The sequence below is a fragment of the Gracilinanus agilis genome, chromosome 1, assembly GCF_016433145.1.
Source record: "Gracilinanus agilis isolate LMUSP501 chromosome 1, AgileGrace, whole genome shotgun sequence".
Classification (NCBI taxonomy): Eukaryota; Metazoa; Chordata; class Mammalia; order Didelphimorphia; family Didelphidae; genus Gracilinanus; species Gracilinanus agilis.
The window spans coordinates 781,136,979-781,281,157 of NC_058130.1; the positions used below are offsets into that span (position 1 = coordinate 781,136,979).

At 47.0% G+C, this 144,179-nt stretch overlaps 1 protein-coding gene across 1 annotated transcript; it reads right to left on the reverse strand.

Annotated features, from left to right (window-relative positions):
• Window positions 1-24,885: 24,885 nt before the first annotated feature.
• On the reverse strand, window positions 24,886-79,532 carry GNB1L (G protein subunit beta 1 like). Its single transcript, XM_044658907.1, has 6 exons — window positions 79,414-79,532; window positions 78,571-78,696; window positions 72,394-72,559; window positions 54,758-54,856; window positions 42,571-42,786; window positions 24,886-25,152 (listed from the first exon to the last, which is right to left on the reverse strand). The coding sequence occupies exons 1-6, from the start codon at window positions 79,527-79,529 to the stop codon at window positions 24,886-24,888; spliced, it is 990 nt and encodes a 329-aa protein (XP_044514842.1). The 5' UTR covers window positions 79,530-79,532.
• Between the last annotated feature and the right edge of the window lie 64,647 nt (window positions 79,533-144,179).

Genomic DNA, 144,179 nt, shown 5'->3' on the forward strand with positions numbered 1-144,179 from the left:
ACGCTACCCACATTCAGAGGAAGGACTGCAGGAGAGGAAACACATAAGAAAAACAACTGCTTGAACGCATGGGTCGGGGTGGACGTGATTGAGGGTGTAGACTCGAAACTACCACACCAATGCAACTACCAACAATTTGGAAATTGGTCTTGTTCAAGGACACATGACAAAACTAGTGAAAACGCACATCGGCCAAGGGTGGGGGGGCGCGGGGGGGGGTTGAAGGGGAAAGGTGGAGCATGAATCATGTAACCATGTTAAAAATGAATATTAATAAATGTTAAAAAAAATGGCCCCTCCTGGAGGGAACAGGAGAGCCTGGCCTGGAGGCTGGATTTCCTGGGTTCAAATCTGGCTTCAGTCACTTTATAGTTGTGTGACCCTGAGCAAGTCACTGAACTAGCCCTTGCCCTCAGAGCTGCTACTAAGACAGAAAATAGGGCTTTAAAAAGGGGGCGGCTTCCAGGAAAAGATGGGATTCAAACTGGGGTTCACAGGAGGCAAGAGAGGTCAGAGGAGAGAGAGCTTCCCAACATGGGGGACAGCCAGAGCCAGGAAGAGCCGAGTTTGGATCCTGGGTCAGACACTAATTAGCTGTGAACCCTTTCAGCCTCAGTTTCCCCATCAGATAATAGCACAGGCTCACAAGAGAATCATGGGGAATAGCAGCTATGAAGTGCTTTGCAAACAAACAGAAGGGCGGTTATTATGGAGCCTTTGCTGGTATCCAGTTAGGCAGATCCTACAAGGAGAAGGGGGCCACCCGAGAAGCTGCCAGGCACCTGCCAGAGTCTGCTGCTGGCACGGGGAAGGGTCTTCTGAGAACTGAGCAGGAGCCTTTGTTTTTAGACATAATACTATAAACTGTGCCCTGGACAAACTTCAGCCTCCACACATCGATTGCTCTGAAAAAAGGTGCCCAACCTGGGAAGCGGGCAACCAGGGAAGCTGGGGCGGAGGCTTCGGATTGCCCACCCAGTGCCAGGCTCATTCCTCGCCACGGTGTTGTGTGTAAACATCGGCTTTGCTGAAATAGCTGAGCAGGGATTTCCTGGAGTACAGATTGAAAAGTCTCAAGTCTACAGGCAGGATTCTTCCTGATGGAAGAACTCCTCTGCTGGGGGAGCCTCCAAGAGGGGAGCTTTTTACCTTCCCTCTTAGCACGGATACTGGGAATGGTTCTAAAGCAGAACATCAGTAAGGGCTAGGCCATGGGGGTGAAGTGACTTGTCCAGGGTCACCCCACTAGGAAGTGCCCAAACGAGGCCAGATTTGAACCCAGGACCTCCCATCTCTGAGCCTGGATCTCAATCCACTGAGCCAACTAGCTGCCCCCCAAGATAGGGCTTCGAACAATGAGTGGTATCCCAAAGGGGGAAAGGACCTACTTATACAAAAATGTTTATAGCAGCCCTTTTTGTGGTGGCAAAAAATTGGAAACTGGGGCGGGGCCGTGGGGGGCTGCTGTCCCTCGAATGGGGAATGGCTGAACAAATTGTGGTAGTATATGATGGTGACGGAATCCTATTGTGCTGTAAGGAGTGATGAACAATAGGATCATTTCAGAAAGAGCTGGGAAGACCTCCATGAATGGATGCAGAGTGAAATGAGCAGAACCAGGAAAACACTGTTCACAGTAGCTGCAATAGCGTATGATGATTATCTGGGAAAACTCGGCTCCTCTCAGCCATGGGAACAGTCCTGAGAGGCTTCTGATGGGGAACACCAGCCTCCTCCATAGAAATAACTGGGAGTCGTCCTTCGCTTCACTGTATTTATGGTTTTATTTGGGGGTTTGGGTTACGACTGAGTGTGCTCTTACACAATAACGAAGTGGGTTCTGCAGGACAATAAAAATAAATGAAAAAAGCCAGTGAGTGGAAGAGAAAAAGCTCTAAATGCCAACCCGGTAGGATGGCTGGGCAAGTCATTTAATCCTTCTGTATCCCCAGGCTGTAAATCAGGCAGGGATACCTCCTGATCCTATATGCCACCTGAGGCTCGGGGGAGAGCAGGTGAAGCCCTGTTAGTTTAGTTTAGTTTTTAGCCCTTGCTTTCTGTCTTAGTATCAGTTCTAAAACAGAAGAGTGGCAAGGGCTAGGTTGTTGGGATTAAGCGACTTGCCCGGCTAGGAAGTTTCTGAAGTCAGATTTGAACCCAGGTCCTCCCGATTCCAGGCCTGGCTCTCTGTCCACTGAGCCTCCTAGTTGCCTCCCCATTGGTTCTTTGAAAGACAGAATCCAAGATCATGTTGTCCCTGTTCCTGTTCCTTCCCAAAAGGGCATCTGGGGCTTTGGGAATAACACGATAGACTTGCACGGGCTCTCCCCAGTGCCTAGAATGTGCTCCCTCCTCACCTTGGCTTAGGAATATCCCAGGATTCATTCCCAACTCACTTTGTATAGGAAGGCTAAGCGGATCCCCGCTTCCACCCGTGATTTCTACCCTGCCCCAGACCTTAGTTCGTGTCTACTGTGTGGAGCTTTCAGCCTCCTCTTTGGGGACAGAGACGGCTTGGTTTTGTCCTTGTCTAGAGCCGCACACAGGCTGGGTCAGCTGAAAGCTGATAAGAAGGTGCTAATTGGCATTGGGAGAGGGAGTTCCTCACTTGGAATTACACCGATAGAAACCCAAGTCCGATGTCTAATCTTAGTCTTATATTCTTTCCTTAAGTGCTGAGTACACAGCAGGCATCTAATAATTGCTTGCAGAATGAACAAAAACTTGGTGGCTCTCTAATCATGTAAGTTTGGTCATTTTTCAGTCATGCCCAATTCTTTGTAGCCCCTTTTCTTGGCAGAAATACTGGAGTGGCTCACTGTTTCTTTCTCCGGCTCATTTGACAGATGAGGAAATTGAGGCAACCAGAGTAAAGGGACTTGTCCAGGGTCACACAGCTAGTAAGTGTCTGAGGCCAGATTGGAATCCAGATCTTCTGACAGTAGGCCTGGCGCTCTGCCCTATGGCACCCTCCAGCTGCCCATCCGTACAGAAGTATATATACCCATCCATATACTTGTATATTTAAACACCCATGAATGTCTGTATATGTACATGCATGTAAAGTGTACAATATGCATGTAGGAGTTGTATATGCACAAAGCAGAGCAGAAACAAGGTAATCAGGGAGCGGAAGGCACTGGGCAGTGGGGCTTGGGGACTGGGGAAGGGCTTTCTGCAAAAGGTGGTTTTTCAGCAGTCTTGAAGGAAGCCAGTCATTCTAAGAGGCAGAGGGAGGAAGGGAGAGTATGGGGGACAGTTGGTGCAAAGGCATGGAGGTGGGAGATAGAGCATCATGCATAAGGAGCTGCAAGGAGACAGCCTAGCTAGACTAAGAGTGCATGGAGAGGGGCAGCTAGGAGATTCAGTGTGCAGAGGCAGAGGCCTGGAGACGGGAGGCACTGAGTTTAAATCTGGTCTCAGACATTTCCTAGCTGTGAGACCCTGGGCAAGTCACTTAACCCCATTGCCTAGTCCTTATTGTTCTTCTGTCTTGGAAACAATAACTAGTATCAATTCTATGAGGGAAAGTAAGGGCTTTAAACACATCTAGATAAAAAGTATAAGTCTGAGTTTGCAATTTCATAACATTGTTATTAAAGCAAACAAAGGGGCAGCTGGGTGGCTCGGTGGATAAAGAGCCAAGCTTGGAGCAGGGAGGTCCTGGGTTCAAATCTGGCTTCAGATACTCCCTAGCCATGTGTTCTTGGGCAAGTCACCTAACCCCCATTGCCTAGCCCTTACTGCTCTTCTGCCTTGGAACCAATACACAGTTTTGACTCTAAGATGGAAGGTGAGAGTTATTAAGAAGGGGGACGGGGAGGGGAATCATGAGTAGATTGACCAGAAGGCCAAATGGATGAGGCCCAACGGCGAAGAGCTTAGAACGCCACACAGACGTTTCTATTTGCTCCTAGAGGGAATGGGGCATCATTGAAGCTCACGGAGGTGACATGGATGGCCCTGGGTTTTCGGAATGCCATCTTGTCAGCTATGCAGAGGACAGAATGGAATGGGCAGAAACTTGAGGAAAGGAGCTAAGCTATTGCAGTGGTCGCAAGGAGGCTGAGACTTGAAGCTCTTAAAACAAAGGATGACGGAGTCCCAATGGTAAGAGGAACCTTCCACGTTGGGGGAGAGATCTTGAGTTCTGTTCCAGACATACCGAGAAGCTCCTGGGACATCCAGGCTGAACTATTCAATAGACAGTCCAGGGTATGAGAGTGGAGCTCAGGACACATACATTTGAGACTCCCTGGCACAGGGAGGATGATGGAACCTGTGGAAGCCCGTGAGATGGCTCGCCAAGGAAGAGAGAATGTAGAGAGAAAAGAGGGCTCAGGCTAGAGCCATGGGGACACCCAAGGTAGGACATGGATGAAGATGGATGAGGTATATGGTACCATGTGCCTAGTGCCTTGGCTTCCTTTCGCCATCATGATGGAGATGATGGGAAGTCTGCTTCACAGAATGTGGCGATGAGATCTAAGAGAAGTGACTTGGAGAGACTGGAGAACGCAAAGACGTTCTGAAACGGAAAACTCCTGTCGATTGGCTGAGGACTTCTTTATGCCCAGAGTCTGTGAGAGCCCCTCCTGCATGGGGAAAGTCCTGGGGGTCTCCTCCCTCTGAGACCAGAGGGCCCTGAGAATTGTCCTTGGTTCTTGGTTTTGTCCTTTTCCGTTCCAGGTGAAGGGAGTGGAGTCGCTGGGGTCGCCATTGTGAAGGCCAGAAGGCTGAGCCACAGGAATCCAAGAGTCCCCGTCCAGGCTTGACTTTGCAGCCAGCCAACCATCGATGCTGGTGTAAGAACAAGAACGAACCTCTGGGAGTGGGGAATGCCCCAGACCCAGCTGAGACAAGGACTCATTCACCATTCGTGTCTAGACTTGCTCTTGGGGCCAATGCTGTGGGGAGAAACGGGTCCCAACAAGATGGTGGACTCCTCTCGTAAGCCAGTATAATGGAGTAAGAAGAAAAGAAAATTTGAGTTAAGTTCCATGTTCCTAGCATGGAATGTGACAAGGAGCACGTGATACGCTAGTCCTTCTAGAGGCTACTGAGTGAAGTTGCTTTACTTTGATTGGTTAAAACCCATGTGAATGATTGGGGTTGAAAATTGCATTCTGATCAGTTGGCTCTTGTGATTGGTTATAACTCTTGAGGAACCAGCCAATGGTGGACGAGGGGAGAGACTGATTCACATTAATAAAAGCAAGTCTCTGCTCCCATTTCTTGTACTTATTTGCTTTTGAGTAGGTGGTTGTTCTAAGATGAATTTTGGGGGAGGGGGCAATAGGGCACATTTTCCCTTCCCTTCCCTTCCCTTCCCTTCCCTTCCCTTCCCTTCCCTTCCCTTCTTTTCTTTTCTCTTCATTAATAGGATGTGTTTACAGGTATCTCAGCCCCTTCCTACATCACAGAAGGGATTGCCAGCAAACAGATCCGTACATATCGATCATGCCTTTCACGTTTCCATTTTTCACTTCGTTCTCTGGAGGAAACATTTGCAAGTTATTCTTCAAGTTTTAAATCTGTAGCTGTGTATGATGTTCTCTTCATTCTACTCACTTCGTTGTTCATTACTCCAGGTCATTCTCTCCAAGTTTTTCTTTTAATTAGTCTGCCATCATTTCTTACAACACAGTAATGTTCCACCACGATCACATACCACAATTTGTTGAGCCATTCCTCAGCTGATGGGCATCTCATCAACTTCCACGTTTTTGCCACCAAGAAGAGAGCTGCTATAAATATTCTGGAACAAACAGTTCTTTTCTTTTTTGCCTAATCTCATTGGGAAACAGACCTAGCAATATCATTGGCTCAGTTTTATAACTTTCCGGGTGTCATTCCAAATTGCTCTTCAAATGGTAGGATCAGTTCACAACTCCACCAACAATGTATTAGTGTCCCCATTTTTTGATATTCCTTCCAACATTTCTCTTTGTCCTTTTGTCATTTTGGCCAATCTGTTGGGTATGAGATGATATCTCAGAATTGTTTTCCTTTGCATTTCTCTAATCAGTAGTGATTTAGAGCATTTTTATATACTTTTATATAGCTTTGATTTCTTCATCTGAAAATCGTTGTTCATATATTTTATTCATTTATCAATTGGGGGATGGCTCTTATCCTTATACATTTGACAAAAGTTCTCTCTATATTTTAGATATGAGACCTCTATATGAGACACTGTCTATAAAATCCCCTTCCCCAAATTTCTGCTTTCCTTCTAATCTTGATATTTGTTTTATTTGTAAAAAAACTTTTAATTTAATGTACCAAGAATTATCCTTTTTATATCTTACAATGCTCTCCATCTCTTGTTGACTCATAAATTCCTCTCCTATCCATAAGTCTGATAGGCAATATAGTCCCTGTTCTTCTAATTTGCTTCTGATATATCAGTGATGGCAAACCTATGGCACATGCACCAAAAAGGGCACACAAAGCCTTCTCTGTGGGCATACTTGCAGTCATCTGCTAGAGTTCATTACTAGAAAGCCAGAGGGACTTGGGGTGGAGCTACTCCCCTCTCCCTCTTCATGTGTCTAAGGACATTCCTCTCTTTACCACCCCTCTGCTCAGTAGCCCAATGGGAGTGCTTCCTCTCTCCCCTGTCTGGGGTAAGTGGGGGGTGATAGGGAGGTGGGGGTGGGGGGCATAGCGTGTCACTCAGTCTAGGGGGTGGGGTGGGGTCAGGGTCCAGAATTCAATCTCTAAAAGGTTTGCCATCACTGTGATATATCCTTTTATGAGTAGATCATGTATTCATTTTGATCTTATCCTTAGTGAATTGTATAAGATACTGGTCTATACCTAGTTTGTGCCAAACAATTTTCTAGTTGTCCCCAATTTTTTTTTATCAAATAGTGATTTCTTATCCCCCAAATCTGGATCTCTAAGCTAAGTTTTGAACCCCCTCCAGACTGAGGAGTGGTATAGGGGAGAATATGCCCCTAAGTTATTTGGAGGAAATGTTTGTATATTTGTTCTCATAAAAACTTTGATGCAAATATATTTTGTAAAAGCTCATTAATGTGAAATGGTGAAGGGGCAGCTAAGTGGCACAGTGTATGGAGTACCAGGTTTGGAGTCAGGAGGATGTATGTTCAAATCTGGCCTCAGACACTTCCCAGTCCTTGAGGGCACAACTAAGTGGTTCAATGGATAGAGCCAGACCTAGAGAGGGGAGGTCCTGGGCTCAAATCTGGCCTCAGACACTTCCCAGCTGTGTGACCCTGGGCAAGTCACTTAACCCCCATTGCCTACCCTTACCACTCTTCTGTCTTGGAACCAATACATAATACTGATTCTAAAGCAGAAAGTAAGGGGTTAAACAAGGAATAGAGAGGATCCCGCAATTCCATTTGGCACACACAAAACCAATGCAGTTCAAATGGGAAGGAAGCCAGAAACTCTGTGTGTGTTGGGGGGTGTCTTTCCAAAAAGTTCTCTGATAAAGACCTTCTTTCCAGCATCTATAAGGAATTGACCCAAACCCGTAGGACCCAGAACTGTTCCCTACTGATAAACGAGGCACTTTTCCGGGGCAGGATCCAGGCTCCTCACAGCCACGGGAAAAAATCCATGAAGTCTCTAATCTCTGACAAAGTGTCAAGTAAAGGCAGCTCGGGCCTGGCTTGGCAAATTTAAATTTGATGCAAAGGGAGCCTGACCGTTGGATTGTCGTTGGGGCTGTGGGAGAAGAGACTGCTTGATGCATCTCACTGGACTTGGGTGTTGATCCAGCCTTTCTGGGAAGCAGTTCAGAGCCGTGCCCCAAAGGTTACTGCGCTGGGCACCCCCTTTGGCCCAGCTAGAACGTCACTGCTGGGCTTAGGCACAAGACCCAGGCGTACCAAACTCTCTCCAGAGTAAAGTCAGCAGAACCAGGAAAACAATCGTGGAGTGTAAGAAAGCCGACTTTGAACGACTCGAGATCTCTGGTCATGTAATGGCCACCCATCATTCCAGAAGCCCAGAGAAAGCGTGCCGCCCCCCCTCAGCGCAAGGTAACGCTCTCAAGATGAAGAGAAAACAGAAGCTATTGGACCTGACCAACAGGAGACTTTGTTTTCCTTGACTCTCGCCTATGTCAGAGGGTTTTGTTCTTTACGGGAGAGCGGGATAATGGGAGGGAGGGATGGCCATTAAAAACAATGAGAAGGGGGGACAGCTGGGTAGCTCAGTGGATTGAGAGCCAGGCCTAGAGACGGGAGGTCCTAGGTTCAAATCCAGCCTCAGACACTTCCCAGCTGTGTGACCCTGGGTAAGTCACTTGACCCCCATTGCCTACCCTTACCACTCTTCCACCTATCAGTCAATACACAGAAGTTAAGGGTTTAAAATACAAAAAAAAAAAAAAAAAAAAAAAAAAAAAAAAAATATTATTCAAAATTTCAAAAGAATGTGAAATTCTTTTAAAGGCAAAAATTAAATGCAAGACATTAAATGTTGGTAACTCAGTTTTACAACACCTTACTCATAAAATACCATTCTTCCTTTAAGACACAACTCAAGAAGAAGGCATTTTCTGCCTTTCCTGGTATGAATGTCTTGTATTTATCTAATACACATATGTACACACATTTATTTGTGTGTATACATACATTTAAGTGAAGATCTATTTGTGAGTTCATGTTACAATTACACCACATACATTTCTATGTATACTTATTGTCACCTTCATTCACATAGAAGCTCACTAAGGGAGAACTGTGTCTCTGAACACCTTGCTAACACAGTACTGAGAACAAAGCAGCAGGTACTGAATGAATTCAGCTGAGTGGTACAACGGATAGAATGCTGGACCTAGATTCAGCAAGGCTTAAATTTTAAATCTAGCCTTAGACAATTACTAGCTAGCTATGTGACCCTGGGCAAGTCACTTTGCCTCTGTTTGCTTTAGTTTCCTCACATGTAAATGTGAATAATTGCAGCTAATTCTCAGTTACTATGAGAATCAATTGAGAAAACATAAGTAAAATGTTTAGCAAAATTGTTGGCACATTATAGACATTAAATAAATGATTCCTTTCTTCTTCCTTTCATTCCTTCTCTCCTTTCTTCTTTCCTTCCTCCCTCCCTCCCTCCCTCCCTCCCCCTCTCTCTCTCTCTCTCTCTCTCTCTCTCTCTCTTTCTTTCTTTCTTTCTTTCTTTCTTTCTTTCTTTCTTTCTTTCTTTCTTACTTTCTTTCTTTCTTTCTTCCTTCCTTCCTTCCTTCCTTCCTTCCTTCCTTCCTTCCTTCCTTCCTTCCTTCCTTCCTTCCTTCCTTCCTCCCTCCCTTCTCCTTTCTTTCCTTCTTCCTACCCTCCGTTCCATTCTCCCACCTATCCTGCAAATTGAAAAATCCTCAAAGGAAAGCGGAGACTTTGTGACTGACATGCACAGTCCAACAGCATGAATCTCCCCATCCGCCCCATATTGTGTCTTAGATAAACTTCTTTCTTGGGGATTTCAGCTGAAAGGGGGAGAGCCGGAGGCTGATAAGGAGCAAGGCTGGTGACCCCTGGGGAAGGCAGGCTGGAGCAGGGAAGGAAAGCCTGAAGAGAGAAAGTGGAGATGCTCTGAGTGCAATGAGGGGAGAAGGAGGGAAGGGCTAGATCAAGGGCACACGCAGAGATTGAATCAAGGAGGGTGTGTGTGTGTGTGTGTGTGTGTGTGTGTGTGTGTGTGTGTGTGTGAAGGCTGTGATGGGAGAAGGGCAAAAGAAGGGTCTGATTTTGGGGGGTGAAGTGTGAGGCTTGAGGAGCAGATATTAGAGGTGGAACAGCCACAGTGGGGAGCAAAGTAGAAGTGAAATGAGAGGGCTGGAGGGGCCCGAGAGCCCCCCATTTGACATTAGGAGACACTGAGTGATGGGACTTGCCCAAAGGCATCCCCAGAAGACAGTCCGGCCCATGTCAGCCCACACCCCAAGCCTCTCGAGTCTGTGGCTTCACCAACCACTCTGCCACACTGCTTCTTCTTCCTAGGGACTTAGTAAATCATTTTTTGTGTGTTCTGAATTTGAGTTACACCAAAGTCCCACCTCCCAGGCTGTTGAAACGGCTGGTTTACAGCTATTTGCCCCATCGAGCTGCTTCCTGTTTGGGAACCCAAACCGTTGGGTATAGAAGTTGGTGTCATTCTCCAGCCAGTGTTGTGGTTTATTGGCCCTGGAGTGGGCTGCCACATCCAGCTCCTTCCTTCCAACTGGCCTTCCTCTTTGCTTCCAGTAGTAGCCCCTGGGCTGCTGGCACCCGGTGGGTTGCCTTGAGAAACCCTTGTTCTCTTCCTGGCTACCCTCGTGGGTGGGTGGAGATGGAAGCCAGGGCAGAAAAAAGCCACCCAGCAGCACAAGGGGAGGCCGGCATTACCAGGCGAGCCAGCTTGGATTTCTTGGGCATTCCCAGGGAGGCAGGTGCTGTGGTTTGTTTTTTTAGCGCCCCTAAGGGTGAGGCTGCACCCAGCGAGTCAGGATTCTCACGGACAGTGCAGTGAGTGGCTCCTGAGGTGCTCGTCGACCCTCCCCCAGTCCCTTCTGGGACATACATCAAACTCCCTCTGAACAGCCCCTTTTCTCTTAGGAGTTGGGCTGTCCACCATGATGGCTTGTGAACAGCACTCACCACAGCCTGTGTTTGGTTTGCTCCAAGCACTTATCAAAGCAAAGCATTCTTTGCGCCCTGGGCAAGTCCAGTCAGCTCCCCGAGATGGAGAGTCGTGTTTTTCATGTTCTGTCTCTGATCTCCGGCACATCGTGGGACACTGGAGCTCATTCTTCATGGCTGTGGCCATGCCTTTGAGGAGCCAGGGCGCCCTGCAGGCCAGAGGAGGGTCTGTCAAAGACCCCAGCCAGTACGACGAAGGGGGAGCCAAACTGAACCTAGAGAAGCTCATCAGAACTGGGTTTGCCATCAGGTAGATTGATCCCTAAAACGTGGAGGGAGCGAGAGCTGTGTCAGTGGAGAAGAGAGGATCCATATGACAAAATGGCGGATGATCGACATAAGAAAGTATGGCCCTGGGGCAGCTGGGTAGCTCAGTGGATTGAGAGCCAGGCCTAGAGACGGGAGGTCCTGGGTTCAAATCTGGCCTCAGACACTTCCCAGCTGTGTGGCCCTGGGCAAGTCACTTGACCCCCATTGCCCAGCCCTGACCACTCTTCTGCCTTAGAACCAATACACAGTGTTGACTCTAAGATGGCAGGTCAAGGTTTCAACAATAAGTAAAAATTGAATTGATTGGCTTCTGGACCCAAGTGGTATTGGGACAGATTATAAAGGGCACAGGACCCAGAGCTCCAAGACCCGGGTTCGAATCCCAGCTGGACCCCCTTTGGCAGGTTCTTGGTTTCTTCTGTAAAACAGAGGGTTGGACCCTGGCTCTCTCTAGCCCTAACTCTCGCTTTCTTCATAGGGGACTCTGCAGACATCTAAGCTCCTGCCCCAGCCTTGCACCCAGCTAGGATGCTGGGACTGGTAATTAGGCTGCTTCGTCCTGGCACCCTGGAGGGACATAAAGAGCAGGGAGGGCAACGATTCATCTGGGGGAGAATCAGGAGCAGCCACCAGAGGAGAGGAGGGGAGGGGAGGGGAGGCGGGGGCTGGAGCCACAGGTGGGCGGTTTCTCTCCAGGCGATTCATGTTTGTGGAACCTCCAGCATTTGGGCCAGCCCACCAGAATGGGACGCGCCCACCTGCCCGCGCAGATGACCAGAGCGTTTACAGGAAACAGACCGTCTACTGAACACGAGGGTGGGTGGTCCACGGGAGAACGGCTCTACATTTCTCTAGAAAACCCCGATGGTCCCAAGTCAGCAAAATTCAGGCCACGTCCAGTACATGGTGTCCTGGGGGATAGAGGCCATTCCCTTCCCAGGTAACCCGAGAGCTAACCTGTTCTGATCTCCTTAATTGACACAGGAGGAAACTGAGGCCCAGAGGCCCAAGAGACTGATTGCCTGTCACACACCAGCTAATAAGAAGTCAGGGACTCACATCTAAGCACCATAGCCAGTGCCCTTTCCACCTTGGTGAGGCCTCTGAGACTAGCTGACGTCTAGAGAGCACCTACTATGTGCCAGGTGCTGTGCTAAGCACTTTACAAACACCTCGTTTTGTTGTTGTTCAGTTGGTTCAGTCGTATCTGACTCCATGACCCCATTTGGGGTTTTCTTGGCAGAGATACTGGAGTGGTGCACCATTTCCTTCTCCAGCTCACTTTACAGATGAGGAAACTGAGGCTGACAGGGTGAAGTGACTTGCCCAGGGGCACCCAGGTAGTAAGTGGCTGAGGCTGGATTCGAACTCAGCAGAGGAGGCTTTCTGACTTTGCTAGAAATAGACAGAGACACCTATCCAACATGGATCTCTTCTCTATTTGCAGGTATGTCATGAAGAGTTGGACATGCCTGAAATGATTCTGAAATAAGAAGCAGAGACAGACTTCGAACCCAAGTCTTCTGAATTCAAGCTTTGTAAACCTTGAAAGCTTTCTCAATATTAGTTTTTGTTATGACTTATATTGGGCTTGGAAGCATGAAGATCTGGGTTCAAATGCAACCTCTGACACTTACTACCTGAGTGCCTCTGGGCAAGTCACTTCACCCTGATTCTGGGTAAGTCACTCAATTTCTGCCTGCCTCAGTTTCCTCATCTGTAAAATGAGGATACGAATAACACCTGCCTCTCAGGGCTGTTGTGAGGATCAAATGAGATAACAGATATAAGACCTGAAATGCTATCAAAGTGTTTGTTGGTATTATTATTTTGCTAGAAAGGCAGTTGGGGCTTTCGTTAATAGATGGATAGCCCAAATGCTGCTTCCTCATCTATGAAACAACCGGATTACCAAATATCAGGGATTGGAGGATATATGCTGTGATAATTAGATTAAGTCTACACTGCCCATCTTTAGATTTAATCACCAAGGGTGAGAGCACCTCCAATTCTGGGAGGTCCATAACCCACGTGTGCTAGAGTAAGTGACGAATTAGAGTCAACTGACTGCTCCCTAGACAATCCTAAGAGAAGTGTCTGTCGTGATAGGACACGTAAACTAGGGGAAGGCACAGGAAGTTACGCATAAGTGACTCCTTTAAAAAGGGGGAGCTGAGTGAGTGAGAGGTCTTTGGGGGAAGGGGGCTTCTGGTGAAGGAGTGCTGGCTGGAACGCTGAGACCTTGGTGAGCCTACTTTCAATATCTTCTCTTGAATTCCACGTGGTGAGTCTAAAGACTGAATCTTCATGAACTTCTCTTAAGGAACTTCCTTTTAATAGACTCTGTGAATGAAGCAAAGCTTCATTCACCTCCCGGCCTCTGGCCCTCTGACTCTTGGTTGAGGATTAATTAGATCTACCTGGATTAATTAGAGGATCGTAGTAATTTACCTACTGTGTTAGATTCTTATTCCCTTATTCCTCTCTCTCTTCTCAATTGTAAATAAACTTCCATAAAAGTCAATTTTGAGTTGAGATTATTCTTAATTGAGGATTGATAATTGTTCAATCCTCTGGTGACCAATCTTAAATATATTTACCCAAAACCTCCTTTTTTCCCCTTACAACACATAGATAGAGGTGACACTCAGAGAGGCGGAGAAGCTATTCCTCTCACACAGCATTCCATCTCTCATTTCCCCCTCTCAGCTTTTGTCCTGGGTTCCTTTCTAGTGCCCCCTCATACCTGAAGCCTTTCCAGATCTCATGGAACCTTCCCTTCAAAGTCATCTAGTTTGTTGATATTTTACATAATACGTGTCATCTGTCACAGAGCAGGCACTTAACAAGTCGATTGAGTGATTAGTGGATCTCCATATCAGTGAGATTATGAACCCAAAGAGGCACTGACAGAAATTCTTAGCTCAGAAATAAACAAATACAACCTTTTCCTTGAATTGCCTCCTGATGATGCGTCACTAGGGGTGGGATGAGTAGGTCAAGGGGTGGGGATGGGGTGCCCCTTTTCATTCTTCTCCACAATTGGCTGTTGTAGGGTAAGCAGCCAGACTAGGGTGCTTTCCCAGGGACCCATGCAAATGTGTCAGACTAGGTTCATTTTCTTCTCTATCTTCACCTAAAGCAGCAGCAAAGAATTCTGAATCACTGCAAAGAAAATGCAGGCTGGATGTAAAAAGGAAAACAGGAAAGACATTGACACAGACAAACTAGCTTTTTAGGCTCATCCCAAGAAGCCCAGGAACAGCTCTTACCAGTTTACACTGGATCTCTTTGCCAAGAGGAGAGAAAAGATAGTCAAAGGCAATGCCAGTTTAGAATATAAAATTATGTGTAAAATCTTATAGGGGAAGATAATGGAAAACAAATAGATGATCTATGAGGATTATTTTTTTTTTAAAACTTTATTTAATTAATTAATTTAGAATATTTTTACATGGTTACAAGATTCATGTCCTTTCCCTCCCTTTCCCCCATCCCCTCCCATAGTCGACACACAAGTCCACTGGGTTCTGCATGTGTCATTGATCAAGACTCATTTCTATAATATTGAATTTTGCATTTGGGTGATCATTTAGAGTCTATATCCCCAATCATATCTCCATCAAACCATCTGCTCAAGCAGTCGTTTATCTTCTGTGTTTCCGCTCCCACAGTTCTTTCTCTGGATGTGGAGAGCATCTTTCTCATAAGACCTTCAGAATTGTCCTGGATCATTGCATTGCTGCTAGTAGAGAAGTCTATTATATTCTATTGTACACAGTGTATCCGTCTCTGTGTACAATGTTCTTCTGGTTTTGCTCCTTTTACTCTGCATCACTTCCTGGAGGTCATTCCAGTCCACATGGAATTCCTCCAGTTATGAGGATTTTTATAACAAATGCTTTTCACTATCAATGCCAGTGGACCCGCCACATTTGGACTCAATTTACCAATCCAGAATGTATTGTTTGAAGATCTAGAAAGTTTGCTAAGAAAGCAAATATGCGGGGAGAGGCTGGACTAAGCCAAGAAAATGTAGACGAGCCCCATGCATATTTTTCTTTTTCCATTATTTATCCATTATCCACATTTCTGCTTTATGTGGTTGAGTAGAAACTTCTCTTTGATAAAACAATCTATCATCTATTTGAAGAGAGAGCTTGGGACAGCTGGGTAGCTCAGTGGATTGAGATCCAGGCCTAGACACGGGAAGGTCCTAGGTTCAAATCTGGCCTCAGACATTTCCCAGCTGTGTGACCCTGGGCAAGTCACTTAACCCCCATTGCCTAGTCCTTACCACTCTTCTGCCTTGGAGCCAATACATAGTATTGACTCCAAGATGGAAGGTGAGGGTTTAAAAAAATAAAATTAAAATCAATTAAAATCAATCAATAAATTAATTAATTAAAAAAAGAGAGGGAGAGCTCATTCTGCACGTCACTCAGCATTCTATTTACTAGGCTAAACAAACCTAGTTCCGTCAACTGATTTTCTACCATTGGTATAAATTCTGCCCTCTCCCTACTCCACACAGAGCCCTTTGGATACACGAGACAGCCATCACACCTCGTGCCCCCACATTGTTTCTTTTTCAAATACCCCCAAATCCCTTCAAATGATCTTCACAAAACAGAGTTTCGAGGGTTCTCCACATTCTGGCCATTTTCCTCTACAAATCCTCCAGCTTGTTCATTTCCCTCCCACAATATGGCACTCCGAACTCAGCAGGGAAGTGAGGATGGACCAATGGGGCATCTACGCATAAGCCATCTTTCTCTAAGAGTGAGTGACCTTTAATACTTGGCCTCTGGAAATTATGACCATGGATGAGAGAAAGAATTGGCTTAGTTTATGGTCTCCTGGCAAGAAGAGCTGAAAGGGACCTCAGCCATCACTAATTCATCTGCCTCATTTTACAGTGGGAGAAACTGAGGCTCACGGGAGGCGAAATGGATTTTGAGAGGTCTCCCAGTCAGCAAGTGGCAAAGCCAGGAGCAGCAACAGGTCTTCTGACTACCAACTTGGATCCTCTTCCTGTACTACTGTTATGATCCGTGCCAACACAATACGGAGGAAGGACCAGTGTCTCACGGGGCAGCCACTAGGTTTTTTTTTAAACCCTCACCTTCCATCTTGGAGTCAATACTGTGTATTGGCTCCAAGGCAGAAGAGCAGTAAGGGCTAGGCAATGGGGGTCAAGTGACTTGCCCAGGGTCACACAGCTGGGAAGTGTCTGAGGTCAAATTTGAACCCAGGACCTCCCGTCTCTAGGCCTGGCTCTCAATCCACTGAGCTACCCAGCTGCCCCCAGCCACTAGGTTTTTAACAGGGAACGATTTACCTTGAATAGAAGTTTAATATGAACAAAATGGGCTTAATTGAGGTCCCTAAAAATCACAGAAGTGGTCCAGGCTGTGCCAGCTGGTAAAGTAAGTCGACTTCTCCCAGGACATGAGGTTCTTCAGTCCAATTCTCAAACTTTGTTTCCTAATGCCAGCTTCACACTTGAAAAATTATTTTTGTTAGGCACGACCATCGTCTGAAGCTGGGCCTGAAATCTCAGTGAAAATCCAGAATGCCTTTTTTTTTTTAAAAGAAATAATGAACGATTTCATTAAAGTGAACAACAATAATGGGACGACGTGCCCAAATCTGTGTGATATAGCCAAAGCCTGTCTCAGGGGACAATTTTTATTTCTAAGTTTGTACGTCAACAAGAGCCTGAGCAGATGGCTGAATTGGGTCTGCGGGTATAATAACTAGAAAAAGAACAAATTGAAAATCCCCGACTAAACGCCGACAGGAAAATCCCGAAAATCAAAGTAGAGATGAATGAAATTCGAGATGCTTTTGAAGCCACCGAGGAGCATCTGGCTGCTTCTTTATAGGTGGTAGAACGTCGGCTTTGGGAGACGATGAAACAATCGCTCCCGGTTCTCTGAGGTCTTTGAATACGTCTTCTAAACAGCCCTTGAGATTTGTTGTCGTTCAGTTGTTTCCATCTCTTCGTGACCCCATTGGGGGTTTTCTTGGCAAAGATACTGAAGAAGTTTGCCATTTCCTACTCCAGCCCATTTTATAGACGGGGCACGGAGGTAAGCAGTATTCCGTGACTTGTCCAGGGTCACACAGGGCAGTAAATATCTGAGGTGAGATTCAAACTCAGATCTTTCCAACTCCACAGCCTGCCCTCTATCCACTATAGCACTGAGCTGCCCCTTGAGGCAGGCAGTATGATGAAGTATTCTCACTCTAGTTTACAAGAAGGAGCCAGAACTATGACTCGAACCCAAGGCAAGCAGCGCTTTCTCATTGGTCTTTCTCATTTGTTTTGAGTCCTTGAGTTCTGCCCAGGTCTGCGCCAAAGCCAGCAGGGGCTTTCCAGGCTGCTCTACCTGCTGGACTTCATCTGGCTTAACTGCCTGCTCTCCCTCCTCCGCCAGGCTCTGGTTCTGCCCTATGGGACCAGGCTGGACCAATCTGGTCCTTTTTCCCATTGAAATCCTTGAGCTATTAGAAAAGAACAAGCAGCCTCCCCTCCCCTGAGCCTTCTCTTCTCCAGCGGAGAGGAATGATGGAACTGAATGCCCTTCTAGGCTGCCGTACACACTGAATGATGCTCTCAATTTACGAAGCAGGCCAGGGGGCTATTTCCTATTTTTCCTGAGAACTGAAGGCATCCGTGACATCCTGTGGCTCTTGCCTGAGAGTGTTCTGGGTGTCGCTGCTCCCTGATAGAAAAAGGTTCCCTGCCCTAACCTAAACCACTCAGGCCAGATGGGGGAGTCCTGACTGCTTGAGGCTTTGGGAGGAAGAGAACCTCGGCTCTCTGCCCTCGGGAATGGTCTCGGGATCACCCCAAAGTCCATTCAGCTGTCTGACCGGATCTTGCTCGCTGCTGCTCTGGGCTGCCCCGTGCAAAGGAATAACAGTGATGAACCGATTCCTGAGGCTGGTTCCTTCCCTTTCCTCTTAGAAGCAATTCTAAGTATTGGTTCCAAATCGGAAGAGCAATAAGGGCTGGGCAATGGGGGGTTAAGTGACTCGCCCAGGGTCACACAGCTAGAAAGCATCTGAGGCCCGATTTAAACCCAGGACGTTTAAACCCTTGGGTCTTCTTGACTCCCAAGTCCAGAGCTCAATCTACCGTTTCCCTTAGTACCTAGATAGAGCCTTGTACACAGCAGGTGCTTCATCACTGCTGGCTTGGTTTGTCTTTGTTAAAGTGTTTGAAGTTGGTCTTGCCATGGAACTCTCCTTGCTGTCTTATCCCAAAAATACCCTTCGAGAAACTTCTTTCCAACTTTTTTTCGTTAACTATTTCCCAATGATAAGCGAAAGCATTAATATTCATTTAAAATGTTTGAGTTCCATATTCTCTCCCTTCCTCCCCCCATCCTTCGAGAAGGCAAACAATGTGATATCGATTATGCACGTGAAGTCATGCGAAAGGCATTTCCTCATTAGCCATTTGCAAAAAAAATCACGGACGAAACCAAGAAAAATAAAGGAAGTTAAAAAGCAGGCTTCCAGCTGCGCTCAGAGTTCATCCGGTCTCCCTCTGGAGGTCTCCCTCTGGAGGTCTCCCTCTGGAGGTCTCCCTCTGGAGGCTGATGGCATCCTTCATCCCGGGTCCTTCGGAACATCCCAGGCCATACGGCTCAGAGCAGCCAAGTTGATCACACTTGATCGTGGCACGGCGTACGATGGTTCTGCTCACTTCACTCTGCATCAGTTCATGTAAATCTTCTCCTGTCGATGCTCTTGTCCAGCCTCCATCAACTCGGCACTACATCAACTACAGGCGTCGGTTTACTGTCTCAATTCTTTGGCTGTTCTGCCCGACACACGTTTATTCCTATCAGTGTGGCTCGTTTCTGGTTTTAGAGGGCAGGAGCTGCGATTCTCATCAAGCACAGAGACATCTGTGGGCCAAGGTTTAGCCTGAAGTCTTCAGGTGGATTTGTCCAGAGGTCCCAATCTGAGCTCAAGGATGTGCAAGTTAGGCAACACCTGGTCACACTGTACTTCCTCCCCCTCCCCCCGAAAATAATGGGCATTTTTTATTTGAACAATTTTATTTAATTAATTTAGAATATTTTCCCATGATTCCACGGTTCATGTTCTTTCCCTCCCCTAATAACAGGTATGTTATTGGGCTGCGTTTGTGTGATATGGCAGCTGCGAATCCAGGTGCAGACTCTGGCAGGGTAGCCAGCACTCAGCAGGGATGTTGTCCTGGAAGGTCCATGTGGTGGGTACTGGGTTGAGTTGTGGGAGCCATCCTTTAGGAAGGGCATCGCCAAGCTAGAGGGTGTCCAAGGAGTGTGGCAGGGCCGGTGAAGGGCTGGCTATCCTGCCACCTGAGGATTATTGGGGGGAACTGCAAGATGGGCCAAAATTTCCTGGAGAGGGTGGTAAGAGCTCTCTTAGACTTGTTCTTCTGGGTCCCCAGGGCACAACTAGGAGCGGTGGGGATGGGTGCAAAGAGGCAGATGAAGGGAGGCCATGTAGAGGGGGTTGACAAAGACACACGTGGACTTTCCTCCTCTCCAAAATGCAAGAGAAGCCATTGTCTTTGTACAGTCGTTAGTATTTTGTCTCCCCGCTAGAAGAAGAGCTTCCTGAGGGCAGGGATTTTTGAAGAAACCTTTCTTTTAGCCTTTGTCGTTCTTCCTTTCTGAGCACAGTGCCTGGCACGCAGTAGGTGTTGAATAAATCCTAGTTAACTCATTGACATTAGATATTGTCTAGTAAGAAGAGGAGCCATTTCCCCCAGGGCTGCCAACATCTCCCTCCCCCCCCCCCCCGAAAACGTTAGCTCCTCCTTGTAGGAAAGAATCAGATCCCTTTGTTGGTTTGGCCATCTTTGGAAGGATGTTGTCCTTCCTGCAGTCATCACTGTGGACTTTTGTCAGAGAGTGTCTCATGCATCATCTGGCTAATTCAACGTGGCTTCATAGCTTCTACCAGCTTGGACTTGCTCCTGAACTCAGTTCTTTCTTCGTACCATCAGGAGGATTGATCAGACTAGCACTCCTGGTGGGGGCTCCTTCCAGCGCTGCTCATCTATCTTTGGTGTCCACTAACTCTCACCTGGGGCTTCAAGAAACTATCGTATGTGGAGCGGCTAAGCCCAGCAGGCGGGCAAAACCAGACTGAGGGGGTCTGAAGGCCCCAACCCCATCTGTGATGTAGGGGGTGTCTACACCAGCCATGTGGAGAAGGACCAGATGAGAACAGCTTGTTCCAATAGCTTCGAAAGTGGCTGAAGCAGGTGCCGTGGAGGGCTTGGAGCCTGGTCAGATATGGAAGGCGCTGAGGTCGCCCACCTCGTCCCAGACCATCCCCAGGAGCCTTGGCTTTTGTCTCACCCCCGGACTCGGATGTCTCTGGGAGAAAGAGCGAGGCTGATGCCTTTGCCCAATCTCGCCTCGTTTAAATCCAGTTCATGCGCGAGACTCCACCAGGGCCCTTGCTGGTCCTCTTTGGAAAGGGAGGGAGGGAGAAGAACAATAGCGGAATTGCTCGTTTCTTGGTTTCTTCTCTGATGGTCGTTGGCATTGTTGGGATTGGCCCACTTCTGCTTCTCCTTCTCTCGGAATCCTGGAGCCTCCGACGTCTCCCCGCAGACATCGGTGCCGCCCTGGCCATCACAGAACGAACTCCTTGGGGCAGGGAGAAATAGCTGAATAGTTTCCTCTTAGGAAACGCCATGGCAAGGAGAGAGAGCCTGGCCCCGGGGTGGGTAGCGAACATGTCCGTGCCCTCCTGGAAAGGGCACAGACTCGAGGAAGACAGCCCTGGGTGCCAGGGAGCCTGGCTCACCCGCGGCAGCTCGGAGCCTCGATGGGAAGGCCCTGCCTGTGCCAACTGAGTGTTCTCAATCTGAGGAATTTGTCGGAGGTTCTACCTAGTTGACTATCAAGTATTTCTCAAGAATCCCCTGAAGGAGTTTTTTCTCTGCTGTGTGCAAACACAGCTTTTGTGGCTGCTTGGCAAAGCGACAGGTGGGAAACACTTGAGTTCTCATCATCCGCTTAGAGTCACGGAGGCGGCTCCTGGGAAGGGGAGCCCGTGCTGCGGGGACCTCTGAAGGGCTTGCTTCTCGGGTGCTTCGGCCTCTGACCGTGTGGCCTCCTTCCTGGCTTTCTGCTGCTTGCCCCAAAGCCAGGTTAGAGCCCAGACGCTGGAGCTGGAGTCTCCATTCTGCTATGCCTGGCTGTGCAACCTCGGGCAAACCACCCCCTTCTCTGGGCCTTTTTCCTTCTCTGCTAAGTGAAGGCCTCCGACTCTGAGCTTTTGAAGGTCTCTTCCATTCAACCAATCAACATTTATTAAGTGCCTACCATGTGTCAGGGATGCCAAGAGGCCAAAGGTGGCCCTGCCTTCCAGGAGCCTCATTCTAGAGTTCTGTACTCCTAAGGGAAAGAAAGATCCTCATTCTGATGAAAGGAGTAAGGAGGGAAAAAAGGAGGCGCTTCTCGAGGCCAGGCCCATTTACCATGGCGTTCAGCAATTATTAAGCGCCGACTATGTGTCAGGACCTCCTGCTTTAGCTAGGTTAGGAGAGCAGCTCCCTTTGGGGTTAAATCCAGTCTCAGGGTGGAGCAGGCCCATTAGAAAGGTTCCCCAAGTCAATTCATTGCCTCCCTGTGGAAAGCCAATGGGATTGCCTATTTTTCCCAGAATCTTAGACAAGAGGATTGCCTTAAAAAAAAAAAAACAACACCAATTTCCTTATGCCAAGATAAATTAAAAATGGGTAAATGACTTAAATATAAAGAGCGAAATCATAAATAAATCAGGTGAACATAGAATAGTATACCTGTCAGATCTGTGGGAAAGGAAGGAAAGGAATTTAAGACTAAGCAAGAGATAGAGAACATTACAAAATGTAAAATGAATGATTTTGATTATATCAAATTAAAAACAAAACCAGCATAACCAGAATTAGAAGGGAAGCAACGAACTGGGAAAAATCTTTATAACAAAACTCTGACAAAGGTTTAATTTCCCAAATATACAAGGAACTAAGCCAAATTTACAAAAAATCAAGCCATTCCCCAATCGATAAATGGGCAAGGGACATGAATAGGCAATTTTCAGATAAAGAAATCAAAACTATCAATAAGCACATGAAAAAGTGTTCTAAATCTCTAATAATTAGAGAAATGCACATTGAAACAGCTCTGAGGTGTCCCCTCACACCTAGCAGATTCGCCAATATGGCAGCAAAGGAAAGTGGTAAATGTTGGAGGGGATGTGACAAAATCAGGACACTAATGCATTGCTGCTGGAGTTGTAAATTGGTCCAACCATTCTAGAAGGCAATTTGGAACTATGTCCTAAGAGCACTAAAAGACTGCCTGCCCTTAGGAAAAATAGGCATACAAAGATATTTATAGCCGTGCTTTCTATGGTGGCAAAAAACTGGAAAATGAATGGCTGAACAAATTGTGGTATCTACTAGTGATGGGATATGATTGTGCTGAAAGAAATAAAGAACTGGAGGAATTCCATGTGAACTGGAATGACCTCCAGGAATTGATGCAGAGTGAAAGGAGCAGAACTGGGAGAACCTTATACACAAAGACTGATACATTGTAGCATGATCAAATGTAACTGACTGTTACTAGCAGCAACGCAAAGACTGAGGACAATCCTGAAGGACTTGGGAGAAAGAACACTATCCACATCCAGAGAAAGAACTGTGGGAGTAGAAATGCAGAAGGAAAACATAGGATCGATCACATGGTTCGATGGGGATATGATTGAGGTTTTGATATTAAAGGATTGCTTTATTACAAATATGAATAACGTGAAAATAGGTTTTGAACTATGATCCATGGATAACTCAGTGGAATTCAGCTCTGGGAGTGGGGAGGGAAGGAACATGAATCATGTATCCATGGAAAAATAGTCTAAATAAATAAATAAGTAAATAGAAAAAAAACATCTTTCTCAATTAGTATTGATGAATTTTCCTTATTTATGGGGGAGGTTCTATCTCAGGTCCGGTTTGTCTGAATCCTGAATCCAGGAAAGTACCATGTTCTCTCTGCGGCACTGGGGTTCAACTCAGATGCTCTCTGTAGCTTGAGATTGTTTTTCTTCTTTTAAAAAAATGAATCTTAAGGCAGCTTGGTGGCTCTGTGGATAGTGAGCCAGGCCTGGAGACAGGAGGTCCTGGGTTCAAATGTAGCCTCAGACACTTCTTGGCTGGGTGACCCTGGGCAAGTCACTTAACCCCCATGGTCTATCCCTTACTGTTCTGGCCTGGAACCCACACACAGTATCGATTCTAAGACAGAAGGTAAGGGATTTTAAAAAATGTGTTTATATGTAATTGGGAGGTATCTAATAAAATGAATTTTAAAAATATTTTTAAAAGAGCATTTTTCAGGATAAAACAGCAAGAAGAATTCCATGGCTAGACCAGCTCTGTCTCAACAAATTCAAGCCAAACCAGTTGTGATTAAACACAACTCTGTGTAAGGCTCTACCTAGACACTAGGGCAGGGGTTGGCAACATATGGCTCTTGAGCCATATCTGGCTCTTTTGAGGGCCAGATCTGGCTCTTTCTGCAGGAGCCATAAAGTCCATTTTTTTTCAGGCGCTGTTATAGGAGCTGCACTGTGAGCACTGCACGGCTCTCATGAAATGACATTTTAAAAAATGTGGCGTTTATGGCTCTCACGGCCAAAAAGGTTGCTGACCCCTGCACTAGAGGATACAGCAGATAGAGATCTAGATAGGAAGATCTGAGTTCAAATCTGTCCTCAGATATTTACTAGTTGCAGGACCTCAGGCAAATCACTTCACCTCATTTGTCTCAGTTTCCTCTACTGTAAAATGGGGATAATAATATCACCTACCTCCCAGAGGAGGAAAAACCAAAGCCTGGCACAAGACATTTACTTTTCTGTAAAATTTATTTTTCACTTAACAAAAATTGATTTTCTTTCTCTCCTACCCCTCTTACCCCAGGGAGGAAAAAAAAAAAAAAAGAGACAGAGAGAAAGAGAGAGAGGAAAAAAAAGCCAAACCCTTAGTCAAGCAGAACAATTCCTGCCCTGATTATGCAGAAAGACTACAATGGGCGGCATTGCTCATCAGAGCCCCTGAGTCTTTTGGTTGTCCTTATCATATTGCTGTTTTTGTAAATTATTCCTCTGGTTCTGCCCCTTCCCTCTGCATCAGTTCCTACAAGTCTTCCCAGGCTTCTCTGAAACCATCCCCTTCATCATTTCTTACAGCTCAACAGGATTCCATCCTCTTCATAGATCCTAACTTGTTTAGTCTTTCCCCACCTTCTCAATGGCACCAGAAGGAAAAATAAAAAACCGGCTACCAATGTTTTGACTTCGGATCCACTTCCTGATCCCTTTAGAGTACGGGCCCAGGAGCAGTTCTCAGTGGGTCAGAGGGTATTCGCAGTTTGGGGGGCAGTTCCAGAAAGCTTTCCAGAAAGGGAGACCCATTCCTAGTGCCAGCAATGATGCCCGAATGCCGCTGCCTTCCCACAGCACTTATTATTTTCCATTTTCATCAACTTTGCCCATCTGATGGGTGAGAGGCCTTCGGGACCTTTAGGGTGGTTCTAATTTGCAATGATTTAATTAGTGGTTACCTGGAGCGTTTCTTTCCTAGAGCTACTGAGGGTGAAGTTTCTGGCTTAGGAAAAAGCCGATTCCCATCCTCTGACCTTTTATCTAATGGGGAATGACTCTAATTCTTGGATTCTTAGATTCCATTCAATTTCTTATGTACCCTGAAAATGAGGCTCAGTTGGAAAGAGAACTTTCTTCTTCAGGCTGTGGGGCCTCACCTGGCCTTAAGTATTTTATGAAGAGAAAAGGTGTGTCCAGCCCTACAGCCCCCTGTTCATCGCTGCCCCTGGAGGTCCTTGTTGAGCCGCTGCTGAAGGACGAGCCGGGGAGGAGCTCGCTCCTCTCAGCTCTGGTTATACACTGACCAGACACTGATGCGCTGGTCCTTGGAGCCACCGGCCAGCAGCTGCTCCCTCGGCTGCCCAGGATCAGAGAAGGCCACGCAGTGAACAGCTGCGCTGTGGTAGTCCAGGACTGCTAGGGGCTTCAGCTGCTTCCAGCCAAAGAGTCTAATTCGATGATCCCAGCCGGCCGTCGCCAGGATCTTCCCATCTGGCCGGATGGCCACGTCTGCTATGCCGGGGTTGGTGAGCTCCTGAGTTCTGCAAACCTACAAAATTAATAGATGAAAGGACACATTTTGAGTCGCTTAAAATAGACTAGTGAGGAAGAAAAAACCCATTTAACAGGTCAGCAAGGGAGAGGGGAGAAGGAAGAAGAGGAGGAGGAAGGAGTCTGACGCACTCACTACCTTTTATCTTCTCCATAAAGCTCGCCCTCCTCCGGGACACCCTCTTTCAGCAGGAGGAACCACCATTAATCCGAGTTCTGCCTCAGCCTGCACGTCCTAGACCTCTCCATCCTTTGTGTGACACCCCTTGAATCCTTCCTCCTTTTCTCTGTTCCCATTAGCACCACCCTAGGAGAGGCCTCCATTTACACCCACTAGGGCTGTTCCAAAAGTCTCCCAACAAGTCTTCCCACCTCTGTCTACTCTTCCCCTACAATCCAAACTTTACATGTTGGCAGAAGAATATTTTTTACACTAATTTATTTATTTACTTATTTTAGAGGCAGCTGGGCAGAGCAGTGGATAGAGCCTGGAGTCGGGAAGATCTGAGTTCTAATCCAGACCCAGAAACTTACCGGGGAAATCACTTAACCTGTCTGCCCGATCCACTGGAGACAGAAATGGCTCACTCTAGTGTCTTCACCAAGAAAACCTCATGGTCCACGGGGTCACAAAGAGCCGGACATGAGTGAACGACCGAACCACAACAAACTATCCTTTTCATTCATCTGCTCAAAAAATAACCTGTGCTTTCTGAGGAATCAATTAGTCACTATTAAGGGCCCACTAAGGCGGCACATGGGTGCTGGGGATGCAAAAAGTGACAAAAGACAGTCCAGCCCTCAAGGAGCTAAAGCAGGAGACAACCTAGACATAAGTCCATACAAAGTAGGCTAGGATTCAATTCAAATCAATCCATCAACATTCATTAAGTGCCTACTATGTGCCTGGCCCTGGGCACAGTAAATAGGAAGGAAAGAAAGGAGGGAAGGGAAGGCAGGAGACTGAAGAGGGGCTGGTGAAGGCTTCCTGTAAGAGGTAGACTTCAGCTGGGGAGGTTGGGGTCCAGGCATGGGGAGCAGAGACGGCGTTTAGGGACCGAGGAGAGCTCTAACTCCCTCACTGACCCTTTGGCTCAGCCCAGGTCACAGACTCGGACACAGACACAGACACAGACTCTCTCACTCTGTCTCTGTCTCCCTCCTACTTTTGCATCATTCCTCTCCATACCGTGCCAGACAGCTCGGTCTACCCATTGTCCCTTGGAGGCATCCCTGGGCCTCCTGCCTTTGCTTGGGCTCCACTCTGTAGATAACCACAGTATCCCACTTTCCCCCATTGTGCTCTCCCAAGACAGGAAGGCTGGAAGGGCTAAGCAACTGAAGTAAGTGGCTTACCCAGGGCCACCTGGCGAGGAAATGTCTGAGGCCACATTTGAACCCCAAACCTCCATCTCCATGCCTCGCACCCTATCCACGGAGTCCACCAGCTGCCCCCTACCTAAACTTTAAAGGCTAAGAGTGGCCTGAGGAAGGCTAACATGCCAGCCTGAAGGCATGGCCTCCCTCTATTATGGACTGCCCCGATGGCACCTCTCTCTCAGGGTCGTGTGAGGCCCACGTGGGGCATCCGTAAGGGCTTGTCCAGGGCCTGGCACGGAGAAGGCACCATATAAATGCTGGTTTCCCCTGTTCCTCCAAATCCTGTTGGGCCCAACCCAAGGGCTTCAGTCCCAGATACCTTTCTGCCCTGTTCGGAGGAGGCAGCCTTAATGAAGCCTCCTTGTCTGCCCAGCAGGAGCGGTGTGGCCTCCCTGCCTGAGCGTGAGGCCGTGAAGGAGGGACTGAGGGAGCTAATCCCAGCTTTGTCACTGACAAGCTGCAAGTCTGGCATGAAGTGTCTCCACTCAGTTTTTAATCTACAAAAGGAGGGCTAACAATGCCCACCTACTTCACAGGGATCTGGGGCGAATTAACAAATTAGCACCTGCAAAGTGCTTGGGGAATATGGAGCCCTGGGTGGAGAGGGAGGCCAAGAGGAAGCGGCCCTATTATTAGACAAAGCGCTGAAACTCATGGTGGCTCGTGGCTTCAGACCGGGGAAGTGGTTGGAGCAGACACTTAATTTATGTTCGCTGAAACTTAGACCTCCTCCGACTTTACAGAAAGTCCTATCATCTCTTGTGTGAGCCACAGCCGAGCCCACCCGCGCTCAGGGCTCTGGTCGGTCCTGTTGGCTGTTCTGGTTGTCTCTACTGACTCAGCAGGGGGAGGAATCTTTTGTCACCTTTGTCGTCACCGTCATGGCTTTTACCTGTTGTTCGGTTATGTTCGGCTCTTAGTGATTCTATTTGGTTTTTTTGAGGGGAGCAAAGACACTGGAGTGGTTGGCCATTTCCTTTTCCAGCTCATTTTACAGATGAGGAAACCTATAAAATCTGTAAACTAAGGCAAACCAGGTTGGGATTTGTCCAGGGTCGTTAGATAATATCTGAGGCTGGATTGGAACACAGGAAGCTGCTCTATCCACTAGGCCACCTAGCTGCCCTTACTACAAGCATAGTAATAGCAGGGCACCGAGTAAATAACTTTGTATGTCTTGCCTCTACAAGTTATCTGGGAGAGGCGGAATGATGGGTCCTCCAGCCTTAAAAACTCCCCAAACTTCAGTCCTGGTTTTATTCAGCCTGGAGCTCCCTCCACTGGGGGAGATTCCAATCCCTCCATGCCTTAGTTGATGATGACTTCTTTTCATTTTAATTTTTTTCCTAGATTACATGTCGATACAATTTTTAATATTCATTTTCTGACATTTGCCATCAATGTTCCCTCCCTTTCTCCCACCTCTCTCCCTTCCTCAGGAAGGCAGGTAATATAATATAGGTTGTACACATATTATCATATAATACATATTTCCCTATCTGTCATGTTGTGAAATAAGTCACATATTGCTTAAAGGGAAATTCATGGAAGCAATAAAGTGGAGAACGATATGTTTCAACCTGCATTCAGACTCCGTCTGTTCCTTCTATGGCAGGGGATAGCCTTTTCCCTCATGAGTCCCTTGGAGTTATCCTGGATCTTTGCCTTGTTGATAGGAGTTAAGTCATTCACAGATGCTCATCACATATTATTGCTATTACCAGGTACAACATTCTCCTGGTTCTGCTCACTTCACTTTGCATCAGCTCATAGAAGTCTTTCCAGGTTTTTTTGGTGATCATCTTATTTGCCATTTTGATGATGGCTTCTTGAGTTGCTGTGGCTGACCTTCGAGCGATGAGCCTCTCCTCCATTATCTGGGTCCCTCACACTACAACCCCACAGTCTTTTGTAGAGCCCATGTTCAAAGGCTTCTCAGCTTGGTAGGACTCACCACAAGCTGGTACTACACTTCCAGAACCAATGAAAACCTAGGGCTGTCATCATGCCCTGGTGGAGGTAATGAAACAGAAGTCAGTGTGAGTGCCCTTCTAAATAACTTTAAAGCACACTATGGACTGGGTGAAATGTACCCAAGGGGCTCTGGGATCTCTTCAAAGTGCTTTTTCTTGGTCCTCTTAGATTTTTCTGGAATGTTGGGAATCATTCTGCCTCTGCGCCTGCTTCTTCCTCTTAAAATGAGGAACTCTTAATATAATATCTGAGGTCCCTTAAAACAAGATCCCTCCCCTCTCTTTCCAACCTCCCAGTTACTGCCAAGAGCACCACCACCCTCCCAGTCATCCAGGTTCCCAGGCTTGAGATCAGGCAATGAGCTTATGCCATGTGCTTCCTCTGTACCTGTCGCTGGTGAAAGGAGAAAAGGCAACCCACCCCCCTTCAAGTTCACTCCAAGATGACTCTCAAGGGCAGCCCAACTGGAGGATAAGATGCCATGCACAAATCTAGGTACCTCCAAAACACACAGGGGAGGATGAAGGGAACCCAAAAGGGGCAGGCACGAGGCATCCATCACTGCTCCTTGCTCTTCCCACATTCATAGCGCACTGTCCCAGGCATGAACTGGAGAGTTTTGCTTTTTACGGGTATCCTCAGTGCTGCTTACTATAGTGTGTTTTGTTGTTCAGTCATGTCCAGCTCTTTGTGCCCTCTTTTGGAGTTTTCTTGGCAAAGATACTGCAGTGGTTTATCATTTCCTTCTCCAGTTCATTTTATAGATGAGGAACCTGAAGCTAATGAGTTAAATGACTTGCCCAAGGTCACAGAGGTTGGATTTGAACTCAGGACTTCATGGCTCCATGCCTGGTTCTTTGTGCATTGTAGCTGTTCACCTTGTGGGTTGTAAGTGCTTAATAAGTGCTTGTTGATTAATTAATTCCTTGGAAAGTGTCTAAAGCATTTTTTTTTGGTCTTTGAGGGGAGAAAGAAATATGATTTTAAAAAACAAACTATTTTTAACATTCATCTAAAAAATTGAGTTCTAATTCCTTTTCTCCCTTCCTTCTTACCCACCCTTCCTGAGAAGGCAAGTAATCTGATATAAATTATACATGAGCAGTCATGCAAAACATTTCTATATTAGCTATGTTGCAAAAGAAAACAGACAAAAAAAAAAGAAAAGAAAAAGAAAGTAAAAAATTATGCTTTTGATCAGCATTTAGATTCCATCAGTTCTTTCTCTGGCAGAGCACAGTATTTTTCATTATAAGTTCTTTGGGAATATCTTGGATATTTGCATTGTTGAGAATAGCTAAGTCATTCAGAGTAGATCATCATATAATATTGCTGTACTGTATACAATATCCTGGTTCCACTCGATTCACTCTGCATCAGTTCATACAAATCTTCCCAAGGTTTTCTGAAACCACCAGTTCATAATTTTCTATAGCACAATAGTATTCTATCATCCCCACATACCACAACTTGTTTAGCCATTCCCTAACTGATGGCTAGCGTCTCAATTTCCAATTCTTTGTTACCCCAGAAAGAGCTGCCATAAATATTTTTGTACAAATAGTTCCTTTTCCTTTTTAAAAAAATTTCTTTGGGGTATAGACCTAGTAGTGGTACTGCTGGGTCAAATAATATATGTATTTAAAAAAAATTTTTTTAGACCCTTACCTTCCGTCTTGGAGTCAATACTGTGCATTGGCTTCAAGGCAGAAGAGTGGTAAGGGTAGGCCATGGGGGTCAAGTGACTTGCTCAGGGTCACACAGCTGGGAAGTGTCTGAGGCCAAATTTGAACCTAGGACCTCCCATCTGTAGGCCTGGCTCTCAATCCACTGAGCTACCCAGATGCCCCCAGAGTATATGTATTTTTATAGCCCTTTGGGCCCAGTGCCAAAGTGCACTCCAGAATGGAGAGATCAGAATGGATTAGTTCATAATTCCACCAGCAATGTATTAATTTCCTATTTTTCCATATCCCCTCTGATATTTGTCATTTTCCTTATGCGATAATAGCTAAACTAAGAGGTGTGAGATGGTCTTCAGACTTGTTTTAATTTATAAATCAAAAGTGATTTAGAGCATTTTTCATATATATTTCCTATAGCTAGCTTTGATTTCTTCTGAAAACTACTGGTTCCTATCTTTTGATATGTATTTGAGAAATAATTGCCTTTATCAGAGACACTTACTGTAAAATCCCCATCTCCTTCAGTTTTCTGCTTTCTTTCTTTTCCTTCCTTCCTTCCTTCCTTCCTTCCTTCCTTCCTTCTTCTTTTTGCCTTTACCTTGGTTCCAAAGCATCAGAGTGGTATGGTCTAGGCAATGGGAGATAAGTGGCTTGCCCAGCACCACACAACTAGGAAGTGGCTAAAGCTAGCTTTGAACCCAAGACTTTCATCTCAAGGCCTTGTTCTCAATCCAATGAGCCACCAAGCTTCCCCCTCTGGTTTTCTTCTAATCTCGGCTGCATTGGTTTTGTTTGTGCCCAAACCTTTTAATATAATCTAATCAAAACGATCTATTTTATACTTTATAATGCTCTCTATCTCTTGTTTGGTCATAGGTTCTTCGCATATTCATTGATCTGACAAGCAAACTATTGCGTGCTCCCTAATTTGCTTTTGCTATCGCTCTTTGTGCCTCCATCCTGTGCCCCCTTTGGCCTTATCCTGGTACAGGGTGTGAGACACTGGTCTGTCTCTAGCTCCTGCCACACCACAGAAACATCTTAATGTTTAAGGACCTTTGAGGACGCAGCCTGGGAATCTGCCCGGGGCAGATAAGAGCACCGGGAGGGAGCACACGCTGTGTGGCTCGGCCGGGATCCAAAAGCAGCCTGAAGGGGCAGGAGGCCGAGGCACGTCGATGAAGCCGGCATTGGCAGGGATAAATGTAAACATTACACTCGGGCTAAAACAAGTCAACGTCCCAAGGCCCGAGAAGGGAAGCACGCAGGGCAGCCGGCTGGCTCGGAGAGCCTGGGCTCTGGGGCACGGTCCACCCTGGGATGGTGTAGCCAAGAGAGCCATCAGGTCTCGGGGTGTATTATGGGAGGCCCAGCGGCCAAGCCAAGGGAGCTGGCGATCCTGCACTCCTCTGCACTGGCTGGACCACGCCAGGGGGGCTGGCTTCAGTTCTGGCCAGGACCTCTGAGCTAGGCTCGGAGAAGGCGACCAGAGCAGTAGCCCTGGCCAGAGGAGGGAGGGCTAAGAGGCCTGGGATGTTTACTCCCAAGAAGAGGCGGAAGCGGAGATGGGAGAGCCGTCCTCAAGGGTTGGAAGAAGCTGGCTGGTGGGGGACTTGCTCTAGGACCCCCGTCTGCCAGGATGGGGAGGGGAATTCTCTCTTGGGAATGGTTTAGACTCAAAGGTCCCTCTCAATTTTGTGATTCTATCAGAGATTTCTTCATGTGTCATGGCCTCCCCATCCCATATAAAGCGGTGGCTGAAAGCTTCTGGGTTGGTACTCGGGCTCCTGAGGTGCCGGGCACCCACCTTTGTACAATGAGTCCTCTTTCTATCGTGGTGAAGCCCGAATGACTTATGTATTCACTTTTAAACTAGCCACCTTGGCTGCTGTTATAAGGAACAACGTGTTCCCAGGGTCCACGGCACCTGCCTTGGGTCACTCAGAGCCAATGGCCGGGTTTGGACAAGCCCAATTCCCGCTAGAGGGCTAATGGGGCCTGGGAAGGGGGGGGGCGTCTCACGAATGTCTGAGAACCTCAGAGTCCAGATGAATGTAGATCTGAACATTCTCTGAGGCTCGTGAAGGGAAGGGAACGGGTCTGGCTGCCACCTGTACTCAACCTAAACGGTTCCTCCATCTCAGCTTTCTTTTCCTTCGAAAGCAAACCGATGCTGAAAAGCAGCTGACGAAGGGCTCTCCGTCCAAGCACGGCAGCGGCTCAGGACGTGGTGACGCTTCACTTCGCCCACATCCGAGCAAAGAGAAGGCAGCTTTCAGCATGGCGGGGCCTTCACTTGGGAACCCGACGGGGCCTCCGAGGTGAGAGCAGAGGGGGGCTATTATCACCTCAGAGGCCCTGTCCGGGGAGGCCGACCTAGAACGGAGGGGAAGGGGTCACCGAGTGGCTTTCAAGCCCCAGCATTACCTCAGGTACTCGGAATGTACAGTAATGAGAACGACCCATCTGGTTTGGATTTATGAGTGCACTTGGAGAAAAAGAAAAAAATCATCTGTGTCTTTTGCTGTTTCTCCTCCTTGTAGGGGATGGACCCACTTCTTCTTGTGCCATCTTAGGAAGACGTCCAGGGATGGGCGGTCAACAGCAGAGGCTCTGCGAGGGGCTCAGAGCGGCTCCCCGTGTGTATTCTGGGGGTCCCCAAAGAGCCCTGCAGTGCCGGGGGGAGGGTGGAGTAAGATGATGACGTTCACGATCTCTTCGTCTTCCCATCAGAGTGGCCTGGAGCCCCTCACACCTCCTCAGTCGGTGGTTACTCTTGGCCAAATCTTTCTTACAGCAGAGCCATGAAACATGCTTTGATTCTTTTAATACTTCATGGATACTGGTGCCACGGGTGGGCTGTCCATCTGTTATTCATCTTTTTTTAAAAAAAGTTTTGATTCCTTTTCTTTTTACATCCCCGTTGCTTCTCGGCCTTTTGGCTCAGATCAAATGTCTTTTTACATCCTAGTTATTTATAAAGACAGACTCTCTTCTCCCTCTTAAAAATGAACACTCCCTAGGGAGCAGCCAGGTAGCCCAGTGGATAGAGCGCCAGGCCTACAGATGGGAGGTCCTGGGTTCAAATGTGGCCTCAGACACTTCCTAGCAGTGTGACCCCGGGCAAGTCACTTAACCCTGGTTTGCCTAGCCTTCACTGCTCTTCTGCCTTGGAGCAGTACTTAGTAACTTAGTATGGAAGGTAAGGTTTAAAAAAAAAAAAAAAAAAAGAACACTCCCTTACAACAGGAGTTAAGCAAAAAACACCCACTGCAGTGACTGCCAACATTCTCCTGAGGAGGGAACGTTTCATTTCGTCGGCGGCGGCCCAGAATGCCATTTTCTTCGAGCAACTCCTCGTTTACTCTCTCGTGGTCACTCTGTCTACGGTCCTTTTGGTTCCACTGGTTTGGTTCTTCCTCGGTTCATACAAATTTTCTGATGTTTATCTGTTATTCCTCTCTCTCGGCTCCAAGACCAGTGGCTTACCTCATTCTCCGGTTGGGTGTGTCTTCGATGATGAATAATGAACAGAAATCTATTTTCTGTCTCTCCCTCTCCATAAGGGAAAAAAGAAAAACAGATTCCCTGTCATAAATATGCATAGTGTGGCAGAAAAAACTCTCTCACTGGCCGTGTTAGGCCACGTCTGATTCTGGAGGCTGAATCCATTCCTGTTGGGTCAGGACGTGGGCAGGTGGTTTCATCGTTGGCCCTCTGGAAGCTCGGACGGCCACTGCGGCTTTTAGAGCTGCTATTCCTGTATAAACCGGTGCTATAGTACCAATTGTTTTTCTGGGTCAGCCCGCTTCATTCTGGATCAACTAAGGCAAGTTTTCCATGTCTCTCTGAATAGTCTATTCCTCATTTTTTCTCTCACAGAGAATAAATATGAATAAAAATCTTTTAATAAATAATAAATAAATAAAAATTTGAAAACCTGAACAAACAAACAAACAAACAATAAATAATAAATACACAGGCTCCAATCTGTTCAGCCTTTCCTCAAATGATGGGTGTCCTCTTTGTTTAAACTACTGTAAATATGTATTTTTTTGGTTTTTTCTTTGACCTCTTTTAGAGAGGGAGGTCTAGTGACAGTATCGCTGGGCCAAAAGGCCTGCTCTATTAGTGACTTTTTGTGTATAATTCCAATTTGCTTTCTAGAAAGTCTGTACCATGGAGTACTTCCAACAACAGTTCATCAGTGCGCCTGCTCTCCCACAGCCCCATTTGTTCTTATAAATTGGAATCAGTTCCTCATATGTCTTAGAAATGAGACCTTTGTGAGAGAAACTTATGGTAAAGATTTCTTCCAATTAATTGTTTCTCTGTCTCTCTCTCTTACCTTCCATCTTGGAGTCAATACCGTGTATTGGTTCCAAGGCAGAAGAGTGGTAAGGGCTAGGCAATGAGGGTTAAGTGACTTTCCCAGGGTCACACAGCTAGGACGTGTCTGAGGCCAGATTTGAACCCAGGATCCATAGGTGTGGCTCTCACTGTACTGAACCACTTAGCTGCTCCCTAACTGTTTCTCTTTTAATGTTAGTTTTATTGGATTTACATGTGCAAAACTCTTTAAAGGATTCATTACTATTAAATGAAAACAATCCAATTTGGTTTTTTGTGATCCTCTCTTGTCTCCCATCCCTAGGTATAACAGGTATTTTTCTCTCAGCTCTCTCTGATCTGTTGCTTATGTGCTGTTTTAATATCCAGCTCATGTATCTATTTGGAGCAGTCTTGGTATAACGTCACTGGTCGTTGGTTTAAATGGCACTGCTTCTATATTGCCATCCAGGTGGCATTCTTTATGACAGGGATAACGTGGCATCCTTTCTGGGCGGCTAGATGGCCCAGCGGAGAGCGTGCCAGGTTTAGAATCAGAAAGACTCATTCGAATCTAGCCTCAGACACTTACTAGCTGGGTGATGCCAGTCAAGTCATTTTAGCCTGTTTACCTCAGTTTCCTCCCGTGTAAGCAAAGCTGGGCACGGGGTCACGAAGAGACGGCCGTGACCAAACAACAAACAGAATCCTTTCCGATAAAATCAGGGGTGAAACGAAGCAGCCTGCTGTCGCCGCTTCTGTTTGACAAAGGACTAGAAAGGCTTGCTGCAGCAATCAGACGCGAAAGAGAAACCGAGGGCCCAGCACAAGCCGAGGAAAGATGACCCCTTTGTGCTGATAAGTTGATGTAGTTAAAGAACCTCAGAGAACACTGAGGAACTTTAGCAAACTTTCAGGCTGTAAAAGAAATGTGCTCAAATCATCAGCATTTCCATATGATAGCCATAAAGCCCAGGCGGAAGAGAATGAGAAATCATACTTAAAATAAACACCGAATAAATGAAACCCTTGAATAAAAGAATTAAATGGTTGAGCATCTGTCCTACCAAGATACACGGGGAATAAGGATGCAAATGCAACAAGCCGCTGTTTTCAGAAATCAGGAAATCTAAACAATTGGAAAAATACGAATCCCTGTTGGCTCAGAGGAGTCGATACAACAACAGTGACGATACTTTTAAAATTAATGTACTTATTTGGTGCCCCCAAGCCCCCGAGGGCGTATGCTATAGATCTGTGCTTCCCTGTTTCTCCGCCGCGATGAATCGGCTGGAGAAGAACAGTGTTTGGAAAGATGGCCCTTCACTGCTGTAAACACTTCCATCTCACCAAGGCGTGCGCTTTCTCCCAGGGGATGTGGCTGGGCCTCGTCTCCTTTGGAATCTGAGGTCCACCTGCCCGGCTTACCCAAAATACAGATGGGCCTAGCTTGGTGGGCGGCCTCCTTCCAGAAACCCACCAGGGAAAAGCACACCCACGAGCGCCTCTCCCCAAAGCCTGGCCCTCAAGTGCTGAGAAGCTCAGAGGTGGGCTTCGAACCTGACAGTGAGTTAAGAGGTCCGGATCGACTTTCCTTATTGTTCTTGTTTGGGCCCCGCCTGGCAAACCCCGCCTGGCAGGGCCGGCCCCAAGCCCAGGGGATGGGGTCTTGAAAGCCATCTTTCCCCTTTAATGTTACCCGATGATGGAAGGCCCCTTGCCAGGCCCGTCCACACACATTTCTCTGACAACCTCCCTACGGCAGACTGCTTTTGCCCTTCTGTTTTAACTTTTAAATTCATCAATACATTAAAACTTTAGCTCTGCACGAGAGTGCGCGCTATAAATTTAAAGTTTAACTTCAAGCAGCTGCAGGCCCCCACGTCAAGCTGGTGCGCAAGAAAACCGGAGCAAGTTCTGTCCTGATGTTGTGGTTGGGGGGGTGAAGAAGACCAGCAGGGGTGGGGGGGCAGCTTGGGGAGGGAGATGCTCCCTTCTAAGAACAGCCTTCGCCCTCAGGATGCTGCAGCTCTGGAGTCACAGAGCCGAGGTCTGGAAGCTTCTCAGAAGTCAGGGAGTCTGAACTCTGAGATGAGAAGGCCAACAGGGAGAGAGGGACAGGCAGCACAGTGACTGCACCGAGCAGGAAAGGGCCAGGCTGGGATCCAAACTCAGCTTCTTGGGCTTCCAACTAAGGGCTCTTTCTATGATATCACCATCGCCATCACTAGCACCATCACTATCATCACTGCCATCACTATTGCCATCATCATCACCAACATCACCATCATCATCATCATCATCACCACCATCGCCATCATCACCATCATCATCACCTTATCACCATCATTATCATCATCATCACCATCATCATCACCACCATCGCCATCATCACCATCACCACCATCACCATCACCATCATCATAATCATCACCATCACCATCATCATCATCATCATCACCTTATCACCATCATTATCATCATCATCACCATCATCATCACCACCATCATCACCATCACCACCATCACCATCGCCATCATCATAATCATCACCATCACCATCATCATCATCATCATCACCTTATCACCATCATTATCATCATCATCACCATCATCACCACCATCATCATCACCATCATCACCACCATCATCATCATCATCATCATCATCATCATCATCATCATCGCCATCATCATCATCATCATCATCATCATCATCACCGCCATCATCATCATCACCACCAATGCCATCACAACAGCTAACATTTGTATAGTACCTACTATGTGCCAGCACCATGCCAAGTGCTTTAATACTAATGACAGCCATTCTTTCTGTGGTGCTCAGTATGTTCTCAGCACAAGTGCTACAATAATAAATCCCCTTTTTTACAAGTGCCTATGATGTGCCGCACTCTTCAATCTGAGCTCGTTTTATCTGCACGATAGCCCTGGGAGGAAGGGGAGGCGATTTTTAGAGAGGAGGAAGCCAAGTCAGAGAGCAGGGCCTTAGGTGGCCCATCTAGGAGTGTCTCAGGCAATAGTGGAGCTTGGAGAGCTCTAGGGTGGCGCTGGCCTGGGCTGCAGCAGGCAGGACTCTGCTGTTGTCTTCTCTGTTCAGGACAAAGGCACCTGGTAAACAAGGACTGGACTTCTACTGCATGCAGGGCACAAAGAGTCCGGTTCTCCCTGGGAGCCTCTGCCAGGTACAAAGGAAGGAGGGACTGCCAGGGGAGGGAGATCAGGAGTCTTGGAGGAGGCAGCCCTTGGAGCCTGGGGGGGATGGTTAGAGCTGGGCGCAGCCGTGGGGGGGCACTGCAGGGAGCTTTCTCAGGGGTGTGTCTGTCCCAGGGGGGGCCATAGACTCCTTTGGCAGGGAGGCTTCAAGGATTCCCTCAGGTCTTCCCGTTCATTAACTCTGTATTGGATACTCTGGCCCTGCATCAGGCTCGGGGAGGAGAAGTGTGGAGAGAAGCAGGAGCTTCCAGGCAGACTCGCAGGAGAATGGAACAATCCAAAGCAGGTTCTGGAAGTTCCTCCATGCGGGAAGCTCTTGGCGGGGGAGGTGGCACTGATCTGAGGGGACCACTGGGGACTTGGAGGTTGAGCTGGTCCAGGGCCACCCAGCAAGGTTGTGTCAAAGGTGAGCAAGGTTGTGTCAAAGGTGAGCCTTGAACCCGGGCCTCTAAAGCCAGTCTGCCTCCCCTCTAGACTTGGACATAGATTCAGTCATCGAAGGAGGTTTGAAAAAGCATGAACTGTTAAGGGGATCAGCAAAGGCTTCCTGGAGGAGGTGTATGGGAGCTGGGCCTTGAAGCCTGGACGAAGACTCCTCTGCTATGTGAACTGAACCAGAGGCCATTGGGGTCCAACTTGGATTGGTGGTTTTGTATGCCTGGGATGAGGGGCCCTGGCAGAGGCCTGGAGGCAGAATTAGGGGGTGTGGATGGGAAGGCTGGAATGGGTCAGTCTAGGGAGGGAGGCTGCCAAAGGAGCAGGGAAGGAATGAGGCCAGATTGGGGCTGATAAGTGGGCAGTGGCCAAGAAGGGCCCTTGGAGGCTCTCGGGGAAGGGTCAGGGGGTGCCGGGGCAGCCAGGAATGGCCATCTAGCTGAAGAGATCGAACATAACAAAAACCAACACTAAAGCGCTGGAGTCTCACCACATCCCTGTGAGACAGGGGCTCTTTTTATCTCCATTTTACAGATGAGGAGACTGAGGCAGACAGAGGTGAGGTGACTTGGCCAGGGCTACAGAGCCAGCCCATGTGGGATGAAGGACTTGAACTCTAGTCACCCTGAAATCTCATCTGGAGTTCTACACCCTAAGAGAAATAGAGGTCATGAAAACCAAGGGAGGGGAGAGTGTCCAAGAGGGAGGGGCAGCCGGCCTAGCTGGCTCTAGAAAGGGTCAAGAAAGAAGAGAACAGGGGAGAGGCCACCACCCTGGCGGGTTAGGAGACTGATGGAAGCCAGAGCCCAGGAAGGACGATGACAGAACCAGTGAGAATGTGGAAGAAGTCTTCCCAAGGAGAGACTTGTACTAGGCTTCCAAGGCCAGCAAAGATCTTCCAGGTAGGAGTCCCAGCATGAGCAAAGGCCAGGAGGGGGGAACTTCCCAGGGCATCTGCAGGGGACAGTGAAATGAATCTGGCTTGGAGGAAGGATGGGGAAAGTACTGTGATGGAGCAGAAAGAGCCCCAGGTTCAAACTTCAGTACTGACTGCTAAAGGCCATGTGAGGCTGAACAAGTCCCAATTCTTTTCTGGTCTTGATATCCTCATCCTTAAAATGGGTGCAGCTTGATTCAACACTTGCACTGGGTATTTTTAAAGAAAGCTCTGCTGTCCTCGGTGCTCCAGAAACATTACTGTCGGCATCGTCATCATGATCATCTCCATCCCTGCCAGTCTGCAGGGCAACGGCACAGTCCTGCCAGGGAATTTCCACATTGGCTGGGAGCATGGGAAGTGGACGAGCCTTGGGAAGAGGAGAACTCTTAACCTCTGTAGAGAACAAACTAGCCAGAGGGTTGGCCAAGGGGCTCAGCTCCTCTCCCCATCAGCCCAGCATGTTCCCTCCCCTGTAAGATGAAGCTCTGGATTTTGGGGTCTCTTAGGCCCCTTCTGGCTCCACAACCCCCTCAGATCCCCAGTTCTAGCCTGGCAGGCCACAGCCGGATCACGTGAGGGCTCGACATGGGAAGGTGCTTAATAAATGCCTCTTCCTTTCCCTCTGCCGAGCTTGTCCTTCTCTCTTCCGGGCTTCTGCTCAATCTTTCCTTTCTTCTTTACCAGTCTGAGTCTGGCCTCCCCTCACCACTCACCACTCACCAAGGGCTGTGGCAAACCTCTGCCCCAGAGGTCCACAGGCTTGGAAGACAGTCTTGTCCACTTACCAGCTGGTTAACCCTTCCTGGATGTGGAACATGGGGAAGGAGAGCCTCACCTTAAGGGCCATGGAGGCCCAAGTTATAACAAAAGCACTCAGAGACCTTGAAATCAGAACAGAATGTAAGCTCAGTGGCTGGGCCTGGATCAGCCACCTGGTGAGCTCTCCTGACCTAGCTTGGCTACTGGGCCTGGGATCTGCTAACTTCTGAGCTCTCTTGACCTAGCTTGGCGGCTGAGCCCGAGAAATGCCTCCTTGTGAGCTCTCCTGACCTAGTTTGGCAGCTGGGCCTAGGATCTTGGCCACCTTGTGAGCTCTCTTGATCTAGTGGCTGGGCCCAGAATCGGCCACCTCCTGAGCTCTCCTGACCTAGCTTGGCAGCTGGGCCCCTGGATCTCAGCCACCTTGTGAGTTCTCCAGACCCAAGCTCTGGTAGCTCTTCTCTCCTTTCTCATGGCCTGAGGATCTCTTTCAGCCCATGGCCCTGCCTCTCCCAACCCAGGGAGGGGAAAGAGCTGCTGTGGACATGATGGATGGAGGGGAAAAGGAGGAATCATGGGGGCTCTTGATAAGATTCACCCAGGGCTCCTCCACCTCAGATCCTAGGAGGAAAACCCAGTGCAGCCTTGGCTTCAGAAGACAGTCTGTATCTTTCTTGAAAATGTCAGAGCATCGTGCTTCTATTCTTCAGGCACCCAAAGGTCCACCTGTGGTCCTTTGTAGTTCCATTCCTGAGGGAAGAGACATCTGGGGGGGGGCTGGAGGCCCCCTGAGGTATGGAAGGGAAGGGGACCCAGGAGCACCAGCCCAGGAACAAGGGTCAGAAGAAGAGGGGCACTAAGGCAAAGATATACCCCTAAATATAAGGGGAATGAAGCAAAATAAGGGTTTGGCTTTATTTTTCTTCTACCAGTGTCCACGAGGCATGATGTCATAAGTGAATTGGGGACACAGCCGTGCTGGTAATGGGGTCCTAGAAGAGGGGAGAGAAGGCTCTTCTACCAGAACAATTCCCTGTTGAGTGGAATTCCTTGTGGAATCCCTGGCTACTCCAGGGGTCTAGTGGTTTCCCTCTCAGCAGAGGTGTCTAGAACAAAAGCAGGATGACCATTCTCCAGGAGAGCTTCTTTTCAATTATGGGACATCTCTGAGTGCCAGGCTAACTTTGAAATTTCTTGACCCGAGTGAGTACTTCTCCCCCCACCCCGGATTTTCAGACACACTTCCCAAAGGCAACAATCTCACACTGGGAATCATTCTGCCCCAGGGGTGGTGCACCCTTTAGGTGTCCACAGACCCAGACTTAGAATGCCAAGGGGCCTTGGAGGGCATTAAATCTAACCCCTTCCATGCAGAGGGGGCATCAGCATCTAAGAGAAGTGGCCTGATCTGCCCAAGCTCAAGGCAAAGAGCCAGGATTCCTATCCAGGTTCTCTGGTGCTAAATCAAGTGTGGGATCTGGAGGTCACTTATTCTTCCAACATGGGTTTACCATGGTGGGGAAACATGAGCCACAAATTGGAAAAAAGGTCCATCGTCCCTGTAGGTAAGCCTCCACTAGCCAGCTGGAACTCCAACCAATTTGGACTGTGTTCTTGACCTTTCGTTTTTAGAAGAAAGAGACATAATGCAAAAAAGGCCTCTAATTCCAGGATTCAAGAAGTAAGACCCAAGAGCTCAATAAGGACAGCTCAGGGGTGGGTGCCTGTCTTCCTGAGTTCCGATCTGGCCTCAGACCTTTCCTAGCTGGGGGAACCTTGAGCAAGTTACGTTTTTTTGCCAGTTTGTTTGCCTCAGCTCCTCAGCTGTAAAGTCAGCTGGAGAAGGAAATGGCAAACCCTCCAGTATCTGCGCCAAGAAAACCCCACATGGGGTCATGAAGAGTCGGCGGACATGACTGAAATGACTGAACAGTAACAACCGCAGACCCAAGAAGACATCCTGGGGTCTGCACACATCAAGCTCATTCTCTGGCTCCATCTCCACTGGATGGACCCTCAGAATAATCACGGACGGTCCCAGAAAACCCTCACAGGAAGCTTCTGGTCCTTTCCCTAGGAAAGCCTATTAACGCTGTCACTTTAGAAAGACTTTCCACAACAAAGGCAGAAACCCCGAAGGTTCTTTCCAGCAAGAACATGGAACTCGCCAGCACCCCTGTTACCCAAGTATTTCCATTAGCCAACCGTTTCCCGTATGACCAATGGCCAAGCCCTCTCCCTCACTCGGCTCCGACCTGCGTATTCCTGCAGGATTTATTCCAGATGACTTAGGCCACTGCTCAGGGCCTGTGAATTGATTCCATTCTGCTTGTTTTCCTACATCAACAAACCAGTTTGTTATTGCGCAAATTCCCTCATTGTGTCTCTTGAGGGTTTTGAAAAGCACCAAACTGTTGCCCATTTACTGCCCTCTTCTTAGACAGATGGGATGTGGCCTGAGAAAAAACCCCAACCCATGTGAATGGTTTAGGGGGAAAAAATAGCAGCCCTCCCTTCCTTCTGCGCCAGACACTGCAGACAAGCCCTGCTGTATCCCAAGCACCCTGTGATTAATTAGCCGGGGGTCTGCAACAACTCCTCTCCATGGCTAAATATTTTTTCTGCCTATCAGACTGTTAGTGCAGAGTGGGATAAATGACACGGGGCCCCGGGCTCCTGACCTTCAGATTCTGCTGCTCATCCAGGCCCCAGACGCAAAGCACCTTCTCGGAGGAGCCCGACACCCCTTTGGCCTTTCTTGAGTCAAAGTCAAGGCTCATGACTGGCTCCTTGTGGCATGAGAGCCGGCTCAGCATTCTCCTTTCAGAGACGTTCCACAGGATCACGGAGCCATCCTCGTACCCAGCCAGAAGGAGTGGATGGGAGCTGGTGGCAGGCTGTGGGGAAATGAGAGCGAAGGAAGGAAGGAAGGAGAGGGAGAAGGAGAGAAGGGGGGGTGGAGAGAGAGAGGGAGAGAGAGAGATGAGTGAGTGGCTTTTCCCTTTGCTCCTTAACAACCACATGGCAAAATGCAGCTTCTGCTATGTGACCCACTGGGCCAGGACTAGGTGCTCTCACATTGGGGCCTTTTCTAGGCAAGAGCCCACCTGACCCTGAGTTCAGAGGCCTGAATCTGGGCCCACAGGCCCCAGCTCCCAGCCTGGGGGACTTTGCTTCTCTTTCTTTGAACCTCAGTTTTCTCCTCTAAAAGTGAGGGGGGTTGGGATCTCTGAGGGCTCGTCTCGCTTTGGAATCCTGGGATTCTGTGCCTAGGAAGCACTTCCTGGGTTCAAGAATCCCTGAAACTCTGAGCTTCTCTTCATGAGTGATGGGCCTCATGGGCAGGGAAAAGGCTGACCCCAAGGGCGATGGTCTCAACCTTCTGGGCCACTCAGATGCCCAAGAAGAGTTCAATAATCTCTGTTCCAGTCCTAACATAAAACCCTGAGAGGCTGTCACATAAGAATGACCTCCTTTTACAAATGAGGAAACAGAGGACTGACTGTCCAATCTGCAACATGCACTTTTTTTTTTTAACCTTTAACTTTCATATTGGACTTAATCCTGTGTATTGGTTCCAAGGCAGAAAATGGAAAAGGCTAGGCAATGGGGGTCAAGTGACTTGCCCAGGGTCACACTACTAGGAAATGTCTGAGGGCAGATTTGAACCCAGGACCTCCCTCTCTAAGCCTGGATCTCCACTACGGAACCATCTCCAATAGGCACTTATTGAGCACCTACTGTATGCCAGGCTCAGAATACTCCAAGGCAAAGATGAAACCATCCGTGCCTGGAGGATGCTGAGGTCACTGCAGCTGGTAATGAAAAATAAATCAGGGCCAGGGCACAACCAGGTGCCCCCCGGAGTTCAGAAATCTCCCATGTGCCGGGCACTTTGGCCGACGCTCCAGGTTTTTCGCTGCTACGACCCCCTCCAGCCTGCGCTGTCCACATCTGGTGGAGGCTCTGCACCGCCCTCCTCGCATCCGCGGGGTATTTTTCTGCCCTCTCCTGTTCCCTAGACGGCAGGATCCATTTATCTCGCTGCTGTGCTCGCTTACCTGTTTAATCTCGCCGGCTGAGAAAAGTCACCAGCTTCAGCCTGGTGAAAAATGAAATTTCTGCGCTTTGTCAATGTCCCTGCCCAAACGCGGCTCCCCCCGGCTTGGAATCCCGGGCAGCCCATCCAGGGCTACTTTGATGAATGAGGTCACAGGTCAGAGGGCCCGGCACCCCGGGCAGACACCTAATTTATTTAAGCCTCTGAAATAACTCCACAAGAACGTTACCGGCTTACATGTCACACCGGAGGAAAAGATTCATCATTCCTCTGGCAAAAAGAGTGATGAGCCTGCTGCCCCCGCGAACGGATCACGGGAGGGGGCTGCCACGAGGGAAAGGCGGCCTGGGCCGGCGCTTGCCTCTGCTAAAGGGCACAAGGAAGAGCTTCGGGAGCCCAGCCCAGAGGAGACCTTCTCACGGGCCTCGGCCCAGGCCAGGAGCGGCTCTCCTGGAGGAATGGGGCCCGGCACCCCGGGCTGCTTCCCAGTGACCTGTGGTAAGGAACGCCTCAGGCCTCATCAGAGCTCCCGGGGCGCTAGTCCCGGCCTGCTCCGAACTTCGGGGGAGTCTGACTCAGCCCTGGCTTAGAGGTGAGGCATGCCAGGGAGAAGCACGGCGGCACCCTCCAAGGCCTGATGCCTGGGGAAAGGCTGACCAGGGAAAACAAGGCCCACTGGGGTGGGATGCTTGGGCCCAGCAGAGAGGGGAGGAAATGATGAAACAAAAGGAGAAACCTGTCCTGCACCCTGTTCCAACAGGCACACCAAACCCATCATGCCCCTGCCCTGGGCTGATCCCGTCATTATCTGGGACACCCAAAGTGCCCCCCTGAGCCTGCTTCCTCCCCAGTCAAATGGGAGGGCAATACGGGCACCTGGCACTGACCAGGGCACTGAGGCTACTCTCTGCAGTACCTTGAAAGGAGGGCACAGCCCTAGACTAGTGAGGGCACCCCCTCCTCAAACACGGCTCGCAGCCTCAGACTGGCGAGGGCACCCCCTCCACAAGCAGCTCCCAGTGCCAACAGGCAGGAGGGGAAAGCCTCAGTGAGTTTCATGACTCAGTGGCCACCTCTCTGGCCAGGAGCAACAATCTGCCACTAGGCCCATCCTGGGGGCCCGAGATGGGCTTGTTGTCTGATCAAACAGGAAAGTGAGGGAGTCCCTGCCCCGAGGAGCCCCTACCCCAGGGAAGCTTCGGCCGCTGGGCAGAGGGAACGACCCCATGGTTTGGGGGAAGCTGCAATAAAGCAGACGTCTTCTTGGGCATCTTCTTGAATGCTGTTTCCACTAATAAAGCATCGTTTTTGATGTTAAACGGGGACTCTGGAGACAAGAACTTTCCTTTCTGGGTCTCCAGCAGAGGTGGCTGTGACCCCTGGAGGAGCAGGTCCAGACGGCTTGTTTCCCAGGATTACGGCAAAGGCTGGGTTATTCCAAAGGGTTCTGGGTTCAGTCCTGGGCTGCCCCCATCAGGGTCTGCGGGGAGATGGTGGTGGAGGTGATGGTAGTGGTTTGACTTTTCTATTAAATGAACTCCCATGAGATAGTTCCCACCCCATTCTATTAAACGGGGTGCCCATGGGTGACGCTTGTGGAGGATGGCCCCAACCAGTTCAAAGGGATGCTGGCAGAAGGTGAGCTCCACAGAAACGGAGAGGCAAAGGTCGCCGTCCTGTACAAAAGCAGCAGATCCTACTTTTAGGTCAGCATCTCTTGTGCTCTTCATGGAACGTTGATTGTGCTTTCCTGCATGGAACAAACATTGCACTTCTACACAGTGGTGTTTCCTCGAGCAGTCAGACCTCAAGGGAAGGCCACAGAATACTGTGAATTCATGTGTGAGAGTTATCCATGATCCACTCAGTTATCTAATACTGATGCAGCAAAGATGCCCAAATCTTTCCTTCAGAGACTTGGACGTGGTGGGCCTTTGCATGTGCGTGCAAACACAGACACGTGACAGCCAGTTTCTTTGAAGGAAGACAACCAATCAAGGACTCCTTTGACAGTATAATCCAGCTTCTTGCTGGCCTCCCCACGCCAGCATCCGTGCCAAATGATCTGTCACTTGGCAGCGGGAGTTCTCAGGTGTGATGGTTTTCCTAGCATCGAGCAAACCAGCTTCATGAAGGAGAAACTTCCAGAAGGTAAAGTTGCCCGCTCGATGGAACGGCTGTGCTTTCCAAACCCAGGACAGGCTGGAGACAGGCATGAAAGCCCCAAACACACGCGTCCTTGGCGACGTGAAACCTAGGGTGACGCTTTTCCTTGGTGGCTGGCTGCCTCCTTTACTTCATCCACAGTAACAGCCATAAATAACCTGCACTTCATCCATTTTTTTACCAAGCCCCTCTTGCCTTAAGAACCGTCTTCTCCATGACCTGCTTTCTATCAAATGCTTTTCAGGATCCTGGTTTTCTCTACAACCCACCTCCCTCCCTTTCCTGGCTCCTTCCTCCAGGCCTTCTCTTAAGTTAACCAAAAAAATTAACTCTTCCCGATGCACCTGTGTCTCCTGTATCATGCTCCGAGCGATTCCCATCAGCCTTTGCAACAGGAAGCCTGGTGTTGGTTTGGTGAGTTGAGCTGGTTACCTGACTGATGTAGAGTAATATCAGTGACTTCTGGATTTGCCACCCCCACCTCAATCTTTGATCCTATAAAGCAGTGATTCCCAAAGTGGGCGCCACCACCCCCTCGTGGGTGCTGCAGCGATCTGGGATGGCAGTGATGGCCACAGGGGCATTTATCTCTCCTGTTAATTGCTATTAAAATAAAAAAAATAATTTCCAGGGGGCTGAGGAATATTTTTTCTGGAAAGGGGCAGGAGGCCAAAAAAGTTTGGGAACCCCTGCTCTAAAGGATGATTCCATACCCCACTGATTTAAGGAGCAGCTGGTCCCCTGCTAAGTGCCGGGAATGGAGAGATGATGGAAGGAAAAGCATCATCTTTGCCCTTCCAGAGCCTCACCCAAACTCTGGAGCCAGAGGGGCAGCGTACTTTGGGAATTCCGCCATCTGGATCAATTGCCACCAGCATCTCTCCCTGCACACCTTCATGCTCTTCGTAATCTCTGAGCCATGCTGAGCCTTTTCTGTACAGAAGGCCCCAGCCTTCCTCTGGGCCCCTCAGTCTTCTTTGGGCTCAGACAGCTTACCAAGAGACATAGTGAGGCCTCCTCAGGACCCCATGCCAGTGTCTAACTGTCTTAGCAAGTGCCAAAGAAAGGCCTTATCACCTCAGAGGTGAAACACAGAGGATGCCAAGTAAAAAGCACTGTTTCCAGAGCCAGAGGGCCTGGGTCCAAAGCCAGCTGCACCACTCGCGACCTGGGTGACTTTGGGCAGGTTCCTATACTTCCATGGGCCTCAGTTTCCTTCTCTGTGAAAAGAAGGGGTCAGCCTCTAAGGCTCCTTCTCCTTCTGGTTCTCAGAGCCTGTGATGTGTCTTTTCTGCTTGTCTCTGAATTTCAAATTCTTCCCAATCCTGAAGCCCAGCCAGTTTCTTCTCAGTCTTTCTTCTTTCCCTCTTGGTCTTTAGTTTTTCTAACTTGTCTTTGCAGCTTGTCCTTTCTGACCAGATATGTTTTTTTTCTCCATCTTCCTTTTGAAATCTGGAGGTTTTGGCTGACTGAAATGGTACAGTCAATACCGTTTTAAGAATGATTCAGTGGGGGGGGGGGGAAGGGGGAGAGCAGCTGGGTGGCTCAGTGGTTTGAGAGGCAGGCCTAGAGATGGGAGGTCCTAGGTTCAAATCTGGCCTCAGACACTTCCCAGCTGTGTGACCCTAGGCAAGTCACTTGACCCCCATGGCCCACCCTTACCACTCTTCCACCTAGGAGCCAAAACACAGAAGTTAAGGGTTTAAAAAAAAAAAAGAATGATTCAGTGGGGTTTTTCTCACTCTCCCCAATTTAGGTAACTTTTTTGTAGAAAGGAGTAATTCTAAGATCTCTGGTGGACCATGATGAAGACACCTGGGATCTTTAGAGGAAAAGGACTTCATGAAGTCCACAGGAATTCTGTCTAGGGATCGTAGGAAAAGGTAACCTTTCAAGATGTGAGGGCACTTCTTTTTTAAAAAATTTTTATTTAAAATTTTTTCCATGGTTCCATGATTCATGTTGTCTCCTTTCCCCCTCCCAGAGTTGACAAGCAATTCCACTGGGTCATACACATATCACCACTCAAAACCTATTTCCATATTATTCATTTTTGTAACAGAGCAATCTTTTAAAACCAAAACCTCAAATCATAAGCCCATATAAACAAGTGATAAATCATATGCTTTCTTCTGCATTTCTACTCCCACAGTTCCTTCTGTAGATGTGGATAGCATTCTTTCCCATAAGGCCCTCGGGACTGGCCTGGATCATTGCATTGCTATTAATAGCAAAGTCAATCACATCTGATCATCCCACAATGTTATAGTATCTACGTACAATGTTCTCCTGGTTCTGCTCTTTTTGCTCCACATCAGTTCATGGAGGTCTTTTCAGTTCATATAGAAATCCATTGATTCATCATTCCTTACAGCACAATAGTATTCCAACACCATCATATACCACAATTTGTTCAGCCATTCCCCAATCTAGGGACAACCCCTCATTTTCCAATTTTTTGCCACCACAAAAAAGTACAGTTATACATATTTTTGTGCAAATGGAACCATTCCCATTTTTATTTATCACTTTGGGGTACAAACTTTGTAGAGTTTTGCTGGATCAAAGGGCAGGCAGTCTTTTAGAGCCCTTTGGGCATAGTTCCAAATTGCCTTCCTGAATGGTTCACAACTCCACCAGCAATGCATTAGTGTCCCAATTTTGCCACATCTCCAACATTTATCACTTTCCTTTACTGTCACATTGGCCAATCTGCTAGGTGCGAGGTGGTACCTCAGAGTTGTTTGATTTGCATTTGAGAGGGCACTTCTGGGCAAACCTCTCTCTTGACTAAGTATCAACTCAAGGGAGAGGGATTTGTCCTTCTGTTGGCTATATCGGTTCCCTTTAACAATGGATATCCATTTTCTACACAGCTCTGGTTGAATTTTTACTTGGTTATGCGATTTATGACCTTTCCCAGGGGACAAAGTCTGAGTGAGAAAACCTCAAGTCATAGAAATCCTGCCCCGAGAAGGTGAGACTCTTGCATGCCCACATTTGTGGGAAAGAGGATCATTTTCTCACCATCACTCAGGGCCTGGCTTTTGGACACTGAGATCAATGACACATTCCTTCCACTCCCTGGGCTGCCGAAGCAGTAAAAGGTGCTGATGCCAGGCTTTTAATTATCAATGGGAAGCGGGTGTCCTGAAAGCCACAAACCAAGAAGCCCAATTCCTCCAGCTCAGCTCCTTTATGATGTCAGTGACACGGTGTATTGTTTTATTTTTGTTGGAGTCATTCAGAGGAGCAAGATAGCCAAGTCCTGCCAGGCACCATTTCTGCCCGTCCATAATGACAGGGCTTAGTTCACGGCTAAGGAATTGCAGGGATGTGGAGGGGGAAGAAGAGCAGTGAAGGAAGGGGAGCAGAAAGGCAGAGATCATTCTGGACAGATGCAGAGAGTTCCAGGGTGAGGTCAGCGTGTCTCTGTTTTGCCAAGAGAAGGACACGCTCCATCCACGTCCAAATCCCCATTCCCTCTCCTTGCTGCCTGAGAGGAGTTGATCTGTCTGGTTCCCAATGAAAACCCTCTTGATATGCAGATCCCCATCCATCTAGATGCTGGCATGCACCAGCAACATGGGTTAGGAGAACAACGAGGCCCGCCATCACGATGGAGACGGTGCGAGGATCCTGCAGACTGACCAGACCACGGCTCCCCAGCCTGAGGCTCAATGGTTGTCCCGTGCCATTATTAAGAGTTTTCTACAATGGAATAGTAGAAGGAGCCAGGAAAAAGATTATCCTTAAAATTTTAATACTGCCATCCAGAATCATTGGGTTGGCTGCACCAGAACTGGTAGAAATGGACAGTGATAACAATATTCTTTTTTAAAAAAAAAACCCTTCTTTTTTGTCTTAGAATCAATACTGTATATTGGTTCCAAGGCAGAAGAGCAGTAAGGGCTAGGCAAGACTTGCCCAGGGTCACCCAACCAGGAAGGATAAGAGGCCAGATTGGAACCCAGGACCTCCCGTCTCTAGGCCTGACTCTCCATCCACAGAGCCACCCAGCTGCCCCCTGATAACAATATTCTTGGGACAATTCTCCTAGAGGTGAAGTGATGGGAAAATGAACAGCCCAGGGTGGCCAGCCCACAGCCAGAGTCCTCCTGGCAGAGGCTGTAGGGCGAGAAAAGGGGCTGGCTGCCAGCACACGGCATACAAAAAAGGCAACGGGTCCTGCTTTGGAATGGTCCTGGCGTCTCCTCCTAGCCCCCAGACCCTGCGAGTGAGCCTCACCCCAGCTGAGGTGGCTGCACCCCGCTCTGGACCTGAAAGGCAGCCTGGGCTCCCTGGCCGGTGAGCGGGCCAAAAGGCAGCTCCTTTAGGAGGGTTTCCACTTGGGGGCCGTGGCCAAGTGTCCCCAGGTGTACCCAGAGAGCAGAGTGCAGGCCTGGGCCTGGGAGCCTCATCCCAGCTGCACTCTGCAATGCCTGCTCTTCATTCATCTGATTGCTGTTTTGTGGGGGCTGCTTCCATTCACCCTGCTGCAGTCATCAGATCCACTTTCTTCTTGTCTTCGCTTGCCTAATTGTGAATCAGTCCATGCATGTCTTCCCATGCTTCTCTATATCCCTCTTATTCATCTCTTCTCTTTATTTATTTATAAATCCTGACCTGTCTTAGAATTGATACTAAATACTGGTTCCAAGGCAGAAGAATGGTAAGGACTAGGCAATGGGGGTTAAATGACTTGTCCAGGGTCACCCAGCTAGGAAGGGTCTGAGGCCAGATTGGAACCCAGGACCTCCCATCTCTAGGCCTGGCTCTCCATCCACTGAGTCACCCAGTTTCTCCATCTTTCTTTTTCTCTCTTTTTAAACTTTTATCATTTCATTTTAAAAACATTTTTAGGTCCAAAGTCTTCCCCCTCCCCCAATCCTACCCCTTCCCCATCCACTGAGAAGGCAAGCAACCAGACATACATTATGGAAGTCAACATTCGCCTCTTCTTCCAGCATTGTACTTAATACTCCATGACATTCATGCACCAAAATTTGTCTGAGCATTCTCTATGAAATGGGCATCTACTCAGTTTCCAATTTTCTGTGGATCTAAATCTGGCCTCAGACACTTCCTAGCTGAGTGACCCTGGGCAAGTCACCTAACCCCAATCACCCAGCCCTCACCATTCTCCCTTGGCACCAATATTTTGGTATCAATTCTAAGATACAAGGGAAGGGTTTACTGCTGGAGAATTTCTGGCTTAAATGGAGCCTTTCTCTTGGTCAGCGACCTCCTTGGGCTATGGCCTAGTGGGAGAATCTCTGGAGCAGACAGTGTAGACGGTCTAGCCACTTTATTTGCATAATTTCAAGTTGCTTTCCAGAATGGTATGACCACTTCACAGCTCCACCAGCAATGCACTGGTGCCTGGACGGGCTGCACTTCAAAGCAAGAGAAGGATTCCAAGGAAGAGTTAAGGAGATGAGGATGGTCAGTGCAAGGGCTCTCTCTCCCATTGGCCCCCATCTCTACTCTGTTACTGTTGAAGACTTGGCCAAAGGCAAAGATGACGTGTCAGAGAGCACGCTAGAAGAGCTAATTCTCTGGATCGATGACAGATCCGAGAACATCCTGACAGGCTAGAACGATGGAGGAACTCTGACAAGACAGACTCAATGAGGATCAACCTAAAGTCCTGGGCTCAGGTTTAACAAACTTAAGTGCACAAATACAGAAGTGGGGAGACCTGGCTTAAACAGCTTAGGACAGGCTTTGTATGACTAGAGTGGGATGTGACTGCCAAAAACCCAACAGTATGAGCTATGGCTGCATGGAGAGGAGAGGGCTCAGAACAAAACAAAGGAGTAGACGAGCCTGCTGACCACACTCCACTGGCAGGACAGCATCCTGCTCTGGGCACCACGAGTGAACAGAGATGCTGATGAGGGGCCTGGAGAAAAAATGCAGACCCAGACCATGTCAGCATTTGTTAAAGGAATTTTAGACATTTAACTTATGAAGGAAGAGACAGGATGGAGACTTGTCTGGAAATGCTGGAGGCTGCTGGGCAGAGGAGAGCTTGGGCTTGTCCTGTTCATCTCTCTGGAAGGGATTATGAGAGGAGAAGAATTTAGGTTGAAATAAAAGAAACTTTGGAAAAGAATGGGATGGGACAGCTAGGTGGTTCAGTGGATTGAGAGCCAGGCCTAGTGATGGGAGGTCCTGGGTTCAAATTTGGTCTCAGACACTTCCTAGCTGTGTGACCCTGGGCAAGTCACTCAACTCCCATTGCCTAGCCCTTACCATTCTTTTTCCTTGGAACCAATACACAGTATTGAGTTCAGGATGGAAGGTAAAGGTTTTTAAAAGAAAAAAAAAAAAGAATGGGAACAATAAAGGCTTTATTTCCCAAATATATAGAAAACGGAGTCAAATTTATAAGAATGCAAAGTATTCCTCAATTGACAAATGGTCAAAGACTGTGGTCAGGTGTGATATTGGAAATTTGGGAGTCCTTGAACTAATTTTGAAGTCCCTGATCTAAACTTCCTGTGGACGTTTAGGGGACTTGAAACTACATTTCCCATGATTCCTGGCTTACGTAAATGACCGTAGGCAATTACCTAATAATGTAAACAGAAGGTTAAATAGGGAGTGCCGGGACTGGCTGGTTCACTCATTTTGTGGTCATGGAGGAGAAGCAGGTAAATGGCGAGTCCCTTTAAATTAACTCAACAGGCACGTGGCTTCATTTTTCTAAATGGCTTTCAATAAACCCTTTGAATCCATGATACTTTTAATTTTATCGCTCTATACTAATTTTATTTCTTATACAGGCAATTCTAAAACTATCTATAGTCATCTAAAAAAGGCTCCAAATCACTATTAATTAGAGAAAAGAAAATTAAAACAACTCTGAGTTACCACGTCACATCTATCAGACTGGCTAGCATGACTGAAAAGGAAAATGATAAATACTGGAGGGGATGTGGAAAAATTGGGCCTTTAATACACTGTTGGTGGGACTGTGAACTGATATAACCATTCTGGAGAACAATCTGGAACCATGCCCAAAGGGCCTTAAAACTGTGTCTACCCTTTGACCCCACAATAGCACTGCAAGGTCTGTATCCCACGAGATCAGAGATGGGGAAAAGGACCGACTTATACAAAAATATTGCTAGCAGTTCTTTTTGTGGTGGCAAAGGACCGGAAGCTAAAGGAATGCCCATCCACTGGGGAAAGGCTGAACAAATTCTGGTATATGATTGAATTGGAATACTATTGTGCTATCAGAAATGGCAGCAAGATGAGGACAAAAGGTCCTAGAAAGATTTCTATGAACGGATGCAAAGTGAAGTGAGCAGAACCAGGAGAACATTGCACAGTCACAGCAATAAGGTCCAATGAGCGGCCGGGAAAGACTTCATCATCACCAGTAATGCGGGGATCCAGGCCAGCTCCAAGGGACCACGACAGAAAAGGCTCTCCCCGGCCACAGAAGGAACGGACAGAGTCTGAATGAGACGGAAGCACAGCCGTCTGCACTTTAATATTCCTCCACGAACTTTTCTCTAGTAAAAGTGGTATGTGTCTTCTTTACAACTTGACCTACACGGACATGTGATGACCCGTGATATCCCGTGTCATATTACCTGCCCTCCTGGGGAGAGGAGAGGGATGGGAGGGAGGGAGAGGACATGGACCACAAAATGTCAAAAATGACGATGAAAAATTCTATCAATGTGCAATCTGGAAATAATTCTTTTAAAGGAAGAAAAATAGCAGGAGCCCTCCCCCACGGGCACAGACAGCCTGGCATGGTAGTGAGCAGCTTGTGGTGGAGAAGGTGGGCAGCCCTTCCTCAGGGATGGAGGGATGGGGGTTTGCGGCCTCTCCGGTCTCACCTTTCACAATGCGGGTGTGAGGAGGAGGGCGCTCTGTGGAGGAGACCTATTAGAAGAATCAGACCGGCATGAAGCCTGGCAGAGCTTGTCCTGCACCCAGAGGACACCCAGGAGATGGGGAGGATGTCAGCTAAGCGAAGGCCAAGCGTATCCAGAGGGAAGACGATGCGTCAGCCCTCTACTCCCGGACCAAGAAAAGTAACAAAAACTAATCCTCCAGAAACAATGAGAGGAAGGCTTGTCCTCGGCAATTACTCAGCACTTTTCAGCCCACGAGCGCCTCCGGCCCAGGTGCCCAGGACCTTGCTCCCAGCCCGGGGAAGCGGGCCACAAGTCCACCCGGCCTCCTGGCCCAGGGCAGCTGCCGGAGACGGGAGCCCCGAGTGGCTGCTTTGCTGGCTTTCCCTTTCCCTTTGCAGTCAACACCCCCAAAAGGTGCCCTCTGGAGCCACGATGCACTGACTGACGTCTTGGCTTGGGATTCTTCGTTGACGGCCAAAGCGGAGCCGAGTCCCCGCCCAGCCCGGGGCTACAGAACCTGCCCCGGGTATTTACAAGACACCATGTACCTTGGGGCCCGTTGGGAGGAGTGACCGAGGTGACCCCGGGCAGGGCAGCGGGAGGGGGCCCCCAGAGCTGCCCCAGGGGCCGGGGACCCCTTCGGGGAAGGAGACGGCGACTCGCTGGGCCTGGACGAAGCGCGCCTCACTCACATGCCGCCTCTGCCCAGGGCTGACTCAGACGAGTGTTTCACAACGCTCGAGTGTGGTTGTTTCTTACCTGCCACAGCTCCAGGCACATGGGCATGCCCGCTTTGGCACCGGCCTCTGGCTTCAAGGTACAGACTGACGTCTTGGACGGCATGTCCAAAACCCGAACCTGACAGTGAGAAAACAAGCTGATTTGGGCTGGCTCCAAGTCACAGTCTTTGCTGTACAAACAAGAGACTTTTTAAGGTGATTAGCGAATGTTGGTGCAGGCTCCTCTTCATTCCTCTAAAGGAACCCTGGAAGGGAGGCTTTTAATGAGGCCTGAGCAGGCTTGGAGCCTGGGAAGGGTAGAGCCCCTTGCATAACCCAGGCATGGCTTGCTGAGTGACCAGTAAGTCCCCTCCTGGGGCAGGACAAGCCCTGCCTGCAGCCTCCTTAGTGTGCTCCTGCCGCCCCGGCCTCCCCGGCTCAGAGCCTGCTTCTTTGGTCCCATTTAGCCTCCTGTCTCTGGCCCTCTCTTCCCCGCTTCCAGCTGATTGCCTTTGGGGAGCTCCAATAGCTACAGAGGGCCCCTCTTCACCCAGGGACCGGTAGGAGAGAGGGCAGAGCCCCGGCCCCACGCTTCTTCCTCATCAGAGGTCCTAGGCAGAAGGGGAGGCTGGCTCAGGCCCGTCTGCAAGGCCAGCACCCTTCCTGCTCTGCCTACGGTTACTTAGGCTGGGCTGGTACAAATGCCCGAACTAGGACCTTCTGCTCAACGAATGAGGCTTCTCATAGGCAAGACTGATGGGGTAGATTTTCCCCCTCCGTTATGCATTTCCTTTATGAAAATGTTTTTCTCTTTTAAAAAAGTGAAGTATGTATGTGAGTTTGTACGGACACATAGTAGGGCGTTATCATCCATGGAATCCCAGAAACTTGGAGCCAAAAGGGACCCTGGAAGCCACCCAACACACCCTAGAACTGGACCAGCATCTGCCCCCTCTACAACCCCCCCAAAGTGGTCATGAAGATTGGCCCGGAAGTTCTGAGGACCCCGAGGAACCCAGAGGCAGCCCGCTTCTTACCCAGGACGGCTCTCCTTATGGTGGGGGCTTTTCTTCACACCCAACCCCTTTCCAGCTTCCACTCACTGCTTTTTAACCCTTCCCTTTCATCTTAGAATCGATACTGCACGTTGGTTCCAAGGCAGAAGAACTGTAAGGGCTGCTGCAATGGCCTTTACTTGCTCAGGGTCACACGGGTAGGAAGTGTTCGAGGCCACATTTGAACCCAGGACCTCCCGACGCCGGGCCTGACACTACCCATTGTGCTACCTAGGGGCTCTTTGGCTCCCTTTTCTCTATAACAACCTGCCAAATGCTAGGCGTTAGCTCTCACATCTTGAAGTTTTCTCTTTTTTAGGTTTCATCAGCATAAACCTGAGGTCTTTCACCCTGCTGGTGGCCAGCTCTGGCCTCGGATACTGGTTGGTGACCCTTTGCCTCTGACTCAGTTTCCTCATCTTTAAACCGAAGATGATACTGATAGCACATGCCCTCCATGGTTGGAGTTCATATTTGTGAAGAGCTTTGCAAACCAAAAGGCGTTCCATAAACGCTCACCCTTTGGGGCTGCCCCTCGAGACACCATGTCTGCACCAGAAAGAGTCATGGAGGCAGAATCAGAGAAGGTGGGTTCAACCCTTGTCCCATCCCCCCTTCACCTCTCGGGGCCTCCATCTCCTCTGTGAAATAAAGGGCCTGCAATATGTGGTCTCTAAGGTCCATCACCCGAAGACCTTCTCCAGCTGTCGGTGTCTGAAAATGCGGCCCCACAATGGAAGTTTGCATCAGTTCATGCAAGTCTCTGGAGGGTTCTCTGAAGCCATTCCTTCAGCCAGCTCTGGTGGGGGAGGGTCTTCCATCCCATTCACCTCCCATTCTTTGTTGGACCTTTCACGGGTTGAGGGGAACCCTCTGTCACCCCAAAAAGAGCTGCTTCCAATCTTTTGGTCCTTTCCCTCTTTCTCTCTCCTTGGGGGGGCAGGCCTGGCAGTGATCTCCCGGACAACGGCTCCACTGACAGGGCATGGGGGGGGGACCCCGTTTTCCTACAGCCCCTCCCTCCAGCCTTGGTCATTTTCCCTTTTTGTCAGTTTCACCAATCTAATGGCTATGAAGTGGAAACGTAAATTTGCATTAATGAGTAATTATTAGTGATTTGAGGCATTTTTTTCCTGCCAAGCGGCAAAGTGGTCAGAACACCTGACCTAGTGTCAGGGAGACCTGATTCTGACCTCACACACTTCCTGGTTATGTGAACGGTCACCGAACCTCTGTTTTTCTCAGGCTTTTCTTCTGTATAATGGGGATAATAATAGTATCTGTCCCCCCTCCCCCCCCAGTTGTTGTGAGATAACTATAAAGTGCTTACCACAGTGGACTGGCATGTAGCAGGCACTATACAAATGCTGGCTGCTATTGCTGCTTTCACCTGGCTATTGAGAACTTGGATTTCTTCCCTAGAAAACTGCCTGAATGTAAAATCTGTACCAGGCTGCTTGCCATCTCAAGGAAGGGAATGAGGAAGGGAGACTAGGACAGAATTTGGAATTCAAAATAAAAAAAAGTTAAAACACTGACTTTACATGTAATTGGGGAAAAGTAAAATAGTATTTAAAAAGAAAAAAAAAGAAAACTGCTTGGTCTGGGACAGCTGGGTAGGTACAGTGCCAGGTCTGGAATCAGGAAGTCCTGGGTTCAAATTTGATCTCAGACACTTTCTAGTTGTGGGACTCTGGGCAAGTCACTCAACCCCGATTGCCTAGCCCTTGCCATTCATCTATTTTAGAACTGATATTAAGACAGAAGGTAAGGGTTTGCAAAGAAAAGGAAAGAAAACTGCTAGGCCATATTTTTGACCATTTATCTATTGGGAAATGGCTTCTATTCTGATAAACCTGAATTCGTGTTTTCTTAATATGTCTTAGAAATTAGATCCCTATTAGAGAAACTTCCTGTAAAGATCTTTTCCCCAGGTACCTGTTCACCTTCTAATTTTAGCTGCACTGGTTTTATTTGTGTAAAACCTTTTTAATTTTAGACCATCAGGGGGCAGCTGGGTGGCTCAGTGGATGGAGAGCCAGGCTTAGAGATGGGAGGTCCTGGGTTCAAATCCAGCCTCAGATACTTCCCAGCTGTGTGACCCTGGACAAGTCACTTGACCCCCATTGCCCACCCTTACCACTCTTCTGCCTTGGAGCCAATACACAGTATTGATTCTAAGATGAAAGGTGAGGGTTTTTGTTTTTTTTTAAATTTTAAACCCTTAACTTCTATGTATTGACTTATAGGTGGAAGACTGGTAAGGATAGGCAATGGGGGTCAAGTGACTTGCCCAGGGTCACACAGCTGGGAAGTGTCTGAGGCCAGATTTGAACCTAGGACCTCCTGTCTCTAGGCCTGGCTCTCAATCCACTGAGCTACCCAGCTGCCCCAGAAGGTGAGGGTTTTAATAAAAAAAATTTTTAGACCATCAAAGTTGTCCACTTTATTTTGGGGGATCTTCTCTATCCCTTTTCGGTCATGGTCTGTTTCTCTATCCACAGATCCAGAAGAGAACTTCTTCCTGGCTCCTCTAATCTGCTAATGACGTCACCCTTTCTATCTAAGTCATGTATCCATTATTTTGGTGTGACCCATGGTTCTTAAAGTGTGTGCCAGAAAATACAGGCTCTGGCAGGTCCTAAGAAACTGGAAAGGCTTTAACTATTGGCGTGGAAGTGGTTTGTGGGCTTGTCACGAGGATCAGCCTAGTATGGAGACATTTATCACTAGGCTGGCTACAGCGATTCATGAAAATGGAGGACCTGCCCACACTGGAGAAGTCACAGATATTCTGAAGAACTAAAGCTCCCAGCACCGACATTCCCACTCCGGGCGAAGTGTCTGGCTAGCCTCCACTTCCTCCTCAGGCCGGCTCATCTCAGACCTGAGGCTGGTCTGTAGAGCCGGGTGGTTTTTCAGGGGATCTTGTGGTAGAGGTGAGTGTGCACACAGACACACAGAGAGGCTGCCCTGTCACATCCCTCTGGCTCTGGAGGGAGAGCTGGAGTGCCGACAGACCCCAGAAGGTAGACTGTCTCCCCAATCTGCCCCATGCACGGAGGTCCCCCCTACAATGCGCCTGACAGTGGGTGTTCAGCCTTTACTCCAAGACATCCAAAGCCGGGGAGCCCCACACCATCTGGGGCAGCCCCTTCCTCTTCTCACTGTTGAAGGAAGCCTCCACAGGCCTCTTGGCGGCTCCTTCTCGCTGCTCCTCGGTCTGCCCTCTGGGGCTAAGCAGAACAGGTTTAGGCTCTCCTCTCCAGGCCAGCCAAGCATGCCAAACTCTGCCGCCAGCAGCCAGCAGCCAGCAGCCAGCAGCTCGCCCCTCTCCTCCTGTGACGTGCGTGCTGCCCAGATGTTACCTCATGCTAGGGATGGGGCAGCCCAGGAGCCTCTCCGGGAAGGCCTGAGGTGCAGACGATTAAATGCAAGGGGTCACAAAAACCAAGTGTGCTGAGCTGCAGTCACCAAATGTGAAAAACAAAAACAAGAGCTATCCCGGGCGCCAGCTTAAGGAGCCGCATCCTCTCCGGCTGCCCCCGCTCTCGTCTCCACTCTCTCCCTCATCTCCAGCCTCCCTCTACAGCTGGTGCCTTCCCTGGTGCCTACGCACACGCTCAAGTCTCCCCCAACATTACCTTCCATCTTAGAATCAACACTGTGTATTAGTTAAGAGGCAGAAGAATGGGCCAGGGTTGGCAGTGGGGGTTAAGTGACTTGCCTAGGGTCACGCAGTCAGATTTGAACCCAGGACTTCCTGTCTGTAGGTCTGACTCTCTATCCACTGAGCCACCTAGATGCTCCCTTCTCCCAATATCTTAAAAGCCCTCCCTGGACCCCTGGAGCTACCCAGTAGCTCTTCTCCTTTTCACAGCCAACCTGAAATGTCTCTTCATCTTCCCCCTTTTCGCTCGCTTCTCAGTGAGTTTTTATAGTCGGCTTCCAACCTGCTCTCTCCAGACTGAGCAACAATCCTCTCTCTGAAGCAGCAGAGCCGAAGGCCATCACTGCAGCACTCGGCACGGCTGCCCACCCTCTCTTTCTGGGGTACCAAGACATGATGTCCTCGTTCTACCTGTCTTCTCCTCGGCCCACTCTTCACTCATGGCTGCATTGTGACGCTCCGGCCTCTGCCCTCTCTGTGCAGATGACTCCCACATCAACGTATTCTGCCCCAAGCTTCCCCAGGGCTAGCCACAAATCAACAATGGACACCTTGAACCGGCCCCATCAGACTCAACACGTCCAAACGACTCAAGATATTTGCCTGCTTCTGTCCGAAGGACCACCATCTTTTCAGTAATTCAGGCCTATGACTTGTCATCCTCAGCTCCTCACTGGCACCCGCCACATTTGTCTTCATTTCTGCCACACATTTCTTGTGCTTCCCCTTCTCTGGATTCACAAACCTCTACCCAGGTTCAGGCCCTCCCCTCCGGCCCAGTCTCTGCCCATCCCAACTCATCCTTCCACAGCTGCCCAGACAATCATCCACCTGAGGTGTCTCTGATTCAAGGAAGTCTGGTGGCTCCCTGGTATCTCTCAGCCTTTGCTCTAAGACCTCCAAAGGTGGGGAACTCCAGTGTAGACCGTGTTCTTTGCCCCTGAAAGTTCTTTACAGCCCTGCAGTGCCCCTCTAGACACATGACCTCCCTTCACATATCCCACGGTCCACTCAAACAAGCCTTTGCTGTTCCTCGCACAGGACACGCCATCTTCCTTCTCTTTGCCTTGGATCTGGCTGGCATCCATGCCCGGAAGGCTATCTCTCGCCACTGCCTGGAACCCCAAAATTCCTTCAAATTTCAGTCTAAGCATGACCTCCCGAATGGCGCCTTTCCTCTGCCAAAGCTTTCTCCCTTTAAAGTCCTTTGTATCTGCGTTGGATGGACTATACATGTACGTGCTGTCTTGTAGGTAGAATGTAAGCTCCTGGAGGGCCGGGACTGTTTGTTTTTTGTCCTTATCTCCCCAGTGTCAGGCAGACACGCACACACACATGCATGCACACTCTTTCACAGAGATTTCATGTTAGGGGCGTGATTTCTACCTGAGGTGGCCTCTGCAGAATAGGAGGGTACATTTAAACAGGACGCAGATTTAGGATAAGATTTGCCACTTACTAACAAGACACATAACTCAAGCGAGGGAAGGCGCGAGGACTGAGGTGGGTCAGCAAAGGTGTCCTGCTTCAGGTGAGACTCTAAGTGGCATGTGCAGGAGGCCAGGGAGGTCAGGAGCTGGACACGAGAAGGGAGACAGTCCCAGGCACGGGAGGTGGCCAGTGAAAATGCGTGGAGTCGGGAGATGAAGGCACATTTGGGTAAGGACCAGCCCTGAGGCCAGTGCCACTGGGCTGAAGAGGACATGGGGAGGGCAGCATGAAAGGTAAGAAGGAAAGCTGGGGAGCACTTTGAAAGCCAAGGGATGACTTGATATTTGCTCCTGGAAGGACTGAGGATGAACCACTGGCGCTTATTTTGTTGTTTAGTTTTTAAAGTACTTTATTTTCCTGATATCCATAATAACCATTTTTTTAACATATGTTTTCTGGAATGATGAGATCCAAACAGTCTCCTTCCCTCCCTTTCCTCCCCACTCCTTGAGATGGGAAGGAATTTAATCTGGGTTATACATGTATGATCATGCAAAAGCCACTGGAGATGCTTGAGGTGGGGGCAGGGAAGGCTCGATATGATTGGAGCTTTGTTTTGGGGTACACTGGAGAGGGGAGAGCTTGAGGCACAGACTGAACAGAGGCTACTGTAATAGTCCAGATGGGGGGGGGACACCGTCTGACCAGAGTCTGCCCCAGGGTGGGGGCAATGTCGGAGGAGAAGCGAGGCTGTACTGGAGAGACAGGCCTAGACAACAGACGGGATATGGTGGGGGGAGAGTGAGGAACTGAGGATCACAGCCAGGTTGCAAGCCTGAGGGCCTGGGAGGCTGGTGTTAGCCTCAACAATAACGAGAAAGGTCCAAAGAGCGGAGTGTTTGGGGGGGGAAACAATGAGTTCAGTTTTGGACTTGTTGAACTACAGGACATGCAGTTGAGAGGAGGCCAGCCTGAAGGTCAAGAGAGAGGTTAGGGCTGGATAAGGAGATCTGAGAATGTATCGGCAAAGCAATGGTAACGGGATTTATGGCCTGAGACCACCAAGGGATGATAGTATAGAGGGAGAAGGGGGCCCAGAAAGGAGCCCTGAGGGACACCTCCACTTAGAATGTGTGATCTGGAGGAGGATCCAATAAGGAAACAGAGAAGCAGGACGACAAGCAGGAGGGGAGGGGTATCCTGAAAACCTAGAGAGAGTATCAAGGAGGGACGAGTGACCAACAGTGTGAAAGGCAGCAGAGAGGACGACTAAGAAAAGTTCATGGGACTCGGCAGTTAAAAGGTCATCAGTCACCTTGGGGCGAGCTGGGGCGGTTGAATGATGAGCATGAAGAGAGTTAAGATGAGACTAGGAGGAGAGAAAGTGGTGGCATCGAGTGTAAAAGGTTCAGTCAGGGAAGGAGGAGGAATACGGGATGGAGGAGTCATGGGAAGGTCTTCTGAGGATGAGGGAGACACAGGCAAGTTTGTGGGCAGCAGGAAAGCAGCCAATAGGCTGAGAATGAAGGGAAGGGAGAGAGCGGGGATGACAGAGAGGGCAAACTTCTGGAAAAGGTGGGTTGGGGTGCGATCACTTGTGCATGGACAGGGGTCTTGGCAAGGATGAGGACCACTTCTTCATGCAAGATGAGGATGAAGGAAGACGTATGAGTGATGTAAGATGAGGAGGAGGGGAGGAAAAAAGAGACTCAGAGAGAGATCGCCATTTTTCCAGTGAAATAGGAGGTTCTCCAGGTCTGAGCTGAGAAAGTGGGGGGTGGAGAAGCTAAGGGAAGGGTCAGAAAGGGTCAGAAGAGCCGCCATGGAGAGTGGGAGGGGGCACTGACTAGGGAGATACAAAATGGCAGCCTTGCAGTGAAGGCCCAATTGAGATGAGGAAACAAATGCATGGTGGTTCTGTGATTTTTTCCAGCTTTGTTCAGCAGCATGGAATGGATGGCAGGAGTAATCCAAGGCTGAGGCTTGGCAAGACACAACTGGCAACAGGATAAATTGGGACAAGAGTACAATGTCAACTTAAATTGGTTCACCAAGGGGTCAGATGGGGAAAGGGATGGAGGCTAGGGTGAGGATGAAGAACAGGGTCTGTGACTACAAGGCTGAGAGAAAGATAGAACGACAAAAGAGAAGGGAATTATCGAGTGCATGAACGGGGAACTGGTGCATTTGTGGGGGATGCTAAGGCCAAAGGTATGCCCATTTCCATGTGTCGCTGAGGAAGGCTGGAGGCGTAAGACATGGGAAATGAATATGTGGAGGAACTGGCAAGTTTGACTGTTTAGGGTAGTATCACCAGGCATGCTGAAGTCTTGAGTTTGAGAGCAGAAGTTGGGGAGGAAAGAAAAACTGTGAACCAGGCACTGACCTCATCAAGGAACGGAGGGGTACATCCTGGAGTTCTATGGACAACTGCTACCAGGCCTTTCATTGGCTGGTAAAGATGGACTGAGTGAACCTTGAAGGAAGAGTGATATTGGTAGGAAATGAGTCTCAAAGTGGCCAAAGTTCGTCCAACTCTCCTCCCTGGACTGGGAGTCTGGAAGAAGACGTGCAAGTGCAGCTGGAACCCCAATCCTGACTCCAGCCTTGTATCTCCATGTCCTGTACACTCTAGACTCAACATGTCCCAACCCAACAGCTCATCTTTTCCCCAAACTCTCCCTCTTCCTCATTCCCTCCATTAGCATAGAAGGTACCATCACCTTCTCAGGCTGTAGGGTCTGTAGTTACATGATGGAGGTCACTCCCGACCCCTCATAATCTCTCTCATTGTCTGTCTATCCAATCAGGGCAAATCCTGTCCGTTTGTCTTCATGCTCCCTGCTTACCACACCACACTGCTCCTGTCTGTCCTGGTTCAGGCTCTCACCACTCATGCCAGACATAGCCTTTTGGTTGGTGTCACGTCTTTCCCTACCTGAGTCCACCCTCCATTTGGCTATCAAAAGTAATCTTTCTGGAACTCTAGGGTGACTGTTGTTTCTCTCCCTCTCTCTCTCTCTCTCTTTCTCTCTCTCTCTCTCTCTCTCTCTCTCTCTCTCACACACACACACACACACACACACACACACACCCCTCTCCTCCAATGACTCTAAAATCTCCAGGATTAAATCTAAAAGCCTGTTTGACCCTCAGAGCCCTTCCCCACATTCCCCTTCCTGCTTTCCTGCTCTCTTCACCCCTTCCACCCCACTCCAACATACTCTGTAATCTGGTAACCACAGGCTCCTTGCTTGTCCTCACACAAGGCTCTCCTACCCTGAGTCTAGGCCTTCTCCAACCTCCTCCTCTGCTTCCTAAATTCCCAGCTTCCTTCAAATCCCACTCAATTCTCACCTTCTGCAGGTCACCTTTCCTGATCCCTCTCTCCCTCTCTCCCAACCCTTACCTTCCATCTTAGAATCAATACTGTGTATTGGCTCCAAAGAGAAGATCAAGCAATAAGGGCTAGGTAGGCAATGGGGTAAGTGACTTGCCCAGGGTCATATAGTTAGGAAGTGGCTGAGGCTAGATTTGAACCCAGCAGCTCCCATATCTAGGCCTGGCTCTCTATTCATTGAGCCACCCAGCTGCCCCCTTTCCTGATCTCTTAATGCCGGCCCCTCCCTCCCCCAGCTTTTGCTTATTTCCAATTTCTCCTGTATTGATTTTGTCTGTACAGAGTCGTCTGCATGTTGTCTCCCTCCATTAATCTGTGATCTTGAGAGATCCCCAGCACTCAGCATTGTATGCCTGGCATACAGTAGGGGCTTACTAAATGGCTGGTGATAAAAGGGTGCCCAGGAAAGCACCAAAAGATTAGTGGAAAAGGAAGTACTTTCTGAGTCCCACTAAAAGTGGGCTGTAATCCGAGCTGTCTCAGCCTGGCATTCAATCTTGTTTTACCGTGTCTTTCCAGCCTTGTCTCCCACTCTCACCTCTCTGTCAAACTGTTCCCCAAGTCTGCCCACCTCCAGGCCTTTGTCCATCCCTCTTAGGAGGCCTTTAGGCTCTGGTTCCATGTGGCTAATTGTACTAAGGCTGGCTGGAACATTGCCTCCCCCAGGAAGTCTTCCCTGGGCTCTCCTCCTGCAGGCTCCCACTGAGGGTCTCCGTTCTTTGGCAAACCACATCCAGGCCAGCCATAAGGCCAGCAGCTTACTACACAGAGCAGTGAATGCCGAGGAGGGAGAGCTCTGGGGCTGGGGGAGCTTGTGGGTAGAGCTCGGCCTCAGAAAATGGAGAGGACCACCGCGAAAGATGGGGAAGAGGGAAGGGCTTCTAGCTTGGCTGGGTACAAGGGGGCGGGGCTGGGGCTGGGCAAGTAGCCCAGCGTAGATGGAGAAGGGATTGGGGAGGGAGGGGGGAGCGAGGCGCACAGGAGGTACTCACTAAAGGGTCCGGGGAGAGGATCTGAGTGAAGGTGGCAGCCATGGCAATAAAGGAGGCAGATGTGGGAGACGTCATCCGGCGCCAGGCAGAAAGAAGGACGTCAGCAAGACGGGGGGCGGGGGGGCTGGAGGTCAGGAGCGGGGCTGCTCATGTCCTCAAACACGAGGGGCAGTGGTGGGGGAGGGGAGAGTCTATGGATATGAGGAGCAGTGTGGACAGATCACAGACCTGGTCAGGGAGACCTGAGTTCAGATGCGCATGCACTGTGTGACCCTGGGCAAGTCATTTCACTTCTAGAGGCCCTAGGCTCTTCGTCTCTAAAACAAGCTGGGTTGGGCTCGATGCCCCTGCAAGTCCCTTTCAGCTCTCAAATTGGGGTTGACACTGGGCCCAGGCCCTTCTCGGGAGGAGCTCATGTTTATCGGGGGGCAGGACACGTCCCCAGCCCCATCTCCTCCAAATGAGGGAGGCTACAGGCAAACAGAGGCCCAGGCTAAGGGCTCTTCGAAGAAGACGAGGATGCGGAGAGGAGTGAGTCAGTCCTGAGCCTGAGAGAAGGTCTGTGCATGTTGGGGAATGGCAGGAATGCATGCTCTGGAGGCCGCGTGGGAAAAGCGTTCGCCGTCCATTTGGGCTCAGACGGAGAGCTGGGAAGGGAAGCCGCAGGAAATGAGGCCAGGAAGGAAGCTGGAGCCAGACTGTGGAGGGCCATAAATGTCAGTCTGAGGTGGTGGACCCTTAGAGAAATAGGGAGAGGGGCAGAGAGGTAGCTCAGGGGATAGAGAGAAGGTCCTGGGCACTTCCTAGCTGGGTGACCCTGGGCAAATCACTTCATCTCTATTGCCTGGCCCTGAGTGCTCTTCTACCTTGGAACCAATACTTGGGATCTCTACTAAGAAAGAAGGTCAGGGTTTAAAAAATAGAGTAATAGGGAGCCCCCAGAACTCACCAAGCAGGGGAGTGAGGGACACAGCCAATGCAATTCTGCCTTTAAGGAAGACAGGTCAGCAGCTGTGTGGAGGACAGGCCGGAGGGAGAGCTGAGGCCAAAGGATGATGACAGCATCAGAGGATGAAGAAGGAGAAGATACACAGAATTAAGAGGAGCTGCCAAGACTGGAGACGGATGGCCACGGGGTGAAGAAGGATTACGCAGGAAGCGTTCAGACCACGACTGCAGGCGTGCGGATGGAGAGATGGCCACCACTAAAGCGCTCTGACAGAATCTGGAATTGCGTCTCTAATGAAACGGCTCCCACTTGGCTCCGAAGAAGAGAAAACGCCATGTCCTGGCAGAGGTGGTGGTAGTGGGGTGATGGGTGCTTTCAGAGGCAGCTGGTGGGCTCTCACACACAGGGCTCTGGAATCCTGAGAGCCCCAGTGCATGCCAGGCAGGTTATTCGCTTTCCAGAACTCCTTTCCTCCTAACATCTCCGTGCCCACCTCCTACTTGGAGGCCTTCATTCGACATGCGTACGACATACTCAGCATACAATTCACCCAGACACCAGGGCGAAGGAAGAACAAAAGATGCTTCTAAACATCTGATTTTTGTGAAAAGGGAAGAAAAGTCAAAGCGGGGTTTGCAGACGATGCCCTAAAGCTCTGGACCCTCTCGCTGTGTGAGGCAGCCCTGCGAGGAGGCCCAGCTGATAAGACTGGACAAGGCCTGCTTTGTGCCGCAGTACCCTCAGGAATCGGGAATGTGGTGCAGTGGGCAGAGCACCAGGCCTGGCATCAGGAAGACTCCTCTTCTGGAGTTCAAATCTAGCCTCAGACTCCTAGCTGGGTGACTAAGTGAGTCACTTTACTCTGTTGGGCTCAGTTTCCTCGTCTGTCCAATGAGTGGGAGAAGGAAATGGCCAACTCCTCCAATATCTCTGCCAAGAGAACCCCAAACGGGGTCACGAAGAGCCAGACAGAATTGAAACGGTGCCTGAGTAAAACGGGCCTGGGGATTTGTGTACTAGCGACCCCCCAGAGCGGAGAGGTGGGCTAACCATAGTAAGAACAGAGGAGCAACAAGCCCACCTCCCCAAGCCCTCCCTGGCCGGAGTGGCCCTTCCCAAGTCAAACTGATGCTTCCATTAGGAGGGAGCAGGAGGTTGGGGGAGGAAGGAGGGAGCTGTGGCCACCAAACCTCAGAAAGAAATACTGTTTCCCAAAGTTTGACAACTGTAACTTAAACCTCCACCTTATGTGTTTATATTGGTTTTGCTTAATAAGAAAAAGATTTTGCCTTTGCCTGAGGTTCCTTATGTTCATGGGTGGCTGGAGCAGGCCCGGAAGAAGCACACCCTTTTTTTCTTTTTCCCATTAATAAGGCTTTTAACATGTTTTTGGCAAATTGGCAAGAAGAGTGTGTGCAGCTCATAATTGGTGATTTAAATGCAATCACGAACAAATAAATGCCTGTTCCTATCTCATTATTTATGAACTGAACCTGCTTCGAGACAAAATGACTCTTCTTGGGCAGTAGCCAAATGTAAACACATCTGAAGTCTTCATTTTCATCCTAAGCAGCCAATGGATTAGGCCTCGAAGAACCCTGCCCCTGGAGGTTCTGTATAATAAAAAATCTTAGGGGAATTTATGGGGTCTGATGGGCTCCCTTCCCGCAGAGCTGCTGCTCACCTCAGGAGCTGGAAAACCCACATCAACATTCAATTCCACATATGGCGGCACAAGGGATGGATATGCCAGGAAGAAGAGCCTTTTGAAGCAAAGAAGGGAGTCTGCTCATTAAGAAGCTTCTCTGCATCCTTGTCCATCACCCTTCTTTCTCGGGCTCCTGCCACCCACCAGTTCTTGGTCCCTCCCTGGCCTCTTGGCTGAGTTTCTGCACAGAGCCACCTCCATTCTGCTCTTGCTCTCCCACCCCACACTCACTCTTTCTCTCCCAGAAATCTGGCTTTTGAAACCCATTCCAGTGAAACTGTCCTCTCTAAGGCCACTGGGAACCTCTAAATCTCCAGATCTGATGGTCTGCGTGGATCCTTTCCCCTTGGGCGTTGATGGTGGTAGAGTGGGAGAAGAGAGGGCTCAGGACAGCCCTAGGAACATGAGTTTAGCTACTGGAACTCTCAATAAACCAATGAGGGAAAACATTACTAGAGGGCCTGAACTCTCAGTACAGACAAGCTTTTCATAAATCAAAGGAAGCTCTGTCAGGATGGAGGCTGGCTCAGAGGGTCTCACTGGAGAGGTAAAGAATGGAGTTGGCGGAGCTGGTTTGATTGTGGATACAAAGAGAAATAAGAGGCGCCATTTCCTGGGCCATTTGGTTGTCTTATATTGCAACAGTGTTCTTGGTAAATATCTGTAAAAGGTCCACCATGAGAATTAGTGTAGCTGATGTAGCATATTCATGGCTGAGGAGAGGAAGTTCTATACACAACTCTTAAGATAAATACACACTCACTCACACACACACACACACACACACACATGTTCTTATGCTCACTGACTTTAACGTAAATGTGGACATAAGCAAGGATGGCCAAAAAAAGGGGTGGAAAATGCTGGTTAGTGTGGTGCCATGCCCCTCCTCTCTCCACCCCCACCCCCACCCCCAGGGGATGACAGGTGATGAATGAGGTAGAGGCTGTCAGACAAGGCTGATAGGTTGGTTTGCTTTGCATAACTATACTTTGCAAGAAGGGAGGGATTACTGGAAAGTGTCAGCAATGGAAAAAAGGAATCAATAAAACATTTAAAAAAATATGGTCAGGGGTAAGGAATGAGAGAGGCGGGCCTTTATGGGATATCTGGAAAACAATCAGAAGATAGTGGACATGGCAAGCACCAAATGACACCCCCAAAATGAAACGGATTAGACTTCAACAAAGAGGATGTCACTTAACCAACGTCAATTAGTTGCCACAATGAGGAGACCAAGAGTGCCTAAAAAGCTCTTTGGTTACGAAACACTCCGTCTCCTTGCCAATCAGAGATGGCAGCCAAGAGCAATAGCAGGGTGTAATAGAAACTTGTTTGTAAAACCCTCAGCAGAGGATGGTGGAGGAGCATGAGCAGTCTGGCCTCAAGAACCAGAGGGAAGCAGGGAAGCAAAGCTTAGAGGGCTCTTGACCAAGGAAAATTGTCTCAAAGGCTTTGAAGGAAGGATGAAACTCAAAGGAAGTCAACAAACCGAAGGCAAAGAGAAAAGAGCTGCCAAAAGATTAGGAACACCCTTTTCACCATCTAGGATTGAGGAGCCCCCACCCGGGTTCTACATCAGACCAGATTGTCTTCTCAAGGAGGTAGAAATGATGGAAACAAGAAAACCACAACAGGAAAAGCAGCTGGACTAGGCCAGGAACATCCAGAAGATGTCTACTTGGAAATGACACAATGGTGAGAATAATGAGGGAGTGACTCTCAAGGGGAAAAGATAGCAAAGGCGTGAGGAAAATCTCAAACTTTATTCCAACCCCAAAAGAGGGTATCTGAGAGACCACCCATCCATACATCTGTCTCCTTTCTCATCTGCGTGCTGTCTTTATAAGAATAATTGATGCACACCCACTGAGGGCTGGCTTGATGAGGGGAACAGAAGGGACCAGGCAGGATGGCACAAGTGGTATTCCATAGCAAGCCACATCTTCGCCATCACACAGTCAGCTTGCAAGATGAAGATCTTGCTGGACAGCCTATGTGTTTCTCACAAAGATGCTTTGTCTACCTAAGGACAAACTGCAGCTTTACAGGCTCTCCTCTCTGTGGTCCATTCTCCATTCAGCCACTAAAAGGACAGTCTAACCCTGTTGCTCCCTCTCTGTCCCATCTGCCCCTGTCCTCTCTTCTTATACTTCACTTCTCTCCTCTGCAGAGTCGACGATTCAGGGGTCCTGGCCGATTCAGGGGTCCTGGCCTTTTGGCTGTTGCTCTCATGAGATGCTCCCCCTCCTGCCTCTGGGCACTGCCCCTGGCTGTCTCTTCCACATGCCTGGAATGCTCTCCCTCCTCATCTCCATTCGTTTCCTTTAAGTGCCAGCCTGAATCCCAGCTTCTCCCCGAAGCCTCTTGTGTTCCCCTTATTAAAGCTGGTGCCTGTCCTCTGATGACTGACTCCAATGCGTCCCATCAACAGCTTGTCTGTGCGGTGTCTCCTCCTTTAGGCTGGGAGCTCCTTCACAGCAAGGACTGTCTTTTAGCCTCTTTGTTTCTTTAGCTCCTAGCCCAGAGCTGGGCACATAGTAAGTGCTCTGTGCTTGCTGACTGACTACTATTGATATTCCACCAGGATGCTACCCACATCCATGCGGTCACAGAACAGTAAAATGCCCGAGACCACGGAGAAGGGCGAGGCGGACACCCAAAGGTGACACCACGGTCCCAGCAGTGGCAAAAAGGACGTCATCAGCAACATGGACAGATGCGAACCAGGAAAATCCCAGAAGGGACAGATACTGATGGATGGCCCTGAGTACCCTCTCCCACGGGACACCTTCCCTGATGACTGCACTTTCAGGGCCTTCCCCACCTTGAGAGGAGGGCGCATAACTTTGTACTTACTGATTTGTGCCAGTGTGCCAGCTCTTTGTATCCTCAGCCCTAGGGGAGAGGCTGGCCCACAGGAAACACTTAGTTAACATTTATTGATTTAACATTTTTTTGTTAGCATTTATTGATTCAACAGAATGGAACAGTAGAGCACTGCAAACCCTAGCAGATGGAGAGCTGGAGAGCTGGGCCCCTGCTGGCATTCTCTGAAAGCTCCCAGAGAAAAAAAAATGCCAATCTCCTGATTTTCAGAAAAAGACCCGCAGACTAGAGGGCAGTGAACTTGCCAGGGCTCCCTGGCCCACTTCTATGGAGTCCCTTGGGAAGTGTGGGACTAAGGCAGCCGTGCTCCCCAGGAGCCTGCCTGGCTTCACCAAGCCCAAGTCCTGTCAGGCCGACTGTCCACAAAGTGCCTGCTACGTGCCAGGCCCCGTGCTCCTCCGTGCCAAGGCCTGTAGCTTAGGACAAAGACCAGATCTAGATATTTCGGGGCTGGGACCCTTACAGCCATGGGCTGGAGCTCCGGCTCTGGCACTCGGCTCGTCGAGTAACCCTGTACGAGTCACTCTGGGGATGCTGGCGATACACAGAGGTCACAGACAGTAACTCATTTCCTTTCTGGACGGGGTTACCAGACTGGGACGTCAGCAAAGTGCTGCAGACACTACAAGAACAAAACCCCAAACGCCCCTTTAATTACGAAAAGCCTCTCATCCACCGTGGCAGCCCCCCTTCCCCAGTCAGGGAGAGAGTGATAGCAGGGGATGGACTCGTCTTGAGACGACTTCTATGTGCTCTCCACTGAGCACTCCTGAGAACAAAGGACGATGCTCAGAGCTGACGTTTCTAGGGGGCTTCAAGGGTGAGGAGCCCCCTGTAGGGGTCACTTCTCCTGAAGTCTCACAAGGACCCTTTGAGGAAGGCACTGCAGGTAGTGCCCCCATTTTTGAGAGGAGTCGTTTGTCTGGGGTTCCAGAGCTCGTGTCAGAAGCAGGGGTCCAGCCTGGCCTTCCTGGCTCCAGTCCAGATGGCCCAAATACACTGTGTGATCTCTGTTAGGTTTATCTCCATTTTAGCATAGAGCTAGCAACACATAAAGGGGTCTGCAGTGGAGTGCTGTAGGGATCTGCCCGAGAGAGCTGCATAGACACACACATGGCATCTGCAGGGGACCCAAACCTAGGAAGACTGCGTAACCCTTGAGATGACAAAGTCAGAATCCCAAATCGCCCTGGTGAGCTAGACTGCTGGGCCAGACCTACTAAGAAGCAGCTTTATAGGGATAAATGCAAACTTTTATACTCAGGTTCAAAAAGAATCAATGCCATGAAATTCAGAAGGGAGAGGCGAGCCTGGACAGCAGTTCCTGTTAAAGAACTATCAGGGGGTTTGATTCCCATTCCCAGGGGTAAATGGGGGCCCATGAGCACTGAGGGGGGAGAGAGAGAACAAGGCATTCTGGGTCCTGCCCTGGCATCTCCAGCTTGCACAGGGAACCTCTCAAAGACCCTCCTGGGTTCTGTCTGCAGCAGTGTTCTGATGGGGCCCCACCTTCTGACCAGGTGTGAAGAACTCAAATATTCCATCTTCCCTCATGTCAGGATCACAGGTCTGGGGTTCTTACCTCATCCATACCTCTCCCTGGCACTGCCAGGAGCCAGCATTCCTGGGCCCCTTCAGTGAGGACAGATCCCTTACAGAAGCCAACACTGTCCAGGGCCAGGGAATCCACCGGGGCATTCCGGCCCTCGGCCAGGTCCCAGAAGCACAACTTCAAGTCTCGTCCTTGGCTACAAGATTAAAAAAATAAAAATAAGTAAATAAATATGTACACGCGCCCGTGTGTATGCATGTGTGTGTGTGTACATAGATGGATAGACAGATGGATAGATAGATATAGCTATCTAGATATCTATATGTACACACATGCATATATAAAATATACATGCATGTTTGTGTGTGATGTGTATGTATGTATGCTTGTGTGCGTGCATGCTCCAGCACAGAATCTGGCCTTTGAGGTTTGGTAATTTCTAAAATCCCCAAAGGCCAAAACCCATCACAATCTGATGCTGGCCTCTGAGGTTGACAAGAGGTTGAAGATGACGGTTCTCACAAGGACTTGGTGACATATGAAATACCTGTATTAGTACCTATTTATAGATGGGAAAATGAGGCTCAGAAAAGAGAAGGAAGGGAGGAAGGAAGGAAGGAAGGAAGGAAAGAAGGAAGGAAGGAAGGAAGGAAGGAAAGAAGGAAGGAAGGAAGGAAGGAAGGAAGGAAGGAAGGAAGGAAGGAAGGAAGGGAGAAAGAAAAAGAAAGAATATATAGCTTGCTTAAAAAAAAGAAATTGGGGGAATGCCCATTGATTGGGGAACAGCTGAACAAGTTGTGGTCTACGATTGTGATGGAATCCTAGGGTGCTGAGAAGGGAGGCAAGTTTCAGAAAGCCTGGGAAGACTTATATGTCCTGATGCAAAGGGAGGTGAGCAGAACCAGAAGATCATTGTGAACAAGGGTAATATTGCACACTGACCAACTGTTTGAGCAATGTGATGACCAAGCACAGTTCCTTAGGACTCATAATGAAACATGAAGGCCCCAAAGAGCAAACTGAAACATATTTTCTTCCTCATTCTTTTTCTGCTTCTTCTTAGGATGGGAGGATGAAGTGGGGGGTTGTGCCATGAGTCTTGGGGTTGAAGAGAAGGATCTTCCTTTTCCAAGATACTTATAGCAAATGGACACCATCTCACTGTATCTTCCCAGCAATCCTCAGAAGGAGTCAGGGAAGCTCTGGCCTCAGGTCTTCATCTTTAAAATCAAGGGTTTGTTTTATCTGATAGAAAAGTGATGGATTTGAGATACAGAGTGAGATGAATTTTTTGGACGAGACCAATGGGAGGGTTTGTTTTGCTTGGCTATGCATATCTGTTATAAGTTTTTTTCTTTTCAATTTTTAGTGGGGGAAGGAGGTGTTAGGGAAAGAAAATAAATCCTTGTTCATTGAGAAAAGAACATAATGGGAAAAAATTAATCTGGAGGGTTGGACTAGTTGATCTCTGTGATCCCTCTCTGTCCTGACAATCTGACTTCAGGGTGAGGAGAATGAGGCAGACAGGCGGAATATTTTACCAAGGTCAAACCTGGATGAAAGGAAGGAAAGCTGGGAAGCAAGCCCACATGTTCTTTTTACAAGGCTGGTATTTGGACAAATATTAGTAACCTCATTTTATGGTTGAAGAAACTGAGGCCCAAGGCATTAAGTGACTTGCACAAGGCCACTCAGCAAGCTAAGCATCACAGCCAGACCTTCAGGGCATGGGTTTAAGAGCAGTCTCTTTGCAGACAGAACACCCCCAGGAGATCTAGCTCTGGTCTTTCTCTTGAGCCACAGGCCCAGGTTTCTAACTGAATGTCTCCAGGCATTTCGAATCCTACATATCCAAAATAGAAAGCCTGCTTTCACCCCTGCTACATCTTTTCAGCCTTCCCTTTTTCTGATGGGGGTATAGAATAATACCACTGAGACCCTCTTAGCCCTGACCTGAGTTCAGAATCTGATTGCCTCTTGCCTGGGTTCCTTCAGTAACTCCTAACTGGTCTCCTAACACTCCAAACATCCCATCTTCATAGCAACCCTTGGAGGGAGGCCGTGGAGACAGGGAAGCCTGGGGCCTCTGTTTCTTCATCTTTAAAAGCAAGGAGTTGCTCCTTGTGGCAGAGTAGGAGGGGGGCAAAACCAGGACAATTTACCCAATGACAACAGTCCTATAAGTCCTGTTACCTTCTCGGCATCTCCTCTGTATGTCTCCTTCCCTCCTCTGAACCAGCACCTACCCTGGGCACTACCCGCAAAGGGGCTTTCTCAACCCTGGCTCAGGATGTTCTTTTTCCAAAAGGTCCAACCTTCAGGCACTTTCACTGCTAAGAAATGATCCCCTCAGGGGGCATCTGGGTAGCTCAGTGGATGGAGAGCCAGGCCTAGAGATGGGAGGTCCTAGGTTCAAATCTGCCCTCAGACACTTCCCAGCTGGGTGACCCTGGGCAAGTCACTTGACCCCCATTGCCTACCCTTACCACTCTTCTGCCTTGGAGCCAATATACAATATTGACTCCAAGATGTAAGGTAAGGGTTTTAAAAAAAAAAAAAAAGAAAAGAAAAGAAAAGATCCCCTCAGAAGCAGCACCGCACACAGAGACGTTTCTGCTCATAATGTCGCCACACCTGAAAATTCCAGGCCTCCTCAGTTACACTTGACAAATGCCAAGAGGATTCAGTCACCCTCTGAGTCCGCCCCCCCCCCCCCACCTCAGCCCTTGTGGTCAGACAATGGGAACTTGGGCCCAACTGCCCAATGCATATGCTGCATGCACATTCCACACCGTCCAGCTAGCAGAACCGCCGCCGCACCCAGAAAGGGGGACCTCTTTCCAAATATTTGCTCCCCCTGGTTTAATCTTGCAGAGAACTGAAGCCTCCATGCTTGGCATTTCCTCCACACCAGAGGCATGAGGGTCCACCTGCAGGTGCACATCTGGTGGGGGGGGTAGGCAAAATGCCTCAAGAGTTGTTCAGCTGCACCTTAGCTGCTGGAGTTTGCCATTCTTTGAGAGAGGCGCAGGGACGTCCCAGACACGTGATATGATCCAGGTGCAGAGGTCACTGGGGGTTCCTGGGCATTTTGCATCATTCAGAGAATCTCAAAGTTGGCAGGGACTTCAGAAGGTGACCCAAGGCTGGAAACGATTCCTGTCCAGGCCATCTGGGCCAAGTGGCCTCCCAGCCTCCCCCAAAGGCCTCCCTATCTCCTGTGGCAACCCATCCTACTTTAGGGCAGTTCTGATAGCCAGGAAGTACCATCTCATACCAAGCGAAGCTCTGCCTCTAACCTGCACCCCCACAGTCCAACCCTGGGGCATCTAGGCCTGCCCTGAAGTCAGGTGGAACAAGAGGAATCCCTCCTGCCCATCACAGCCCTTCAAACACCTGGAGATGGCTCTCATCAACCCCCAATCCACTCTCTTCCAGATTTCATTTCCCTCATTTCTTCAATGGCTCCTCACGTGGCCTGGTCTCCTCTCTCCATCATGTGGGCTGCCCTCCTCTGGATATTCTTCAGTTTTTACTTCCCTTTTTTTTCTAAATTAAATTTTATTTTATTTTTAGCTCCAATTTCCTTCTCCTTCTCAAATCCCTTTCCCTTAGCCCCAGTAAAGAGAGAAAAACAAAACCTGGTACAAACATGTATGGTCAAGCAAAACATATTTCTACCTTATCCCTGTCTAAATATGTTCATCATTTTTCAGTTTGTGGCTCCATTTGGGGTTTTCTTGGCAAAGATCTTGGAATGGTTTGCCATTTCCTTATCCAGCTCATTTTACAGATGAAGAAACTGAGGCAAATGGGGTGAAGTGACTTGCCTAAGGTCATATAGCTAGTAAGTGCCCAAGGCTGGATTTGAACTCAAGAAGGTGAATTTTCTTGACTCCAGGTCTGGTTCTCTAGGCAGGAAGTGGAGATGAGGAGGGAGACTTTACCAGAAATAGGGGATGGTCAAAGAAGATGGAGTTGGGACATAGGAGGGTCTTGTGAGAGAAATAGCAGGGAAGCAGACATTGCTAGAGTTCAGAGTACATGGAAAGGAGGATGAAGGAAGAGGGCAGATTACAAAGGGTTTTACAAGCCAGAGGATTTTATATCTGGGTTGAAAGTAGCAGGAGAGACTGGAGTTTATCACGTGGAGGGAGAGGCGCCACATTTGGATCTGTGTTTTAGGAAAATCCCTTTGGTGGCTGGCTGGGGGGAGAGATGGAGGAGACAGAAACTTGAGGCAGGCAGAACCCCTAGGGACGGGGGGAGGCGGGCCTGAACCAGGGTCAGAGGAGAAAAGGGGGTGTATGGAAGCGAGGATGGGAAGGTAAAATCAACAGGACTTAATGACAAGTGATGGCCAAGGGGATGTGAGGGGGTGAGGGGTTGGAGAGAACTCAGAGGCTTGCCACCAGTAACAGGGAAGCTCCATGGAGGAGAGTTTGGGGAGGGGACATACAGATGCTGAGTTGGAGATGCCTTAGCCAGTGACCAGCCTGGAAAGGAAGGTAAACAGGGTAAGATGTGGGCTTGGGGCTCTGGAGAGAGAACTGCAGGAATTCTCTGTAGAGCACTAATAAGCGGACTCAGGAGAGCCGGTGAGACCATCAAATGAGAGAGAGAGAAAAGAAAACCAAGCCCTGGTGGACACCCACAGTGAGAGGCTTTGATGTGGATAAAGATTCAGAAATGGAGACTGAGAAGGAACTAGGGTTAGACATGGAAAAGACTTCTCACTCCTGAACACATCCAATAACTGGAAACCAAAGGACCCATTTTCTGGAAAGTAACATTAGCAGTGGCTGCTGGCACCCAGCCATGGAATGAAGCAGCACCCCATTCACAGAATGAAGCAGGGAACCCATGGAAGTTGGCAGCTGTCCAGCCCAGGAGCTTGGGCCCACTGGGATCTGGAGATGCCCTGGGGTCAGCAAGCACAGACTCCTTCAGAATGCCCATAATCACTTCCTTTCTCTAGACTCCGTCATCCCTGGGCAGAGGTTGGAGGGGGAGACAAGTAAGGATCCTGTCCAGCCTCTACTCTTTCATCTTGGGGGAGCTGGCAAACCCACAGCTGCCTGTGCACTCAGCACAGAGTCCCTGAGCAATTTGTATAGTGAAACATAGTGTAAAGAGCCTGAACTTGAATTTTGCCTCCTACAATTTCCAGCTTAGTTACCCTAAGACAGCTGCATCATCTCACAGATGTGACTTAGTTTACTCCCCTGTGAAATGAGGATAATAATAACAATGCCTGCATGATGCACATTTGTTATGAAGAAAGTACTAGGGCATCAGGAATGGGCAGCAGTCAGGGAGAGAAAGGAGAAAGAGGGTCCCCCATTTGCCAAATCAAAAACAAAGGCAGCCACAGGGTGAGAACATGTGGAGGAGGCTCTGAGTCAATGCAGACAACACTGACAGAGGGGAAAACAGTGGTAATTACCTTAACGAGGCCAAGGGAATCATAGGACTACCCTTCTGGCCTTTCCAATGAGCTGATGCAGGCCTTGGGATCACCAGGACTAATGAGCTCTAACACCTCCACTGAGAGAGATGTTTTCCCTTGATAAACGGGCCAGGACAGGCCCAGAGAAGAGGGCTCCCTGTTCTCAGTCCTCTGAGAAACAACTCTCCTCTCCAGAGATGCCCAGAAGGTTCCTTCCCTTCCTTCCTTCTGCTCAAAGTTCTGCAGCACTTTCCTAGTCTCTCACTGGACCCTGCATGTTAGCCGTGTCTCCCAAAGGGCAGATCTTCTTGGGAGAGACCCCAGGGTATGGGAAAGAGTCTACACTGGGAGTCAGAAGACCTGGCTTACATTTCAGGCTCTTCCACTCACTCACTAACTGGGCATCTGGTAGCAAGTCTTGTTTTTCTCTAAGCCTCAGTCTTCTGACTTGTGTAATGGGGAGAATAATGCTTGTACTCTCCATCTGGCAAGGCTGTTGTGAAAGAAATTTGTAAATTATAACAACTGTGAAGCACGTTCCAGGAATGTCCTCTCACTAGAGCTGGTTTTGACGGAATGGAGCTGAGGAGAGATCTGGGCATTGCTTACAGATATGATAAACTCCTCCACAAAACAATGGTATTGGACCAGATTGATTAACTGATTAAAGAGCATTTACTAAGGGCCTATCATGTGTGAGTGTGTGAGGGCTGGGAGCACCCCGATTCCATCCTGGACCCTTTGGCCCCTGGACTCGCCTGAGTAACAAGCGTTGGTCTCCCAGAGTCTTCACCCAGTACACAGACTGCCCTCCGTGGCCGTCCAGCGTGGTGTCCACTCTTCGGCTGTGCAGGTTCCAGACGTGCACCAGGCCACTGAGGGACCTGTGGAACAATAAATACACCAGATGGTTAGTTCACCCCATAAGTGGGATTGTCCCTCTTTTTTCCATTTCCCTGGGATCCAGAGATCATTACTGTGTATGAAGAGGTGACCTCCCTCTAGTGAGGCAGAGGATGGGAATGAGACCCAACACCCTTGTGAGCAGAGCCACGACTCCTAATGGAGTCTCAGGCCCCGGGGGGGAGAGGGGGCTGTCCAGCTGCAGAGGACTCACTCCTCTCCAGCCACTCCACGACTGCTCTCCCCCCTGAGAAAGACACCGCAGCAGTGAGTGACCCTACTGAGAAACGAGAGAGAGACCTAACTGCCTTCCTCTCAGTGGCCTGATCTGTTAGCCGGGACAAGTAGGAGGATTCCCCATTTTCAGAAGAGAAAGCTGAGGCTGGGCAAGGGAAAGGGTCCTTCCCGAGGTCACCTCCGTCCAGGAGACGGCAGAGTGAGGGCATTACCTGTAACTCTGAGTGACTTGTTCCTTTCCCCGGATCCCCGGGCTCCTGAATTTAAAATGAAGCCCAGATCAGGAGCAAATCTGAAGCCTCCTCTATGAGCCTCCATCCACATACAAGGGAAGGGCCCTTGGTGAGAGTTACTGTGGGTGTTCAAAGATACCCCAAAAAGTATTTTCCCACTGAAAAAGCTGACCATAGTTCAGATTGACCCCACTCTCCCCCTGGGCAGAAATAAGAGGCACCACTTACCCAGAGAACAGGAGCGGGGGGCTCTGTGCTTGGCTCCTGCAGGAGAAATGCAGGGAATTTACTGCTGCCTGGGCGCCTCGAAGCACGAACTGTGGTGGAGGAGGGGGAAGAGCCATGGCAGGGACAGAAATCCCCAATTACCTTTTCAAGAAAGAAAGAACAAAAGAGTGTTTAGACTTCAGTCCCCAACTGCTGAAAGCTTCCCCCTCTTACAGACTCCTTGAGGGAAGACAATGTCCCCTCCACCTCCCAACCCTGGCCCCTTCCCTTTTGAGAGCTGGAAAGGATCTTGGTGGCCATTTAATCTAAGCTGTATAGGAAGAAAGCCTGCCTGCCCTCCCACCCCCACCCTGTGTCCTCCAATCTGCTGAAGCCCCCCACAACATCCCTGACCCGTGTCTCCCAGCCTCACCTGCCACCTTACAGAACTCTCCTGGCCAAGTGATTTCCACAGAAATCCTGAAAGCCGCCAGCCAGAAGATGCCCCTGCACTTCCCTAGAGAGGCTAAATGAATACTTGGGACGGTGCAGGGAAAGAGAGCAGCCTGGTCTGAATGCTAGCAAGTCACCTCCCTTTCTGGACCTCAGTTTTCTCATCTATTAAAATGGGCTGGGGCCGGACAAGAGGCTCTCTTCAGGTTCCCGTCCAATCTAAGATATTTCACTGGGGCGATTTAATGAAAACTTATCAGGTCTTCCTTTGCTGCAGCCGAGCCATCCATCTGGAGGCCACCCCCCCAGAACAAGGGGACGCTCCCTTTTTTCCGTGGGCCAGGCCATGTGGACAGAGCCAGCCACTTGCCCTGAGCGCTCTGCACGTCTGTCCAGCTGGCATTCTTCCCCAGCAGGACGTCGGCTTTAAAAGGGCTTTTAAGGTCCAGGCTGCCTTTTTTACGCCCCGTGCTCCGCTGATTGTCCTGTGAAATCAGCTGTCACACCCCCACTTCTCTCCTTTCGAGGGTGTCTTCTCTCCACCTCAACACCACATTGTGGAGTCAGAAGGCTGAATGGAAGAGGCCTCTGGTCGAGGCAGACATCACTCAACAGGTCTCAATCAGCCAGCCATTTACTGATGTCTGGGCAGACAAAACTCGGCTCAAGTGCCTGAGGGAGGGCCCAGGGACTTCCTGGCCCCAGAGAAGGTGGCAAAAGCTGTTGAGCTCCATCACGACCGGGAAAAGGAGAGGATCCTCATGTTGTCATCTCCCCATCTCCTAAACCGTCCAAGCACATCATTCAGCACAGCTTTGCAAATAGGTAAAAACCCCTTTTTAAATGGGGAAAATGGGAAATGATCGTCCACAAAAAGGAGAGCCTGAAGTGAGCTCTGGGGGCTCATGTGTGACCCTCCAGGAGTTTACGAGGCTGGCTGACCGACTGGAGCAATTGTGGTAAACAAGCGAGGAGCCACGCTTCAAAGGCCAAAGACCTTGCCTGAACCCACTGGAACACGGGGCGAGGGGCCGTCTGAGGACCACTCCTCACGGGGAGCTGCAGAGGAGGGCAGGCTCACACCAGGAGGCACGCGGAACAGCAAGATACCCTTCAGGTCCCTTGGGCTGACCTGCCTGCTCTATTGATGCAGAAACAGGCCAGGAGAAGCCACGTAGCTAGGAGGCATCATCTGAGCAGTGCAATGACCGGGATGTCAGGGCCGACCCAACGCTTTGGAGCTGAAGAAGAGTCGTGCCCCCGAGAACACCAGGGCTGAACGCCAGCCTGGACCCTGGTCCTGCTCGGTCACTGGTTTTGCAGAGGAGCATCATTTGATTTGGTTTTTGATCCTTCTGTGGGTTGTCCCAGAAATGCTGCTGCCACGGCACCAAGACCGGCTAAAAAGGCAGGCGGCTCTGCCCAGACCATCCACTGAGACCCCCGTATGACAGCGTCCTCCTGGGCACCCTGCTCTCCCTCAGGTCTTCTCCCCGTCTGTCTACTCCTTGGGCTCCTTTGTTGGCTTGTCACCCGAATCCAATGGGTCAAAACTGCAAAGTTGGCACCATTCTCCAATAAGCCTGAACCAGATTACAATGTAATTGGGATGGGCAGCTGGGTGGCTCAGTGGATTGAGGATCAGGCACAGAGATGGGAGGTCCTGGAGTCAAATCTGGCCTTCCTAGCTGTGTGACCCTGGACAAGTCACTTAACCCCATTGCCTATCCTTTGCTGCTCTTCTGCCATGGAAGCAAACACAGTAATGGTTCTAAGATGGAAGGGAAGGGTTTAAGAAAATGCCATTGGGAAACACTAAATGAAATAAATACAACATAATTCATGTTATTTTATAAGATTATGCAGCAGCAGGGACCCCATTCCTGTTGGAGTTTGATCCCAGTGATTCAGATCATCCCTCCTAACTGGGAGTGCTCCGTAAGGCCCAAGTCCTCTGGCCGTTCTACTGTCTCTCAGCGACCTCATCACCCCCATGGGCTCAATGACCACCGCTGTGGATCTCCTGGAAGTCTACGTGGCTCACACCCACCATGTCCAAAACAAGACGTATTCCCACTTTCAGTCAAGGGCATCGTCGTGCTTCCGGGCGGCCTGGCTTAGTCCTGGACCAGTCATTGAAGACTCCTCACTCTCACACACCCGCAGATCCAATCCCTCCTAGTCCTGGTGTGTCTCCTCCACCTCACCATCTCTCCACTTAGAGCTCGTGTCCGCCTTCCCTTCTCAGCTGGACTTCAGCAGAGGCTGCCTGCCCGGCTTCCCTGTCGAAAAGCCCCGGTCTGCCCTGGTCACTCCTGTGACTCCCTCTAGTGACCACTAGGATGAGACACCCCGCTGAGCACTCACAGGCCTTTACAACTGCTCTGACCTGCCTTGAGGGCTTAGCACATACACATTCCCCCTTTTGAATCTCCAGGTGAACCAGCCTGCCTTGCCCATCACTCACTCATTGTCCAGCCTCATCCATCACTATCCAGCTTTGGCCATCACTGTCCAGCCTTGTCAATCACTCACTGTCCAACCTCATCCATCACTGTCCGGCCTAGTTCATCACCATCCTCCTGGGCTTCCAGGCTCACCATCTCGGTGTCCTCCACTCTCCCATATCCAATCTGGTACCCAGGCCTGCCAACCTTTGCAACATCCACTCCAGCCTGTTCCCCTCCCCTGACTGCCCCCAGCCTGCTGCAGTCGCACCCCTCACACCTGGAGAGCCTGCCGGGTCAGGGGTGCTGCTGCCTCAAGGCTCTCTCCCTTCCTGTCCATCCTTTATTCAGCCTCTAAAGTGGTTTTCCTCAAGCACAGGTTCAGCCACGTCAGCCCCTACTCAGCAAATACCAGTGGCTCCCCATCACCTCCAGGCTCAAACACAAAATGCTCTGTTTGGCCCTCAAAGCCCTTCATGGCCTGCCCCTCCTACCTCTCCTGTCTTCTCACTGCTTACTCCCTGACAGCTCTTCTTTGCTCCAGTGACCCCGGCCTCCCGGCGGTTCCATGAACAAGCCCCTCCGTGCCCTGGCTCTGGGCATCCTCCCTGGCTGTCTCCCAGGCCTGGAACTCTCTCCCTCCTGGGATCCAGGGACTGACTACCTCACTTCCTCTGAGTTCCATCTAAAATGGACCACCTCCAGGAAGCCTCTCTGAATTGCAGGGCCCGCCTTCCCTCCATTCATTATTTCCTTATCCAGCGCAGAGCTTGCCTTGTAGGCATTTGTTTGCCTGCTGTCAGTCTCCCATATCAATTAGACTGGGAGCTCCTTGAGGGCAGGGACTGTCTTTTGCTTCTTTTTGGATACTAGCACTTAACACAGTGCCTGGCACATAGCAGGCCCTTAATGAATGTTTCCTGATGGGTTGATTGATTTTTTTTCCTTTTCAGGTTATATTATTATTATTTTTTAACAATTACATGTAATAAATTTCCCTTTAAATTTTCCAAAGTTACAGGATACAAATTGTCTCCCTCCCTTCTTCCCTTCCCCCTCCTGGAGTGATAAGCAATTCAATCTGGGTTCTTCATGCATTATCACACAAAACATATTTGATGATCGATTTTTAAAAATGCTCGCCCTCTGTCTTAGCATCAATACCAAGTTTGGTTCCAAGGCAGACGCGCAGGAAGGGCCAGGCAATGGGAGTATCTGAGGCCAGACTGGAAGCCGGGACCTCCTGTCTCTAGGCCTGGCTCTCTGACCACTGGGCCACTCGGCTGCCCCCCAACTGACTGGCTGTGGCTGCCCCCCACACCATGCCTAGCTTCTTTCGTGCCTCCAGGCACGCCAACTTCTCCATGAAGCTTCTGACCCCCTTGAAGGGGAGGTGCTGCTATGGTCCCCAGCCCCCCACATGCAGGGAGGTTCCCTTCTATCCCCAGAATCCCTCCCTTCACAAGGGCCATCCCTATCCATCAGGAGCTGCTCAGTGCAGTGGGATTCAGCTGGCCCCTCCCTGCCACAGAGAATCCGATGAATAATTGTCCCCTAAAGAATGCGAATATCAGAAAGAGGAGCTGGACCAGCCTCGCTAAAGGCTCCCAACGTGAGCAGAACCCCACAGGAAGCCTTCGGGCCCCTCTGCTCTTCCCAGTGCCGTCACTCGCATGCCCAGCACCCTCGAACCGAACATGCTGTTATTACAACTCCGCCGACCTCCTCCTCTTCCCGTCGCTCTGTGCATGGGCCGGAGCAGGGGGCTTGGTGGTGTGTTTTTTTAAGAGCCATCTTGATTGGTGCGTGTGTTTACTCTCCGCGTCCCTGAGAGCAGAAAGGAGCTTTCCTGGTACATCAGAAATAAATCTCTCTGGGCATGTCTGGCTCACTTCAACGAGCAGGTGCGCAGACATAATTATTATTGCAAAGTATTCGGCACAACCAGGTGTGCTCCTGACCAAATATGTGAAATCCCTGTTATTCTTGGGAAATTCCTCGCCCACCAGGTGCCATTCTCCCCAGAGTAAAAGCAAGATGAAAGCACTGCCCAGGAAAAATGTCAGGAACTCTCCCGTTTGAGCTCCTCCGCTCGGTCCCCCGTCGCCCTCCTTTTTAATTTGAGGGCCGAGACAACAGTTGTCACTGGCGGCCCAGGAGCGAGGCAGGCCGGGCGGCCGGGGCTCCCTCGTGCGTGCCTGCAGCGCTTTATGGAAGAGCCTCCTGGTGGGACGCTTATCCTGTGACACAGCTCCGGTGCCTGCTGATAGACCGATAAAAGTAGGGGACATAAAAACGGGGGTTAGAGAAGGCTGGCTACCACCCGACAGATGGAGAGGCCGGCTTTCGGCCTGGAGGGGACAATGAAGAGAGACCAGCCTCCCTGGGACCGTCAGCCCCGGGGCCCAGCGAACAGGTAAGAGGGGAGAGTGTGGCCGGCTCCTGGAGGGCCACCGACACCCCGTCCTTTGAGATTCCCCTCGGCGGATGCCCCTCATCTCTTCCAAGGGGAACCCCAAGTGGATGATACTGTCACTTCGCCAGCAGCCCCTTGCTCTGTCCTCATAAGGCGCACAGATTCTGAATAATGGCTTTATATACAACCACACCGGTTCATTTAAGTTTTCACCCATGAAAAGCTCTGAGCAGCAGATTTCTAATGAAGAGAGTTCATTAACTCTGACCCAGTCGGTCAGTCAGTCAGTCGGCAAGTTCTTGCTAAGGAAGAAACGGGGGATCATGAGGGCAGACAGAGACGGGACGCTGAAGAGAAGCAGTAAGAAGGCCAATGGATGGGGCAGCGAGTGGGGTTCCGAGTAGGAAGGCTTCACAAACTGGGAAGGGGCCACAGCTTTCCATTTGGTCATGGAGGCCGAGTGCTGGGGCTTGCGGACGTCCCACCCCACAACCCTTGCTGAAATATCTTTAGACATGTATTTGTGTGATCCCCTGCCTTAGCGAACGCAGCCCAGGATTCTTGCTCTTCTCGCCTAGTCTCACTCCCCAGAAAGTCAGCTCACACACAGCCTCAATGGAGGGACCCAAGGATCATAAAGCTTAGGCTAAAGGGAACTTAGAGGCTACCTAGTTAGACCTCCTCATTTTAAAGAGAAGGTAAACTGAGGGTTGGGGAAGTGAAGGGACTTGCCCACAGTCACACAGGCTGGTAGCAGGGGGAAGACCTTGGAGTCAAATGAAGCCTTTGTGACTCCAAACACAGCCAGGACAATCAGTAAGGCTCCCAAGTCATTCTCTTCCAAAAAAACAAATCCCTGCCATTGGCTTATTTTATTATTTACCTTTGTCTCTTGAAAGCAGAAAGTAAAAAAAAATCCAGCCAATTGTCTTTCTGTTGGCTTCATGCAGCTCATCAAGATTTTTTTTCTTTTCTTTTTTTTCACTAGACATTTATTAATATTCGTTTTTAATCTGTTTACATACTTTATGCCCCTACTTTCCCCTTCACCCCCGCTCTCCCCCCACCCATGGCCAACGCACATTTCCACTGGTTGTAACATGTGTCCTTGTTCAGGGTCTATTTCCCATTCATGTCCGCCTCAGCCCATGCATTCAAGCAATTGTTTATCTTATATGTTTCCTCTCCTGCAGTCCTTCCTCTGAATGTGGGTAGCATCTTTACCATAAATCCCTCAGAGCTGTCCTGGGTCACTGCATTGCTGCTGGTACAGAAGTCCATTGCATTCGATTTTACCACAGTATATCAGTCTCTGTGTACAATGTTCTTCTGGCTCTGCTCCTTTCACTCTGCATCACTTCCTGGAGGTCTCTCCAATTTGCATGGAACTCCTCCAGTTTGTTATTCCTTTTAGCACAATAGTATTCCATCACCAGCATATACCACGATTTGTTCAGCCATTCCCCAATTGAAGGACATCCCCTCCTTTTCCAGTTTTTTGCCACTACAAAAAGCGCAGCTATAAATATTTTCGTACAAGTCTGTTTATCTATGATCTGTTTGGGGTACAAACCCAGCAATGGTATGGCTGGATCAAAGGGCAGGTAGTCTTTTATAGCCCTTTGGGCATAGTTCCAAATTGCCAGCCAGAAAGCTCATCAAGATTTTGTGCTGACTGGGAATTTTTTTTTCCATTTGTGAAAATTAATTAATTAATTAATTAAGAATATTTTCCCATGGTTACAAGATTCATATTCTTTCCTCCCCTCCCTCCACCGCTCTCCCATAGCCAATGCACAATTCCACTGGGTTTTACATGTGTCATTGATCCAGACCTATTTCCATATTATTGATAGTTGCACTGGGGTGATCGCTTAGAATCTACATCCCCAGTCATATCCCCATCGACCCATGTGACCAAACAATTGTTTTTCTTCTGTGTTTCTGCTCCCACAGTTCTTCCTCTGAATGTGGGTAGTGTTCTTTTTCATAAGACCCTTAGAATTGACTGGGAATTCTTACTAAGGCACCATTTAGTCTTCTCTAAGTTCACTAACAATAGTTCCTGACCTTTTTCTCACTTTCTACGTCAAGTGCCCCACCATAACTAGGGCAAGACTTACTTACTGATCAAGGGATGGCTAGGTCGCATGCTTGGCCTGAAGTCAGGAGGACTTCCCTTCCTGAGTTCAAATCTGGCCTTAGACACTTACTAGTTGGGTGACCCTGGGCGAGTCACTCCACTCTGTTGGCCTCAGTTTCCTCATCTGTAAAATGTGCTAGAGAAGGAAATGGAAAACTACCAGTATCTTTGCCAAGAAAATCCCAAATGGAGTCACGGAGAGTCAGACACAATTGGACAATGACTGAACAACGACTACTGATCAACCAGTTAATAGATATTAACTCAATCAACATTTCACTCAATAATCACAACAACCCTATGAAGTCAACAGTATTCGTGCTTCAGAACCAGGAACTGGGACGCTTGTAGACATGTAGGATCGCCAGTTAGGAAGCTATAGTAACAAATCTAGGAGAAAAGAGATGAAATCCTGATTTGGGGCAGCAGCAAAAGTTGAAAGGAGGAAACAGAAAGAAGACCACTAATGGCAAGACAAGTGGCCAGATTCTTTTTGCTTTAGCTTTCTGCCTTCATGAAACAAAGGTAAATGATAAAATAAACCAATTGCAGGGATTTCTTTTTAAAAAGGAAAACAATGAAAGAGAATGACCATGGATCCACAGACTGCAGAAGCATTTTGTACGTGTCTCCATGCTGGGCACCGTGTCTAGCTAATATTAATAGCTCGAAATTTCACCAAGACTTTTGGAACACCCTACAGATGACATGGTTCTAGGTCACAAGGAAGAGAAAATAAAATATATTCTCAAGTAATCATCAGTGAATCATAAAGTAGTATATATAATGTACTTTAATTCTTCAAAAGATGAGTGATCTCATTATTGTGGGTACTGCTTGTTATGTGGCATGGCCTTGTCCAAGTTGTTCAGCCTCCTTTTTTGGTCTTTTGAGAGTACATGCCTAGTAGTATCACTGCTGAGTCAAAGGGAATGTATTATTTAGTCCCTTTTAGGATGAGTTCCAAATTGCTCTCCAGAATGGTTGGATCACAGGCCCACCAACAATACATTAACATTCCTGTCCTGCCACATCCCTTCTAATAATTGTCACATTCTTTTTTTTTTTTTTGTCATCTTTGTCAATCTGATACTGTGAGATGGAATAGCAGAGGTTGTCTTAATTTGTCATTCTCTTCATATTAGTGATCTGTAGTATTTATTTCATATGGCTGTTGGTAGCTTACTTTTCTGCTTTTGAGAACTGCTTGTACATATTCTCAAACCATTTATCTATTGGAGAAGAGCTCTTATTTTTATATATTTTAATCAATTTAAATATTTTGGATAGATTTTTACTAGAGAAGTTTACTACAAAGATTCTTTTCCCAGTTAAATGTCTGCTTTCTAAAATTTTAACTGCACTGATTTTCTTTGTGCAAAAACATTTCAGTTTTAAGTAATCCAAATTGCTCATTTTACTCCTGAGCCTTTCTATCCTTTTTTTGGTAAAGAAAAAACAATTCTCTTCCTTTGCTCCTCTACTTTGTTTATGATCTGACCTTTTACCTCTAGGACACATCCATTTGGAGCTTACTGGGATATATGATGTGAGATTCTCACCTAAACGTTCATATTCTTTGACAATTTATTTATTGAGGAATGGTTCTTGTTTGCATATACTTCATCAGAAATTTGTTCCAAAGTTTTTTTTAGTCCAGTTCATTGTTTCCCTTCTCATTCTACCTCCATTGATTTTACTGAACATAAACTTTTCAATACTGTATTATCAAAGTTGCCCATCTTTTCTCTTATTCCCTGTTTGGTCAAGCATTCTCCTCTACTCACAGCTATGAAAGTAATCTCATCCTACATATGAAGAAACTGGAGCCCAGAGAAGCCAAGTTACTCTTCCAAAGTAAGTGGAAATGAAAGGGTTTTAATTCATCCTTTGACTATATCACAATCAAAGAACCTCTAAGATTCTTTTCACTCTAGAACACTTTAATTTGATGATATTTTTGGGTCACAGCTGTAAATAACCACTTTGGCTTTTTTCCTTTTTCTTTATGTTTTGTTTTTCTTCTTATGAGACCCTCCAACGGTCTCTCCTGAGTTTCATTTACTCTGTTGGCCTGACTCTTCCCCAACTTGTCACATTCACTAGAGTTCTATTCCAGTCTTTCAAAGTACTAGTCACTTGTCCCAAGCTTATGTTATTCATTAATTTAATGAGCATGCTTTTTCCTGGCCTCTCAAAAAAAGGTAAGTATGAGGGAGAAACTTGCACTCCACAAAACAACCCATCCCACTTAAGGGTAGCTTTCAATTTTTGTGAAATTCAGACTTTTCTCCCAACAACCTTGTGAGAAGCTGCATTACTAACCCCATTTTATAGATGAGTCAGATGGGACTTTGCAAGGGAAAATGGATTCCCTAGGAACACAAAAGTAGTGTCTACAATAGGTCTAGCATCACCTACTGTTGCCCAAGGATACTATGCTGCTATCTTTATCCTGGGCATGTGACACACTTCCATCAGTTTTGCAATGGAGACAAGCAGGGGAGATATGAACTGATTACTTACTGTCAACCTAACAAACCAAAATGGATTAAGAAGATGTGGAGAGCCAAGATGGTAGAATATTGGCAGCAAATGAGACAAATTTTTCCAACATCCTCCTTCAAAAAACTTTAAAATAATGCTTCAAATAAAATTTTGGAGTGGCAAAGCCAACAAAAGTTTGGGGTGAGACATTTTCCCAGGCTAAAACAACTTAGGAGGTTAGGATGAGAGGCCCTATGAAGAGCACTAGCATTTGGAGCCAAAAGGGAGCAGGAACCTTCCCTGAGTAAAGACCAGGAGAACAGTAACTATACCTTTTCCCAAGACATCATCTCCTTGAAAACACCAAAAATTTAAATGCCCTTGGAATTAGCTATGAAAACCACAGCATGAAAAACCCTAAAGATTGATACTCCCCGCCCCTAGGCAAGCAGAGCACAACTTTAACATACAATTCAAAGTCAAGATATAGGTTATAAAAATGAACAAACAACAAAAAAGAAACTGACCATAAAAAGCTACTATGGTGTCAGGGAAGAAACGATAAACAAAGTCAAAGAATGAAAAAAATAGAAGAAAATATGATACAAAACAGATTTTTTGAAGAAGGACATAGAAAAAAGAGAGAAGGATAAATAGAAGAAAATAGGATAGAGAGAAATACAGTTAGTAATCAAAACTATGAGTGTGAATGGGATCGACTCAGACATAAAATGGAAGTAGATAGCAGAATGGTTTAGAAACCAGAATCCAACAATATGTTTACAAAAGACATATCTGAAACAGAAAGATACACACAAAGTTAAAATAATAATAACTATTAGCTTCAACTGAGTTTAAAAAAAAAGGTCAGGAGTAGCAATCATGATCTCAAAAAAAAAAGCAACAGCAAAAACAGACATAGTTAAAAAATTAGTAGAGAAACTACATTTTGCTAAAATGTAACACAATGGAATACAATGGAATAATATGAAAAAAGTTTACAGCAACTTTCTCTTATACAGGCCTCATTTTGGGGGTGTCTCTCGATTGGGGAATGGCTGAAAAAATTATGGTATATGATGGTGATGGAATACTACTGTGCCATAAGGAATGATGAACTAGAGGATTTCTATATGAACTGGAAGAACCTCAATGAACTGATGCAGAGTGAAATTAGCAGAAGCAAGAGAACATTATGCACAAAAAGTGAAACACTGTGGAACAATACAATGCAATAGACTTTGCTAACACAAGACAATCCCAAGGGACTTATGAGAAAGCATGCTATCCACATCAAGAGAAAGAATTGTGGGAGTAGAAACACAGAAAAAAAACAAATGACTTATTTGTTTATATGGATATGTGATTTGGGGCTTTGGTTTTAAAAGATTGCTCTGTTACAAAAATGAATAATATGGAAATCAGTATAAGTGATAACATTTGTATAACCCAGTGGAAGTACTTATTGGATCCAGGAGGGGCAGGGGGATGGGAAGAAGGGAGGAAAAGAAAATGAATGAAATATATAAACATAGAAAAATATTTTTAAAATAAAATATTTTTTAAAAAAAGAAAAGAAAAAAATAAAGGCCTCATTTCTCAAATATACAGACAACTCAAATTTATAAAAATAAGAGCCATTCCCCAATTGAAAAATGACCAAAGGATATGAATAGGCGGTTTTCAAAAGAAGAAATAAAAGCTATCCATAGTTATGAAAAAATGCTCTGAATCACTACTGATTAGAGAAAAGCAAATTAAAACAACTCTGAAGGAGCACTTCATACCTATCACATTGGCTAACATGACAGCAAAGGAAAATGACAAATGCTGGAGGGGATGTGGAAAAAAAGAGACATTGATGCATGGTTGTTGGAGTTGTGAAGTGGAAAACAATTTGGAACTATGCCCAAAGGGCTATAAAACTCTACATAACTTTTGATCCAGCAATAGCACTACTAGATCTGTAGCCCAAAGAGATCAAAGAAAAAGGAAAAGGACCTATATGTATAAAAATATTTATAGCAGCTCTTTTTATGGTAGCAAAGAATTAGAAGTTGAGGGGATGCCTATCAACTAGAGAATAGCCGAACAAGTACACTATATGGTTGTGATGGATTACTATAGTGCTATAAAAAATGACAAACAGGATGGTTTCGGAAAAACTTAGGAAATTTTCTATAAGCTAATGCAGAGCGAAGTGAGCAGAACCAGGAAATCATTATACACAGTAACAGCAATACTGTAACAATGATAAACTGTGAAAGACTTATTTGGCTACTCTGATCAAGACAATAATCCAAGACATTCCAAAGGACCCATGATGAAAAATGTCATATTGAAGTATAATTTTTTTCCACATTCTTTTGGTGTGTGTTAGAGAGACAGAAATAACTAATATGGAAATATTTTGCATGATTTCACATGTGTAACGATATCATATTGCTTGCCCTTCTCAATGAGTGGAAGAAGGGCTGGAAGGAGAGAATCTGGACTTTGGAATTTAAAAAAATAAATGTTAAATGAAAATTTAAAAAGAAAAACAAAAGAGAAGTATATGGAAGAAGCTATGAAGCAGTGACCATAATGATGTCAGGCTCATGGTGTACAGAGAAAGGCGCCATACTTCTGATCCCAGGTGGATATTGAGTTAAGTTCTGAGTACCATGTTTTAGGAAGAAAAATGGCAAGTTTGAGCCTACACAGAAGAGAATGAATGGGAGTGAAAAGTGCTACGGACCAGGCCATAAGAGTTCCAGTTGAAGAAAGTGAGGCTGCAAGGTCTGGAAAGGTCCTGATTACTATTTTCATGTAGAGAGATAAAGGTCTGCCATGTGCATTTAGTCTTGTTCTTGGCCTCTGAAAAAAGGACTAGGGAGAGTGGGTCAAAATTACAAAGAATTAGATCACGGTTCACAATCAGGAAGATCTTCCTAGTAACTGGAGCTCTTCAAATTGGAATTGGTTAACTGCAATGATGATGAGATTCCTGTCATTGGAGACCTTCAGAAGGTTGGTTGGGGACTTATCTGGGGTTCTGTTGAGAGGGCTCCTGTTTAGGTGTGGGTCGGATCCTAGCTCTGTGGTTTATTCCTTGTATAGCCATGGACAAGTCACTTCAAGGTCTGGGTCTCAGCTGGATTAAACTGGATGACATCTGAAATCTCTCCTGATACTGAGACTCTGCGGTGCTAGATAGACTGTACAATGCTCACCAAAGATGAGCTCAGGTTATCCCTGGAAACCAATGAGATAAGACCACTGGGGTTGAGAGGAGAGAGCAGTGTGGCTTTTGTCACCCTCAGAGTCAAAGGCGCAAGCACTACCTTCAATTTCATTTTTTAATAAAAGAGAAATATGAAATCCAACTTATTGGTCAAATAAGACAAAAGCACAAAACAGTCCATGGTGTGTATTTCCTTAAACATTGCCTGATATCTCTGTTTATATAAAATATTTAACCATATTACATCTCAGTGACAACTCAAAGGGTCACCTGGGAAAATACAGCTGGGATCTAGAGAATGGAATGATTTGACTAACAAAGTCTAGCCAATGAAAAGTACTTACATTAGCGGCACTCTGGGAATCAAGGACTTTCTCCAACACTAGACGGTTTATTTGTGTGTGTGCTTTTTATCCAACTTCTTCCTCAGAGAATGAATGTTTAGAGAGCAGGATAAGGACTGACTTGAAATTGAGAATTTGTTTGGAAAAAAAATGAACTGATGACTGATAGAGCAGAGGTTCCTGATGGCTGGATAGGTTGTGCCCCCATCAGAAGCTCCCACCCTTTTTGAGGGAGGGACACTTTCATTTCTGTCTCTGAATCTCCAAGGCCTGGCACACAGTAGGCCCTTAACAAGTGTTTACTGATGGGTTCAGCGATCGAAGAGGCCATTATGCTTATGTGTCTGTGTCCCTCTCCCCTTGTATCTGACAGAGCAAGAAACTAATCCCCACTTGTTGAATCGAATTGACTTCAGAAACAGAAATATAAAATCAGGTGGTTTGCGAGGCTTTCTTTCAGTAGTTACAACCAACATGTTGGCAGTACCAGACAACACAATGACTAACCAATACCCTGAGCCTGTTGCCACAAATCCTACCCACCATCTTCTAACAGTCTCTTCTTAATAAGGTGGAAAATACCACATACTGTCTGATCCTGCACTCTAACTGGCTACCACCCAGTCATTAATTATCAGTAATGATTGTCTGCTCACAAGAATGCTCCAAAACAAAACCAAAGACAAACAACTGATTCTCTAGCCCCTTCTGTGGGGAAATGTTGGCTGGGAGGTATGCTTCCTTTGTTTTGCAACAGACCAGCCAATTAATAAAGCCGTAGTGATTCTGCAGGCTAGTGTAAAAAACAGAATTTGAACCCCTGCAAATGACTCTCAAGAGCCTGAGTGACAAAGCGTGGGGGTCCAGAGTCTCCCAATTCCCTCTGACTGACTGAAAAATCACTGTCTACGGACAAAACAGACACTTGCAAATTCAATCAATCGGCATGATTTTATTTGCTGCTAGCTACATGCCCAGGATTCTGCTAGGCAATGGGGGAGACAAAGAAGTATAATTCTCCAGACTTAAAACATGACCCAAGAAAAACACACAAGGATCCCAGATTTAGAGCTGGAAGGGCCATTAGAGAGTCATCGAGTCCAACCCCTTTATTTTAAGACAAGGAAAGAGAGTCCCAGAGAGACTGATTTGCTGGAGATCACATGGTGAAGCTGGGATTCAAACCCGGGGTTGTCTGAGTCCAAATCTGAGGCTCTTTCCACTGTCCCATGGGCTATTTTGTGCTTTTGGTTCATTGGCTGGTAAGTTGAACTTCAGATGTTTTTCTTTAAAAAAAAAAAAAATTAAATTGAAGTTAGTGCTTTTGCCTTTGACGCTAAGGCTTACAAAAGGCCTGCTGGAGAGAAGGTGGGAGCCACGGGGCAAGGAAGCCCAGATCTCATACACTCCCCTTCCCTCCTAGCATCAGAAAAAAGTGTGGTTATAAAAGCTCGGTCCTTACCAGCTGTGTGACTGCTAATGTGCCCCTCCTTCCCCCCAGAACAAGGGTCCTCATCTGGGAAATGAGAGGGTATTTGTGAAATACCTTTCCATGTGAAGAGCACTTTGCTAGGCCTGGGGTCCAGATAAGACCTGTACAGCGTGGCCAACACCTAACACCTGCCCCAGTGGCTAAGACACAAAACGCAGATCGCTGAAACTCCCAACACAAGTCTGGGTCACAAAAGCTCTCCGTGAAGACAGGTTGTCAGTGATCCCACAAGGAGAGAAGGAGAATCTGGTAGGAATTCAAGGAAGTTGTTGATAGCCTGAAAAAAGGCTCAGAGAGGAAAATTACAGGTAGGAACAGGGGACAGAGAGCAGTCCAATTTGGCCAAAGTATTAAGTGTGGAATCTGGAAAGGTCAGGGCCGTACTGCCAGAGAGCAGAATAGGAACTCTATCTCAGAAGCAGCTATGGGGAGCAACTGAAGATTTATAAGAAGAGGAATATAAAAGGCAGATCTGTGCCAGAGAGTTGTTTTTTGTTTTGTTTTGTTTTGTTTTGTTTTTGGCAAGAGTAGGAAGGACGGATGGTACTGGTGGAGAGCCCGAAGACAGAAAAGCCTGTTAGGGGAGACCAGCAAAGATAATGGAGAAAAAAGGAAAAGGGTACCTCAATTCTCTCCCATGAGGATTTCAAAAAAGATCAAAGAAGAGAATCAGTCCAAGTGGTTGGAAGAAACAGAAGGACAAACCAGAGCAGGTCCTTCTTCTAGCCCAGTTAAACATAAGGAGTCAGAAGCCTGCAGGCTCTGGGGAAGTCAAAGGCTAGGCTGGGCCTGTGGCTGTTGATGGAGAGGCCCAGGGGCAAGCCTGCAGCCATGAGTTTTGTCCCTCTGAGTCTGAAGGGCCTTCCACCTAGATGACAGTGCTGGGGCCAGCAGCTATCTACCAGAGTTCTGACCAGGGACAAGACTAGCTATGTCCCCCAGACCTTGAACTAAGATCAGGCACCAACAAATCTCAGGTCAGGAGTGCAGAGATCAAACCACTTCAGGGGACAGAAAGTGTGCAGTTCAATGGTCTGAGCCACCACTGAAATCCTTGACAAATCCAGGAGTTGGTGTGCAGAGAAAGGAAGGACAGGACCCCAAAGAGATACAGCCAGCCCCATTCAGGAAGTAAAATGTGAAAAATGAGTAAACAAGACAAAGACATGAATGATAAAGAAATATCATTAATCCAGAGATTTATTGTTGAGTCCTTTTCAGCTGGGTCTGACTCTGTGTGACCCTGTTTGGGGTTTTCTTGGCAAAGAGACTGGCATGGTTTGCCATTTCCTTCTCTAGCTCATTTTACGGTTCAGGAACTGAAGCAGAGTAAAGTGACTTGCCCAGGATCATGTAGCTAGGAAGTGTCTGAGGCCAAATTTGAGTGGTGAGACTTTTGATTCCAAGCTTAGTGCTCAATCCACTGCACCATCTAGCTGGAATCCAGAGACACCCAGAAACAAAACTCTGATAAAGAAAATAACTCCACAACAATGACACACAAAACTCCAAACAAAAAATCATCTTAGCCACAAGGAGAACAAGAATTCCTAGAAAATATGTAGCAGGATTTTAAAATGATATTATAAATGAAATGAGAGTTTGAGACAATGAATTGAAAAAGGAAATAGAGCTCTTGCAAAAAGACTCAAGGAGAATAACTTAGAAAAAGAAAGGCAAAACACCGCTCCAGTAACAACCTAGCTAAAAGGACCAAGACGAAGTTAATGCTTCCAAGCAATAAAAAATATTTTTTTAAAATTTAACTGAAAAAATATAGAAGAAAATGCAAAGTATTTCCTATCAAAATCAACTGACTCAGAAAATAGGTCAAGGAAGGGGGAAAAGGCAAAAATCATTAGATTACCTAAAAGTCAGAGTTGAAGACATGTGAAGATTGGAAAGACAGGAGGGAACAAGGTTATGAAGAATTTTAAAGGTCAAACAGAGGATTTTCTATTTGATCCTAGAGGTGACAAGGAACCACTGCAATTTATTTTGTAGGAAGTGGGGGCATCGATGGTGATGACATTGTCATCCCTATGCTTTAGCTCTGAATAAGGGATAAACTGGAGTAAAAAGAGTCTTGAAACGGGATGACCAGAAACAGTTCAAATAATGAGGAATTACAATTAAGATAATACAAAACTTGGCAGCTACACCTATGAAGAAACAGAAAGCATGGAAGGTGATATTATAAAAGTTAAGAGAAAAGCTCACAACTAAGAATAACTTACCTGGCAAAACTGAGTGTAATCACTGAATTAATATGACACTGACAATGTTTCAGGAATTTTGCTAAGCACTTAAAAATATCTAATTTGAGCCTCAGAATAATTTTAGGAGATAGGTGCTATTATCTTTATTTTATAGTTGAAGAAATAAACATTCAGCATTTAAGTGATTAGCCCAAGATTACAATAGGGAATGAAACTTAAAAAAGACTTTAAAACCAACAAATAAAAAGACACAATTTGAATATAAAAATAGAAATTTGGAATATAAAAGATTAACAAGATTGAAAGCAAGAAGACCACTGAATTAATATTTAAAGCTAGGAGCAAGTTTTTTGGTAAAAAAGAAAATACATAAGCTACCTTGATAAAGGGAGAGTGATATACCAAATTGTCAATATCCAAAATTTTAAAATGAATCACAGTAAAAAACAGAAATTATTAAACACTATACTGCCCAATGGATGACTTAAATGAAATGAATATTTACCAAAAAAAAAACTTAGATTATCAGGAGAATAAATTGAGTACTTAGAAAACATAAAAATTGAACAAGCCATAAAATGACCTCCCAAAGGAAAAAAATATACTGAAATCAGATGACTGTAGAAGTAAAAACTACTAAATATTCAAGGAACAACTAATTTGTTATTACATTCACTGTCTTAAAGAAAATGGGAAAAGGAATTCTATGAAATTCCACTTTTGACACAAATATAATCTTTTTTGGCAGTTTCTACTTCTTTTTTTTTAATTACACGTATAAATAATTTTTAACAATTGTTTTCTGACCTTTTACAATCCAAATTCCCTCCTTTCCTCTCTTCCTTCCCCCCTCTCCAAGTGGTAAATAATCTGACATAAGTAACTTCCAAATACAATCTTGATATTGATGATAAAAGTGAAAAAATATTGATCAACATCCCTAAATGAATAACAATGCAAAAAGTTTAAATAAAATATTAGCGAAGCAACTATAGCAACATAAAAGAAAGGTTGTTTGCTATGACAAGGTTGGTTTACACCAAGAATGTATAGTTTTTTTACATATTAGGAAAATTATAAACATAAAAGACTTCATTAATAACAAGATTAATAAGAATCATGATTATATCAATATATGATACAGAAAGACTCAGTAGCTTGGATTTCTTCCTTCTTCTGCCTCTTAATATCTTCTGTCCATTTAGAACAGTTATTTGTCTTTAAAAATGTTTAACCCATAGGAATAAATGGCTCTTCCTTAATATGGTAAGTAGTACCTAAAACCCAAAGTCAAAATTATATCATGTACATAAACTAGAAGTGTTTTCAATAAGAACAGGGGCAATGCAAAGATTTCCATTTTGTTAGTATAGATGAGTATATTATGTGTATGTGTGTATATACACACACATATGTACACACATGAGTATGTATACTTACATATGTATGTATTGCACATATATTTCACATATGTATGCATACTCCTATAGACTCATAGATAAGTATATACTTATTCTTAAATATAAATATATAAATATAATAAATATAGATATACTTATCTTTGTGCATGAATATATGTAAGAATATATACTCATATAAAGGATGTCCATTATTGCATATTGGTATGGTGCTAAAAATGTAATCAAACAAGAAAAGGAAATTGAGAAAATAAGTACAGGCAAAGAGGAAACCAAATTATTGTTTTGACCTATGATATGATAATCCAGTTAGAAAATTTGGGAGATTCAACTCAAATGAACTCAAATCGTAACTTTAGCAAATGAGCAGGATATATAATAAATAAATAAATCATAATCATAATTCCATGCACATTTCCTTAAAAAAAATCAGAAAGAAAAAATAAAGAAATTTCATTGTAAATAACTACACAGTACATAAAACTTGTGAGCTTGCCTACCAAGGTACACACAGGAACTGTATTAATACAACTACAAAACAGTCTACGGAAATAAAGACAAACCTGAATTACTGGTGAACTATTCATTGCTCGTGGTCAATATAACAAAAATATCAATTCTGTCCAAATTAATTTATTCAACGCCATATCAATCAAACTACCAAGGGATTCTATTATAGAACTACAAAAAAATTGAAAGGTATGTGTAGGAGCAAAAGATCAAGAATTTCAAAGGAAATAATGAAAGGGGGAATCTACCTCAAATTATACTATAAATCAGTAATTCTCAAAAACTATTTGGTAATGGTTAACAAAGAGTTTGATCAGTGGAACAGATTAAGTAACCACCAGTGGAAAGACAGGAGGGAACAAGGTTATGAATGCAAGGGTATTAGATAAAAGCAAGGACCCCAACTTCTGGGCAAGGACTCATTACTGAACAAGAACTACTAGGAAAAAGAGAAAGCAGTGTGGCAGAAATTAGGTTTAGACCCAAATCTCAACCATATTCCAAGCTAAGTTTTAAATGGATATGTGACCTAGAAAGAAAAAAATTACATTACAAACAAATTATAAGAAGGAAGGAAATAGTTATCACAACTGTGGATAGAGCAAGTGTTCCTAACAAAACAAAGGAGAGAGAGGATCTTAGAAGATAAAGGTGTAGCCCCCAGTACTGAGAGTAGGCCCCAGATACAGTCAAACACATAGCCCAGGCATCACACGAGGCCCCCAAACCCCTCCTTTCCACCCCTTCCCAAAGAAACAGAAAGTTCTTCCAAAAAACCACTGATGTATGCATTCCCTGAGAAACTGGGTTAGATGGTTTCACATTGACATATTGATTTATCAACCTATAGAAAACTCTGTCTAGATTCAATGAGGTAAACTAAGTCTATTGTAAAAGAATGATAAATTCTCTACATTCGTTGTGTATGCAAAAAGCTTACCTAATCCCTTAGCCTACCTCATGTTCTCTATAAAATACTAGCTGTGATTAATAAACTTTGTCTGTGATTGCTGCCAGCTTCAGTGGCCCTCCTGACATGCATATGTGTTTGTGTCATCCTTCTCACCCCTTCAGGGTCCCCAAATGTTTGTCAGTATCCCCTGACATAAAGGGAATAATTTAATTTCATAAACCTGAAACAGTTTTGTACAGACAAAACTAATATGGCTAAAAATTAGAAAGCAAATACTGAAGTGGGCAAAAACCCAACAAGTTTGCAACATGGGGGCAACCAGGTAGCACAGTGGAGAGTGTGCCAGGCCTGGAGTTGGGAGAACAGGGGCTCAAATTAGGTTTCAGACACTTCCTAGCTCTGTGACCCTGGGCAAGTCATTGAACCCTGACTGCTTAGCCTTTGCTACTCTTTTTCTTAGAATTGGTACTAAATTTTCCAGCAAGTATCTCTGATAAAGGTCTCATTTCTCAAACATAAAGAGAAGCCAAATGTCCAATTGATAAATGGTCAAAGGATATGAACAGGCGGTTCTCAGATGGAATTAAAGTCAACTATAATCACATGAAAAAAAGTCTAACTCATTCCTGATTAGAGAAATGCCAATTAAGGAAACTCTGAGTTGCCATCTCAGACCTATCAGATAAGTTAATATGACAGAAAAGGAAAATGATCAATGTTGGAGGGAATGCAGGAAAATTGGGTTAGTGATACACTATTAAGAGTCGTGTGTGATGTGATCCAACCAATATGGAGGGCAACTTGGAACTCTACCCCAAAGGCTCTAAAAATGTACATGTTCTTTGATCCAGGAATATCATGACTAGGTCTCTATCCCAAAGAGATTTTTTTTAAAAAGGAAAAAAACCTATTTGAACACAAATATTGATTATAGCTCTCATTGTGGTAGCAAAGAACTAGAAATTGAAGAGTTGTCCATCAATTTGGGAATTGCTGAATAAGCTATGTGCTATAATAAATGACGCACAGGATAATTCTGGAAAAATATGGAAAGATTACATGAATTGATACAAAGTGAAGTGGGCAGAACCAGAACATTGTACACAGTGACAGCAATGTATTTTGATGAACAACTGTGAATGGCCTAGTTATTCTCAGCAATTAAATGATTCAAGACAATCCCAGAGACTCATAATGAAAAATGCCATCTGCCGTCTGAGAAAGAACTGATGGAGTCTGAATGCAGACAGAAATATGCTATATTTCACTCCTTTTTTTCATCTTTTTTCATTTGAGATCTCTTCCACAAAATGGCTAATATGGAAAAATAATTTATGTGATCGCACATGTCAACTCTATATTAGATTGTTTACTGACATAGAGTCTCTGGAGGGGTGTGGGAGGGAGGAAGGGAGAGAAGTTAAGATGGGGACAAAAAGAGAGGATTTGGAACTCAGAATTTTGAAAAAGAGAAAGTAAAAAATAAAATATTTTTTAAAAGGAACAGATACTTAAAAGAACTGATACCAAGACAGAAGGTAGGGATTATTTAAAAAAATTTTTTTTAACTTTGCAACAAGTTTCTCTGATAAAGATCTGACAAAGTGTTCTTAAAGGAAGAAATTAATCACACCTAGCAGACTGGCTAACATGACAGCAAAGGAAAGTAATAAATGTTGGAAGGGATGTGGCAAAATATGGACATTACTGCACTGCTGGTGGAGTTGTGAATTGATCCAACCATTCTGGATGGCAATTTAGAACTATGCCCAAAGGGCTTTAAAAGATTGCCTGCCCTTTGATACCACTACTTTGATACCATACCACTGCTGGGTTTTATATCCCAAAGAGATCATAAGGAAAAATACTTGTACAAAAATATTTATAGTCGTGCTCTTTTGTGGTGGCAAAATAATTGGAAAATGAGGGGATGTCCTTCGATTGGGGAATGGCTGAACAAATTGTGATTTCTGTTGGTGATGGAATACTATTGCGCTCAAAGAAATAAAGAACTGGAGGAATTCCATGTGAACTGGAAAGACCTCCAGGAATTGATGCAGAGTGAAAGGAACAGAACCAGGAGAACCTTATACACAGAGACAGATACACTGTGGCACAATTGAATGTAATGGACTTCTGTACTAGCAGCAATGCAATGATCTGAGGGACCTATGAGGAAGAACGCTATTCACATCCAGAGAAAGAACTGTGGGAGCAGAAATGCAGAAGAAAAACATTTGCTTGATCACATGGGTCGATGGGGATATAAATGGGGATGTAGACTCTAAACAATCACTCTAGTGTAAATATCAATAATATGGAAATAGGTCTTGATCAATGACACATGTAAAACCCAGTGGAATTGTGAGTTGGCTGGGGGGAAGGGTGGAAGAACATGAGTCATGTTTTTCTTAATCAATAAAAAAATTAAATATAAAATATTAAAGGAAGAAATTCAAGCTATTAAGAATCAGGTGGAGGGGCAGCTGGGTAGCTCAGTGGATTGAGAGTCAGGCCTAGAGACGGGAGATCCTAGGTTCAAATCCAGCCTCAGACACTTCCCAGCTGTGTGACCCTGGGCAAGTCACTTGACCCCCATTGCCCACCCTTACCATTCCTCCACCTAGGAGCCAATACACAGAAGTTAAGGGTTTAAAAAAAAAAAGAAACAGATTGGGGGGGGGGCAGCTGGGTAGCTGAGTGGATTGAGAGCCAGGCCTAGAGATAGGAGGTCCTAGGTTCAAATCTGACCTCAGACACTTCCCAGCTGTGTGACCCTGGGCAAGTCATTTGACCTCCATTACCTACCCTTACCACTCTTCTGCCTTGGAGCCAATACACAGTATTGACTCCAAGACAGAAAGTAAGGTTTAAAACAAACAAACAAACAAACAAACAAATAAGTATAGAAAGAAAAACTTTCGAAAAAAAAAAAAAGAATCAGACGACACTTCCTAGCTGTGTGACCCTGAGCAAGTCACTTAACCTCCATTGCCTACTCCTTACCACTCTTCTGCCTTGGAATCAATACTTGATATCATTTCTAAGACAGAAGATAAGGGTTGAAAAAAAGTTGAAAAATTTCTCCAAATAATTAATATTTAGAAAAATGAAAATGAAAATAACTCAGACGTTCTGCCTCACATATAATAAATTGGCAAAGATGACAAAAAAGGAAAATAACCAATGTTGGAAGAATTTCAAGAAAACAGGCACACTAATACCCTATTGGTGGACCTGTGAAATGGTTCAGTCATTATGAAAAGCAATTTGGAGCTCTCCTCACTGACTAAACTATGCCAACCCATTGAGCCAACAATACAGGCCTAGGTCCACCAACCCAAAGGCTCGAAGACAAGGAAAAAGCCCCATCTGTACAAAGATAATGACAGCAGTCCCTTTTGACTAAAATGTTCTAAATGTAATTGTGTCATAAGAAAGTAAAAGGGATGGTTTGGGGCATACAGAGGCCAACTTGTATGCACTGATGATAAGTGAAGTAAGTAGGGTCTACGGGACAATTTATATCACAATAAGAATGATGGGAGAGGAAAAAGCTTCCAAAAGATTAACAGATCAATTCAGTGGCCAACCATGACTCCCGAATGACTGGTGGGCAAACATATTACCTATTTCCTGACTGAGGAGCCTTGGACTCAAGGCACTGAATGGTGGGAAAGGCAAGATGGGAAATTCTCAGAGAAAACCAATAAGGGCCTTGTTTTGACCAGCTCTATCTGGTAGAAAGGTTTCCTTTTTATTCCTTTCAATTTTATGGGGAATAGGAGGTATATAGAAATGCTCATTTTATTTGGTTTTGGTTACGTTCAGATGAATAAAAATCTAAATTTAAATAGAAAAAAAAAGAAGTCCTATTCTATTAAGAAGGCTATTCTAATCAGGCTGTTAGAAATATGGGCCCATGCGAGGAGAGGGGCACCAGGACTGGAGATAAAAGGATGGGAGTGGGTAAGAGCTATTACTTGGATAGAATCATTATTATTATTATTATTATTATTATTATTAAGCATTTATTTTTTTAATTAAGTTCATTCATTCATTTATTTATTTGTTTGATTTAGAATATTTTTCCATGGTGGCATGATTCATGCTCTTTCCCTCTCCTCCTCCCCTCCCCCTTCCATAGTCAACCTGCAATTCCACTGGGTTTTACATATGACATGGATCAAGACCTATTTCCATATTAGTAGTATTTGCACTAAGGTGATTGTTTAGAGTCTACATCCCCAATCATATCCCCATCGACCCATGTGATCAAGCAAATGTTTTTCTTTGCATTTCTGCTCCCACAAATCTTTCTCTGTTATTAGATAGCGTTTTTTCTCATCAGTCCTTCTGAATTATCCTGGATCATTATATTGCTGCTAGTAGAGAAGTCCATTACATTTGATCATGCCACAGTGTATCCGTCTCTGTGTATAATGTTCTCCTGGATCTGTTCCTTTCACTCTGCATCAGTTCCTGGAGGTCATCCCAGTTCACATGGAATTCCTCCAGTTCATCATTTCTTTGAGCACAATAGTATTCCATCACTATCAGACCACAATTTGTTCAGCCATTCCCCTATCGAAAGGCATTCCCTCATTTTCCAGTTTTTTGCCACCACAAAGAGCACGGCTATAAATATTTTTGTACAAGTCTTTTTCCTTACTATCTCTTTGGGGTACAAACCCAGCAGTGGTATGGCTGGATCAAAGGGCAGGCAGTCTTTTAAAGTCCTTTGGGCATAGTTCCAAATTGGCTTCCAGAATGGTTGGATCAATTCACAATTCCACCAACAATGCATTAGTGTCCCAATTTTGCCACATGCCTTCCAACATTTATTATTTTCCTTTGCTGTCATGTTAACCAATCTGCTAGATGTGAGGTAGTATCTCAGAGTTATTTTGATTTGCATTTCTCTAATTATGAGAGATTTAGAACACTTTTTCATTTGCTTTTTGATAGTTTTGATTTCTTTATTTGAAAATTGCCTATTCATGTCCCTTGCCCATTTATTGTTTGGAGAATGGTTTGATTTTTTTTGTACAATTGATTTAGCTCCTTACAAATTTGAATAATTAGACCTTCATCTGAGGTTTTTGTTATAAAGATTTTTTCCCCAATTTGTTGCGTCCCTTCTAATTTTGGTTGCTTTGGTTTTATTTGTACAAAAACTTCTTAATTTAATGTAATCAAAATTATTCATTTTACATTTTGTAATATTCTCCATCTCTTGCTTGGTCTTAAAATCTTTCCTCTCCCATAGATCTGACAAGTATACTATTCTATATTCATCTAATTTGCTTATAGTTTTAGGAAGCATTTCTATAGCATTTCAGATTTTAAAAGTGCTTTACAAAGTTTGTATTCCAAAGAGAATTTAAAAAGAAAGAAAAAGGACATATATGTACAAAAATATTTATAGTTACTCTTTTTGAGGTGGCAAAGAATTAGAAATTAAGGGGATGCCCATCCATTGGAGAATGGCTAAACAAATTGTGGTTGATGATGGTGATAGAACACTATTGTGCTGTAAGGAATGATGAACAGGATGATTTCAAGAAAACCTAGAAAGACTTACATGAACCGATGCAGAGTGAAGTGAGCAGAACCAGGAGAACACTATAGATAGCAACAGCAATATTGTATGATGAACAACTGGGAAAGACTTAGCTATTCTCGGAAATACAATGATCCCAGACAATCCCCCAAGGATTCATGATGAAAAAATGCTCTCCGCCTCCAGAAAAAGAACCAGTTTGCTTTATTTTGAATAGGTTTTTTTTGGTCTGTTTCCTTTCACAACATGACTAATATGGAAATATGTTTTGCATGACTGCACTTGTATAACCTATATCAAATTGCCTGCCTTCTCAGTGAAGGGGGAGGGGAGGAAAGGAGAGAATTTGAAATTCAAACGTTTAAAAGAAGAATGTTAAAAATTGTCTTTACATGTAATAGGAAAAATTATTTTAAGAAGAAAAAAGTGCTTGATGCATATATATTATTTTAAATAAGAAAAAGTGTTTTATGTATATACATATGTTATAAAGTGCTTTCTTCTTTTTAAAATATTTTATCTCATTTGACCCTCACAATTCTGTGAGGTAGGTACTCTTATTATCCCCATTTTACAGATGAGGAAATGAGGCAAACTGGGCAAAGTGATTTGCCCAGGGTCACACAGCTAGGATGTATCAAGATTCAAACTCAGATTTTCCTGACTCAAAGTCTAGCTCTGGCCACCACACCATCAAGCTGCCTCATTCCACAGGAGAGGCAAAGGAATGGGAAGAGTCAAATATAATATCAAGGTTTCAAATCGGGAGTCAGAAGAGTGGTAGAATCGGGGATAGAAATAGTCAGCTGAAGACCAGGGCAATGGGTTATAGAGTCCGGTTCAGCTTCATGGGACATACTGAGGGGGACAGGAAGAGCCAAGGTGGGACAAGAGAAACCTGTCCCTTGGTTCCCTTTGTTTTGGTCACTATCCAACGTCCTGCACCCACCCAACAAGGATCTCTAATGACCACGGTGCCACTGGTAAGCCACCAAAGTGTGCCAGCAAAAACCCAGCAGCTTTAGGGAAATGTCCAATTTTCCCAAGTGCTGAGAAATGTTCCAAAATGTGTCCTTTTCAAAGACTTCACAGAAGTGCTTTGTGAAAATCCCAAATCAAAATGGAACTCAAATGAAGAGCTGCTCAGACCTCTTCTAGGATGAGGCGAGTCAAGCATATGGATCTCATTGCCACTTCCATGTTTTTAGTTGCTGAAACAAAAGCTATTAATCAATATGGAAAACCCATAAATGAACATAAACATTAATCATCCTAATACTTCCCGAATGTCAGATGGATAATCTTTTTGGAGTTGTCTGTCTGACACACTTGCCTTTAGCTACCAGCTGGCTGACCTCTTCCAGAGCAGTTAAGACACTGGCCGGTGGGGGCTACCTCATAAACACTTGGGTAAGGACCAAAGGGGTCGCTGGGCTAAAGCCCCCAATGAGGGGCCCCAAAGGCAGGCAAGCCTCTTTCGTGCTCAGGATCGTGTGTCCCAGCACTTGCTTTCCATATATCAGGCGACGGCAACGGCCGATAGAGTTGCAGCCCCGTATAAAGGTCGATTTTATAGATTAAGTTCTGAGAGAGCCAGCTGTCTGGCCTTATGAAGCCATTAATTGCCTGGAGAAACACACCGACAGCACCTTAGCCAAGGCTGCTCCTGGTCCAAGGAAGCAGACACACCATCCTTCCAACCAAGATGGTGCCGGGGCAATGACTGAAGGTCTAGGTTCGGAGCCTGAGGAAGCCGAAGCTCTTAGGGAAACCAAAGAAGGCAGGCGTGGAAGGAAGAGAGCCTCTGTCTCTGTGCAGCCACCCCAATTCTAGTGTGCACCCCTGATAAATCACTGCAATCTAGCAGAAAATCGATCCGTCCAGGATCATCACAAGATCGCTCTGAGTCGCCCTGTCAGTCGGTGGGATCTGTCTGGTCAGCCTCCCTCGTGAGGGGCCCAGCGTCCCGAAGCATCACGCTGGAGCTCTCCTGCTCCCAGGGCCAGCCAGGCCAGCCGACCGTACTCTCTATGGCACAGCCGAGCCATCCCAGAATCCCCTGCCCTACACGCACCGGACCATCCAACAGAACACTGCTGTTCCTAGGAATAAGGGCATGTCAAAGTGATGAAATCAAATTCTCCTCCATTGTTATCCCCCAACTACAGAGAACAAACTTCTCAAGTTGCTACAACAACTGTAAGGCTTTGGCCAAAATGATGCATTAGCAATTAAGGACTCCATCATTTCAAGCAATTAAAATAAACACTTTATTTGAAAACTAATTAATTCTAGCTACATATTTTTCCCATGACAATATCCTATGCGGACTTGATTTACGATGTCTAATTACTCTTTATTAATCTAATTTAGCATAATCTTATTATGCTATCTCCTTTGGCCCTGGGCCAGTGGAGATGCCTTCGGATTGCCCAGTTGTTGTGCAATGGCTAATTCTGGAATATCAGTTACACCACCAGCTCTATTTATTTGTCTGCTCTATCACTTGTCTTGTCTTCCCACAGGGCAAAGAACAGGCAACTTAATCCCCCCAGAATCACTTCTTTAATTTTGTTCTTCAAAATGTCAAAGTGAAGCTCCTTTCTTTATGTTAAAAAAAAAACTTGGAGTGGGGCAGCAAGGTGGCTCAGTGGCTGGAAAGCCAGGCCTGGAGGCAAGAGGGCTTGGATTCAAATCTGGCCCCAGACATTTCCTATCAATAAAGACTCAGTCAATACTCAGTACTGAGTCTGAGATTGAAAGTAAAAAATGGTACGCTGCGAGGATGCAGAAATTCTTAAAAATCGTGTCCTACAATGTAAGAAATGGGGGGATGCCGGTGGAGAACCTCAGGCCCTGCCAGCCCTATCGCTCTGCAAATGCTCTACAGTTGAAACGCTAGGCCTCAGGGCTCCCAGGGCCTTCTCCATCACTGGCTCCGGACCACTGACAAGCCCGGCTCACATTCCTAGAGCACTTCACAGTTTTCCAGCTCTCTGACAACAGTATCAAACTCATGTTCGGGCGACCTATTCTTTGCATGAGATAGCTAAGAGTTTGTTACCTTCCTAAAATTTTAAAATAAAAATCTATTCTTGTGGATAAACGGCAAAGCCTATTTCATCCTGCTTATTGACACTGGTTTCTTGGAAGGTAAACTAGCCTTGGAGTCAAGTGACATGGAAGTCTGAAGTCCTGTCTCGATCCCATCTAAGCTATGGCAAGAGAGAAAGAACAGTCTCAGCAGCTCTCAATTTCTCACAGAGTTTTTATTTAGGAAAAAAACCAAAACACTTTGGGAGTAGCTAGGTGGCTCAGGGGATAAAGAGCCAGGCCTAAAGATGGGAGGTCCTGAGTTCAAATCTGGCCTCAGACACTTCCCAGCTGTGTGACCCTGGGCAAGTCACTTGACCCTCGTTACCCAGCCCTCACCGTTCTTCTGCCTTGGAGCCAATACACAATAGTGATTCTAAGACGGAAGGGAAGGGGTTTTAAAAAAAAGGTCATGTTGCAAAAAGGAAAGCACTGCAGAAGTGCGAACCCTTACTGGAAGGAAAGCATCTCACTTCTGATACCCAAATCATTATTTCTGACGTCACTTGCTCATGAGAGTAAAGGATGCCCGCAAAACTCACCAGGATTTCCAAACTCTATTTTGGCTTTCTCCCCCACGTGGGACAACCATGCTGGAGAGGTAAGTAGCCACATGCCCACAGAAGACCCCAGCTAGACGCTGGCGTCAGGATCCAAGGGCCTGTATGCCATCCACTGGTATGACCTCAACCCCAGCCGGGCCTCCAGAAACACTCTTCATAACTTGCTGCAGCTGGAAAAAAGGTGCTTTTCTCAGTGGTCAGGCTCCAGGGGAAGAGCTTTGCAAAGCCTACAGAGCCTGAGTCTGAAGAAAGAACCTGGCCTCGTAGGACCTGCCACTCAGGACTGCTTCTCCACTGGGCCGGCCTCGGAGGATCCTGAATCATTTTTGACCAGGCATTCCCCAGCAGGTCTTGAATAGAAAGAGCGACATTGTCCACCCCTATGGAACCTGGAGAAAACTGACCAGCCTCCATCGCAGCTCCCTTCTCCCTTATTCAGGACATCTTGAGAAACAACCAGGAGAGAAAGAGAGACAGAGACAGAGACAGAGACAGAGAGACAGAAATAGAGAGACAGAGAGAGAGAGAGGAGAGAGGAGAGAGAGGAGAGAGAAAGAAGAGAGACAGAGACAGAGCGAGAGACAGAAACAGAGAGACAAAGAGAGAGGAGAGAGTGAGAAGAGAGGAGAGAAAGAAAAAGAGAGAGAGGAGAGAAAGAGAGAGACACAGAGAGAGGAGAGACAGAGAAAAAGAGAGAGAAAAGAGAGACAGAGAGAGAGAGACACAGAGAGAGACAGAGAGACAGAGAAGAGAGAAGAGAGACAGAGAAAAAGAGAGATCCCCCCTCTATGAAATGACTTCTCAGCAGCATTTTCTCTAGTGACGCTGAACACAGACAATGGCTAAACAAACTATGGTTTATGAATATTACAGTTATGAAAAACACAAGGAGTTCAGACAACAATTGGGAAGACTCCTAGGAACCGATTAGGAATGAACAGACCAAGACCAGGAGAAAAAGCTGCTCTGGGACCACAATGCCTCGTGCCTCCTGGAGGAGCTGAGGCCTGGGGTGGACACAGGCCTTTGGACATGACCAAAGCGTTGTCTTTGTCTTGCCTGACTGACAGTTGTTATGAGGAAAGGGTTGGGGAGTCACAGTGATATATATATATTTGTTCAAGGGGCATCGATGAAGCACTTAAAAAGAAAAAATGTAAAAGGGAGCGGGTCTACTTTGAGCCCTTGGCCAAGGAGCTGCTGGGGGGAGGCACGAGAAGGAGAGGCAAAGGAGGGACCAGAACCCCAAGCACCCCAAACCCCAGTAGCCTGGAGCCAGAGAGTGTGGGGAGAGTCGCTGAGATTACGCTGGACCACGGGGGTCAATACTGGCTATTGTCACCAAACACATATAAGTCACCTGTGCTAGCCTCTGTGTGACAAAGTCCAAACAAACCAACACCTGCCCTCGAGGAGGAGTTTCTGTGCTCCTGGAAGGATACGACATGTGCTCCGTGGGAGTAGTTACAAAAGTCACAAAAGTATTGGAGGGAGAGAAGAAAGAAAGAGAGCTCTGCAATCTGGCAAGGCTGCATGGAGGAGACAGCCTTTGAAAGAGCCTCGAAGTGGAATCCAAAAGACCTGAATCCCAGTCTCAGATCTGCCACCTCTTTCTCATGTGATTCGGGCCAAATTAACCTCTCCAGGCTTTATTCTTTGTTTTTCTACCTTCATCTTCTACCTTAGCACAGACTGTAAGACAGAAGGGTGGCAAGGGTTAGTGCAGCAAGTGACTCGCCCAAGGCCATGATGCAAGGAAGTGCCCGAGGCCAGATTTGAACCCAAGACTCCCTGCCTGCAGGTCTGGTGCTCTATCCACTGTGCTATCTAGCGGCCCCCTCTAGGTCTCATTTGTAGAATGAAACGTTGGGATGAGAAGGTCTTGTCTCAGGGCTGGCTGCCACAATTCTAAGATGATTCTGAACTGCCAAGATATAGGTATGTTTGGCATATTGGTTAAAAGGGAGAGAAGAACTCTTCAGAGCTCTAGAGAGATATTAGACAAACCTTTAAGAAAAGGATTCAATCCATGGAACCTTCATTCCCCAATCAGGAGCCAAATGAGACTCTGTTGTCATTCAGTCATGCCTGACTCTTGGTGACCCCATCAGCAAATGGCCAAGAGCCCAGAGTGGCTGGCCATTCTTTTCTCCGGTGGAATAAAACCACATCCCTAGGGACAGCTGGGTAGCTCAGTGGATTGAGAGCCAGACCTAGAGATGGGAGGTCCCGGGTTCAAATTTGACCTCAGACACTTCCCAGCTGTGTGACCCTGGGCGAGTCACTTGACCCCCCCTTGCCTAGCCCTAACCACTCTTATGCCTTGGAGCCAATACACAGTATTGACTCCAAGACAGAAGGTGAGGGTTTAACACACACACACACACACACACACACACACACACACACACACACATCCCTGAGTGCCTTCAAGGATGTTCCAATCTAGTAAGAAATATGACACAGATAAGTTACTGGGAAACAAATTCAAATAAGCCACACATAAAGAAGGGACCCAAAAAACTCTTATTAACTCTTGCCTACTGCACTGCTTTCCTGCTTAAATGATTTGATTAAAACTATGGTGTGCAAATACTAAGTTTTCAAATTAAAGGTGCTTCAAAACATGGAGAGATGGGGAAAATGTAGAAAAATGCTTTGAGAGAAAAGCAAAGGCAGTGGAGAATTTCTGACATCTCACAGTGCCCCGGGCATGCCAGAGGACCAAATGCCCCAACAATGCCCACTCTCACAGCTAGGTTTCTCTGACAATCCCTGCCTGTCCTTCCCTGCACGCAGTCTAAAGGGCTAAAGGGCAGGAGGCGAGCTTCCCCTCAAGTTCTGAGTCTCCCATTCCCCAATGCTCTCGGGGTCAGGAGGATTTGCGTCCTAACAGGGAAAGGAGAGCAAGAGCTAGAGAGGAAATGATCCCGGTAAGGGGAGTCCACGATGGGCTGGGGTCCTGGACGGGGGCTCCGACCTCCTAGGAAGCTGCTTCCCCATAAATTCCTGGCCCAAATTCTTCAGAGATAACAAAAAGAGCTCCTGGAGATGCTTCGAGGAAGGCAGGCTCTGGAATCTCTCTGAAAACACAGGCTGGCCCAGCAGCAGGCCAACAAGGGGCACAAATGACTTTAGATGCTGAGGCTCCCCTCAAGGGGAGTTCTGGAGTGGGAAAGGACTGGCAAAGAGGGTCTTGAATCAGGCTGGGAGAATGGAAGCCCTGGCCTCCCCCCAGGCTGATCAAGCTGCTCCCAGCACCGCCCCCAGCCCAATTTACTGACTGCCATGTTCCCTGCTCTCATCTCTTTTCTGTCCCTGACAAAAACAATGGGCTCGTCCCAAAAGAAAGGGAAAAACAAGTGGGTGGCCCACGAATGACTGTTCCCCCCCCAAGAGCTTCACAGGCTTGTCCCATTTATTTCCATGGCTCTCAGACAAGGGACGGAAGCCCTCCTTTGGCCTAGACTATCTGGAAAGCTATCCTCTGGCAAAGGAGGGCCTCTCTCTGAAGAGCGAGGGGGCAGCAAGGTGGCTCGGGGCCTGACAGCCAGGCCTACATAGGACGTCCTGGGTTTAAATCTGGGCTCAAACTCTTGCTAGCTCTGTGACTCTGGGCAAGTCACAACACTCCCTGCCTACCCCTGACCACTCTCCTGCCTTGGACCCCATGCACAGTATTGATCCTAAGATGGGAGGAACCAAAGATGAGGGATTTGCACTTCTGTCGAGGACGACAGAATGCTCACCCCTTCCCGACCCAGGCCCCGGAGCTGCCCTGCAACAAGTCACTCCTGGGCGAGGTCTTCTCCAGAAGGGGAGACTCTCCCCCAGCCATCTGGCACATCACAAGTGCTTAATAAGTGTTTGCTCAAACCTCCCAAGCCTGCAGGGCACAGTTAGGAGAGAGCCTTGAAAGGGTGTTGGGAAATTAAAAAAACCCCGACTGAGTCAAGCTCAAGTCACCCACTAACTCAAAGCGGTTGACGGTTCACTGACGGATTGACTGAAGGAGCTAGGTGGCTGCGGCAAAGAGAGAGCACTGGCCCTGGCGCCTGAAAGACTCCTCTTCCTGGTTCAAATCCAGCCTCAACCATTTACTAGCTGCGTGACCCTGGGCCAGTCACTTCCCCCTGTTGGCCTCTGTTTCCTCATCTGTCCAATGAGCTGGAGAAGGAAGTGGGCCACCAGCCGGTATCTTGGCCAAGAAAACCCCAGAAGGAGTCCTGAAGCGCGGAACATGACTGAAACAGCTCAATGACAACTTGCTGACCCAGCTCAAGCCATCGGCTGACCCTAGCAACTGCCTGAAGGTGAGGCGGCCTCAGCCGGGGACCGTAAGGAGGAACCACTGCAGCATCACGGGTTTGGAGGCAGCCTCTGGGACTCCAGGACTCAGGACCCAGAGTGCCCGTGTGCCAGGGCCTTTATCCAAGTCTGGCTCTGCCTTGGACTAGCTGGGAGACCTTGGGCAAGTCCCTTAAACTCTTGGGCCCTCCGTTTCCTCATTTACTAGGAAACAGGTAGAACAATATTTGTATCATCGAGTTTACGGAGCTGGTGAGAATCAGGTGAGATGATGTGTGTAAGCAGTATGCAATGATCGATGACTATGACAGGAATCATAGGTGGCTTTTATAAGACACTCTAAGGGTTGCAATGTATTGTCTCACCTGATCCTCCACCAATCCTGGGAGGCAGATGCTCTTATTATCTCCATTTTACAAATGGGGAAACCGAGGCACAGAGTGCCTAAGCGGCTTTCCCAGGGTCCTCCAGCTTAGAAATGTCTGAGGAAGGATCTGAACTCGGGTCATCCTGACTTCCGGTCCAGGGCTCTATCCTCTGGACCACCCAGGCGCCTCTAAGGAGAACAATAAAATACTTAGGCAATCAGGTATTTCTGGCTTACAGTTGATTATTTTCTCTGTGTACTTAGTGATATTTAACTCGATGTCTAAGTATGAAAAAAGTCTTGCCATCTATTTCCCCACTCTAGTGTCATATACTAGCTCACATCAAGTGCTCTCCTTTAATTATGATTATTTTTCAATTGAGCATGGCATTTTGCACACTGAGCTTTAGCTCCCAAAGCTCTTCCTCCAAAGAGAAGGAAGCAGTTATTTGGATAAGGCCGGTTATCAGATGGCAAGTCAGTCTGAGCAGTCTAACGCCGATACAGAGCCTAATACTTGGGTGCCTGTCAAGGAGGACCCATCCAGACGAGGCTCCTGGCGGCTTCTGAGGCTCAACAAGAGCCGCTCTCCAGAGGCTAGTCCTCATTCTCCCAGCTCTCAATGCGGGCACCCAAGGGGCTCAACCACTCGTTCACAGCAGGGTGCTGTTGGCCTGAGAGCCACAAGGTGGGGAGTCGTCCTTGCTGCATCGTTTTATCCGAAAATGCTCCGTCTGCGTCCTTGGGTTGGGCGGGAGCCAGCGCCATGTTCTCGAGGGCTGGAGACAAGCCGGGGCATCCCTCGCACCCTGGTCCGCCTTCTTCCTGGGGCACGGAGGCCATCGTGGAGATCAAAGGCCAAGGGAAATCGAATCCCCCCTGGCCACTGTCATTCTGAAGCAGGAACTGTCTGTCCTCCAGTCCCTGAACTTGAACTCCCAGCCTCGGAATGTGCTGGGAACAGCCGCGCATTGTCCTGGCGCTGGCGCTGGCAGGAACTGAAGCGTCAATCTATCAGCAGCTCTTCCTCTTCTGTCATTTCGGACCAAATTCATTAGGAGACGTTTCCCGGCACCATTATCTCAAACCAGAAAATCCAGATCAAAGCACAACAATCTTACAGCACAGCAGAACTGGCATAAATATTTAACATTCATTAAACTATCCCCTCCGTATAAATCACCAAAAGCGAGCTCGTGCTCACAAAAATGGATACTAACTCAACACTATAAGAAGGAACATTTATTAGGCACCTCCTGCAGGCAAAATTCTGATAGGACGTAGCCCCAACCATCATGGCCCTCCTCAGGTAACCGGACATGGTCTTCTTTTCCGACAGAAGTAACGATGACAACACAGTCTACAACAGATTAGAGCCCTTCTTTGCCGTAAGACGGGCCAAACGTTTTTCTCACCACCACTTCCCGAGGCCAGTCCCCCGAGGATTCCTCCCGAAAGCCAGAGGCTTGCAGTCCCCCAGCCTGGCAGGTCAGAGCCCAGGCCAGAGCCCAGGCTCGCTGATGCCCCGGGCCAATGCTCCCTGGGCTCTGACCAGGGTCAGAGGAGGGCCCATGGCAAGACTATTGGTCCTGGTATTCTCTGGGCCAGGTGCAGAGCGATCTCTCCTAAAACATCCTCCCCACTGGAAGGCCATTAGCCCTCCCATGAGCTAACTGGGGAAACGGTATCAGCAGCAGGGGCAGCTGCCTCCGAATCCCAAGACGAAGGGATGGAATCGCTGAGGAGCGATCTCGACAGCCAAAAGAGCGGGAGTCCCTCCCCAGAGCACGGGCCCGCCGCTGTCACTGCTCCAGATTTTATGGGACCTTTCCAGAAGGAGCTCCAACCCGCTTGCTTATGTTTGAGAAAAAGTTAAATTCCAGATTAAGAAAACAAATTAAATAGTACAAGCCTGCTGAGATATTAAAGATTCCTATCTCATTACCTGCAGCTCATGATCATAAAAGACTGGATAAATGATAGTCGTTGCCAATAAAAATACACTGTACTTTCCTGTTCAGGCACCAGTGTTGAATTTGGTTGGTCTCACACAAATCCTCACTTGGCATGGATGCAACCAGGAAAAGTCGGAGCTCCAAGCACTGAAAACGGCCTGTGCCCATCCCTGTCCATCTCAGACGCTTCCCCCCACAAGCCTGTGGAAGAAGCAGAGCCGGCCCCATTCTCCTGACCCAACGGGGGAAGGATAAGAAACCGGCAACGCTCGTAAGAAAACAACAAGAACCTGCCAGTCACCGCTAATCAATGGATCTGAGAGTTCAAAGCTGATTCACCATCCATAATTCAAACTTTAGAAAGAAAATAATTTATAGAGGATTAATTTCACTATTTTGAATCAAAGACGTATTTCATAGCTCCTTTCCAAATCCCGTATATTGTTGGGATCCTTTTCCCCTTTGAAGACTTAGTGAATGATTGAAGCTTCTACTTTCTGAGAAACAGATAACACAAGGCTGGTAATCTGACTCTAAGCCACTGGATAAAGCCAGTTTGTTTCCTCTTAGCCCATCTGTCAACACCTCTTCAGTAATTAGTCCTAATTATTACAAAGGGCTAGCCTCCCATTCGCATTATTAAATCAGAAATCGTATCATAGCCAGCTATCTTTCAACGCCTCCCAGGCTGGCGACCTTCGATTTCATTGACTCTTCCATCAGTATCCGCCTTGGGAAGAGCCGAGGCGGTAACTTTAGCATCGGCTTCAAAGATGCAGGTCCCACAGAGGAATTCCAGGGATGCACGGAGGAACACGCCCACAGCAGGAGACAGGAGAGCAACACGATTGACCTTTGCACTGTCCTGTAAATCCACACATCTGGGATTCTTAAAACGTGGTGTTCAGGGAAAAAAGGGAGAGATCGCTCCTGGGTGACCCCAGCGGAGGCAAACCCTAATCAGAAGTAGAAGGGAAACCCTGAGCCTCTCTAAAAGTGGGGGAACAAAACAAGAGAAGGCATTTCCTCTCGTGCCAATCTCACTGACCCTACTTAAGCCAGGCCACTGAGGGCCATTCCCTGGGTCTGTTCCGACAAGAAAGGAAGAAGAGTTGCTAAGCCATCCATCGACACGCGCCGGGCACGGTGGGACACGAGCTCAGAGACGACAACGATCCCTGCTCGCGAGAAGCTGACCTAGCAGGAAAGCACGGGCATGTGCGTGTACCAGAAACAGACCGCGAGGACATCTGGAGGGAGGGTCACCAGGTCAGGCTTCATGCAGAAGACAGGGCTGGGGCTGGACCTTAAAGGAAGAGGCCTCTCTGAGCTGGACGTGAGGAGGAGATTCCAGGAACGGGCCACAGCCATGACCAAGCCCAGAGGGGTTCCAATCTGGCCTCACACTTCTTGGCGGTGTGACCCTGGGCAAGTCACTTCACCCCTCCTGGCTAGCCCTATACACAGTGCTGATTCTAAGATGGAAGGTGAGGCTTTAAATAAAAAAGCTGGCGTGGTTACGACAGGGCCTCGAGGGAGGGGGCAGGAAGCGGTCCTAAGACAGAACCTGGGCAATACTCATCCTTTAGGAGTGTGATATGGAGGGATTGCATAGGCAGGAGAAGCGAAAGCCCAGAGAGGGGAGACAGCGAGTGGTCAGTAGCATCAAAGGCCACAGAGAGCCCAAGAAGGGCGAGGAAGGAGACAAGGCCGACCACTCGGAGGGAGCCGCTCCAGGGGAATGATGGGGTCAGAAGCTATGAGCTGAGGGTGAGCGAGGGGGAGGAAGCGAGAAGAGCGAATGTTCGACGCTGTTCCTGGGAGGCTGGATGAGAAAGGGAGGAGAGAGCCAGAGGATCGGATGGAAGAGCCTCGGCACGTTTTACTAAGGACGAGGAGACTCCTGCGTGTCTGAAGGCAGCAGAGATGCTTCAGCTTTCATTTTCTGCAGCTGTCAAATGCAAGGGACACAGGAGAGAGGTCCGCCTTGGCCTGCATCAGCTTAAAACGAAACTGCGGAATGGTTAGCAAAATGAACAAAAATGCAATATGACTTAGAGAACGGGAATGTGTGATTATCTACGTCAGCATGAGCCTGACGGCCGCCCCTGCCGCAGAGGCCTTCTGGGGTCCTGACCGGTGCCAAGTCCTGTGAGTCTACGAAGATGGATGTCTCGAGGTAGAAAATAAAGCTGGTCTTGGCAGATACGAATGTGTTCTGAAAGTGCTTTCTTTTGGGGGGGCTGCTGTTGCCCATTTGATGAACGGACCTGAACAAGCTCCTCCATCCCCGCCGTGTGGCTGGGGAGAGCAAGGGCAAAGTGCAGAAGATTCAGAGCCATCAGAAGGACCCACACAAAGAATCTTCCCGATGGCACAAACTGGAGACCAAGCGGATCGCATCAGAGTTGGCCAGAACGGCCAATTCGAGAGACTCGGTGGGAGATGGAAGGAGCCATCGCTCAGTACGGGGGGCCTTCCAAAAGTAGGGAGTCAGCATGGGGTACGTCAGGGCAAATAGACTCTGAAGAGAAACAGAAGGCCCTGGCAAGATGACATCTTGTCTCATGATCCTGCTGCCCAAGACGGTATCCTTTTATGGCTCCCTCCCTCTGCCACCCCCTGCTGCATTCGTGGCTCTGTGAGTGCCAATGCTTCAAACGAGTGCCAAGGCACAAACCAGCAGCCATCTGTCATTTCAGGCAGGTCTGAATGCAGAGACGTAACACTCATTAAGACAGGAGCACCCTGAGAACACAGATACCAATGGGTTTTACGAACATCACGGTTAATTAAATGTAGATGCTCACTGGGGAAAGGCCTTGTGCCAGACCAATCAATTAAGCAGTGGTTTAAAACATTAAACTGTGATCCCTGCCCAGCAGATACTGACCATCTCCAAGAGACAGGATGACCAGATGCCTCAATAGAAGGTCATCCTTGGCATCCAAGCCACAGGAATTATTTATGGGACAGTGAAGCTGGCCTTATTACGAGAGGAAGAAGAGGCGTGGTGGAATGCTGAAGGTATCCTGAGAATATGAAGAAACAGGTGGGAATGGCCACTAGACCGCAGAAGATCTGAGACGCTGGGGACCTAACTAGCTGGCAGAACCTGGTGGGAGGCCGAACTGAGGCAGAAAGGGGCCTTTCTTCTGCTCAGGAGCCTGCAGGAACTAGGCTCAGTAAACCCCAAGTCCAGGAGCATGGGAGTCCCGGGCCTCCAGGCACAGGACAGCGGCGAGGTAGAGCACTCTACATCAACGTGCAGCAGGAAAAACATAGACTTGGGAGTGGAGGGGCCTGGCACTGAATCCCTGATCTTTCACTTTTTTTAAAAACTCTTCCCTTCTATCTTAGAACCAATGCTGTGTATTGGTTCCAAGGCAAGAAGAGCGGTAAGGGCTTAGCCATGGGGGTCAAGTGACTTGGCCAGGGTCATAGAGCTGGGAAGTATCCGAGGCCAGATATGGCTAATACACTTTTGGTGGAACTGTGAATTGGCTGAACCATTCTGGAAGAAAGATTTTAGAACTATGTGAGAAAAGTGACTGAACTGTCCCCTTTGACCCAGCAAACACACTACTGGTAAGTCATGTACTTCAGAGGCAAAAGGAAAGGTCAAATTAATATAGACTAAATACTCAGAGCAACACTTCTTGTGGTAGCAAAAATCTGGAAACAAAGTGGATGCTCTCAACAGGAAGGCAGCTGAACAAAGGATGACATGTGACTGCAACAGAACATGACTGTGCTGTGAGAAACGAGGAAAATGAGTTTGTGTTCTGTAGGGGAAACCGTGTGGACACAGAAACGTACCAGATTCAAAATCCACTTGGCCATAATTAGGGGAAGACACTGGCAGCTGGAAGGGATCAGGGAAGGCCTCCTGCAGAAGGTGGCCCTGAGCCAGGGCTGGAAGGAAACGAGGGCCTCGGAGAGGCCGAGGTGAGGAGAGAGCGAGGCTCAGGCCCAGGAGGCAGCCGAGGAGATAGGAGATGGATTGGTATGGGAGGAACAAGCGGGGTGCACCAAGGAGGGCAGGAAGTGGAGGGATGCTGAATACGGTTACAAAGGTAATTTAGGGACAAGTCAGGAAGGCGGAAACAGGGAAAGGCTTGTGTGAACTGATGTCAGGCAAAATGAGCAGAACCAAAAGAACAACATACACAATAACGTAAATTAAAAGTAACCCAAGAAAACAAGTGAACTCAGAAAAAAGGGGACACTGAGTGATGACTCCTGAGGCAGCTGTGGGAGAAAAGGAAGGCAGAGTCGCCACGCTGGTTGGTTCTGCCCGACTGTTCCTGGGGAGAAAGACTGAGATACACAAAAGACAAAAAGTCAAGGCTGAGAGACCTAAAAAGCCTGCAGAGCCTCAAGCCAAAGAGATTCCTAAAAGATAAGGCAGGTGATCTCCAAGACAGTGCGGACTGATGCACATAAAGCACAGGCCTTAAAATATAGGAATGGAGACTTTGGGCCAGGAATGGAGTCCCCGAACCCCGAACAAGGGCTGGCAAATATGGATTTGTCTGGAGTCTTGCAAATCTAACCAAAAGGTTCATCGGTGGAAAATAATCAAGTTGGCAAGTGCCGATGCAGCACCTACTATGTGCCAGGCACCCTACTAATTGCTGGGAAAGGCACGAGGAGTTCATGTTTTGGTGGAAACTGACCTGGGCACCCCATCAGAAAGGGAAGTGGAGGAGAGGAGAGAAGCGCCAAACACATCCACTAGGCCGGACGCACCCCGAGGAGGAAGAGACCGCAGAAGAGCCCGGGCCTGCTATCCCAGCGCGCACACGCACAAGAGGCACGACCTGGAGGCGCCCCCCGTCGCCCCAGTCCAGCCTCAGGCTTTGCCATTCCCGTCCACCCTCGTCCAATCTTCCCATAGCACCAGCCTGATCCAGCCGCCCTTCCATACGTTCCAGCGGCTCCCCGGGACCTCCAGAATCAAATACAAAAGCTTCCCAGCCTGAGCTTTCGTCTTCCCCTTCTTCCCCTCCACACACTCTATGATCCAGGGATTCCCGCGTCCTGGAGGTTCTGCAAACGAGGCTCCGGCCTTTCCGGCCTTTTCAGCGGCTGCACCCCACGCCTGGCTCTTTCCTTTCTCACCGCCATCTTCTGTCAAAATCTGGCCTCCTGCCAGAAGCTCTTCTCAGGCCTGAATCCGAGGCGCTCCCCTCTCTTGCTTAGCTCCAGCCTGTCCTGTGCATATTTGGAATTGGGAAGATGCCATTTAAAAGTATGTTATATATTTCCTATGGACACGTGGGAGCTTTGAGACTACATTACCCGTGATTCCAGTGGGTCTTAGGGCCTGAGAACGTTGAAGGTCCCCACACAGGGGGGGTTTAAATTCAGGGGGACGGCCTAGAGGAGGCCTCTTGATCTTCCTGAAGGGCTGACTGACGTGTGGAGAGGATGGGCTCCGGCGGTAAATATAAAAGATAGGCGCGGTCACATATATATTTTACCAACATGGCCATGGCTTTAATTAAAATACTAATTTCTCTTATTATATCGGTCTTTATCATTTTTAATCTTAACGCCTGTCTCCTACACGCCTTGCACAGGGCTTTGCAGGCCGTCTCCTCGCAGGAGGAGGAGCTCTCCGAGGGCCTGCTTGGAATCCTTCTGGGTATCCCCTGCTGCTTCGCACGGGGCCTGGCACACAGCAAGCGCTTAGCCAATGCTGGTCTGGCTTGATTTAACAAAGGAAGTAGAATGTGACTTCACTGGTGCCATGAAAAGCCAGAGGGCTCAGCGCATGACTGGAAGATGTCTCTAGAACGCTAAACTATCCAAAGAAATGGGACAGCGAAATTGGTGGTCATGGGGCAAAGGAAGACTTTCCTAGAAGATGTCCTGTGGAAGGAAACCTAAAAGCAGGGGGCACAAACTCTGGAGGGAATCCATCGAGGCACATTTATTCTGTGCCTACCCTAGGCCAGGCACTGTGCCAAGAGTGAGGAGAACAAGACGTGTGGACGGTGGAATTTCTCTTCCCCTTGAAGCCAGGCCTCTTTCCCGAGTCCCTATTTTTGTCGAGGGCCCTGCCGATGTCCCGCCCGCAGCCTTGTCCTTGGCCCCTCGTTCTCCCTCACCTCGGACGTCTTAATGAGTTGCTTAATCTTCCAATTTCTAACGCCACCACATCCCTCTCATCCTCCCCCATCTCGACTCCCTCATTTGGGCTTCCTCTAGCCAGGGCTATTGCAATAGCTTCCTAACAGAACTCCACATCTCATCCCCCTCCAGTCCTTCGTCCCCACAGCCGCTGCCCAAGGCATTTCCCTCAAGCAGAGCCCTAACCGTCTCACTCCCCTACTCTATGAACGCGTGGTTCCAGAGGAGCACTCTGTGGGGTCTCCGGGTCTTCCCCGGCCCCAAACGCACCTTGACCACGGGAGGGCCCCCCTCGCTTCCTCTCCAAACTGGCTTTCTTCCTGACGCTCCCACAGGACGTCCCATCTTCGCCTCAGTCTTGGCTCTGGCGCTCCTTCACGCTTGGAATCCATCCCTTCCTCACCCTCCCTCTAAGGATCCTGGTTTCTGTCGAGTCTCGGCTCCGGCACCATCGTGTTCTTAGAGGGCCTGCGCTTGATCGTCTTGGCAGGGAGACTCTCTCTTCCTGCTGCACTTTGCTGGTAACAGATACGTGCAGAGGACGAGCACGTACGTGGGCTGATTCTATATCCTGCCTCTTGGACGAAGCTGATGATTACTTCCACTAGTTTTTCAGTTGATTCTCTAGGATTCTCCTCATATACCATCATATCTGCAAAAGGTGATAGTTTGGTTTCCTCATTGCCTATTCTGATGCCTTCCATTTCTTTTTCTTCTCTTACTGCCACAGTGAGCATTTCTCATACAATATTAAATAACAGTGGTGATGTCGTGACCTTATTGGGAAGGCTTCTTTTCTTTTTTTAACCTTCACCTTCCATCTTAGAATAAATACTGTGGATTGGTTCCAGGGCTGAAGATCTGTACAGGCAAAGCAGTTTGGTTTAAGGGACTTGCCTGGGGTCACCCAGCTAGGAAGTGTCTGAGGCCAGATTTGAACCCAGGACCTCCCATGTCCAGGCCTGGCTCTCTCAATCCATATAGGCTCCTCAGGGGCAGGGACTGTTGCGCCTCTGTCTTGGTGGCTTAGGCCCTGGCACAGTAACTGGCACATAGCAGGCACTTACTAAATGACTGTCGATGGGTTGTTCTTATATTTTGTAGAACTGGGACTCTAAAGTGAGACCGACTTGCTTGCCTCTGGGGGTAATAAGGCCCCCTTATTAGGCTTCCAGGAGTCCTTCCTTCTTTCAGACACCTTGAAGCTTGCTCTCTCAAGCCTCTCAAAACTCGGGGCCTCCAGGATGGCCCGAGCGTGTGTGTTATGTGCTTGGTCAGGTGGAGCTGCCCTTATCTCTCCGGTCATCAGTGACATTTCTGCTTCTTCATGTGGGATCCAAGTCTGTGATGCTGGAGTCCAAATATAACCATCTTTGATGGTAAAAAGAATTTATTATGAAAAAAACTATACAAGTTTTTTTTTCCATTTTTTATTTGTATGTTGTCCCCCTTCTAGTTTCATGCTTAAATGTCCTTGAGGAGACTTTGCTTAGGTCTCTTGCCAAGCTTTCTTTGAACCCGTTTCTCCCTCCATTGCTCCTGCTATTTTATGAGTCAACATTGCCCTAATCTTCTACCATTTCTCCATCCATAACATTTTACAAATGAGTTTATATTCTAAACTGGTGTTGCTTTTGGCTGTCATCTCTTTGCTGGCAAGGAGATCAAGGGTTTTGCTGACTGAGGTGGTTTCCAAATTCTTTTAGTCTCTTCATCATAGTGACTATTTTACACTGGTCCAATTTCCTTAGGAAATGGTCAAAATGTTTTGAAGTCTGTTCATCCAGTTCCTTCCCATTTTTCAGAATCAACACTTAATTTTCACATAATATCTTTTAATCATTTTTATTACTTCTCTTAGTTTTACATTGATTTTCACAATCAGTGGTATAACCGTACAAAGACAAATGATTTGGGAATGACTTCTACATTGACAATGAGTTGATTCCTACCTGTTAAGACATAATTTAAGGGGCAGCTCGGAGGCTCACTGGATAAAGAGCCAGTCCTAGAGATGAGTATTCTGGGTTCAAATCTGGTTTCAGACACTTCCTAGCTGTGTGACCCTGGACAAGTCATTTAACCTACAGTGCCTAACCCTTATCCAATACTTGGTACTGATTTTAAAACAGAAGGTTAGGGTTTAAAAAAAAAATACACACACACACATACAGACACACACATATATATAAATATATTAAAAATATAATTTGTCATGTTATTTGGTCCTCACTTTGTTTAGCATATCCTTTTCTTTTTCTTTTTTTAAAAGACCCAGGGGCAGCTGGGTAGCTCAGTGGATTGAGAGCCAGGCCTAGAGACGGAAGGTCCTAGTTTCAAATCTGGCCTTAGACACTTCCCAGCTGTGTGACCCTGGGGAAGTCACTTGACCCCCATTGCCCACCCTTACCACTCTTCCACCTAGGAGCCAATACACAGAAATTAAGGGTTAAAAAAAAAAAAAGACCCTTGCCTTTTGTCTTAGAATCAATATTGTGTATCGGTTCCAAGGCAGAGGGGGTTAAGTGACTTGTCCAGGTTCACACAGCTAGGAAGCATCTGAGGCCATATTTTAGAACCCAGGGCTTCCTCAGAATGTAAGCCCTTTTCTAGCCGGGATTGTTTTATTCTCTGTATTTTTGTCTTTGGTCCTGGCACACAGCAGGTGCCTAATCATCCATAGTGACTGACTGACCCAAAAAAGGGTGAGTAAAGAGAGCTGCTGGTGGTACTGCTCTATTCTTCCTGTGAGACCACATAGGGAATACTAGGTTCCCTTCTGCTGCCACTGTTCAGGTTGCCACAAATCGCTAAGCTTGAGAACATCCAAAGGAAGGCAGCCAGGAGGACTGAGCTCATGTCATCTGAGAATCCGCTGAACCAAGCATAGCCGCCCAGTCTGAGGAAGAGAAGACGCAGGGGAGAACTAGGGGTGGGCTTTGCAGGCCATGAAGAAAGCTGGCATGGGGAAGAGGGCATAGAGTGGTTCTGTTGTTAGCTGTAGAGAGGCAGAGGGTGGCTTGATCAAAGAGAACTTTTCAAGGATGAATGCCCCTCCACAGTGGCACAGACTGCCTCTGTGGATGGAGAGCCAGGCCCAGAGATAAAAGGTCTTCAATTCTTTTCCATCTTTCTCGTCATCTCAGATTTGAACTCTTCAAGAGCTTATGACCAGTTTTCATTATTTTGGGAAGGTTTGGATGTGACTGTTTGTTTGTTCTTCTCTTCTGTTTGCTCTGTTGTCTGCATTTTCTCTTTGTAAAAGTTGTCGAGTGTTAAAGATTTTTTCTTGTTGATCTTTCTCTTCTGGGGTTCCTGATTCTGGCTTGTCATTGTGAGCTGAGTGCCTTCTCAGCTTTATCCTCACACTCAGGGTCTGTCTACACTCTTTGGGCTCCTGAGGTCTCAGGTCTCGTTGTTCTCAGGGTCAAGCCTCTTGGTGGTCCCCTTGCTTGCTCCTCTGCCCGAGGCTCCTTTAACAGTCTCAGGGGGCTGCTTCCACAGTCGTGCTCCCATCTGCACTGGGTCCCCAGTCCAAGCCTGCACTCAACATCCTTGCCCACGCCTGCATCCACGCCTTCACCCACGCCTTTGTTCAAGGTCTGTGTTCAAAGTCCGTGCATTCTTTAGCCTCTTGGGGTCCTAAGTCTTGCTGCTCTTATGAGCAGGCCCTGGAGCTGCCAATGACTTAATGGGTGCCCCAAACTTGCTCTAACTCTTTTGCTGGCCTTGACACTGTAGGTGGTGTGTTTAGAGGGAAGGGGTTGCTCAGCTCGCATTTTAGTGAGAGCTGTTTCACCCCTTTATAGCATGGAAATGCCCCGAACCCATGTACCTTCAATGCTGCGCCCTGTTGTGGGGTCCCTTTGTTCGTCTGGATTTGTTTTTATGTCCCCTTGAGGAGTCCTATATGTTTCGGTTAGGAGAGGTTAAGCAGATGCTTTTTGCTCTGCTGCCATCTTAACCCAGAAGTCCAAACCTGCTTAACAAATTGTGGTATATGCTGGTGATGGAATACTATTGTGCTCAAAGGAATAATAATAATAAACTGGAGGAACTCCATGTGAACTGGAAAGACCTCCAGGAATTGATGCAGAGTGAAAGGAGCAGAGCCAGGAGAACATTGTACACAGAGACGGATACACTGTGGTAAAATAGAATGTAATGGACCTCTGTACCAGCAGCAGTGCAATGACCCAGGACAATTCTGAGGGATTTATGGTAAAGAAAGCTACCCACATTCAGAGGAAGGACTGCAGGAGAGGAAACACAGAAGAAAAACAACTGCTTGAACACAAGGGTTGGGGTGGACATGATTGGGGATGTAGACTCGAAACTACCACACCAATGCAACTATCAACAATTTGGAAATAGGTCTTGATCAAGGATACATGTTAAAACCTGGGTAAATGTGCATCGGATATGGGGGGGGGAGAGGGGGTCGGGGGGTGAAGGGGAAAGTAAGAGCATGAATCATGTAAACATGTTAACTTTTCTAAAAAATAAAAATTATTAAAAGAAAAAAAAAAGGTCTTCAATTCAAATCTGGCCTCAGACACTTCCCAGCTGTGTGACCCTGGGCAAGTCACTTAACCCTCATTGCCCACCCTTACCACTCTTCTGCCTTAGAACCAGTATACGGTATTGTCTTCCAAGTGAAAATTAAAGGACCATTTGTTTACCACTGTAGAGGGAATGCTTGTCCAGGCCCAAGCAGGCCTCGATGGCTTCTGGGGGTCCCTTGTAAGCTAGGATTCTGTAAAGTCCACAGGCTCTCTGAAAGCTGGTCAGAAAGGAAGTGCTAAGGGGAGAGGAGAGCTTTAAAGGACAGTAAAGGAAGTCAGGTCCTTCCAGGACGTCCCAGAGCCCAAAGTGGACATCTTTGGAAGATCCGCCAGAAGAGAAGGAGCTTCCACAAGACAGGAGGCCCCACGTGTGGCACGTTTCAAGACAGGCCGCTCCCTTCTTGATCAGAGTACTTCCGAATCTCAGAGCTACCAGGGCTTCTCAGGGCTCTCCCTTCTAACTGTGCCTGAACAAGAATCCTTCTTATGATATCTCGAGTATTCCTCCTCATCCCAATCAAATTGATTTTATCTAAGTTGTGGCATGTGATGGTGACAAAATACTATAGGAGTGAGCAGAGCCACAAAAACACTGTGTGCAGGGACGGCTACCCAAGTGTGAAGGACCCAGCTCTTCTCAGCAATGCGATGATCCCAGGCAAGCCTAGAGACTCATGATGAAAAATGCCATCTGCCTGCCAAGAAAGAACTGATGGAGTCTGAATGCAGACTGAAATAAACTCTGTTTCACCTTCTTTTTTCCTTCTTTTTTTTCCCTTTCTTTTCCACTTGAGATCTCTTCCACAAAATAATAAATATGGAAAAATGCTTTACATGGTTGCACATGTATCAGATGGCTTACTCAGGGCGGTGAGGTGGTTCAGTGAATAGAGAGCCGGACCTAGAGAAAGGAGGTCCTAGTTTCAAATGTGGCCTCAGACACTTCCTAGTTGTAAGGCCTTGGGCAAGTCATTTAACCCCTACTGCTTAGTCCTTTCTGTTCTTCTGCCTTGGAAAGACAGAAGGTAAAGGCTTTAAAAAAAAAAAAAAAGATGTCTTACCATCTCAGGGAGGGGGAGGATTGGGAGGCCAGAGAGAACCTCCTCCAGGTCCAGCCCCATGGCCCTAAGATCATGCATCCAAGCCCAGAGAGACCCCTGAAGCCATCTCACTCAAACTCGACCAGAACAGGGATGGCCTCTACAAAAACTTCAACGAGTGGCCATTCCAGCTCTGCGTGAAGAGCTGGCGATGGGGACCTCACTACCCTAGCAGGAGGGAGGCCCATTGCACTTTTCAACAGTTCAGATTGTTAAGAAGGTCGGCTTTATGTCAAACAGAAATCTGCGTCTGTGTAACCACCACCCATTAGTACTAGTTCTGACCTGTAAGGCTAAGCAAAACAAGTCTAATCCCTGGATCCCATGACAGCCCTTCACTCCAAGAAGACAGCCCTCACGGCCCCCATTAGCCTAAGTCTTCCCTTCTCCAGGCTCAAATACCTGTTTCTTCAGCAGATCCTTGCAAGGCGCGGATTCTGGTGCACTCCTGCCCTCGCTGCCCTCCTACCTAAGACACACAGCACAGAGTGCGCACCAGCCTGCAGGGGTGGTCTGAAGAAGGGGCTCTGGGCTAAGCCAGAGTGGAGGGAACCCAGGAAGAGCCCCAGGAGCCTAGAGGACTGGCATGGGAACCAAGACAGACAGAGAAGGCGAGGGACTTGCCCACAGCCTATGTGACCATGGCCAGAGCCCTACCCACCAGGCCGGGCCGCCTCTAATGGAACTGGTCATGTTTCCTCGGCCATTTTAATTCCTAGACAGCTTCCTTCAGGTGGATCCTAATAAAGCTCCTAAAGGGGGAGGGGGGCACTTTGTGTGCTGATTTCAGGGGCCGTGGCTCCATTTCCTTGGACATAAAATCAGAGGGCTGGATTTGCAATCTCTAGAGCCCTTTCTGGCTTTGAACACTATAATCCGCAATCTCTCCCCACAGGAGAAAGGGGTAAGGGAAAGGGGCCCTAACTCACCTTAGGGAAAAGGATGGAAAAAGCAAAACATCAACAGAGGAGCCAGAAACCAAGGGCCATGCTGAGGAACAGCGGAGCCCAGAGGGGCACTAGGGCTGGGATGCTGTCTGTGATTACAGATTGAAATTGTGATTTTAAAAGAAACTGGCTGGATTCGTGGGTGTTCTGTAACTTTCCCCCAAAGGTAACCTGCAAAGGAAAGTCCCCCCCAAAATGTTCAGCGCAATGGATGCAGAGCTGGAATAAGTAGCTTCTTCCACAGTGACTACTTTGGAAGGTAATCCGAGTTTGGGTTCTGTCGGCTTTATAGCCACAAGTCCTTCCAGCTTTATAGCCACAAGTCCTTCCAGCTTTATAGTCACAAGCCCTTCTACACCTTTCCGGAAGGCACACACAGCGAGCCACCGGGGCAAAAAGCCAGGGACGGAGGGTTTTCTTCCTTCGCTGGAGCCGGACACTTGAATGGCAGAGGCTGGCATGCCATTCCACAAAGAAGGAAGGTCTCCTAAAGTCGCTGAGATCTGAACTGGGCTACAAAGAGGAAGAAACACCCAGTGGATTCGGGTAGAAGAAGGAGAATGTTTCAAGGATGGCCGCAGCCCTTCAGTTCACAGGATGCCAGCATTTGGAGCTAACAGGAATTTCAAGAGATAATCTCCTCCAAACTTCTCATTAGGGATGAGGAAACAAAAACCCAGAGAGGAAAATCAAATGACTTGCCCAAGGTCATCCTTCCAGTATTGACGCCAAGACCCCAAAGTGGGTCTGTTACCGCCAAGTCCAGCCTGACCTTTTCTACGGTATTACGATGCTTCTATATTAACAAGAGAGAAAGAGAAAAGTCGAGTGAATTCAAAAGACATCAGGGAAAAGCAAGTGGCATGTAAAGCAATGCAGGAGAGGAGAAATAAACAAAGCCAAGAACTAATTAATAATTGAATTAATAACTGAAAATCCACAAGTAGCCGTTCAGAAAACAAAGCCATTGAACTTGCCGAGCCTCCTCATGAACCTTCTTCGGCGTTTGCCTCAGCTACGAAGACATCCTCCACGTCCTCCCTCCCTCTGCCCCCTGGATGCTGCTCGCTCCCAATTCTGGTGTCCGACCATTCCTCCATCCCCCATTGAACATCCCCCCTCTTGGCCAGGTGCAGGTCCCCCGGGGCTCTGGTACTAGGCAGCCCTTCTCTTTTCTTCTACTCTCGGTGGCTGAGTTTGCTCCTTGGACGGATGTGTCCACAGATTCCGAGTCATCAGAAGGAAGAGAGGAAGCACGAACAACTACGGGGTGAGGAAATACTTCTTATAAGAGCTGGAACCTAGAAAGTGGAAGTGAGGGGCAGAGAATATACCCCAGATGGGGCACAATCAGTCAACAAACCTTTCTTAAGCACCTACTATGTGCTAGGCACTGGGCTAAATGCTGGGGATACAAAGAGGCCAAGGATAAGTCCTGCCCTCCCACTCGAATTGGGGAGACAGCAAGCAAGGAAATGGGCCCAAACAAGCTCGACACATGAGAAAGAGCGAATAATAAATAGAGGGAAAGCCCTGGAATTAAAAGGGTTTGGAGAGCTTCTTGTAAAGAATGGGATTCAAGTTGGGACTTAAAGGAAGCCGGGGAGGTCAGTAGCCAGCGTAGAAGGGAAAGCACCGAGGCATGGGGGACAGCCAGAGAGAATATCCAGAGGTAATTTGGAGAGGATGGGAATGAGCAACTGGGGGGATTCACATAGATGGTAGCAACTGAGGAAACTGAGGCAAACAGAAGTTGAATGATTTGCCCAGGATCACACAGCTAGTTTCTTTTTCCTTTTCTTTTTTTTTTTAACCTTCACTTTCCATCTTAGAATCTGTGTATCAGGTCCAAGGCAGAAGAGCAGTAAGGGCTAGACAATGGGGGTGAAGTGACTTACCCAGGGTCACCCAGCTAGGAAATGTCTGAGGCCAGATTGAAACCAGGACCTCTCATCTCTGTCCCTGGCTCTCTATCCACTGCTGCCCCCATTTCTGAGGCTGGAACTGCACTCAGGTCTTCCTGACTCCAGGCTCAGTGCTTTCTCTACTGTGCCACTTTACTGCCTCAAAGTACAAATAAGATTTGGCGACTGGTTGACAGTTGGGAGTCAGGGAGAAAGGACAAACTGAGGCTAAAGAAATATTATGGGTTCAGGATTGCTTAATACCCAGTCCCAGAAGCTGGAAATAACTCCACAAGCAAAGCTTCAGACAGAGGTTTGGCCAGAACCTCAAGTAGCAGTTCTAGAAGAAATGAAGCCAAGGGTAATAACATATATCATGCACACACACACACACACACACACACACACACACGCATTACAAATAATGTATAAAACACATACCTAAGATATATATACACATATATATATAATCATGTTATATGTACATATAATATATACTATATGTGTATAATAAATGAAATGAGAATTCTAGGAAAAATTCATTGGAAAAGAAAATGAGAGCTCTGGAACAGAGACTTGAAAGAAGAATGAATGCCTTTGGAGAAAAGGTACAAAACCATACACAAGCAATAGATGCCAAAATTAGAAGAGAGACCAATGATTCCAGAGAGCAACCAGAAATACTGGAACAAAAAAATGGGAAGTTTGGAAAGAAAATTAAGGAAAATATAAGGCATCTCCTCTCATCAAAAATAACTGTCTTGGAAAACAATCTGAGAATCATTGGACCATGAGAACCAATACAATTTAAAAATAAGAAAAAAGGCTGGAAACCCCATTTTAAGAAATAATTGCGAAGCCAAGGGAGGAGAGAATAACCAGAAGAACAAAGTAGTCAACAGTTCCCAAAGCTGCCTAGGTAAGTACAACGATGCCTGAGCAAGAACCACTAGACCTGGAAAGACCCCAGAGTGCTGGAGCTGGAAGGGGCCTCAGGAGTACCTAGCCAGCCCAAGACTCTAAGGAATCCCTTCTCTACTGTGCCTGACAAGTGGCCACCCAACTTCTGTCTGAAGACCTCCAATAAGGGCAGCCAGCCACCTCCAAGGCAGCCCATCCCACACCTGGATAGCTCAAATTATCAGGAAGTTTTTCTTTATGTCAAGACTAAGTTTGCCTCTTTGCAGCAACTTCAACCCACTACTCCTGGTCTTGCCCTCTGGGAACAAGTCTAATCCCTCTTCCATCTGACAGCCCTTCAAATTCTTAAAAACATAAAGGAAACGTTATAATAGGATATGATGGAGGGAAAAACACACCTAACAATCATAATCAGGCATGTGAATAAGATGAACTCACCCATAGAACAGAGGAGTGTGGCAAAATGGATTACAAAACAGAATATTCACAAGAACACTTGAAACATAAAGATTTATAATGAGTTAAACTAAGGGGTCAGAATAAAATTCCTCAGGCAAAATCCAAAAAAGCAGGGGTGGTGGTTAATCTCAACAAGACAAGAGGGGAGAGAGAGAGCCAAAAGAGAAAAACAGGAAAACTATATTATACTTAAAGGCACTACAGATAATGAAATAATAATAATAAAAATGTACTCACACTAATTGGCATAGTATCTAAATGTTTAAATGAAAAGTTAACTAAACAATAGGAAGAAATAGAGAGCAAAGCAATAATTGTTGGGGACTTTAATGTGCCCCTTTCAGATTTAGACAAATCTAACAAAAAAGCAAAGCAAAAAGAAAATTTAAATCTGGACAGAATTTAGGAAAGTGAAATGATGGACCTCTGGTGACAACCGAATAGGAAATACAAGAAGCAGATTTATTTCTAAGCTTTTTTTTTTGCTTTTGTTTGTTTTAGCTTTTGTTTGCATAACACTTTGATGAAAATTAAATATAATTTGGGGCATAAAAATGCATGAACAAATGCCAAAAAAGCCACAGAGGTTAAACATAACCCTTCCTAACCATGACATAATAAAAATTATAAACTAAACAATAGAATCCTAAAGAATGTGTTGGTCAAAGAATAAAACCAACAAATTTTATCTTAAAAAAGAGATAACAATTAAAACTTGGGACACACAAGTGGGAAAGCTGTTTTTAAGGTAAATTTTATATGTCTAAATAGAAAACTGAAACAGCATGAATGGGGAATGCATTTTTTTAAAACTATGAAATAAAAAAACAAATAGAAACAAAAATAGAATGTCTGAAAATCAAAAAGAGAAAATTAAAAACAACAAAGCATTACAATTAATAAAGAGGAATGGGATTTTTTAAGACTAACAAAATAAACAATTTATTAGCTAATTTGACAAAAAAACAGGAAAATAAAACTCCTAAGATAAAAAAAAGAAAAGGGAAAAGCAGAACAGATAAAGAATAAAGAAAATGGCTAGAAATTATTTTGCCCAAATGTATGGTAAAAAAAAAATTGGTACCTTCAATCAACATGTCAGTCTACAAGCATTTAAAAATCTACTATGACAGGTGGCTCATTGGCTTGAGAGCCAGCATAGAGATGGGAAGACCTGAGTTCAAATCTAGCCTGAGAGACTTCCTGGCTCTGTGACCTTGGGCAAGTCACTTAACCCCCATTCTGCCTTGGAACCAATACTTCCAAGATGGGAGGTAAGGGTTTAAAAAAAAAACAGAAAGAAAGAAGGAGGGGAGAGTTTTGAAGAAATCCTTCTTCAGAGGTCTTCAAAGGACTTGTATGAGCTGATGCAGTGAGGTGAACAGAACAAGAGGTCGATTTATACTACGACAATATAAAAAGGAAGAATTTTTAAAGACACAAGAACTCTGGTCAGTGAGATGGCCAACATGACTCCAGAGAACCAGTGATGAAGTCTATTGTCCACCTCCTCATAGAGACACGGTAGGCTCAATGACAAGAACGGGGCAATGCTTCCAATAAGGTCCCTATAGAATGGGTAGTTTGAATATTCCCATTGTCAAAATGATTTTGCTTTTTGTTTTCTTTCTGCAATAGGAGGAAGGGGGAAGGAGGGAAGGAGAGAGAGAAGATGAATCCTTGTTATTTTAAGAAGAAATGTCTCTGGACAGACCTTAGCCATTGGGGCTCCAGGATCAGACGCTGGCCGTAACAACAATATCTTCACTGGTAGGCAGCTTCATCTCCACATAGATTTCTGGGATGATTCTCACCAGGATATGGATGCTGACAGAGCTGCTTCTCAAACCTCTTAGCATAAAGGCCATTTACACTCTTAAAAATGACTGAGGACCCCTCCCAAGGGCTTATGTCTATCAATACCTTTCATATCAGAAACCCTGTAGGATTATTATCAAAATGCTTTTGACCTCACAGACCTCCAGCAAAGATCTCACAGTCTCCCAGGGCTTCACAGGACATGGTCTGAGAACCACCAATGTACAAGGTACAGATAAACATCCTTCCACTGAAGTTTTATTATGGAACCTCAACATGGCAGGAAGGACCTACCAAACTGGAAACATCATGAGGGCCTGGTTGGGGAAGGGAGAGACTGAGACAGAGACAGAGACCGAAACCGAGAGAGAAACCGACAGGCAGAGAGAAACAGAAGAGAAACTGCCTGTCCTCAGACAGACTGAGCCAGCTGAACTCAGCATAGAAAGGCTCTTTATTACCAGGAGTTTGGTTTTTGGGGGATCAATTTTTTGGTCATGGCATCCCCCATGGAAGGACTGGACACTGTATCAGAGAAGGCATTGAAATCACCTCTTTTAGGGACAGTTATAGGTGGCTCTGTGGATTGAAAACCGGTCTAGAGAGGTCCTGGGTTCAAATTTGACCTCAGATACTTCCTAGCTGTGTGACCCAAGGCAAGTCACTTAACTCCTCCCCCCACTCTGGACTAGCCCTGACTGCTCTTCTGTCTTGGAGCCAACATACACTACTGATTCTTAAGAGAGAAGGTAAAAGTTTTAAATTGTGTTTTAATTAAGAAAAGAAATCACCTATTTTTATCAGTATAAAATTAACTATGAGAGCACAGACTCAACTTGGTCAGGATTAAATAAGACAGGAGTTTGGTTTTTCCCTTTCCACACTTGGTAAATTGACAATGATTTCTCAAACTCGCAGTCTTTCCTTTTCTTTATGGAACATTTTTTACTTGCCAAAAATGAAATCCAATGGACATGCCTTCTACTTTTGAAAGTGACTCCTTATTATTAGTTATCACCTAGAAACAACCATTAGCCTTGACTCCACTTTCAGGTTCACCCCTTGAATATGAGGCATATACCGAATATGGCACAGATGACAAATTTCCTCTAAAGCACGCGTGAAACCTGCTCAAAATGAATTCTTGGCTTGGCATTCGGATCCCTGGTTGCCTGGGCATCTGGCAGATGTTTAAATATAGCTGCTGGGCTCTGTTTCAGAAAATGAGGCCCTTAGAACTTGGGGGGACACTCTCAAGTTCTAAGGTGTTACTAACAGCTAGATGTCTCAGGAATATGGGAGCCGATCATCTAGCAGAGTGCCTGACACAAACTCTTCAGTCGTTTCAGTTACGCCCTTGTTTTCTTTCTTTTTTTTAAACCCTTAACTTCTGTGTATTGGCTCCTAGGTGGAAGAGTGGTAAGGGTGGGCAATGGGGGTCAAGTGACTTCCCCAGGGTCACACAGCTGGGAAGTGTCTGAGGCCGGATTTGAACCCAGGACCTCCGTCTTTAGGCCTGGTTCTCAATCCACTGAGATACCCAGCTGCCCCCACGCCCTTGTTTTCTTGACAAACATTCTGGAGTAGTTGGCCATTTCCTTCTCCAGCTTGTTTTACAGATGAGGAAACTAAGGCCACCAGGGTAAAGTGACTTGCCCAAGGTCATACAGCCAGGAAGTGTCTCAGGCCGTATTTGAACTTGGGAAGAGAAGTCTTCCTGACTTCAGGCCTGGTCCTTTCCACTGCACCACCTCACCGCACAGAGTAGGTACTCAATAAACATTTGTTGAATTTAAAGGGACCAACCCTAATGGCCCCAGGTTAGGAAGCTAGATGGAGCTCTACAGCCTGAGAGCAGAAGGGAGTCCTGTCAGCTGATCCTTTCATGTTCCAGGCGGACAAGGAAGCGGCGTGCCAGCCATGTGCCACAAAAGGTACAAAATCACGCACACAGCGGGTCATTGGGCCAGGACACACACACATGTGTGTGTGCACTTGTGTGTGTGTGCGTGCATGTGTGTGTGACAGCCACCCTGCACTGTCTCGCTGTCACTCGGAATGCTTTAGCCCCCATAAGGATGTATATAAAGAGCTCTCAGCAGGCCTCCGACTGACCCAGCACTTCCAACCACCACAAAAGAGAGGATTCCTGCGTGGGGCCGCCCCTGACCAACACCCACCCACAGCCGCTTCCCCAGGAGGGGAGGCCCAAACCAAATGACTCTGAGAGTCGCCCCAGCTCCGTGGCCAGGCCTAGTGGGGGCTTCTCCTTCCCCAGCACGGCCTTTGACAACGCAGAATCACTTCCACAAGCTGCCGGGGCATCCCGGGGACTCCGGGTCCCGCAGAGGGGGGCCACATGCCCCCTTTTCCGTCCCAATTGAGGCCCGTTCTGATCCAGGCTGCCAACATTCCTGCGGCCATCCCACTGGAGAGCGGCCTTATTTCCCCGCCAAGAGTCCTTCATGGGAAGATAGCCTTGAAGGGAAGCCGATAAACTCCCCCCACGGGCTCAGCCTCTGCCATTCCATATCTGGGAGAAGTCATGAAGAAAAGAGCAGAGAGGAGAGATCAGAGGGAAGGCTGAAAAGCATCAGCCCCCCAATAAATTATCCGGAAATGTCAGCAGCCACGAATAAGCTGAAAGAAATACAACGTTTAATATAGTTTCGTATCCGTCCCGAATGGTGAAGCACGGTTCCCGGGAAGGCCACTCGAAGCGTTACCAGGACGGCGGGGATGGAAGTCGTTTGTTAAGCACGGCTCTTTACTCCCCGTGCACAGCTGGGGCGAAGCAGATACAGGCCCCCTCGGCCCCTCCTGATCCCCTGGGATGGAGCGGCCCCAGGCTGCCGCCTCCCTTCCTCGCCACCTGCCCTCTCTGCGCCTGGCCTCCGAGCGCAGCCCTCCTCCCAGAGCTCTGGGCCCCTCTCCGGGAGGATGGGTTCCTTAGCCCGAGATCTCACCCTGCTTTCGCTTCTCAGACAGCCCCATCCTCGCATTCCCTGCTTGGGTCACCCCAAAGTCCATCTAGCCCGAGTGAGCCTCCTCGGCCTCCCCAACTCCAGAGAAGCCCGCCCTATGCTAGCCCTTTCACTACTGCTTCTGCCACGAGCCTCCCAGCGGCTGCCTTATTCTTTCGCCTCTGCCACCACCCTCACGTGGGCCCAGATCCGCCCTCTGGGCCACATTAAGAGTCCCCTTTGAGGCTGGGTCTCCCTCCGCCAGGCGCTCCTGACATGCCCCTGTGCCCAGAGAAACAGCGGCCTCCAGGGCCAGGAGACGCCCCGCTCCCTCCTTGGCCTGCATGGCTCACTCCCAACAGGGAAACACGGAATCAGCATTTAGAGGCCCTGTGCTGGATTCTGGGGGTACAAGGAGAAAAGCACCCCTGCACTCAGCGAGTGTCCAGTCCATCTCTGGGATGCCCCAACTCTTCAGACCGCCCCCATGTGGGGCTCTCCCAGAGAGCCTCCAAAAAGGAACACTATGTGGGGACAAATACAGCCCTCAGGCCATGAGAAAAGCTCTCTTTAAGGGTCTGAAAGGGCTGGCAGGGGGACAGGGGTCAGACTTATTCTGCCTGGCTCCAGAGAATAGATCTTGGACCAAAGAAGGGAAAGGACAAAGAGGTAAACTGAGGCTGGGGGTAAGGAAAAACAACTGGAGTTATCACAAGTACAATGGACTCTCCTTGGGAGACAGTGAGCTCCTCCACAGATGAGATTTTTCAAAAGAGGCCAGATAATGGATTATTAAAAGTCTCTTGAGGCAACTAGGTGGCTCAGTGGACAGAAAACCAGGCTTGGAGACAGGAGCTCTTGGGTTCAAATCTGGCCTCGGCCACTTTCTAGGTGTTTGACCCTGGGCGAGTCCCTTAATTCCAAAAGCGTAGCCTTTACCATTTTTCTGCCATAGAACTAATACTTAGTATTGTTTTTAGGACGGAAGGTAAGGGGTTAAAAAAGTCTTTCCACAGCAGGTATCGTACCAAATTCTTTTTATGAAACAAATATGGTCATGTTACCTAGGCTAGGAAGAGCAAACACAGAGAAAGAAAATTATAGACCAATTTCATCCATGAACATTGATGCGAAAATCTTAAATAAGATACTAGCAGAGAGACTACAGCAATATGTCACAAGGATTATTCACGATGACCAGGCGAGATTTATACCAGGAAAGCAAAGCTAGTTTAATGTTAGGAAAACCATCCACATAATTGACCATAACAATAACCAAATGAACAAATCACAGGATTATCTCAGGAGATGCAGAAAAAGCTTTTGACAATATAACACCCATTCCTGAAAACTCTAGAAAGCACAGGAATAAGTGGATCATTCCTTGAAATGATAACTATTTTCTACCTAAAACTTTCCACAAGCATCATCTGCAATGGGGATAAGTGATTAGCCTTCCCAATAAGATCAGGAGTGAAGAGAGGATGCTCGTTCTCACTTCTATCATTTAACATTGTACTAGAAACACTAGCAGTAGCAATTAGAGAAGAAAAAGAAATTGAAGGGCTCAAAACAGGCAATGAGGAGACTAAGCTCTCGCTCTTTGCAGATGAGATGATGGCCTACTTAGAGGATCAAATAAAAAAATTAGTTGAAATAATAACTTTAGTAAAGTTGCAGGATATAAAAGAAATCCACAGAAAACAGCAGCATTTCTATATATTACCAACAAAAGCCAGCAGCAAGAGTTAGAAAAAGAAATTCCATTTAAAATGATTCTAAAAAATATAAAATACTTGAGAATATACTTCCTAAGGCAAAGACGGGAATTATATGAATACAATTACAAAACACTTTTCACACAAATAAAGTCAGATCTAAACAACTGGAAACATTAATTGCTCATGTGTAGACTGAGCTAATATAATAAAAATGGCGATTCTACCTAAATTAATTTATTCAGTGCCATACTAATCAAACTACCAAATAATTAATTTCTAGAACTAGAAAAAAATAATAAAATCCATCTGGAAGAAGAAAAAGTCAAGAACATCAAGGGAACTAATAAAAAAATGTGAAGGAAGGTGGCCTAGCAGTACCAGATCTCAAACTATACTATAAAGCAGCGGTCATCAAAACAATCTGGTACTGACTAAGGAGCACGATGGTAGATCAATGGAATAGATTAGATACATAATATACAGGGAGTAATGACCATAGCAACCTGGCATTTGATAAATGCAAAGATCCCAGCTTTTGGAATAAGAACTCACTCTTTAACGAAAACTGCTGGGAAAATTGTAAAACGATACGGGAGAAGCTAGGTAAGACCAATATCTCACACCCAAGATAAGGTCAAAATGGATATATGATTCAGATACATACCATAACTAAATTAGGGGAACACAGAATAGTTTACTTGGCAGATATCTGGAGAAGGGAAGAATTTATGACCAAACAAGAGGCAGAGCATTTATAAGACATAAAAGGAATAACTTTGATTACATTAAAGTTTTTATACAAACGAAACTCACGTAACCAAGATTAGAAGGGAAACACCTGGGAAAATTTTTTATAACAAATTTCTCTGATAAAGGTCTAATTCCTCAAATTTATAAAGAACAAAGTCAAATTTATAAGTATTTATAAGCTTTCCTGAAATGACAAATGACGGTCAAAGGATATGAACAAGCAGTTTTTAGATGAAGAAATCAAAGCCAGCAATAATTATATGAAAAATGTTCTAAGTCCCTCTTGATTAGAGAAATGTAAATTAAAACAACTCTGAGGTACCCCCTCACACCTATCAGACTGACCAAAATGACAGTAAAGGAAAGTGGTAAATGTTGGAGGGGATGTGACAAAATTGGGACACTAATGCATTAATGGTGAAGTTGTGAACTAATCCAACGTCCAGGAGGGCAAATTGGAACTATGCCCAAAGGGTTATAAAACTGGGCATACCCTTTGACCTAGCAATACCGCTATGAGGTTCATATCCCAAGAAAAAAAAGTCTTCAAAGAAAAAGGAATTATTTGTACAAAAATATTGATAGCAGCTCTTTTTGCGGTGGCAGAGAACTAGAAATTGAGAGGATGTCCATCCATTGGCGAATGGCTGAACAAATTGTGGTACATGTTGGTGACGGAATACTATTATCCTTAAAGAAATGATAAGCAAAATGATTTCAGAAAAAGTTGAAAAGACCTACAGGAACTGAAGCAGAGCAAAATAAGCAGAACTGAGAGAACATTCTACACAATAATAGCAATCTGTGAAAACTTGGCTCCTCTCAACAATGCACCGATCTGGGATAATCGTGAAAGACTTATGACAGGGGATGCTCTCCACCTGCAGAGAAAGAACTGTCAGTCATCCTTCACATCAGTGTATTTATGGTTTTATTTGGGGGTTCTGGCTACGTAGGAGTGTGCTCTTACATCAATGACCAATATGGAAATGTGTTTTTCGTGACAATAAAAAAGTCCTTCCCTGCTTCTTACGTGGGTACAAGTGTAACTCAATCCAAAATATACTGATGAAGCTTCTGATTGTGTGCAGGGTGAAAGGGCCCGGTATACAGAGACCAGAATGCGGGGCTCCCTCAGAGTCAGTGTGGGAATTAATGCAGAGATGGCTCAAATCCCCACCAGGAGATTCCTTAGACCAAAAGACCAAGTAGGACGCAGAATTGCAAAGGAAGTAGGAGATAAATCATTCTAAGCCCTCCTCTCCTTCACTTCCATACAAAGAGGCCAACGTCATGGATTCTCATGCTCAAGAGCAAGGGAGCAGCACACTGGGCTTAGAGCTTGAGAACCTGGTGAAAAAGTGGATCATTCAAGGCTCAAGCTCATGGGGCTGGAAGAATTAAGAGCCCTTAACGTTATCCAGAAATAATGAGGCCAGTAACTGAGGTCAAACCTAGATGAAATACCCACATATGCAGTGACTAGAAGACACCAACATTTTTACAGATGGAATGGCCCCAGCCTAATGGTTTTTAAATTGTCTGGCTCTCTAGGACTTGTGACACCTTCAGCCCATCCTGAAGCCCTCAAGGGCACATGTTTGTCAGAAGGTTCTGACTTCTCCCTTCAAGTTCTATTTCTGGCTTTGCAACACTGATGGAATACATGGCAGCTTTCAGATAAAGAAATCAAAACTATCAATAAGCACATGAAAAAGTGTTCTAAATCTCTCATAATTAGAGAACTGCAAATCAAAACAACTCTGAGATACCACCTCACATGTAGCAGATTGGCCAATATGACAGCAAAGGAAAGTAATAAATGTTGGAGGGGATGTGGCAAAATCGGGACATTAATACACTGCTGGTAGAGTTGTGAATTGATCTAGCCATTCTGGAGGACAATTTGGAATTATGCACAAAAGGCTTTAAATGACTATCTGCCCTTTGATCCAGTCATACCATTGCAGGGTTTATACCCCAAAAAGATAATAAGGAAAAATATGTATACAAAAATATAGCTGCACTCTCTGTGGTGGCAAAACATTGGAAAATGGGGGGGGGGCGGAGTCTATTGATTGGGGAATGGCTGAACAAATTGTGGTATCTGTTGGTGATGGAATACTATTGTGCTCAAAGGAATAATGAACTGGAGGAATTCCATGTGAACTGGAAAGACCTCCAGGAATTGATATAGAGTGAAAGGAGCAGAACCAGGAGAACCTTATACACAGAGACGGATACATTGTAGCATGATTGAATGTAACTGACTTTGCTACTAGCAGCAACACAATGATCCAGGACAATTCTGGGGACTTATGAGAAAGAAGCTCTCCACATCCTGAGAAAGAACTGTGGGAGTGGAAATGCAGAAGAAAAACATATGATTGATCACATACCTCAAAAGGGATATGATTAGGGATGTTGACTCTAAATGATCACTCTATTGTAAATATTGATAATATGGAAATAGGTTTTGAACAAAATATATGTAAAACTCAGTGGAATTGCTCATTCTGGGAGCAGGGAGGGAAGTGGAAAAACATTCTAAACAAACAAACAAATAAATAAATAAACGAAATAACATGTAGGGCTTAGGCTTCTCTTCTTGATCTCAATCTAGTTTGCCATATGCCCCAAACTCACGTTCTACTTGGAGAAGCATAAATCAATATAAAGTAGATACAAAGTAATTTAAGAGGGCAACCACAGGGATAGCTGAGTTTTGTGGGGGGTTTTTTGGGGGGGATGAAGGGCAGAAGCCCACTAAAGGACGCAGAACTCTACTAGGCTTGAAAGGACTCTAAGGGGCATCCCGGCAGAGATGAAGCAGAAGCACATGCCAGAAAATGGGAGAGATGGGATGTCAACACAGGGAATAGTACAAAGACAAGTTTGACTAGAACAGAGAGCATGGAGGGGAATAACATGAAAGAAGTCCAGGAAAAAGAGGCAGGAGCCAGCTTAGGTCCTAGACTGAGGAGGTTATATTTCATCTGAGAAACAGAAGGTCTCCACTAATTTTTATATTTTTTTTCCAATTACATGTAAAAACAATTTTTAACATTGGATTTTAAAAATCTGAAGTTCCAAATTCTCTCCCTCCCTCTATCCCCTCTGCCTTTCTTAAGAAAGCAAGCAATTTGATATAGATTATACATGTGCAGTCATGCAAAACATATTTCCATATTAGCCATGTTGCAAAAGAAAACATGGACTGAAAAAAACCTCAAGAAAAATAAAGAAAGTTTTTAAAAAGTATGCTTTGATCTGCATTCAGACTCCATCAGTTCTCTGGAGGTGGATAACATTTTTCATCCTAAATCCTTTGGAATTCTCTTATATCATCGTACTGCTGAGAATAGCCAAGTCATTCACTGCTGATCATCATACAATATTACTATTACTGTTGATCATGTTCTCCTACTTCTGCTCACTTCACTTTGCATCAGTTCATAGAAGTCTTTCCAGGTTTTTCTGCTTATCATTTCTTATAACACAATGGTATTCCATCACAATCATATACCACAACTTGTTCAGTCATTCACCAATGGATGAACAACCCCTCACTTTCCAGTTCTTTGCCACCACAAAAAGAGCTGCTATCAATATTTTTGTACAAATAATTCCTTTTCCTTAAAAAAAATTTTCTTGGGATATGGACCTCATAGCAGTATTGCTAAGTCAAAGGGTATACACAGCTTTGTGGCCCTTTGGGAATAGTTCCAAATTGTCATCCAGAATGGCTGGACTGGTTCACCACACCAATATCCATTGAAGATTTTTGAAGGGAAAGAATGGTTAACATGGGCAGATCTGAATTTTAGGACTATCACCTTACCAGTTATGTGAAGGATGGATTGAAGAGCAGAGAACCTCAGGATAGGGAAATCTAGAGAAAGGAAGTCATTACAATAAAAGGAAATAATTGCAAAAATTAGGAAACCAATAAGGTTATTGCAATAGTCCAGGGAGCTTCAGCAAGGTGGCTCAGTGGATTGAGTCTAAAAGCAAGAGGTCCTGGGTTCAAATTTGGCTTCAGATACTTTCTAGCTGTGTGACCTTGGGCAAGCCACTTAAATCCTATTGCTTGGTCCTTACCATCTTCTGCTTTAGAACCAATACATAGTATTGATTCTAAGATAGAAAGTAAGGGCTTCAAAAAAAATTAACCAAGGAGTTTAAACTAGGGTAGAGGCTCTCTGAATGGAAAGGAAGGGCTGGAGACAGGATTAATAAGATATGGCAAGTGATTGGCTATGGGGGTTTAAGGAGCAAAAAGACTTTAAAGATGAGCCTAAGGTCCCAAACTTGGGTGCCTAAAACGCTAATGGTGGCCACAGCAGAAGTAGGTTAGTGTGGAGAAAAGCTGACTGGAGGAAGTAGAGGAAAGGTTGGTGACTTTGGGCATGTGGAGCTTGAGAGATACGCAGGTTTTCCAGATAGAGATGACCAGCAGGCAGGGGGTACAGGTGAACAATTAGGACAGGTTATACAGATTTGGAAATAGAGATAAGAGAACCCATGGGAACAGCTGAGGTCACAAGGGGAAGAATGCAGAAGACTCAAAACAAAGCCTTGGGAGAACTCACACTTAGAGGGGAGGAGGAAGAGAGGTTCTAACAAAGGAGACTCAAAAGTAAAAGGTCAGAAAGTTAAAAGAATGAATGAATGAAGCATTTACGAAGTGCGGCTAAAGACACAAATAGGAAAGTAAGAATCCAGAGAGAAATACCAGAGCAGGCAAGGGAAGGGAGGGTCCAGAAGGAAGGGGTGGTCAGCAATACCAACAGAAGAAGAAACGTCAGACAAAACGAGGCCTGAGAAAAGGGCCCCAGATTTAGCAGGTAAGGGATCTCCCAGCAAACCCAAGGAGATGAATTCCATCCTAGCAGAGGGATGATCTCAAAGGCCTTCCTCCCACTCCATGACTGGCTGTCACTGGGAATGCCAAGCCTCTGTCCACTGCCCTTTTGGGGTACCAGCAATTACAGCTATGCTGCATCATCACCAGGAATTGAACAGGGGTGAGAAAGATGGTACAGCCATCCAGTAAGTATGAATTTTAAATAAACAATGAAGTATGGAAATACTTCAGATCCAAACTGTGGGCACACTGTCTGTCTACCATTCTGCAAGAGAAAAGTGAGAAGCAAAGGAAGGCAGGAGGAACTGGAGGAGGCCTGAAGGCTCCCACAGAACAGCAGCAACAGCCTCCTCCTTACAGGACAATTTGAGAGTTTCTTTGGTCCCGCCAGGTTAAAGACTAAAGGGTCAGATGGTCCCGGATGGACTGCACAGACCAAAGCCCTAGCTCCCCCAGGGATCTGACTGTTTCTGCTGACAGCTGTTAAATCTCTGATTTTGGAGATAGTTTTTTCTGTAGGTTGAAAGCATTAAACGAGCTCCACAATGCAAATCCAACCCACTTTCTTCCTTTCTTCAATTGTGGGCCCGACTCATCCTGCAGATGAAGGTATCAAAGCCTGGATCCCTCTCTGTTCAGGCAGAAGTGGGACCAGGTGTCTCTGAGGTTCTCCATCTCTCACGCCCCAACAACAGGTCCGCATCACAGACTGTGCAA

Excerpts from the sequence above, each read along its gene's own strand:
- GNB1L (XM_044658907.1), bottom strand. The coding sequence starts at position 79,529 with ATGGCTCTTCCCCCTCCTCCACCACAGTTCGTGCTTCGAGGCGCCCAG. Across the intron at positions 78,697-79,413 it reads CCCCCGCTCCTGTTCTCTGG|GTCCCTCAGTGGCCTGGTGC; the intron begins GTAAGTGGTGCC and ends ATTGTTCCACAG. Across the intron at positions 72,560-78,570 it reads GACCAACGCTTGTTACTCAG|CCAAGGACGAGACTTGAAGT; the intron begins GCGAGTCCAGGG and ends TTAATCTTGTAG.